The 110,993-nt window shown below is 37.1% G+C and overlaps 4 protein-coding genes across 9 annotated transcripts; 2 read left to right on the top strand and 2 right to left on the bottom strand.

Moving 5' to 3' along the window:
• Positions 1 to 19,748: 19,748 nt before the first annotated feature.
• COG1 (component of oligomeric golgi complex 1) lies at positions 19,749 to 36,321 on the top strand. Its single transcript, XM_051995193.1, is given in 16 exon segments — positions 19,749 to 19,814; positions 19,816 to 19,857; positions 19,860 to 20,225; positions 25,507 to 25,751; positions 25,944 to 26,125; positions 26,277 to 26,447; positions 27,151 to 27,307; positions 27,518 to 27,728; positions 28,169 to 28,948; positions 31,117 to 31,263; positions 32,155 to 32,316; positions 33,734 to 33,861; positions 34,281 to 34,389; positions 34,889 to 34,998; positions 35,079 to 35,157; positions 36,121 to 36,321. Coding segments are annotated over 16 exon segments (3,081 nt in total). The 5' UTR covers positions 19,749 to 19,763; the 3' UTR covers positions 36,262 to 36,321.
• Positions 36,322 to 37,250: 929 nt separating this feature from the next.
• Positions 37,251 to 62,243, bottom strand: FAM104A (family with sequence similarity 104 member A). 3 transcript variants are annotated; one of them, XM_051995198.1, is made up of 4 exons: positions 62,054 to 62,243; positions 58,757 to 58,853; positions 38,998 to 39,060; positions 37,251 to 37,587 (listed from the first exon to the last, which is right to left on the bottom strand). In XM_051995198.1, exons 1-4 carry the CDS (start codon positions 62,074 to 62,076, stop codon positions 37,342 to 37,344), a joined length of 429 nt encoding a protein of 142 aa, XP_051851158.1. In that variant the 5' UTR covers positions 62,077 to 62,243; the 3' UTR covers positions 37,251 to 37,341. The 3 variants fall into 3 exon arrangements, with proteins under 3 accessions (XP_051851158.1, XP_051851159.1, XP_051851160.1); XM_051995199.1 differs by lacking the exon at positions 62,054 to 62,243 and adding an exon at positions 59,172 to 59,296; XM_051995200.1 differs by lacking the exon at positions 38,998 to 39,060.
• On the top strand, positions 60,064 to 75,974 carry C4H17orf80 (chromosome 4 C17orf80 homolog). 4 transcript variants are annotated; one of them, XM_051995194.1, is made up of 5 exons: positions 60,064 to 60,153; positions 66,247 to 67,721; positions 74,204 to 74,311; positions 74,779 to 74,892; positions 75,669 to 75,974. In XM_051995194.1, exons 2-5 carry the CDS (start codon positions 66,254 to 66,256, stop codon positions 75,695 to 75,697), a joined length of 1,719 nt encoding a protein of 572 aa, XP_051851154.1. In that variant the 5' UTR covers positions 60,064 to 60,153; positions 66,247 to 66,253; the 3' UTR covers positions 75,698 to 75,974. The 4 variants fall into 4 exon arrangements, with proteins under 4 accessions (XP_051851154.1, XP_051851157.1, XP_051851156.1 ...); XM_051995196.1 differs by lacking the exon at positions 60,064 to 60,153 and adding an exon at positions 62,363 to 62,543; XM_051995195.1 differs by lacking the exon at positions 60,064 to 60,153 and adding an exon at positions 62,663 to 63,411.
• Positions 75,975 to 82,574: 6,600 nt separating this feature from the next.
• Positions 82,575 to 98,830, bottom strand: CPSF4L (cleavage and polyadenylation specific factor 4 like). The gene is made up of 5 exons (XM_051995191.1): positions 98,228 to 98,830; positions 97,360 to 97,410; positions 89,460 to 89,612; positions 84,703 to 84,798; positions 82,575 to 83,014 (listed from the first exon to the last, which is right to left on the bottom strand). Exons 1-5 carry the CDS (start codon positions 98,328 to 98,330, stop codon positions 82,905 to 82,907), a joined length of 513 nt encoding a protein of 170 aa, XP_051851151.1. The 5' UTR covers positions 98,331 to 98,830; the 3' UTR covers positions 82,575 to 82,904.
• Positions 98,831 to 110,993: the final 12,163 nt, after the last annotated feature.

The raw sequence follows: 110,993 nt of genomic DNA, 5'->3' as shown, positions 1-110,993 counted from the left end.
CTTGAGATTTCTTAGCACTCCTTCCCCTCACTGTCTACAAGACTACAGTTACCCAACCTATGGGCTTGCAACAAAAATGTTCTAGTTCCTCATCCCTCTTGGCTTATGCCACAGAGATCTATGTGGGATGATAATGACCACTGTAACAATCAGGAATTCTAGTATGAGTGCAGGAAAAAGTTTATTTCTTTCTTATGAGAAAGGGTGTGCAGTCTCTGACACACGCCCACAAGCAAGAGGCAGTCCCTTTTTATTCCCCAACTCAAGCTCCCCTGCCCACCCCCTGGTTTCTTTCCCCATTGGCTTGGGTTCAGAGCTCACATTATAAAGTGGGATTTCTAAGAATACATGGAACTAAGGAACAAGGAAGACTTTTTGAAAAATATGAGGTAAAAAACCCTGTGGCTATCAAATGCTTAACAGGGCTGGGTGTTTGATTTATTCTTTGATGTCCTTCTGAGTTTTAATTTTCTAATTTGGTTCATTTTTCCAATTTAATTTTCATAATTGTGAAAATTAAGTAAATGCCCAACCATTTTTAACAGATCCAAGCACCAAACTGCAGAAATTTTCTGAGACCACAATAACCAGACTTCAGCAACATTTTATGTTGCAAAAAAAGTTCCATGGAAGAACTGAGGAATAAAGGGAAAAAAGGGGTTTGAAATAAAGTTCATTCCATACCCAGACCCTGTGGATTTTGAGAACAAGCAGAAGAGAAGATGCAAAAAGCAATAACATTAAAAGAAAACATGTTCTCTGTTCAAGCAAAATATATTGATCCCAAAGACAGGATATAGAGATTACAAGTCTTCCAAAACAACATAAGTCAAAAAACCCAAATTCTATAGTACAAGAAATAATACAAGAAAACTTTCCAGAACTTCTGAGCATAGAAAATGAAGTGCCAATTGAAAGAATACATAGATTAATTGTATATAATCCCTAGAAGAATATATCGAGTCAATACACCTGAACACTATAATGAAATAATATATGTTAAATACTGATACACAATTATTCTCCTTTATGTCATAGGGATAGCCTTTTCTTTCTTTTTTTTTTCTTTTTTTTTTTTTTTGGAGGCAATTAGGGGTAAATGACTTGCCCAGGTTCACACAATCAGTAAGTGTCTAAGGCGGTATTTGAACTCAGGTCCTCCTGACTTCAGGACCCATGTGCTATCCACAGTGCTTCCTAGCTACCTACATCTTTTCTGGTAGGATGATTGTGTGAGAAATGCTGAAAGTTGGGTTTCCATAGTGTTGCAAGTTTTGAGGTAGTGTAGAATAGTGGGTACCTCTGGCCAGTAGGTTTTCAGAATGTGAGAGGTTAAAGAAGGTTAAGATTCCACAGAACAATTAAGTTTTAATCTCTCAGAAACTTTGAGCAAACAAGGAATTGCAGAGCTAGAAAGGCTCAGGTGGATTCAGCCAAAGAGTCTTACAGTTTTCAGAAAACCATAAGCTTAAGATAATAGCTGATCCAGATCAAACTAGTTAGGATCAATGACCAAAACTTGACCAAATCATTATTGAGCCTGCTTAATAATAGGCTAATTGAACATAAAACAACACATTCTATAGGAAGAGTTTTCCACCATTTTTGAACATGGTATGTGTGGCAAAGGAGGGGGGACATGCTTATACATATTACATCAGAAAAACTGTAACCTGGAAGGGAAGAGAACACTCTATTCTCTGAAAGGTAGGGCCTGCGCTGAGCTAACAAGTATAAAGTTTCTGTGCTTAATGCTCCCTCTTCGCAAAGAGAAGCAGGGCCCGCTTCTGGCCAGAAATATTAAGACAGTTCCTTAAGCTTCTTTAATAAATTTTCCTCAATATCTGGATTTCAGTGTCAAGAGTGTATTTCTAACAATTGTAACTCCTAACTTTGGATTCTTTTGATGCATAGTAACTTTTGTTTCAGCCTCTAATTTTGAATCTGTGTACAGTTTTACTAATTAGGTATTTCTTATAAACAACAAATTTGGGATAAAAAAATCCATCTTACCAATATCTTTTGTTTTATTAGATTTAGATCATCTACATTTAAAATTATAAAAGATGTATTTGTGTGTTCCTTCATTTGTGTCTCTAGCATCATTTTTTAAAATTACCTTTCTATTTTAAGTCCATATGTTCCCCTTTAATTAGTTTTACTTAAATTATTTTCAAGGAAAAAATTAAGGAAAAATCCCCACAATTTCCCCCACTCCCATTCCCCACTCCAATTCCTTTATTTGGACCAGTGAGGGAGTGAGTTTGGTGATACTGTTGAGGTTCAAGAGTGACCCCAAAAAGTTTGAGGTTCCATACCAGGGTCAAGAGGTATGTCAAAAGAATTTGCAGGTTCTGACTCATATCCAAGTCAAAAGGCAAAGTTTTATAATTGTAATGTCAATTAAAGCAGGCTAAATTCTTTAAAAAAAAAAAAAGGTTAGCAAAGAACCAGGAGCAAGAAGATACATTTATAGGAAAGAGTTAGAGAAAAGTTAGAAATTTATAGGAAAAAGTCACTGATAACTTAATTTTATGATTTAGAGATGGAACTGAGGAATGGCCTGCTTCTGACTTTGTGGACAGGTATACTACCCATAATCTTTGGGCAGAGATGGAGGTGGCAGGGAAAACCTTCCAGAGATGTGTTATTAGGTCTTATTTTGTCCTGTGCCTGAAGCAACTTTAAGCACCTCATTATTGTTGCTCATTAGTCATCACTGACTAACAGGCTGTTATCTGAGAGCCAGCAATATTTGTAGCCATACCATTCTGATCATTAGAGTAAACTGGGGCAGGATAACCTATGGAAAGAAAAATGTTATTTCCAACTACATCACTCCCAAGGGACTTCTTTATCTGAAATGACAAGAATGATTTCTTCCCCTGGCTTCCCATTCTTGAATTGGGCAGATAGAGAATATCATCTTTAGTTAATATCAGAGTATCAACTTCAAAAAGAATGTATAGAAATTTGCACAGAACTTTCCTCAGATATTACATTTTGCTCTTTATATAAACATATATCCCTTTGAACATGTTAGTTTTCAACCTTGCTTCCAGCTCCCACTCTCTGACTAGATGATGTAAACCTCAGTTTATTACATCTTTCTTTTTGTTTTTGGAGTATATGTTTAAATGGAAATCATTTGGTACAGATTTAATGTTAAATTTTAATAGATCACCAATGCGTTAAGCTTAAAATAGGATTCTCTTGGATATTTGGATTGTTCCTACTTAAAATGATGAGAGATTCATTTGTGTTTCCTTCCATCTGTTTCTTTAGTATTTTTACTTTTTATCACTTTTTTCTTTCAAATCTATACTTTACCCCTATTTGTCTTGCCTATTTTGGCTTTTTTTTTTCATAAAATTGATCATATCTATATCTACATCAGAATTTCTATGTCTCTATCTTTATTTACATTTGCTGCTGCTATAAAGCCAAAGCAGACTGAAGAGCTATTGAGGTCTGATTTATTCATTATGTTTAAGAACATCCTTAAAGTCTATCAATCAACCTGTCTAATCTAATAACAACTAGCATTTATAGAGTAGTTTAAGGCATGCAAGGTGTTCTATACAGGTTATTGTTTTTCTCCTTTGAAACAATAGCAGAGGTGGATGCTTATTATTATTCTCCTTTTACAGATGAGGAAACTGAGGCTGAGAGAGGTCAAGAAAACTGACGCAAGGACACACAGTTAAGTGTCTGAGGAAGATTTAAATTCAGGTCTTTCTGAATCCAAGTCTAATACTCTCCATTGTATCACTTAGGTGGGGAAGGAGAAACTGTTTCTACCATCTAACCCACCTTTCTCTTCGACTTTCACCTCTGCCTCCCCTCCCCCCCTTTTTTTACAAGACAGTAGGGATGTAGTAACGTGCTCAGGGTCACAGAGCTAGTGTCAAGCATCTGAAGTCAAATTTGAACTCATGTCCTCCTGCCTCCAGAGCTGGGGCTCTATCCACTGTGCTACCTATCTACCCCAAACCACTGTCTTTTGTTTCTCAATAGTATTTTACTTTTTCCAAATATGTGTTCTTTTCAACATTCCTTTTTTGTAATATTTTGTACTACATTTTTTCTATTCCCCTTCTTCCCTTACCTCTTCCCTCCCCAAAACAGCAAGCAATCTAAGATAAGCTATACATGTACTATTCTTTGATACATATTTCCATATTTGTCATGTTGTACAAGAAAAATCAGATCAAAAGAGAAAAAACCAAGAGAAAGAAAAAGCAAGAAAGAAAAACAAACAAAAAAAGGGGGAGGAAATATTTTGCTTTGATCCACATTTAGTCTCTGTAATTCTCTCTCTAGATGCAGATGGCATTTTCCAACTCAAGCCTATTGGAATTGTCTTGGATCATTGCATTGCTGAGAAGTACAATTGATCATCACATAATCTTGCTATAACTGTGTTTGATGTTCTCCTGGTTCTGCTCACTTCACTTAGCATCAGTTCATGTAAGTCTTTCCAGGCTTTTCAAAAAATCATCCTGCTCATCATTTCTTATAGAACAATAATATTCCATTACATTCATATACCATAACTTATCCAGCCATTCCCTAGTTGATGAAGATCCACTCAATTTTCCATTCCTTGTCACTACAAAAAAAGTTGCTACTAACATTTTTGCAAATGTCTTTTCCCTTCTTTTATGATTTCTTTGGGGAAACAGACCCCAGTAGACATACTGGATCAAAGGCTATAGCCCTTTGATCACAGTTTCAAATTGCTCTCCAGAATGGTTGGATCATTTCACAACTCCACCAACAATGCATCAGTGTCCCAGTTTTCCCACATCCCTCCCACCATTTATCATTATCTTTTCCTGTCATCTTAGCCAAACTGAGAAATGTGAAGTGGCTCAGTTATCTTAATTTATATTTCTCTAAGCAGCAGTAATTTAGAGCATTTTTTCCATATGACTGGAAATGGCTTTAATTTCATCTTAAAATTGCTCATATTCTTTGACCATTTATCAATTAGGGAATGAATTGTATTCCTTTAAATTTGGCTCAGTTCTTTATGTATGTTAGAGATGAGGCCTTCATGAGAAACACTAGCTGTAAAAATTATTTTCCAGGAAAGCAGCTCTTTTGGACATTCTCCATTTGGTGTCTTATTTGACAACTGAGAATAATTTAAAATGACTTTGCTGGTGCCTGATTTTTCCTCTAATCTGTCCTACTGTCCCATCTGGTAGTTTTCTAGTGGATTTATTTTTAAAATCTCCAATAATCATCAAAACTCTGTAACTACCTGAATTCTAAGTTGAATTGATTGTTAAATCAAAAGTGCTATTTGTAGAAATTTTCAACACAGTGAAAGCCCAATTACTGTCATAACAAAATGTTCTGTTTTCTACAAAAACAAACCAAAAAAAAACCCCAAAACTGTTACTCATCATCTCAAGTTGAGCATCTCCTGTTTATTTAATGCTCAGCTTCCCTGTTGCTGATATCCCTCCTCTCCTACCTTTCTTTTTACTCCATTCCCAACCCCCTTTTTGCTGTAGTATGTGGTAATTTGATAAGAGACAACTCCCCTCCCCCATCCCACATATGATATTCAAAGTTTATTATTGTAATAAAGTATTTCATGCTAGCTTAAAAAAAAAAGACTACTTTGATATAATCCTAGTCCCACAGGTACTCTTCCTTCCCTCCTCATTCCACCCATTCCCATTTATCAATTTTTTCTTAGTTTGGAGATTTATTTAAAATATTTTTTTCTTTATTTTTTTTCCTCCTTCTCCTAAGTGATTGTTTCAAATTCTTTGTTTCTTTCCAATTTCTTATGTTTGTTAGGTCTCTTTATTTCTAAGAACCTTTACTTTGCTTTCTATATTAATTCCCTTCTTAATCAATCTAGTTTGAAATTTTTTTCTGCGATTCCTGTACCACATTTTTATTTCTTCTTTATGTCCCAATGTTCCTCATGAGGAACTGGGTTTGAATATTCTCTTCTAACCATTGTTCCTTTTCCCTATGATGTTTTTATTCTTGGAAGCACTACTCTGTTAGGGGAAGAGCCCTATGTGTGGATAGAAATACCCTATGATAGAAATTGCCCTGTCCTAAACTGTGCAGTTCAGTTCTATCCTTACCATCCCTATGATATTCTCCTTCCCATTGGCTGTTCCATCTCATCTAAACTAGGTATATGAAGTACTGAGTACAGGACCTGAGAGATCTGAGTTCAAGTCCAGACTCAGACACTTAACCTGCTGTGTGACTGGGCAAGTCACTTAACTGATGTCTGTCAGTTTTCTCATCTGTAAAATGAGGATAGCAATACTACTTCCTTACCAAGATTCTTGTGAGGATAAAATGGGATATAAAATATTGGAAAGCACTTTGTAAACCATAAAGCATTATGTATTAGCTATTATTATTTTCTCAAAATTTATGTCTCTCTTCCTTTCCCCTCCTCCCCTTAATCTCTTGGAGTAGCAGCTTCCTCTAGGAGTTTGCATATCCCTTCTCCTGGATTAGAATATTATTCATGAAAGTACAACACTCATTTAAAGGGTTTCCCAATGTATCAACTCCCCCCAGATTAAATTTATCTTGATATACCCATTTCTGAATGCAGATACATACCTTTTTCCTCATGAGAGTGCATTTCAAAAGGATCCTTTCTCTCCTCCTTTAAATAATATTTTTTTCTAATTACATATAAAGGCAATGTTCAACATTCTTTTTTATGATTTAATTTTATGATTTTAAGATTGAGTCCCAATTTTTTCTACTTCCCCTCATTCTCCCCTCCTTCTTCCCAAGGCTTCAAGCAATCTATATAGGTTATACATATGTAATCATATAAAACATGTGCACATGAGTCATGTTGAAATCACTTCCTTCTGTTGCTTCTCTCATTCTTCTGCAATTCCTTGTCTTTTTTTCCCTGAAACTAGCAATCATTATTTATTTGCTCTTTACTCATGTGCTTGATAAGAATACTCACCCTTTTCCTTCTGTCATCCACCTCCCTTATAATCTCCCACTCAGTAAATTAATCTCAAAAAAAAAAAAAAAACCAACACTAATTAGACTTTAAGGAGATAGTAGGGTTTTGTCCATGGGAAGTGTCCTTAAAAGTCCTCTAGTTCATCTTCTTCTTATTTTATAGATGAGAACATCGAGGCCCAGAGAGAGGTAAAATGAAATGCCTAAAGTCACAGAGCTAAATAGCAAAGCTGAGATTCTGTTCAAGTCCCTTGATTTCTAATCCCGTGCTTTTTCTTTTTTACCATGGTGTCTAATTTAATCTTTTTGTTGAGGTTGGGAAAGGGGATCCCAAGAGTTTGGGGTCCCAAACTGGTGTCTCAAAAGAATTTTCAGGCTTGACTCCAACTCCTTAGCCAAGCAAAGCTTTATTGCAATAGTAACGCCATTACAAGGTGGACTGAATTATAAGGGAATTCAGCAGAGAAACAGAAGCAAGGAGAGACTTTTATCCAGCTTCTATCATAGATATGCTAATTCTATGGCTCATAGGTAGGAAGGAATTTGGTTCTCATTGACCAGATTATTACTATTGTCTCAGGAGTTTGATCTATGGGAGTGTCCTGAGGTCAGAAGCTATCTGAGGAAGGAATGGTCAGAATCAGAAAGATTGGGTTTAGGAGTTTCCAGAGCCAGAAGATTTAGGACTACTGATTTGTTGTTAAACAGAAGCCCCCCAAGGGCAGGGGACCCCAAAACCACCACTAAATTTCCCTAGAAGCTGTATCATATCATTTTTACTGATGATGAGACTGAGATACAGTGATGTAAAATAATCTGCCCCAAAGCACTTAAACTCTTAACTAATTCTGATTTCATTGATCTGAAAGTTCCCTCCAAAGAGGCAGATTGCCATCCACCCATGACTTCCCAATCTGTGGAACTCTGCCTATTCTCCTATATATTCACCACAGGAAGGGCCCTCCAAATTGCAGAGGTTAAATACCTGGGTAGGGATTCTTCCATTCTCCAAGCTACAAATTCAATGCTCTTGCATACAGTTCTGATAAGGAAAGGGTGAGGGTGTAATGGAATAGAGACCCTGAAGTCCCTGGACTTAGGAAGCTGAAGGAAAGGAATTGTGGTTTGTCTTTCCTTCTGGAAGGGGACCATGACATCAAGAGGTGATGTGCAAATGAATTGGATTGAAGAGGGCTGTGCAAGGTCCCCTGCCTCACTTGTCCCCTGCCTCACTTTTCCTCCAGAACCATCTGGGTCCAGTGACCAGATATAAATGGTCCTGGATGCAGTGGGAGATCTTGGCATTTTTTTTTTCTGTTTTTTATTATTTTATATTTAAAATTAAAAAAATATTTTTATATTCTTTTTTTTATTTACAAAACATATGCATGGGTAATTTTTTCAACACTGACCCTTGCAAAACCTTTCGTTCCAAAATTTTTCCTTCTTCCCCCCATCCCCTCTCCTAGCTAGCAGGTAGTCCAATACATGTTAAATATATTAAAATACATGTTAAATCCTATATGTGTATATATATTTATACAGTTATCTTGCTGCACAAGAAAGATCAGATCAAGAAAGAAGAAAAAGAAAAACTGAGAAAGAAAACAAAATGCAAGCAAATAACAAACAGAGAGAGTGAGTATGCTATGTTGCGATCCACACTCTGTTCCAACGGTTCTCTCTGGATGTACCTTGGCTTTTTTAAGCTAAGGTCTTCAACAGGTCTCAGTTTGACTGGGGCAATACTTATTCAGTGATAATAGAGGAAGAGAGGCAAAAAAAAAAAAAAAAAGACTCTAGTCCAAAAAATTCTAAATAAATAAAGAAATGAATGCAGGTGGGGAAAAACCCTCAGAGTTTCTGGCCAAAGCAGAAAGAACTTCTATTTAATGAGTCAATCAGGACCCAAGCAATGTCTGAATTGGGTTGGGCCTAGGACCAATTGGTGGCCAATTAGAATCAGATAGGGAAAGAAGGCACACTGATTTCAATGATGATTTTCCCCTAGAAGAGACGCAGGTTGTATTCCTCCAGGGCTATAATCCTCATTCTGTTGGTTTAGCTGAATCAAGGAGCAACAGCGGCATCTTCATGCAGCCTGATGAACTCTGCTGGGGGAGCAGAGATCCTTGAGAAGACTTATTTTTAAAAAATGCACGATTACCCCAGCAGCCAAGGTGTCTGAGCTGTTCCTGCTCAGTAATCAATCAGTACTTAATAGTTATAGCCAGGATCAGTCCTCCTTGGAGATTAAGAAAGTTCACTTGCAATTTAATCTGGAAATCAAACACAATGAGCCTCCTATAAAAGGACCAGGAAATCTTCTGCCTTTCTCCCAGTCTCTTCTGAGGTTTTGTCAAAAGCATCAGGAGGAGAAGTCTGAAAAGAATGAACATGTCTGTGACAAAAAATGACAGATAAAGATTTTCATTCTGACCATAACTGATGGGCTTTATGACTGTGGGTAGAAAAGTCATTTCATTTTTAGTTGCCTCTGTCTATAAAATGATGGGAACATTGTGAAATTAGTTTGAATCCAGGCAAAATTCAAAATGATGCTTCCTCCAAAGGAGAAAAAATACAATCTAATATATTTCCTGCATCGGTGAAGCTTCCTTTACCAAATCAAAACTTGAGGGGGACAAAAAAGAAAAAAAGAGACTCACTGCAGAGATATCAGACTCAAGAATAGGGACCACTAAACTTTACATACGGATATCTGTAAATTAAACAGTGATTTGATTTCAAAATGTAATATGTCTGCATTTTATTGTATTTTTATTCTGTTAAATATTTTCTAATTACATTTTAATTTGATAGAGATCAAACAGCCAGTGATGAGAGGATTCGTTACCGATGACACAGAATAGAAGAAAATGGAGGGGAAAAAAATGGAGGCATATTTTGTTTTATTATGCTTCAGAGAAGTTTTTTTTTTTTTAATTAAAAGTTTGTGGCAACCTGCACTGAGTAAGTCTCTAGGTGCCATTTTTCCAACGTGTGCTCACATTGAATATTATGTGAAACTCTAAAACTTTGGAGTCTGCCTCAGGAAACTCCCAATCTATCTGATTCTGACCACTCCAGACAGCTTCTGGCCTCAGGAAACACCTACACGCATTCTGTCTGATTCTGAATAGACTACTTCATTCATTGCTGACTGATGATCTGGTCAGCGCTAATCAAATTTCGGAGACCACCTTCAATTTATCTGGAGATTACTCCCGGGCATTCCCCTTGGGCCATAGAATTAACATATCTATGACTGAAAGCTGCATAAGTATCTCTCGAGTTCTTTATTGGATTCCCTTGGAATTCAATTTGGGATTGGGACTTTTGGGGTTCAGTGTCACATTTGGATAATTCTCACAATATTTAAAACTTTTTTATTATTATATGTTATAGTGATCTGTGATAATTGATGTTACTATTGTAATTGTTTGGGGACACCACAAACCACACCCCCATAAAACATCAAACTTAATCAACAAATGTGTGTGTTCTGACTGCTCCACCAATCAGCCGTTCCCCATGTCTCTCTCTCTTTCCTTCAGTCTCCCTTTTCCAGGCACAAAGATAGTGAAATTAGGCCAATTTATCATTCTACAAAGATCTCTAAATGTGCAAATGAAAGGAAAAGTTAATCAATGAGGCAAATTTCTTGTTTTGCCTTAGCCACCCCAACCTTCAGCAACCAACACCATGATTAGTCAGAAGTCAACAACATCTAGGCAAAGATTACTTCGTTCAAAGGTTTAGATGATTAGCTTTTTTTTTTTAAGCAATAAAGTATTTTTAAATTATTAAATTACTAAAAATAATTAAGGTATATACTTTTTAGATATAATACTATTGTATACTTAATAGACTACAATACAGTATATACATAACGTTTTCATGCAGTGAGAAACAAATAATTTGTTTGACTCAATTTATTGCAATATTCATAAACAACAAAATTTGTAGCACTTTGAGATTTGCCAAGTAAATTTTGTTTATTTCCTCATTTGAACCTCACAACAATCCTGTGAAATAGATACTGAAGGAAGAGAGTTGAGTTTCAGAGAAGCTAAGTCACACACTTGTCCAAGGTTACACATCTATATGTCTGGGACAAATTAAAATCCAGGTCTTCCTTGCCTCAAAGTTCGGTATTCTATGCTGTTTCTAAATACACACATACACACATACATGTCATATTTGCATATGTGCAACTGGCATATAGTATTTTATTTTTCTCTTGTCTATTTGCATTATTAAGAAGCAGCGTGGCCTATTAGATAAAGGGAGGTGCCCTTGAAGCAAGGAAGACCTGGATTTAAGTCCCTGCCACTTACAGGCTATATGACTTTGGATTTATCACTTAATCCCCAATGTTCTGAGCATCTCTCTAAAATCTTATGTGCTGGGTTGGGGAATTTCCTCCCCAAGAGGCTCCTTATCCCAATGAAATCTCAGATCTAGTCTTTTTTTGTATTATTTTTTAATTATTATAGCTTTTTATTTACAAAACATATGCATGGGTAATTTTTCAATGTTGATCCTTGCAAAACCATCTGTTCCAACTTTTCCCTTCCTTCCCTCAACCCCCTCCTCCAGATGGTAGGCAGTCTAGTACATGTTAAATATGTTAAAGTATATATTAAATCCAATATATGTATACATATTTATACACTTATCTTGCTGTACAAGAAAAATCGGATCTAGAGAGAAAGAAAAAAAACCTGAGAAGGAAAACAAAAATGCAAGCAAACAATAACGGAAAGAGTGGAAATGCTATGTTGTGTTCCACACTCAGTTCCCATAGTCCTCTCTCTGTGTGTAAATGGCTCTCTTCATTACTAAACAATTGGAACTGGTTTGAATCATCTCATTGTTGAAGAGAACCACGTCCCTCAGAATTGATCATTGTATAGTCTTGTTGTTGCAGTGTATAATGATCTCCTGGTTCTGTTCATTTCATTCAGCATCAGTTCATGTAAGTCTCTCCAGGCCTCTCTGAACAGAAATAATCTTATGTAATCTTTATCCCTGTTTTCCCCATGGGCTCAAGAGTTCTAATAATGATTTCTTTTCTTTTCTTTTCTTTCTTTTTTTTTCTTTTTTTTTTTTTTTTTTTTTTTTTTTTTTGGCCAAGGCAGTTACTTGACCAGGGTCACACAACTAGTAAGTGATAAGTATCTGAGGCTGAATTTGAACTCAAATCTTCCTGATCCCAGGGCTGGTGCTTTACCCACTGTGCCATCTAACTTTTCCCCATAATAATGATTTAAAGAGTGAGAAATAATACAGGTTCTCAAGATTGCCTTCCCACCTTCATCTTATTAGAAATCTTGTGAGCCTCTAGAGAAGTGCCAGAACAGAGGCAGGTTCTTAGCTTCTGGAATAAGAACTCACTGTTTGAGACAATTTTCAGATTAATCACTATTAATCAGAGAAATGCAAATTAAGACAACTCTGAGGTACTCCCTCACACCTCTCAGATTGTCTAAAATAACAGGAAAAGATGATAAATGTTGGAGGGGATATGGGAAAATTGGGACATTAATGCATAGACTAGTGAAATGATACAACCATTCTGGAGAGCAATTTGGAATTATGCCCAAAAGGCTAATAAGGCTGTACTTACCCTTTGACCCAGCAGTGCCATTACTGGGTATCCCAAGGAAATCATAAAGGAAGGAAAAGGATCTATATGTGCAAAAATATTTGTGGCAGCTCTTTTTGTGGTGGTAGCAAAGAATTGGAAAATGAATAGATGCCCATCAATTGAGGAATAGCTGAACAAGTTGTGGTATATGAAGCTAATGGAATTATTCTATAAAAAATGAACAAGCTGATTTTAGATTTACATGATTTATATGAACTGATACTGAGCAAAACAAGCAGAACCAGGAATACATTGCACACAATAACAGCAAGAATTTGTGATGATCAACTATGAAAGACTTGGTTCTTCTCAGTAGTTCAGGGATCCAAAGCAATACCAATAGACTTTGGACAGAAAATGCCATCTGCATCCAGGGGAAAAAAACAAACAAACTATGAAGTTTGAATATAAATCAACACATGCTATGTTCACTTTTTTTTTTCTCTCCCATGGTTTTTCTCTTTTGCTGTGATCTTTTTCTCCCAACATAATTCATAAAGTAATGTGTATTAAAAATAAATTTACTTGAGAAAAATACAGTAAATAGCCTATCTTTGGTTCATTATAACCAAATAACCAATCCTTTTATTATGTTAGTCATAATTAATTACCCAGAAATTAGGGAGATCAGAATTCAGGGGGACTAGCACCTTGCTCCTAGAAGTTTTTGCCTCACTTTTGACTCTTTGGATGTAGTCCAAGAACACATTAGCTTTTTTGCTCCTACATCAGACTGTTTATCCTGTTGAGCTTATAGTCCCTTAAGACTCTCTGTCTTTTTCAGAACAATTGCTAACTTTTCCTTCTCTATCTATACATATGAAGTTGATTTTTTGTATCCAACTATAAGATTTTACATTTATTCCTATTTAATTTCTTATTAGATTTGGCTTAATGCTTAGTTGGCTGAGATCTTTTTGAATACTGACTGTATCTCTGCAGTGTGTTATTTCTCCCAGCTTTCTGTTATCTATGGGTTGGAAGAACATGCCATCTGTATTCATGACATTCTTCTCATCCACTATTTTAGTAAAGGTCCAAAAAGGAAATGTGATGAATCTTCTGTGAGCTGTTATTGATGGAGTCATGCTGGCTCTTTGTAATGGCTGCTTCTCTTTATATGTATTCACTAACCATCTGTTTAATGATTTATTCCCAGGAACCAAAATCAAGCTCACTGAAGAGTTTGCAGATTCTGATCTGTTCTCTTTCCTTTTTTTGGAAAGTAAGATTTGCCTTTTTCCAATTTTGTAGCACCTCTTCCATTTCCCCTGATCTTTGAAATAAACTTGACACAGGGGCACAAGGACATTTTCCAATTCTTATATTAGTCAGGATTTAGTACTTTTGAGTCAGCTGACTTTAATTCATTGTGAGCAATTAAAATGTGCTCCTTACTTTAGTTATCAGATCCCTATTAGTCATTTTTATTTCCTATGTATTGTGGCAATGAGTTAGTAAAGTAGCTAAAGCAGTTGGTGGGGTCAAATCCAGCCACTGTAGTTGTGTGAGCTTAGATAAATCATTTAATCTCTTTTTCCTCAATTATAAGTAAGGATGATAACACTTCCTTCCCAGGGTCATTGTGAGAATCTAATTAAATAGTAATTGTAAAGTGCTTAGCAAAATATGAGGCACATTGTAGGTGCTATGTAAATATTAGGTATTAAAGTCTTTAGCACAGTGCCTGACATGTAATAAGCATTACTTATATCCTTATTGCCTTTCTTATTTCCTTTCCCCAGTGCAACACTGTTTACACACTGTTATCAGTTATCATTGATTCATTCATACAAAGACCCCAAATTTTGGCATGGGAGCAAGAACATATGCTTGCTGAGTATGTGCCTGAGAATCTTTATGGTTCTGTTCTACTTTTCTAACTTGTATTTCTTTTCTTGAGCACAGGCCACTGGAATAGGATTCTGAGAAAAGGATATTCCTAGCCTCAGTGGCTATCTCATCATCGATAGTCAATAAATCAGGTTGTTAGTTGCTTTGTGGGAGATAACTGTTTCCAACTACACACTTCTTGGAAAAGCTGACCAAAGCCAAGAGGAGGAGCTTTGTATTCCTGATTGGCCAGAATAATAGTACCTTAAATTACTGCTCAGATTGTAGATTTGAGGGGAAAATCAAATCTATTTAGCAGTCTGATAAGTCTCTCCTGAATTTTTTTTTAAGCTCTTAGAAGAGTATGAAGAATATGGTAGATTATAGTTTGTGTTAAGGCACATATAGAAGTATTTTGTGTGTTTGTGTATGATAGAAAAAGTTTCATCTACAACTTTGTTCATTGAACCATTTTTTCAGAAGGGATTATTAAACTCTTTTGAGAAGATCCTAGACAACCCACCTAAGCTTTATTTATGATATTCTTATTCTCCCCAAAACTTTCTAATAAGAGATATAAGCAAGAGAATTTGAAAAGAAAAAAAAAATCTAAATCCTCTCTATTTGGATTCAGGTTCTCCTCAGGACTAAAACTGACCTACAAGAGCCAAAGATAGAAGACCTTCTCTGGAAAGGTGTCATCAGTTATCACTGTCCCATCCAACCCAAACAAAGGCTCTATCCTTCTTGGATTCTCTTTTTCTCCTCAAAATAGCTTTTAATAAGAAGGGGAGGAACCAAATAAATCAACCACGTTTTTGTTGTCTTTAGTTTCCCTTGACAGTCTCAGTTCATTCTGAGTTTTACCATTCCTGGCACTACTTTTATAGGATGTTACACACACATAAAGTAATGATGAATGTTAGGGGCAGTACACTAGCTATTGGGGGATGGGACTCATTCAGGTAAGGACTCATGGCATTAAATTGAGCTTTTAAGGAACATAGGACTTCTAATAATATAGTTGTGCATGCTTGTAAGCAAGGGAGTAGAATGCCCTCTAGTTATATACAGAGATCCTACAACTAGTTTAATTTGGCTGGAATATTCAGAACTGGAGGAAGAGTAATATGCAAAAGGCTGGACAGATAGGCTGGAGATGATTTTGAAGGGCTTTAGAAGAGTCTGTATTGATTTCCTATTTATTCATTAATGATTTTTGTACAACTGTCTCACTTAAAACCAAGTTCAATCAAGCTCTTGGGGAGCAGGGATTGAACCCCCAAAATATACTAATTGAATTGAACTGTGAACGCTGACAAGATGAGGACAGTATTCTAAAGAGTGAGTAAAGGTCAGCTGTGCCCCAGGACAAAGTTTCTTTCTCCGAAAATCATACGCTTTACAAGGAGTGGCACCTTTTCTTTGCCACTCTGGCATTAAAACTCCAATATTGTAATGCCGGAGAAACTGAGGCAAGATAGAGATTAGAGAGTTATAATAATTTATTTGAAATGGAGAGATTGCTTTGGGGGCATGCTGCCCCCAGGGCTGATGTCCAAAGCATCCAGCAACCAATGTGAGTTCTCAATGACATATATATGCAGGTGGCTCAGCTACTAGACCAAGGCAGGGGCAGAGTCAGAGTGTTGAGATAGTCCCATCAGGGACTATCAATCCGGTTCTGACAGGGTGGGGGGAGGCACAAGACATTCTGATAAATTGGGATTTACAGAATGGAGAGAGGCACCCAACATTCTGATGATGTCTAAGATAGGTCTTTCTCCCTTTCTGGATCATCATGATTAGGAGGGAGGGGCAGTGCAGGATTGAGCAGAACAATTAGGAACTGAGGCAGAACAATTCAGGGAAACTGAGGCAGGAAAATTTAGGGAAACTGAGTCAGGACAATAAAAGAGAACTGTGGCACAACAATATAAAATAATTTAGTAATCCTAAAGATGTGGTTAAGTTGAAAGTTTTTTCCTCATTTATGACTCAGAATGTGAGGTCATTTGTCCTGACTAATTAGGGCAAAGATCTAGCCTATAGGGAGTGTTAGCCTAGGCCCCTATATAATTCTTATCTGTTAACTGGGCCTTGCCTCTCCTTGCCAACTGTTTGTACCCTTTCTTGTGAGATCGTAATAAAATTCCTTTCTATTTTTTTGATTTATTTGAGCTGGTGGTTTTGTCAACATACACCATTAATAGGCAAGGTAAGTTCCAAAAGGGAGTTAGCCATTATAAAGGGAAAAGACTTGGGCTAAATTCTGTAGCAAAACTCATTGCTAACAAGGGAGAACACAGAACAATTGGGAAGATACCATTAAGGTAGACTAAGTTCCTAATGCAACATTTAATAAGTGGACTAAAAGGAGTTAGCAAAGAAGTGGAGTATCAGTAAGTTCTTTTATAGGAGAAAAATAACCTGGGTAGAGATTGATATCATAACTTGGTGTTCTGGTGGGACATAGCAACTGTGGGGGTCATAATTTTTGTCAATGCAAGAAATTCACTAGGAATTCAACAAAAGCCTACTGGAACTAAGATTCACTTAAGGATAACAAAAGGCCAATTTAAGAAAAAGCTCCCTTCAAGGCCAGGTAATCCAGTCAGTGCTTATCTTTGGGAATAGTTTGACTTCCTAGTTCTTTATAATTCAGACCCTCTTCAGTTAATGGCCCTCCTGATGACATACCCAGCTACCAAAGATCCAGGACCCTATCAAAGACACTTTTGTGATGTCATATGTAGTCTTTGAGAACAAAAGACAATATTACAATCTATGAATAATGGAAGCTGCCCTTTGGCAACCTAATTTACCAGTTCAAATTGGGCAATGGCGCTATTTCTTCATCACATATATTCTATCTACCTGAGGAATTGATGCTTGGAGGGAAATGATCGGGGTGAGTCCTGAAACTGTCCTCCTTGACTTTTGGGGTGAGCTCTGAAACTCTCCTCTGAGGTAGTTAAGTGGTTTCATTAAGATTAGCACAGGACCACTCCCTACTTAGCTCGAACTTAAGTGGTTTCATTCAGCTGGAGATCTAGGCCTGGGGGCAATGACAACATTGAAGGAATCTCATTCAATGGAAGCTCTACACCCAGACTTTTTATAAAATGACCATTTTGAACTCCAAATCTTTGCAGAAGTCCAAAGTAGGAATTATGATTTGCCAAGGGACCTCTCCTCTTGGTGCAGCTGCCTACCAAGACTCTTGCCTGCTGTAAAGACATTCTCTTCTCAGTGACAACCTTTTGTTATTTCTCTGCCAGGACCTCTTGCCACTCAGAAGTCTGTCTTCCTAACAAAGCTGGCTTCTCAGCCAACAATAAACCTCCCTTTTGCCAATCAGACTTTTTGGGTTTGTGAATTCTCTCACATTGGATCGGCATCTCTGACCAACTCTCTGCACTGCATAGTAACTGCATCAGAATCATACCTTTATATGGGAGTGATCTGTCCAAAGGAATATAATTTTTGATCACTTATATTTGGTAAGATATCTTAAGGTTAGGAGACTAGATTTCTTTTAAATTTTCTATTTATCTTCCCCCCATCCCAAAAGCTGAGACAATTAACTCTTTTATCTTGCACAGATTTTGATTTCTTGAAATCCAGTTCTGAAAAAAGAAAGTTTTGATAAAGTTCATTGGGGGTTCAAATGGAGCACCCTGATTTATCTTTAAACCTAAATCACTCTGGCTTTCATTGAGTTGCCAAAAAAAAAAAAAAAAAAATCTCAGCCCAACCTCTCTTGCTCATTGCTTGGGTTTTGATGGCTCAGAGTAGTCTTAAATAGCCATTATTTTCTGTTCTGGACAGAAACTCTTGAGAACCTTCCCCTTCCAGACTGATTCATTTGTGATAGCAAACTGGGCCATCTTTTGTTTCAATTCTGACATAGCCCCTATGCATATTGTTTCAGACAGACCAGGGAAGACCTTAAGCTAAAAAGGCTAAGGTCATCCACTGCATCTTGGACCATCACTAGTGTCTTATCTTTCGCTTTGTCATTCAATTTCAATGACTCTGTAGAAAGTAAGATCAAAGCCTTTGTCCTGTTTAGTCTCACTTAAAGTCTAATTCACTTGTAAATCACTTTATCACCCTTGTGGAATCATTGGTCCTCTTGAGAGTGAAGGAAGAACATCAAGACTTTCAGCTAACATTTCATATTCTGCCAAAAGCTTTAATGTTAGTGCTTTCCGTTAAGATTTTCTCTAATTTATCCTACATCTCATGCATATACACTGCTTCAGTCAAATTGAAAACTGTTAAAGTCCTAAGCTTAAAAAGGCCACGGTCTCCTATTCATCCAAAGCCATTTATATCTGGCCACCAGACGTAGAAGGCTCCAGAGGAACAAGGAAAACTGGTAATTTTGTACAGTCTTCCCTCACTTAAATCCAATCCAGTTGTTACTGTGGCATCATATCCCTAAAGTCATAACCTTCTTTGAGAATAAAGAACAACCACTAACATCAGTAGAGGCAGCTAGGTGGCACACTGAAGACAGTATAAATTCACCCTTCCCACACTAGCAAGTAACCAACCTCCCTCAGTTTCCTCACAATGACATCTCTCTCTCATGATTGTTGTGAGGATAAAATATTTGTAAGGTGCTTTGAAAACCTCAAGGCACTCTATAAATGCTACTGTCTTGCACACACATAGGTACATATACATTATTATATATTACATATTTATAAATATATTTAAAAATGACATTATGTCTTGGTAGATAATGTATATTCGTTATGTGCTATTTGTTCACAATTACATGATGAGGTCCTTGAGATAGGAACTGTTTGTGCCTTTTTTGTCAGTTTCAGCATATTTGGCATATGTTGTCTACAAGTTCAGTGGTGTCCAACTCTTCCTGACCTCATTTGGGATTTTGACAAAAATGCGGTTTGACATTTCCTTCTTCAGCTCATTTTGCAGATGAGGAAACAAAGGGTTATCTAGCTCTAAAGTGTCTTGAGTATGAATTTGAACTCAGGTACATGAGTCTTGCAGACCTCAGGCCTCGCATTTTGTTCACTGCGACACCTAGTGCTTCTTTAGTACATAGCAGGTGTTTAATAAATGCTTGTGGATTGACAGGGTCTGAAATACGGTGGAGGCCTTGTGACTAATTCTTTCAGCTTCACTCTTAGGTGAGATGAGTCAGTTAATAACTCTTCAGTGTTATCTGCCTATTTAATTACTCTTCCACAATAATTTTCAAGAAGGCAAGTCGGCCCCCCATAAATATAGCGTCCTAGCTATGTGTCATTCCCTAAAAAACATGGCTCCCCATGGAAAGCGGAAGCGCTCAGCCCCAAACAAAAATGGCGAGGGCGGCCCAAAAGTCTGGCGGAAGTTACCTCCTACCCTCCCGCCCCGCCCCGCCCCGTCCTGCAGCAGAGGTAGCGCCACGATGGCGGCAGCGATGGCCGGTCCGCTGGCTCTCAAGCGGCCGGAGCTGCGGGATGCCGCAGCGCTATTCGAGGCACATGGAGCGGAGGAGATCCGCGGGCTGGAGCGACAAGTACGAGCGGAGATCGAGCATAAGAAAGAGGAGCTGCGGCAGATGGTCGGCGAGCGTTACCGCGACTTGATCGAGGCGGCTGATACCATCGGACAGATGCGGTGCTGCGCTGAGGGACTGCTGGACGCTGTCAGGGCTACGGACCAGTGCTGCGCGCGCCTCCGCCAGCAGAGCCACGCTACGGCTACGGCAACGTCGCGCCCCTCGCGTACCCCTCAGGTTTCGCTCCCTTCCCCAAAGCCCCGCCTTCTTTCCAAGCCCCGCCCCCCAGCATCGCTCTCCCTCCTCCCTTCCTTCCTGCAACTGACCCACCCCTGTCTGCTTAGGAAGCACCCCGTGGGGCTCTGGAGTGGGAATCACTTTCTCTCCTGGAACTTGGTTCCCCCCACACCTGCTCTGCGCCCGGCACAGGAAGAGGCAGGCTGCGGGATGGTGCAGGGGCCCGCGCCTTAATCCCGGGCCCCTAGCAAAGTCCCAGGTTATTAATTACAGCCATGGTGCGGGTCCGCAATGGTGAAAGGAAGGAGCTTCCTTTGAAGGGGACTCTCAGAGTGATTGAAGTCCCAGGTCCGGGCCAAAACCAAAGTGTCACAGGTTAGGTTTAGAGAAGAACTCCCCTGTCTTCAAGAAGTTTACTTTCTGCTGAGGGATTACCCATAGCCCGCAATTTTAGAGTGCTATAATGTTTACAAAGCATTTTATAAATATTATCCTCCCCACACCCTGGTAGGGAGGGGCTGCTACTATTCTCATTTTATGGGTGAGGAGAGTGTGGCTTCCAAGGGCATCCGGCTGATGAGTGTCTTGCTTTTGAACTCCGGTCTTCCATACTCTAGTATGCACATTGCATCCACCTAACTGAAGAATTACGGAGAAGTAAACACAAAGGACTGAGGCTTAACCAGCCCGAAGATCTGGAAAGACCGGGTGGGAGCTGGTATGGGGAAGCTTGGGATTCCCAGAGGTAGAGTGAGGAGGAAGTAAGTGCCTGACAGAAAGCAGAGGGCTTGGGGGATCATTTGACTGAATAGCAGTATCGTTTTAAGAACAACTTGCAACAACCTAGTTATTTTGACTGTTATAAATATACCCAAATTAAGCTCAAAGATCCTATGAATGAAAATGCTGTTTGAATTCAGGAAGGATCATTGCTGAGGTGTAGGAAATGATGAACTGCTTGATTTAGGAAAAATATGAAAAGACTTGGATTTATGAAGGAAAATGTTGTCTACCTTCAGAGAAAGAGATGAGAGGAGGAAATAAGCATACGATATTCTTCCGTCTTTCTGTTTGAGTTAGGGTATGTTTATAAATATCTTTGTATAGGCACACACAAACACACGTAACCATACTTAATTGTAGCCTGATTTAGGATAGGAGGAAGGGAGCAAAATAAAGTAAGAAGTACACAACAGAGAATAAGAGAAAACCAAGAAAGCAAAGAAAGGCAAAACAGTTTTGAAAACTACATGTATTTATTATATAGGTTTTCTTGAAATGGAAATTTATTTTAAATTGAATCCACTCTTATGGTCTGCTGTGCATATGGCAATTTTTTTTTCTCATTTTGTATTAAATGTAAATTGAAAAGTGTATTAAGTGTAAAGTGAAAAAGTTTGCTCAAAAAAAAGTCATATGAAATAAGACAGGAGGGAGGGTGGGGGTTGTTGTGGAGTACTTTTAATGCCAAACAGAGAGATATACTATCCCTAGAAGCAATTGGAAACTACTTGAAGATTTTTGAGTAAGAGAATGACATGGACAGATTTGTGTTTTAGGAATATCAATTTATCAGAAGTGTGGAGAATTCATATGAGGGCTGGAAGCAGGAAGGACAGTTAGATCACTGCAGTAGCTTAGACAGAAGGTTAAATTAGATAGTGAAAAGAAGAGGATGGAAAGGAGAGATGGAGGTAGAAGTGACAAGATTTGGCAACTAGTAGGATATGGGATAAGAGAGTAAAGAATCCAGGCAGATGTCAAGATTGAGCACCTGGGTGACTGGACAAATGATGATGTATGTAATTTGGAAGTTTAGAAGAGGGGTAAATTTGAAAGGAAAATGAATGGAATTCATCTTTAATTTGTGATATTTCCAGACAGTCAGTTTGAAATGTCCATTGTTGATGTTAGGCTCTAATTTAGGAGAATGGGTCTGTATATAATTATCCTGTTATCTTTAATTGAACCTATGGAAATTGATGAAGTCATCAAAAGTGAGAGAATAGAGAGAAAAAAGAGAGAAGAGTTTTAGAATAGAGACACAGTTCATAGGCATGACTTGGATTTTGAACCCTCAGCAAGAGACTGGGATGGAGCAGTCAGGCAGTGGGAAGAATAATCTGAAGAGAATAATGTTACAAAGACTCAAGGGGGACAGAGTATACATGAAGGAAAAGGTGGCTAGCTATGTCAAATGCTGAAAGGGAATCAAGGGCCATGAGGCCTGAGGAAAGGGCCATTTAGATTGAGCAATGAAGGGACAATTGATAAGAGAGCAATTTCAGCAGAGTATTGAGGTCAGAAGCCAGATTGCAAACGGCTGAAAATAGGTGAGAGGAAATGTAGGTAACCAACATAAACTTTTGAGTTCTTTCAAGTGAATAAAGATATATGATAATAGTTAGCAGAAATAGTGGAATTTAATGAGGCTTTTATTTTAAAGGGTGTGAGAAGTAAGGAATGGAAAGTGGGGACAGTTTGCTGGAAAAGATGGGAAGGGCATCAAGGGTATATGAAAAAGTGTTATCCTTGGTGAAAACAGCCATCGAAGAGTAAGAGAAGTAACAGTGGGGGATGATGGGAAAAGTAGCTCCCTGAGATCGACCTTGATTTCTCTTGGTAAGAGTGTAAAGGAGAGAACCTTAGCTGAGAGGGGTATTATGGGAAGCTTGAGGAGAGAGGTTTGGAGTAGCAGTTGTGGAGAATGAGATAGATCATCATTTGGGGAGTAATAAAGATTGTCTTTTGGGGAGTAAGCACCCTTTTGTGATTAGATGACAAATTTGTACTGGACCTAAGTTATTTGACTTCCTCAGTTTCCTCTGCTAAAGATGAGGGAAGTGGAATTGGCAGGTGGTAGTAGTTTAGGGTTGGGATTTGTAAAATCTAAAGGTAAGAGATAGAGGGAGCCAGGGATTGGAGCTGATTGGAGCTCTGTTCTTCTTAAAATTACTTTGCCTTTACTTGTATATTGATGTATTTCTCTATGGGATGTAAATTCTTTGAGAGCAAGGACTTCATTAGGTCTTAGTATTGCCCGTTCCTAACATTGTGACTAAGTACTTTAGGAATGTTTGAATTCACTTGACTTTTGTGAAATATAACTGTGGAGAACCAGGTTTTGATGAAGCCCATTGGGATTCAAAAGGAGTTATTTGATTGTGCCTTTAAACACAAATCACTCTGGCTCTCACTGCTTGGCCAATAATAAATCCCAGTCCAAGCTTCATTTACCCATTGGATTTTGATGGCTCTGAGTAGTCTTAAATAGACTTTATTTTCTGTTGTGGCCCAAAACTCTGAGCGTCTTCCCTTCCCAGATTGATTATTTTGTGAAGGCAAAATAGGTGGGCCATCTTTTGTCTCTGTTCTTACCTAGCCTTTAATTACTGAATGGGTATTGCAACAGACAAACTGAGATATGGGAAAGACCTTAATCCAAAAAGGCCAAGGTCACCCATTGCATCTGGGGTTATTAGCCATCCTCACCTATGTCTAGATTCTGGATTCCAATGACTGGAGGGAAGAGTGAGGCTGCTGGTTTTTCATTAAACTGCCTCACTTAAATTCATTTCCTTTGCAAGTTAAGATATCTCCCTAGTGAGGTCCCTGTTGTTCTTGGGACTGTAGAACAAGAGTTTTTATTTGTCTTTCAGATGAATCTGATTTTAAAAGTTTAGCTCTTATAGAGCCTTCGAAAGTTGGAAGTATTCTCTTTATTTTGAAATGAAGGACCTTAATTGTTAAATGTGGGTTCTGTAGAGAGTATATACTATCATAGCTTATACAATCCCTAGCTTTTAGTTGAGACAGGACACTCTGATATTGATTAAAGGCAGTCATTTGGACAGAGAAAAGAACTTTCCTGAGAAATCATAGGTTTAAGCCAAAGTTCATCAGACCACCAGATCCAAAGAAGGAGAATGGAAAACAAATGGTGGAGCCAGCGGCACTATGTCAAGGCATTATACTTGACATTCTGGAGGGGAAGTGTCCCACTCAGCTTACCCATCAGCAAGATAATAGTCTATAATGTAGGACTTCTTCATCCAAGATGTTATTCATTTATGGCATACTGCTAATTATTTTAAAAAAATTTTTAATACTTTTTTTATCACCAAGATTTCTCCCAGCATCCCTCCATCTCCACTCCCCCAAAGATACATCTTATGTAACAGATAACATTTTGCTGAATATGTTGACATGAGAAAAAACACAACATGTGACATAAGAAACTAATTTTTTGATTTCGATTTGAGAAATGAGTTCAATTTTAGGTATATCAGAGGAAGAAAACATAAGGATAACCAAATGGAAAGAGTTGCTAGAACATAACTGTGAAGATAGATGCCTAGCAGTCCAAGGGGTGATAGTTGAAATTGAATTTGGATGAGACCTGAGGGCAAAGAAAGAGAACCAGGGTCCACTCTTGGGGTCATCCAGATTTAAGGGAAAAGAGGAGGAAAAGAAACTCTTGCAGAAAACAATATCCAAAGAGGTAGAAAAAGAACTAAGAGATTTTCTGAGGAACTCAAGGGAGGAGAAATGTTGGCACAGCAGCCAAGTTGGTATTCCTAATGTACATATTTAATTTCCTACTCAGACCTTTTCAGTGGCCCTCAGCTGCCTCTAGGATAAAAGCCTATCTGACATTTAAAACCTTATGTAACCTGGATGCTATCTACCTCTTCATTCTTATTTCTTTGATTGCCTCTTCTTCAGTCAAATTGGTCTGCTAGCTATATGTATTATCCCTTCTCCCACCTATGCCAACCTCCATAGCTGGATTATTCTTTTCCTTTCTAACTGATAGGATCCCCTGATTCCTTCAAAGCACATCTCAAGGTGCCCCCTTCCCTGAGGCCTAGTCATTTTGTACCTTGCCATGTGCTTAGAAATGTGCATTTTGGTTTTCCATCTGTAAACCCTAAGCTTCCCGAGAGCAAGGGCTGACTTGTTTTTGTCTTCATATTCCCAGCACTTAGCACAACTTGATCAGTATCTGTTGAACTGAATTGGAATGCTGAAGAGAAGTTAAGGAAAATTTGACATAAAGATAGATAAGAAAGGAATTTGACTCTTCCATTATCTGACATCTGTGGAACTGAGTGAGGGGAGGTGCTGCATCCTGAAGTTCCACAGAGCCCATCTTCTGTGCCCCTCAGTGTAGATTAGAATGCAGCCTGCATAATTCGGGTTTGGGGCCTAAAATTGGTCCCCAGGTTTCCCACTGAGTAACAACAGTTAGGCTCCCCCATGTTCTCCATCTCTCCTGCAGCCCCAGCAGGCTTCCCAGGAGAAGTTCTACAGCATGGCTGCCCAGATCAAGCTACTCTTGGAGATTCCTGAGAAAATCTGGAGCTCCATGGAAGCCTCTCAGTACCTCCATGCTACCCAACTCTACCTGCTGTGCTGCCACCTTCATGGCCTGCTCCGGCTGGACTCCACCAGCGGCTCCTACAGCCCCGTGCTCGCCCGGTTCCCAATACTGGTGCGTCAGGTGGCGGCAGCCAGCCACTTCCGGTGAGTCGTTAGTGCAGAAGAATCATTTCATGGGTTAATTCTGGGGCCTCTCAATTTGTGAGTTATTACTTTTCTCTTGTTCTGTCATCCATGGCTCTTAGTTGTTTTGGGGTTTTGCCATTCTCTTGGACTAATTTAAAATCCCATTTCCCTTTGTTGTTCTCCTTGTCCTTTCATTTTATTTCTTCCTAGGTCAACCATTCTGCATGAAACCAAGATGATACTCAGATGCCAAACTGTGTCTGACCAGGCTGTTGCCGAGGCCTTGTCGTCAGTCATGCTGCTGGAAGACAGTTCTCCCCGCCAGGCCCTCACGGATTTCCTGTTAGCCAGAAAGGCAGCCATTCAGCAGCTTCTCAATCAGCCCCACCACGGTAGGCACAGCTTATTTCCCTTTGAGATTTGATCCTCAGAAGCTGAGAGAGAATCATTTTTCTGAGATTATTTGTGACCACAGACTTTCACAGATGTGTACTTAAAATGAAATTTCTGTCAATTTCAGTAAAAGAAGATGCTTTCTTATAGGTGCTGGCATTAAAGCGCAGATTTGTTCACTCGTGGAGCTCCTGGTCACCACTCTGTACCAAGCCCATGCCCTCTTCTACACCTTGCCCGAAGGTGTGCTGCCCGATCCCTCCCTGCCCTGTGGAGTTCTCTTTTCTACTCTGGACTCTGTTACGAGCCAAAGGCCTGCAGGTAAGCCCCTGACCAGTTTCCTTAATGGCATAATGATATCATTCCATTTCAAATCTAATTTACTTCTCTGTCAACAGCTTCCTTATTACATCTGTTTTCCAATGTACCTTTAAAGCTTCTCTTTCAAGGGCATTAGAAATCATAAAGCCAAAAGAGACCTTACAATGTCATTTTGGTCCATCTCCTTACCACTAGCACTACTAGCACAATTTAAATGCAGAAGAAGGAGTTTCACTTACTATCTCCAGAGAGTATTTGAAGGACACAAGAGTTTGTGTTTTTAAAAATCAGGTTAAATTCACATTTTTTAACATTTGAATTTGTATCTATCATTCCAATGCATTATTCACCCCAATATTCTTTTCCTAAATTTTTTTTTTCACATTCTCTGCTTTACTGGGAATCATTTTGTCAAAGTTAGTAGAGTTGTGGATTAGCTGGATTGTGTGTATGCATGAGTATATGTGTATCAGAGAGAAAGGGGGAGGGAGGGAAAGGGAGACAAAGGGGACAGTATGTGGGCGTAGTTGTTGGGGAGATCTGTAACTCATTCTTGTACCTTTGTTTCTCACCTCAAGAATCGATGACAAAGATTTCATTCATCCTCAGTAATTCTTTTCATATCTGCGTGGAGGAAGGAGAAGATTGGACATCTATTTATGAGGCTTAAACTATTGTTGACTAATAGGTTTCATCTGTTTAGGGAAAGGCATCGTCAGTGTCTTGCAAGAGATGAAGTTGTGTAGCTGGTTCAAACATCTCCCAGCCTCCATTGTGGAGTTCCAGCCAACTCTTCGGACTCTTGCACACCCCATCAATGAGGAGTACCTGAAAGACACCCTACAGAAGTGGATCAGCATGTAAGCTGCGAGGGAGTTTAGCTGGTGGCCTGTGGCTCTGTGACGCAGAGTGGGTGATATTGAACTGCAGCATAAGAACACAGGCATGTGACCTGCTCTAAAGCATGTCTCTGTCCTTAATCTGGGGGGGAAAGCAAAAAATCTATGAAGGGTTATGTGAGAAAGAGACTACTCATTAAGGGGACTCAAAAGAAAATGGCTGTATTGCAGGTGTCATGAAGACATCAAAAGTGGGATCACCAATTTGCTCGTTTATGTGAAGAGCCTGAAAGGCTTGGCCAGCATTCGGGATGCTGTGTGGGAGCTGCTCACCAGTGAGTCCATGAGCCGCAGCTGGGAAATGGTGTGCCGGCGCCTCCTGGACAAGCGCCTCTCCTTCTGGGAGGACCTGTTGCAGCAGCTGTTTCTGGACCGATTACAGGTGAAGGGGGCAGGGGAGTTTTAAAAACTTGGACAAATGCTAGCATCAACATAGAAAATATTCGTGGGATTGAATTAAATGTCTGCTATGTGCAAGGCACTGTGGTAAGACCCTGGCAGATACATAGAATGGAAAATGGTCTCTGCTCTCAAAGTACTTTCATTCTCCTGAGTTTTAAAGTCTATGCCATAAAGAAAAGTGTTTGAGGTGGAAGAGAATACTAGTAACTGGAAAATTCAGTAAAGACTTTGTGCAAAAACCAAGACTTCTGAGAGAGGGAAGTGGGGAAGGAATAGTATGTTGTGCTGAAGGTACAGGAATAGGCTAGTTTGACTAGAAACTGGATGAGGTGAAGGAAAGGTACCCAGAGAGCTGGGAGTGGTGATTTCTGAGGCTTTCTCCCAGAAATCTGATAGGGGTTCTTTTTCATTCTCTCTTAGACGCTGACAAGAGAAGGCTTTGACTCTATCTCCAGCAGCTCTAAACAGCTTCTGACCTCAGCTCTGCAGGAGCTTGAAGCTAGTTCCAGCACCTCCCCCAATAAGCAGGTTCAGTTTGAGCACAACATGTCTCTCTTTCTCTGGTCAGAGAGTCCTTCTGATTTGCCTTCAGATGCCGCTTGGGTCAATGTGGCAAACCGGAGCCAATGTGTCAGCAGCGGCCTCTCCATGAAAGCTCAGGCTCTCAGCCCCTACGTACAGAGCTTTTGTCTTGCCCTGGACTCCAAACTGAAAGTCAAACTGGATGACCTCATGGCATATCTTCCTTCAGATGCACCCAAGGAGGCCTCAGGCATGCAGACCAAGAATTCTGCTTTTGATAGATACTCAGATGCTGGCACTGTGGAGGGAATGCTCCGAAACCACTGTGCAGCCTGCACTGAGCAGATTGTGGCGTGTGTGCGTACTGAACTGCAAGGGGCTGAGGCCGTACTGCGAGGGCTGGTCCAGACCCTCAGTCGTTCCAAGCTCTCCTCAGTCCTATTCATGGCCAGACTCTGCCAGTCCCTTGGAGAATTGTGTCCCCATCTTAAACGATGTATTTTGGGCAAATCAGGCAGTTCAGAGAAACCCACGAGGGAGCCTCGGTCTATGAAGAAACAGATGAAAGGAAAAGCTCAAGAAGTGAATCCTATTCTAGCAAAATGGCACGAAGTGAAAGAGCAGCTCCTAGAGCAAAGTCTACTAGGATATCGCCTCTGGAGCACAGCCATCACAAACGTATGCAGATGGGGAGAGGAAGGGAGGAAGGGAAGATAAGAACTTACCCTTACATTATGTTAAAGGAAATAAGACACACACACATACAAATAATAGTGATACAAGGGAGAATGTGATTAAGTTCATCAAAAGTGTGAAAAAAAGTTACTTCCAGCTGGATTAGGGAAGATTGTGTGGAAGAGGTGGCAGTTGAAGTAGGCCTTAGGATTTCAGCAGATGAAAGTACACAAAAAAGAATTCGAGGTATAAAGAATAAGTATAATGGAAAACCTCAGACAAAAGTCTTAAAGGATTGTTAACTGGTGCAATTTGGCTAGAGTTCTTTCATTGGAACCAGGTTTGGCAGTCTTTGAATACAAGGTTAGATACTGGGGAGCTACTGTAGGCTTTTTACCTGGGAATTAATGTTTTCAGATGTGTGCATGAAATTGATTAATCTAGCAGTAGTAGTGAGGAGAGAGCACGCGTAGTCCAGGATGGACATGCTGGGAGCCACAGAGAAGTGGCAGTGGAGATAAAACATTGGGGACCACTGTGAGATTTCAAGTTCGACTCCAGACTTGGTAAGTGTATGTGTGGGTAGACATGAAGAGGAGACATCAGAGGTGACCCTAAGGTTCTAAGCCAGGCTAACTGAAAGGCTAGCTCAGGATGGGATATTTGGGAGTGCCAAGGAGATGTTCAGGGTCAACTCCCAGATCTGTTCAGTTGTGGCACCAACATCTCAGTTATCTTGTCCTTGTCATTCCCTATATTGCTTTGAGTTTCCCTTGCAATTACTTTTCTTCAAATCATTATTCCTCCCCTAGGTCTATAGTAGTAGGCTAATTGGTCTCCTTGTCTCCCTCTTTTTCCATTCAGTCCATCCTATACACTATTACTAGACTAGTCTTCCCACTAAGGATAAGGATGTGAATCTTCATGGGCTTCCCACTGCCTCAAAAGCAGGACTGTCGATAAAAGATTTGGGGTTGTCTGTATGGAAGGTGATAGCATTCTGATCCATTGCCATAATTTAAGCTAAGGGAAATTATAGATGAAAAAGAGTGAGCTAAGGACAGAAGCCTTGGAAAATGGCAGCATGTTGGGAGGGAGGATGAAGTTACAGCATAACTGGCATCTGAGTAGATAGGAGAATCAGGAGAGTCTTGTGGCAGAAGTTAAGAGGGGACAGAGTATCAAAGAAGGAGGAATTATCAATGGTAGAAGTATAACTGCTAGTTGAGGCATGCATGAGTTGATGGAGAGGAGGTATCCAATGCACTTTTGCTAGTAGTTAAAACAGTAGAAAAGAGAAAGTAGTGGTTTGGGATTGGGGTAGGATCTTGTTTTGAAGGATGGGAAAGACTGTGTAGAGAAAGGGAAAAGACAGTGGAGAATATTGAGGATGTCCTTCATCAGGGTGGTTGATTTTATTCTTGGTATAAAGAGGCCTTCCTAGTATAAAGACAATCTTGAGCACTTGAGGAGACTAGAAAAAGTTTACTCTCACTTGTGAGTTTTTTCTTACCAGCCTATTTAAATGCAAGATCTGTTTTGTTTTTTCCCTAATATACCATTTCTATTTAGCATCATGACTTTAAGAACCTTTATACCAAGAATAATGAAATCTTTCAACAGGAGCTACTTCAGTTTTTCTTCTATACCTGAACAACTTTACAACTTCGTTTAGTTTCAGAGCAAGATGGCCTCTTTAAAGCTAATCTTTCCACTTCTGTTTTTGATCCCATCCATTCCCATTTTGAGGACTCAGCTCCAATCAACCACCCTGACAAGACAACCTCAAAATTCTCCTCCACTGGCTGTTACCCTTCTTCAAAACAAGATCCTACCCCAATTTCAAATTGTTCCTTTAATCAGTGGAAAATGTGGGATCCCTTCTGGGGATTAGGAGGTTTCATTTCCCATTTTTCTTTCTAGAACATGTTCTTTTCCAAAATACTTGTATTGTTTTTGACTAGTAGTATCTATTAAAGTGCCAACTTTTAATTGAAAAGCTACCCTATATGTAACAAGAACATCCCATGCTACTTCTGAGAACTAAAGAACAAAGCAAAGTGGTTATTTACTCAAAAGACTCAACTCATGACTAGATGTCTTTTCTTATTCACTCACATATATCCACCCTGGATATATGTTAGATGTTCCATTAAGTTTCTGTTTGCCAGGTCCTGGTTCATGATTTCACTCGGTCATTACTTCTTGATAATGCTGGCTCCATCCTAGCTATGGCCACAAACTGGGATGAACTAGAAATCCAGGAGGAGACAGAAACTGGGAGCAGTGTAACATCTAAGATTCGACTGCCAGTACAGGTGAGGTTGTCATTTTTTCCCCCCCAGGTAATTGGGGTTAAGTGACTTGCCCAGGGTTCCACAGTTAGAAAGTGTTAAGTGTCTTGAAGGCAGATTTGAACTCAGGTTCTCCTGACTTCAGGGCTGGTGCTGTATTCACTGCACCCCCTAGCTGCCCCTAAGGTCAAGTCACTTTTAAATGAAGCATAGGAGAAAAAACTGAACAAATCTGAGATTCAGATCCTAGTGCATTCTTGGGCACATGACCACCTTTCTGAGCTATACTTAAGTTCTCATCAAAATAGAATTTCTTATATTACTACCTTTTAAAGTTGTAGGGATAAGTTATGTGTGAAAGCACATCTTACTGCTAAAATGTAAACAATCATATTGCAAAATCATCCATGACAAAAAGTGATTTATTATAATTAACCAGTGAGGCACAATGTGCCAGAGCACATGGTTAGGTAGTGAGAGAAAGAGAAATTGGGCATTATTTCCTTTAGAAGGAGCCAAAATAACATCTTGTAGGGAAATGTTAGAACCTTACATCAGTTAAGCACTTTGGAAGTTCCAAGTAATTGTTCCCCAGTTTATTTTTCCCACATTCCTGGAAAGCATGGCTTCCCAAAGAAGTAAGATTCTACCTTGTCTAAAAATTGTTTTTTAACAATGACCTCTTCACAAAGGGCTTTTGTAAAGTACCTGTGTGAAAAACTTCATTTTACTGTTCTGGCTGTGCTGTGAAGCAGAGTCCTGGAGTGGTATGTGGAGCAGATAGTTGATTTGAAAAATCAAGTCCCAGTTACATTAAAAGAAGCCTTCTATTTGCTAAACCCATCCTACTTTGCCAATGACCCATTTTGATAGCTTGCCAATTCCTTTCTAAATGGCAGTATTTGATTCTTGTAGCCATCCTGGTATGTCCAATCCTTCCTCTTCAGCCTGTGTCAAGAAATAAATCAGGTTGGAGGCCATGCCCTGCCCAAGGCAACACTGCAGGAGATGCTAAAGGGGTGCCTAGTTCAAGTACTAGCAGGCTATGAAAAACTTTCTGAAGAGAAGCCAACAAAGGTATGTTGTTGGAGCTTATCTCTGTCTCTTAACATGTATTGTGCTTCAGGAGATCTGATGGGGAGTTAAGATGTAGAAGCCATAACTTTCAGACATGCTTGGCAATACCCTTGGGTACATTTGGGTCAGGTATCAATTATTATGGAACATCCAAATACCTTTGCCTAACCATGGGTTTTCCAGTTGGTTTGAATTTTTTAAAATGTTAAATTAATCTCCATGTATTCTTCCTTCCTTAGCCATATTTGATAATGATCAAATTCAGCCCTTGGCTCTATCTTTGCCAGTAATTCTCATTTAGAATTATTTAGGAGCATCCAGCTTCCTTTACCTTTTTTTATTAGGTTTGCTTGTCTTTTATAGCAGAGAAGTTTCTCTTTTCCATATCTTAGTTTTTAAGTTTGTCATGTAGGACTCATTTGATCTGCCAATATAGATAAAAAGTTTTCAATCCACTGCCAATCTGAGTAGCTCTTGGTCTTGGGAATAAATCTTGGTTTAACTCTTAGGCCAAGCTCTAATCTTAAAACTTGTAGCAATTAAGCAGTTTAAGGGGTGGTTTTTTCTTTTTTTAAATCTAGAATTTGGAGTGTTTCATTTATAAAAGCCTTTCCTTGAAATATAAAAATTTAACTTGCCCAAATTTAACTAATTCTGGACTAGTCTCTAAACTTTTTAAATTTTTGAGCAGATGTGTGCAATTTAACTTCTTTGTAAATTATATTACAAAACTTACACAAAAATAGAAATCATGGAAGAGTTAGATGAAATATTTGACCTAGAGGCAAGTGAATTACTGAAAATGATTAAGTTCAGACCTGAGGCTTTTGGAAAATTGCTGGCATTTACACATTAAGTGATTTGAAGTGGGACAATTAGGACTACTGTTGCAGTAGTTCCAGTGAAGTGATGGCTTTCTGAAAAGGGACAGAAAAGATGTGACACTAGAAACAGCAAAATATGTCAATGATTGGATATGTAAGGGGAGGAATCAAATTGTGAAGGTGGTGTGGACAGTAGTTGGAAACATGGAAGAGTTTGTGGGGGGGAGGGGGGGGAAGCAATGAGATCTTTGATCTTTCTGGTGGTTCATTGTCCCTTATAAAATGAAGTGGAATCCCTCTCCAAGATACAGGGTGAAGAAGTCCTGGCATTTTCTCAGCCCACCCTTGTGGGCTGCTGTTATTTCCCTTCAGAAGTGACACCTGGCCTCAGGAGGATAGAGTATATCTATAGGTGAGGCAGGGATGCATCGTTTTCCTGTGCTGCAATTTGTTGACCACATTCCTCCCCCCTCCCCCCCTTTCAGGTTCAGCTGTCACCCTGAGGTGACACCACCAAGTTAATAACTGATCAGTATATCAGTATGCCCATCTAATATCTCATTTCTCTTCATGTTTGGGGAAAACAATTGCAGAAAGAAGGTATGTTCCCAATGACCCAGAACAGGGCGCTGCAGTTGCTTTATGATCTGCGCTACCTCAATATTGTGCTGACAGTCAAAAGTGAAGAGGTGAAAAGTAGTCGAAGTAAACAGGACTCCAGGTATAGTACTTACCCATTCCTAAAAGGCCATTTTGGGAATGGGATACAGGAGAGAGGAAATGCTGGAAGTTAATAAGTCCCCACATTGCAAATGAAAACAGTGGTCATGTGGAAGCTGGAATTTGTGTATGGTTGGTTGATTTATCTGAATCATCTATCACAAGTCTGTAATGTGGCTGTCATCCCCCACAATTGACACCACCACAGAATGTTGCTTGAATTGAACACTATAGTCCAAATGTCTGAGGTGAATTAAAATTGTGGATGGCTACTCTGCATCCACATGTGGGAGCTGCCATTTAAAAAGCAAAAACAAATCTCCAGTCCTGGATTTTTCTAGGACATGTATAGGTTTTTATAATAGCTTTCTTTTCAGAATAGTGAAAAGCAATTCTCATTCCAATTTTTTTCTTTTCCAGAATCGAAAAAGTAACAGACTTCTTAGAAGGTCTCATTGATCCTTTTGACCTAGATGTCTTTACACCACACCTAAACAGCAACCTTAATCGCCTGGTCCAACGAACCTCGGTAAGTCGAGATGCTTCTGAGTTGTGTGTGGGAGCTCAGATTGCAAAATAAGTCAAAGCATTTGGCAGCTGCCTCTCAGCTGGAGAGAATAGGGGGAAAAGCAAAGCAAGTCGTCATTCTAATGAGAGGTGAGCTCCATGTTATAGCAGATAGTAATTAAGGTCAAGGTTTAAGTTTAAATGGTCAAGTTTAAATGTTAATCAGATGATCATTACAAAATCCTCCTCAAGTGGCTGGATATAAAGAAAAAAATGCAAACAAATTTCCTATGAACAAATTCCTAAGAAATTTTGAGTAGATTTAGTATGCTATTCAACTCAAGGTAGAAAAAAGTTGATTAGAGCCACTATTTAACTTAAAAGAATATTTCCATACAACTGTATCTGAAAACTGAGCAGTATTTGCTAAGAAGCTTGAAATCCAGCCTTTGGAGGATTAGCAAGTTAATTAAATTAGTAAGTCATCGTCTTAATTTGACCTGTTTTTTTAAATTTCCCAGGTTCTTTTTGGGTTGCTAACTGGTACAGACAATCAATTTTCTGCTCGGAGCAGTACTTTCAACTCCCAAGAACCCCATAATATACTGCCACTGGCATCGAGTCAGATCAGGTATACTTTCATTAGAAACTTCATCTAAGACCTGGGGTTTCCTGGTGACTCCTCTGAAACCACCTTATTCTACCTTTCAGGTTTGGACTTCTTCCACTTAGTACGACTAGCACAAGAAAGGCTAAGTCCGCTGGCCGAAGCACAGAACCCAAGGACCAGGTTAGCCAGTACAGAATCTGAAGCTTATGTCCAATGGCATAGAATCTTTAGGGGACTCTCCCTTCTTAAATACTAAGAAAGAACTAAATGACAACATGCACTAATGCTGCATTTAATGGTGGTGTGATACAAGAACAAGATCTTATCTTGAGCTGATGTTTAAAAAGACGATCATGTTTAGACATTGAAGCAGCCTCACAGTGGAGATAGTATTTTAGGCTGCTTTAAATACTATAGAAAATTCTGCAAAAGACAGTATGGAGTTTTATTTAGTATACTAGGAAAGGGGTTGGAGTTACATAGCCAGCCCCAGAAAATGGTTGTACTTGTTTGGAAAACAGGGGGGGGGGGGGGGGAGGGGAACATTTTGTCCTAGTCATGGTTTCATCCTCCACAACCTTGTTAGGAGAAATAGGAAACTTATTGCTTTTTCAAGCCATCCAGTAAAGCCTGCAGCTATCTTATTCTTTCCTCATTCTCTGCAGACCTTCTTCCTAAAAACTTTTCGATCTCACATGTTTTTTAAAGGGTGGTGAGAAAAAAGAGAAAATACAATCCCCCTCCCCCAAGACTAATTAGATTTCAATTTGAACAAAATCATGCTCATTCCAAAGATGGTTTACCTCTGGTGAAAATTTCCTCCTTCAAGTGTCTGTGGCAAATCTTATTCATGTTAAAAGAGCCAACAGGGGGGAAGGAAGTATACTTTAAACTTGTTCTTTTCCTTAAAAGTCTGACTTACTAGTTCTGTCTGTCACCACACAAGTTAATACAGTCAGAGTTTCTTCAAATCCAGTCTTTTTCTAACCTTACCCTAGAGGAGAAGGTCCTCTCACTAGCAATCCCAAAAGTTTTTAAGATCTGCTTTTATGCGCTGGATGGCGTTCAGAAGACTGGAGGTGGGTAAGCAGGTAAGAGAATCCTGGTAGAATCTAAGGCACTTTCCTTTCAATCTAATGGCAGGTTGTACTTCCAACACTCTCCAGAGCAGATGATGACATGATGCGTCCTGGTTCCTTGTTCAGACAGCTTGTCACAGAGGAGGAAGACACATCTACACCATCTCTTTTCAAACTTAGTTGGCTCTCTAGTATGACTAAATAAAATGAAGCAATTTATCAGAACATACCTCTCCTTTTCTAAATAAATATTACCATGTATTTATTAGTGCCTCTGCTAATTTGTTTCTAAGTTCCACCAATTGTTGTGGTTTCAATGAGGGAATGTGGCCCTCTAGTGACTATTAGAAGGTACTTCAAATAGTAAATTGAACCTAAGCTAATACAAAGTTCTACAGTACCTGTTACCTTAAACACCAGCTCAGGTTGCTTAGTCTTTACCATTAGTCATCTGTGCCTTACTAGACACGATAGGTGGAATTATCACAAGATCATTCAAGCTGTACGTACATTTGTGTCTGAGACAAAAGTTACAAATACAGTACAACTGTGCAGTGTTTGCTAAGAAGCTGGAAATCTAGCCTTTGGAGGATTAATGATATAGAAGTCAGGGTTCAACAAAGTATCTAAAGACATTCTCCCTGGAACGCAAACACTTTACATAGCGAAGAGAAGAAGACAGATTGCAGGGAGGGTGTTTCCATCTTACAAAGTCTAATCTAATAAGCTTGGTCTAATTTTTCTCCCCCTGTAACAGGGGAAATTAGTTTCAATAGGACATCTGCATACTGAGAGGTAGTATGGTGGCCAGCTTCAGTCAGACAGAAGCGAGCTCTTTTATACTTTGGGAAAGAAAACTAATGTTTTTCATGCAAACTAGTCCTTACTAGTTTACTGAATTTTTAAAAAATCTTTTAAAATTTGAGGACCCCAAGTTTTAATTGGACTCCTTGCACAAAAGAGTAAATTTCCAATTGGTTTCCAAATCCAAAAATGGAGCCATATGGACTCTTAACATGCAGATGCGGTTTTTCTCCTACCGTCACCTTCATTGGGATGACACCACCCTGAAAAGAATCCCATAAAAATGGCTTCAAAGCCCCTCTGAAATTGCAATAGTGCAGCAAAACCACAAGTAAACAAATGCCTGCTAACCTGTTGTTTCAAATATAGACTGAAAAGCCAACAGGCATATTTTGTGCAATTTTTTAACAAACTTTTTAAGTTGAAATATCAAATCTGCACAGTGCTGTCCCTTCACAGAAGGCAAGGAACTGCTAGTTCATCATGTAGGAGGCCGTCCTCGGTGCTGTAGGCTATAAAAATGTGCCTCCTTCAGAATCTGGTTGATGTGGAAGTAAGGGCCTTGGCATAGTGCAGACTGCTCCTGTAAGGACTGAGGGGTATTAGGGCTGGATCCGGTAATTATCTGGTTTAAGCTGCTTTCTTGAACACTTCCCCTGTCTGGGCTATTGATGCTGCTGCTGGTACTACTGCTGCTGCTGCTACCACCACTGTCACTGCTTGAAGACTAGAAAACAAGAGAAAAGAGAGAAGAAGGTTAATGGCAATAATATTATCTCTGCTTGTCCTCTTCCTTTCATACTCAGAACCCATCTTATTCCCCCTCCTAAACTCTTTTGATGTACTACTTTTACCACCCATTCCTTCTATATATAAAGGAAATTCTGGACCTCCAGGGAGAATTTCAGTCACTGGGATCATATTATAGTATCAGTAATATTCCAACCATCATCAAAAGGAAGGAGAAAAGGGAAAGAAAGAAGCAAAAAAAAAGTTGAGCGAAAGTAAAATAAAGCAACTTTTGCCACATTTTTGCAGTTCTTACCTGATCACGAACTATACTACACTAATATGATAATGCAAGAAATATATTTTGCTCGATCATTAGTGTAATTTCAGTAGTCTGTGGAAAAAATTGTCATTTCTGTTTGGCAATAATTTTGCTACTTACTTCCTCCCTTCCCAGTTTTTAAACTGGACTCAGCTGATTCAGTGCTTCCTGCTTGATATCATATGGAACAATATCTGACATCATTATCAGATCTGATTCTCAATATTAAGTCTCTGAAAAGAGGTGTTCCAACAGAACTCATTTCAAAATTAGGTTATTATACTTCTTAAGTAACTAGGTTAGAACATTTATTCCATTCCTAAGATACAAATTTTTAACAATCCAATATCAAAAACCTTAAAGCATGCCAATACTATCAACTTAAATAAGGAAAGAAAACCTAAGAAATTTAAGATTTTAATAAGGGTTCTATACATAATGAAATTTAAAATTTATAACCATCTTTCAATCTATTCCTTTTGAGTTCCTTGAGAGACAGAAATGAGGATATTTAAGGAAACCTTTGTTTTGCTGCTCTTTCATGAAAGTTGGCAAACAGTGGCTACCTACCATTTAATTTTGAAATGTCATCTATGTATGTACAATTAAAAAAATAAAGTTTTAATTATGTCAAGTTCAACATGTACGCATGACCATTTGTAATAGCATGGATGACAATTAGGAATAGTGTCATATTTATATATGACAATAACAGAACAACTCAAGTTCCACCAGTTATCTGTGTCTATCCAACACACATTACACCAATTTTTACTACAAGAAGCCAAGCAAATTAAGAAAGAAGAAAAAGTTTTTTTAAGCTCGAGAAAATAATTAAGCCATCTGAAGATAGGTTGAAGTACTTATCCACCACTAAGAAGTGACAGTATTGTTAGCTGTAAAAAGGAAATTCATACATATGTGGACTTTACACATAATTTTAAAATTAGCAAGTCAAAACAAGACATTTTCACTACAGGAATATATATCCTAGACTATGTCTGCTAGAGACTCCATCTGAACAGATCCCTGGGTTAATGAATAGTAGTCACAAAGTAAGTTTGCTACACTGGATAAGAAACCCACCGCACAGAACACTTTGTTTCCTCTTAGTCTGTTTTCTTTACTGTTTTTCGTTACGGGTGCTGTCTGAAAATTAAGGTGAGAACTATAATCAGTTTCTAATCAAGTTTCATATTAAATTATAATATATCAAAGATTACAATTATAATGACAAATTTGGTAACTCTTGGTGAAAAAGTAATACCTATTTCGAAATTGTAAAAGATTTAAGTAAAAAAATACACTCCCAAATATAGTCAACCTCAACAAATTCAATAAGTCGCACACTCGTGCACCACTGAAAATATTCCGTGACAAAAGGTATCATTAATTTAGATCAACTATTTGTGAATTTAAACTACAAAAAAAAAATTCAGTTTATTACAACAATATAAAGAAAGATTGGGGAGAACAATCATCTTTGAAACTTTTAAATTTCTAAAAGAATTTTGGAGGTACATTGTATACAAATGGATGTACCTAATTAATTTTTTAATTTTAACTAACAAATAGAAAGACCTATGTAGTAGTGTCCTCTACTTGGTAACTATTACTTACTACAAGAATTAAAAGTGATAGTAACTAAACTACATTTAGATGAATTATTTCTAAGGTTTCTAGAATCCTATGAAACCTTTTATTATTCCTTAAAAGAAAACAAAAAACTCCCAACCCACTCTACAAGCATTACTGCTCCCTATAGCTATCCCCAAGAGGAGATGTTTCACTACTAAATCATGTAAAACATTACAGCCAAATTCAATCACCATTTGTAACATTGTTCCTGTGGTACCAATCAGAACTTTTTTCATATATTTTCCTGGAATCAACTGCAGATTTAAGTGAAATGTACAATATAGTTCTGATTTTTACTAATTCAGAATTATCTTTAGCCCAAAATTGGTACAAATCAATATTTATTAAGGATCTATAATATGTAAAGCACCAAGCTATGAAAAATGGGTCAATAGTAGTTTATAAGACAAATCCAACTATAATACATAGTATTAGACAATATATACATTATGGAGGGACAAAAATATCCAAAAGAGAGATGCAAGAAAAGCTTAGTGAACAAAAGACATAACACGCATTTTGAGCTTTTAAAGAATAAATAGGAATTATAAATAAGCAAAAGGTAAGGGAAGCTATACGTTCCAGACATAGAATATCTTGAACAAAAGTAGGGAGGTAAAAAGGAGGCAGAGAGTATTCAGTATAGTTGGAACAACGTACAGGTAAATGAATAAAGCTAGTAAGACAAGGTTAAACACCTCAAAGGCCTAAGATATTACTCTGCAAATAATTTAGAATTAATGAATACTAGGAATGACACAATCTAGGCAGGATAAAGACTTTCTAGCAGTTAATAAGGATGGATAACAGCAGAGAAGGAAAGTTACACTTGCCCAGGTATATGATAATGATAGTGATGGCTATAGGAACAAAAAGTAAGGGAAATATGTGAGAGAGATGTTATAAAGGTAGAATTGTCACATGGTAAATGTTACGATAGCTAAGTAGTGCTATGGGAACATTTCTGGAGTCAGGAAGACGTGATTCCAATTCTGACACTTCCTAATTGTATCACCCAGACAAGTCACTGTAAACCTGTTTTGGCTTCCGTTTCTTTGTCTATAAAAGGCATAATATATCTACACCCCAATGTTGTAATAATCAAATGAGATCAAACTCATATAATTAAATGATCAGTTTCAAGAGGGAATGAAGCCTAAAAAGATTACCTCAATCCTCATCCTCTCAAAGGTGAAGAACTAGGCAGAATACTAGTGTCTGTCAAATAAAATGGTTAAGTATGAGAAAAGATACTGAGTGAAATTAATGAATACAAAAGTTACACTTTGTCTTAGATCAAAGATCATACCCCTTCAGAGATGAAAGGGACTTTAAAGGTCACCTAGTCTGTGCTTTTTAATCAACAAATATTTATTAATGACACTGGGAATACAAACAAAAATATAAAATAGACAAGATAATCATTTGCCCCAAGGAACTTACATTCTACCAGGAAAACATGTACACATATAAGCATATTCAAAATATATAAAAGTAAAATACAAGATGACTGGGGAAGACTAACAGTTGGGAAAAGCCTCATCTTTGAAGAAGGCCAAGAATTCTACAAATCTTCATTTTATGAATGGAGAAGCAGGTTCAGGAGTTCAGTGGATTTGCCCAAGGTCTTCTGACCTCAGATCTAGTTCTCCTTCTACTTCACACTTCAAAAGTATGAGGTGCTAACAAAGGACTCTACCACTGGGAGTGTAGATTTGAAGATCAGAGGGCAGATCTAGAGATGACAGTGATTTACAGAGAGATGGTATTAAAGAAGTTTGGGAGTGATGAAGATTATATAATGAGAATTACAATAACATTTTGTAAAAGCTTATCTGTTGGAGCTTACTCATAATTTGGAGATTGTTTCTAAGGGTATAAAGGACTTGAGAGAATCAAAGACAGATACTCAGGAAAAAAAAAAAAAAAAAAACCAAACCAACAGCTACATATATTAAGGGAAAAGGAGGAACAGAGGCAGACACAGGTAGAATTGGAAGAAGAAAGTAGTGTCTCGGTGGTCAAAAGGATGGTCATTAATGTCACAAAGGATGAAGACTGAAAAAAAGCTGTGGATTTTGTAATTAGGTAACTGTATAAAGCAGCTTCAGTGGGTTAGTGAAGGCAGAAGATAGATGACAATGGAGTAAGGCAGGGAATATGAATAAATACTGAGATGTGAACAACTTCTCCCAAAAAAATTAGCAGTGAAAGGAAAGACATTTGGAACAATAAGTGGCTGGAGCAAATGAGCTAAAGTTTTGTTGTGTTTTCAAGATGGGTGATACTTTATAGTTATTGTAGGTATGTGGAGAAGAGCCAATATGGAGGCAGAATTAAGGAGAAAGAAAAGATTACTGTCAAATAGGAGGTTCTAGATAGGAATTCAAGGACATAGGCAGAGACTAAGATTAAGGATATTTCAGTAAGCAGGGGGAAGGGAAGAGACTAAGAAAAATACTGTGAAGTTCTGAGGACTAAAAGAGAATAAGTCAAAAGTGGTTTTACTTTATTTCCCAGTTCTGCGGCTATACCCATGTTTTATAAAAACTATCAATGTTACATCAATATTCAGATCTATCAAAAGAGTACATTTAATTAGTCGGAAGAGGAGTAGAGAGCACTTGAGACTGACTTCTCTTCATACACTCCTGGTTCTAGGCTAACTGGCCTTTACTGAACTCAATAAGCCATCTCTGGATACTTACCCATAGCTGCCTCCTTCAATAATTTATTACATTCTTCCTGATGACTGCAAGTTGTTAGTTCTTTCCCTCTTCAAATTACCTTGTATTTATTTATGTGTCTAAATGCTAATCACTGCCTCAGCCCCCTGTAGAAAGTAAGTTCCTAGACTTTTCTTTTTATCTTTGTATTCCAAGCATCTAACACAGTATTTGATACAGGCTTCAAATTTGCTGAATAGATTTTTTAAGGCATGAAACTGAATTCTTAAGGTCTAAGGGGAAGGGAAGGATTTAAAATATTTTAATATTAAATTGTTTTTGGTTACATTTTAAATTGAGTTGTGTGTCTTCCTCCTTCCCTCCAAACTCAAGATCACCATTTGACACATATATGTAAAACCACACTACATATACTTCTATTCATCAGTTCTTTCTCTAGAGGGGGAGATAGCATCTTCCTTCATAAGTCCTTTGTAATTGATCTGAGTAGAATACTCAGAATAACTTAGTGGCGTAATTATTCTTGGAAAAATATTGCTGTTAATATATATTCTGTACATTTCATTCTTCATTATTTCATGCAAGTCTTTCCATGTTTTTCAAAAATCAACTAGCTTGTCATTTCTTGCAGCATAGTAATATTCTATCACAATCATATACCACAACTTGTTTAGTCATTATCTTACTTGATGGGCATCCCCCTTCAGTTTCCAGTTCTTTGCCACACAAAGTCAGGTGCTTTAAATATTTTAGAATATATAGTTTATAATCTTTTTTTTCCTGATCATCTTGGGAAACAAATCTAATAGTGGTATTCTGAGGACCAGAAGAGAGGAATTTTCAGAGCTTAACCATCAATAAGTTTCCACTACAAGCTTAAAAACTGTTAGGCCATGTAAGTTTTTCAGTCTACACTTTGTTTTCATAGTAAGTGTGTCCCTTCTTCCAAAGAGTAAGGGTGATTTCTAGGAAACTGTGTATTAATATTGTTTAAGAGACTGAAGGCACAATCATGTTAAGAATCAGGGCACAAGCAGTTTTCTTGGTTTTAGTCTTGTGGTAGCATGCATGACTTCTAAAAGTCAAGAAGTATATAGCACTCACTTCAACAGCAAAGTGATTCTAGACAGACGTTCATAAAATAATATTCAAATTAATACATAATTCCATAATATATCTCAAGAGTTCCTAGTTCCTATCAGAAACAAATGCTTATACAACTGGCTGCTCCAAAGTTCATGTTTACCGTCCTGAAACTGACTAAAGTTTAATATCCATCAACATCTGAAAAATTATTTTCATGATACCTTTATGGTAAAACAAAAAACTCTGAGAGGCTGAACTGTTTAAAAAAAAAAAAAATCCTTCCAAACACATATGAGCAACAGGTAAGAAAAATCCAGAATACTGAAATGTGAACTCATAAATTACAAACTCTCCCTCAAAAGATGAATTATCCTAAATATTTATATACTAGGATTTGTATCATCAGTTAGACACTATTAAAAAATAGGTTAATTATGGAAAAAAATCTTTGTAGCAAGCTTCTCTGATAAGGGTCTCAATCAAGATCATTCAATTCAAGTCATTTCCCAATAAATAGAAAAAGGACATGAAGAAGTAGTAAAATGCTCTAAATCATTAATAATTATAGAAATGCACATTAAAATGACTCTTGAAATTACATTTTATACTTATCAAGATTGGCAAAGATTATAAATGAGGAAAATGACAAATGCTGGAGGGGCTGTATAAAAAATAGCATAGTACTAAACCACTATTGGTGAAATTGTTAAGTTAGCCTTTCTGGAAAACAATTTGGAAAAAATCACTAAATGATGTATACATACTGCTTTAACTCAGACCACTATGATACCCTATATCTCAAAGAAAGGAAGAAAAAAAAAGACCCACACATATAAAAATATTTATGATTGTTCTTTTCATAGTAACCATTAAGCTGGAAATAAGTGGAGAGAATCCACCTATTAGGGAATAGCAGAACAAATTATGGCATGTAAACATAATGAGAATATTATTATTAAAAAAAAATAACAAAATGGAGTTTCAAAGAAAAGTAGCAAAATCTCTATTATCTGAGGTAAAGTAAGCAAAACTAGGACAATTTACATGTTAACAACATTAAAAGAATGTTGAAAGAATTTAGAACTCTGATTAATATAATAAGCCACAAATCCACAAAACTGAAGATGAATCCCAAAGGGCTGATGAACCTTGAGTCCAACACAAGATATATATATATATTTGAATATGGCCCAAGGTGGGAAACTGCTTAAGTGGATTGTGTATATTGTGGAGTGGTAGTAGTTGTAGATTTTGGTGAAGAAAGTGGGGCTAACTGTTCTAAGGAGATGGGGAGTGATACTAAGCCAAATCAACAACCATTTTGTTAGCTTCCCACAGTCCCTACTCTCAAGGACAATGCAGTGTGCTAGGGAAAGACTAAAACAAAACAAAAGACCTTTCCAGCATGAAAGGAAATGCAAATTATGCCTATAATTACAAGGCTAGAGCTTTACTTTTTTTAAAGTGTCAAATTAATTTTTCAAATATGAATTTAAACACCAAAAGAAAAAAATTCCTATAGAATAGGAATAATACTGGACATGAAATTACTAATCTTTATCATGTAGAGCTAACTTAAAAAAAAAAAAATCATCCTATTTGTGCCTGTGATTCCTTTCTGCCTTCTAAAAAGGAAAAAGAAAAAACTAGAACATGTTTAACAGAACAACATAATAAAGTAAAACAAATTCCTATAATGACCAAACCCCTTCAAATGTATAGCTTATTTTGCAACTTGAGTCCATCATGTTTCTGGAGATGGTTTCTTCCATATGCTTTTTCCACATATGATACTGTGAAATAGTGGTAGATCTTTTTGTTGATCAGCATTCTAAAGTCTTTCAAAATTATTTTCATAGTCCTGGTACAATTGTTTTCCTGATTCTCTTCATTTTTGCTCTATCAATTCATAGATGTTTTCAAGTTTCTTCAAAATGGTCTTATTTGTCATTCCTTATGGTGATTTGTTCAGTTATTCATTCCCCAATTGATGGGGAATGACTTCATTTTCTAGTTTTTTTGTTAATATAAAAAGGCTCTTGTACATATATGTTATTTCTTTTGGGGTACAGAACAAGTAATGGTAAACCTAAGTCAATAGATATACACAATTTGTGACTTTGCGGTACAGAACTATCACAGACCAGCAATACAAATAGTGCAGTAAAGACTTAAATGTATGTCATTCTGTAACTGAAACCCATCCTATTCTGTCAGGAGGGGTGTGTGTGTGTGTGTGTGTGTGTGTGTGTGTGTGTGTGTGTGTGTGTGTGTGTGTGTATAGATGCTTCATCACTCCACTGGAACTGTGGTTGGTCTCTTCATTAATACATACCTATTGTCCTTCCTCCACCCAAGTCATTTCAACTACAGTTTTCCTTTTTTGTCATCTTTACCAAACTGAAAAGCATAAGGGAAACTCCCAAAGTTTCATTAATTTCACTTGCCAAATTATTCGTGAAATAGAGATTTTTTTTTTATATGAAAAAGTTTGAGTTTCTTCCTTTGAAAACTGCTGGTTCATCATCTTTGACAATTGGGAAATGGCTCTGAATCATAAACATTTGATTCAGTTTTTATCTTAAATGTGAGATTTATCAGAGAAACTTGCAACAGTTTTTTCCCCCACTTAAAACTGTTTCTTTTCTAATCTTAACTAGATTGGGTTTTGTTTGTGCAAAACCTATCTAAATCAAAATTGCCCATTTTATCTCCTATGATCCTCTATCCCTTGTTTGATCAACTCTTCTTCCTCTAGTCATAGTTCTGGAAAGTATGTTCCTCCTTATTCCTGTAATGTATTTTCTGTAATTTTTCCTATGTGATTCATGCTATTCAGTCACCTATGACTCTCATGACCTCATTTGGGGTTTTCTTGACAAAGATGCTGAAGTGATTTGCCATTTCTTTTTCCAGCTCATTTGACCGATGAGGAAAACGAGGCAAACAAGGTTAAACTGACTTGCCCAGGATGTCGCACCACATAGTTGCTTCAATTCATGTATCTTATCTGGAGCTTATCTTGGTACAGGATGTGAAATGTTGTTATACCAAATTTCCGCCAAAATGCTTTTTTGGTTTTCTCAACAATCTTGGTCAAAACAGGTGAATCCTTCATTTAGTAGTCTTTGGGGCACAAGTTTTAATTCTGGATTGATATTTTAAAGCAATATCAAAATTTTACTTCATTTCTGGCTCTCTCCTTTATCCTTTATTCTCTAGTCTTCCTTTAGCCATAACAAAGAAATGAACACTTATAAATTTTCTTTGTGGTTTTTTTTTGGTTTCTTATTAATTTAGGTGAAATATTTTTATTTAAGTTATTAAGTGAATTTTGTTTTTATATGGTCTTTATTTGGAGGGGAAAGTTTTTCAATCCTAGTATAAGTATTTTAATTCTAATAACATAATACAGTGAATTCAGTTAGTACTAAGATAATTGCAGAAACTGGATTAAGTGAAAAGGGCTTGAAAAAGAAGGTTTAGACCCCACAAATTCTGTTTATTACTAAAGAGAAAATTTGAGAAAGCCCTTCCTGGCAGTTCCCAAATTTTTAGTGGTTTGGTTAAAACTTGAATTACTACAGACAATGTCATTAAGTCAGCTGGAAATAAAGTAAAATGTCATTGATGGGGAATGTCTAAACAAAATATGATTCATGAATTTAATGGAGCATTACTACACTATTAATAAATGACCATGAAGAAAACAGAGAAGTAGAGTTAGCCTTATGTGAACTTTTATCAAAACATATGTTGTTGATGTTCTCTCAAATAACCTAACTTTCCAGTTCCTTAAACCACTCAATTTCCATGGCCTACAATTCCACTTTACCTCAGTCTCCACAAAGGAGTGGTCACACCCTTGATCATGCACTTACTCACAAATGTTTTACATTCATGATTAAAAACTGTTCATTCCATTTCTCCCTCCACCTCTAGTCAATTTTTTTTTTGCTTTTTTGATATTTTGCAGCTACTTTTACCAAACCCAATCTATGGATTACTCTTATCATCTGTCTCTTTCACTCATGTACACTTGGATGGAGCAGGAGAAAGCTGGGCAATCATGTTGACTTGGGTTTAATACCTAATCTTAACTGGACAAAATTTTTCATTCCTCCTTTTACTGACTCTCTCTCTACAACCAGTGTTCCAAGTCTTCCCTTTTCTTTCAAACCTCTCATTCCGATACTATCCCATATGCTCACATCATACTTTACTGAGAAAATCAAGGCCATTTCATCACCTCACCATTCTCTTTTCTTCACATCTACAATCTTTAGACCATCTTCTACTTTGTCCTCCTTTTACTCCATACTTGTGATGACAAGGGTGTTTGAGAATGCTCTCTATATGTAATCTCAACCCTATCTTTTCCTCCAGCAGATTAACCCTACAATCAGCTTTTCGCTCTCATTTTCATTCTCTTTACTTCTCTGCTTCTTACTCCTTCATTCTTAAAAAAAAAAAAAAAAAAAAAAAAAAAAGAAAAGCCTGACCAAATCCTACTGTCCCCATGATCTAATGTTCTACATTAAATGTAATTCTCCATTTCTTTTTCCATGTCACAGCCCAACTTTAAGGAAAGCCTGCCTGTACTCCTTCCTTCCATTTCCTCTCCTTTTTATTTCTCAATTTCTTACAAACTGGCCTCTAACCTTATGATCTCTAACTGAAATTATTCTCTCCAAAGATGATAACCTTTTTAAAATTTTATCCTCTCTATACATATATATATATACCCTTTCTTGTTGGAACAACTTGTAACAAATATGTATAGTTCACATATATACATACATGTCTATATACATATGTACACAGACTTACATACATGCATATAAACACACTGGTATTTAATGATAATGATAAGGCAGAGGGAGTGGGAGAAAGAAAAAAAAGGAAAATTTACATGATAACTTTGTTGTACATAACAGATTTCAGTTTCTTGTATAATAATCTTTTTATAATACTATGTTATGGAAATGCTTGTTTTATTCCATAAATTAAAAAGAAAAAACTAAAAAATGGAAAACAAATATGCAGAGTCAAACAAAAATTTCCACACTGGCTACATCCAAATGAAATACATGTCTCATTTTTATCTTGAGTTCATCATCTCTGTTAGCAGGTGGGTGGCATACTTCATCAGTTCTCTGGAACTACTTTAGGTCAGGGTACTAACCAAAGTCTTTTAAGTCTTTCATAGTTATTTTGTCTTTATAATATTATTTACTAAAGGGGTTATTATTATTTTTTTGGTCCCTATATTATCAAATTTTTAAAGTTGACTATTTTCCTTTTGGTTTTCTTAAAAAAAAAATCCTGCTGTTTTAAATGTATAGACACTTTGGAAAGAAAATAGTTCTTCAACTTTAGGACACATGCTGTACTTCTGATGACATAGTAATATAATTTAAGTATAGAAATTGGATTAAGTGAAGCAACTGACTTCAACCAACTTTGACAAGAGGCTTAAAAGCAAGGGTAGATAATCTCTTCTGTTAATGCAGAAATTATTCTGGTCATGCTCACCTTGAGCTAATTGATACATATCTTTCCATCCCCTTTTCCTACCACCCAGTATTTTCCTTTACACCTACCCTCCAACTTCTCATAATTTTCATTTCTTTGCTACTACAAAAAAAGCCTTTCAAATTTTTTGCAAGTATCATCTTTGTTCTTCCTTTGACTTATTTGGGGATACAGGACTAGTAACAGTATTTCTGGGTTAAAAAGACGACACAGCTTGGTAACTTTTTGAATATGTTATAGATTACTTTCCAGAATGGCCACATCAATTCACAATTCCACTAAACAAAGCATCAACGCCTATTTTCCAGCATTCCCTCCAACACTTGACATTCTCAATAGTTTTACCCAAAGTCTCTTAATCACCAAAGCTAATGGTCTCCCTCAATTCTCATTCTCCTTCGCTTTCTCTCTACAATATTTGACAGTGCTTCTCACCCTCTCTCATCTCTGGGCTTCCCTGACACTATTCTCTTTGTTCTCTTTCTACCCATCTTGTTTGTACATATTTATTTCTTTGTCTTCTCTTGTTCCCTGTGGGGCCTCCTCAAATTTAAGTATGAGCCCCTCAAGAATAGAGACTGACTTTGTATCATCAGTTTTTAACACAGTGCCCAGCAGTTAATAGGAATTTAAATGCTAACCACTTGAGTTGATGGGTGATCATTTATAATTACATCTCCTCAGTCGGTTTTTCTTTCTCTCTCTCTTCTCTCCCCCGCCCCCCTTTCCCTCTCTCCATATATTTTGGCTGAGGCAATTGGGTTAAGTGACTTGCCCAGGTTACACAGCTACAAAGTATTAAGTGTCTGAGGCCAAATTTGAACTCAGATCTCCTTCTGACTTCAGAGCCGATGCTCTATCCACTGTGCCATCTAACTATCCCTCAATATATACTCTTACTTAGTAATTATCAACTTCTATGAGCTTAACTACTATCGTTGTACAACTGATTCCCTAAATTTTATAACCTACCAGAGTTTCTTTCCCAAACGCTATTATCATTTGAATCATCAATTGTACATTGGATATTCTGAAATGAACGTCTCAGGCATTTTAAACTCAACATGTTCAAAATAATGTATTATATTTCTTTCCATATTCCCCATTTCTATCCACACCATCTTTCTAGTCATTCTACTTCAAAAGCTTTTGCATCATCTTCAACTACTCACTTCTTTACTACTTATACATAATCACGTCACATTTTGTTTTCAATATCTCACTTTTCCCTTTCTCTCTGCTTATCACAGCCCCCTACCAATAACAATTAACTTCATCATTACTATTGTGATAGCTCCCTAGGTGATCTCCCTATAATCCAGTCTCTCCTCCCACCCATCTTCCACAAGTGTGCCAAAGTGAATTTTCCTGAAGTGGAGATCTGATAATGTCACATCTTTTATTTATATTCCAGTGATTTCTTATTACTGCTGGGGACAAATAGATACTCCTCTAATATGTAAAGCTCTCCATAAAGTGGCTTCAACTTACTTTTCCAGACTTATTTTTTACTGAGGTTTTAAATTTTTCACTTATTTTATTTGTTACTTATTTTTTACACTTTACTTTCCAAATGTACTATAATCTAGCCAAACTAGCTTTTCTTATGTACTTTATTTCCCATTCCTGACTTTTGTCCTGATTGTCCCCTCATCTCAAATGAACTTCCTTCTTACCTCTACCTTTTATTACATTCCCTTATTTCCTCCAATACTCAATTCAAGTACTCTTTTCCTGATACAAACAAGATGCTAGGACATTCCATCCTCCAAACTGCCTTGTATTTTGCATGTAACTATATATGTGAATGTTATTTCCATCAATACAATGTAAGCAGACTTTTCACTTTTGTCTTTGTATCTACAATGCCCAACAGCAGCAGTCCAACATTTAATAAATTACTGTTGATTGATTTTACTGAAGCAAAGTAAATTATTACAAAACATACACAATGAACACAAGGCAAAAATGGTAAGAATAGTACTCTTCCACACACAAAAACCCCAACTTGAAAGCTGTGTGACTATAAAAACCAAGCTTGACCCCCCAAAAAAGCAGCTCCCTAGTCATTGCAATCATGTTAGTGGTTAGACTTGGCTGATGTGTTGTCCATTCCCTTTTTTATAAGGGATAGTAAACCCTTTGGGCAGTGGAGCAACATATATATTTGAAAATGAAGGTGAGATACAAACAAAAGACAGCAAGACTGCAGATCAAATTATAATACATGTTCATATGAAACCAATCCTTCCTTAATTAAGCTGCTTGATGAAAACTTTTCCCCAAATTATAGTATAAAATTAAAAGCTTTAAACAAATGACTTATGGGTATATTGTTTTCCTCTGGGAAAATAACTGAACATGTTTGGGTCTTAGTGTCCTTATCTTATATTAAATAAGTAGTTTAGAATATTTGATGTCAATGCTGCTTTTCAATTCTCATTTTATTATTTCTACAACAACCTCACCTCCCTAAACTGGCTGAGCAGGGAGGGTTAATTTCAAAACTGGGATTTTCAACTACACAAATGTTAGCAAAGTCTTACACCTTTAAAAAACAACCAAACATGTGACAATTATTTGCAACACTGAAAGTCTTGTATGCAAAAAAAAAAAAAAAAAAATTCAATTCAGGACTTTTTGTTGTAGTAAAAAACTGCACACACAGTTAAGTCCCAACCAGTTGAGGCATGGCTGAACATATTGTGGTACATGAATATAATGGAATTGGTGCACTATGGGAAATAACAAATGAAGAATTCTTTCAAAACAGGAAAATGATACATTAAAACAAAGTAATGAAATTAAATAAAACCCATATAATTATAGTGATCAAGCTTGGTCCCAGAGCACAGCTGAGAAAATGAAACTTCTTTCCCTTCACTGCAGAGGTGAAGGACTATAGATGTGTAATATCACCTAAACTATTAAATGCAGTTGATTTTGATTTTTTTTTATTGTTTTTCCTGAATTGGTTTTCTTTCTTAATTTGTTTACAAGGAAAAATTTAAGTGGGGTTGGGGAGAATATGTTCAGAAATGAGTATGAGGTAAAAACAAAGGCATCAAATGATATCTAATTAGAATTATTAAAAAATAAAAAAAATTGGTATAGTTTAATGAGTGAATATATAATATATATTACCATCATTGCAAGGACCTGAACCATAATTAAAGTTTGAAAATAAGAAATCAATAAAATTAGACCACTTGTGAAAATGTATTGTTTCAATTAAAAATAAATTTCTTAGAATTTGGTTCCTATTTGGTTTTACAGCTATAAAAACTGTAGAAATCTCAGAACAAAAGACAAACCAAATCAACTTAAATCTCCTGCTGGTTTTACTAGTTTTCTAGATGGTTCTTGTTCTCAAATTCATTGTTAGTCATGAGAGATGAGTAACGCCATCAAAAGCTTTAAAACCTCCGATTTTTATTGTTATTAGTGCTAGTAGTGCTAGTCTTTGGCTAAAATGATCTGTTTCAAAAACAAAACCTAACCAATATGTATAGTTCACAGAATTTTGTAATCATTCAGTTGCTAGGTTTCTGTTTATTGATCCTATACCTTTTACAGTGAGAATATCCTTAGAATGCTGAGATTGTGACATCAATGGTTTTTTCCCTACCAAGAAAGGAAGGGAAAAGGCAGAGAAGCTTGAGGTAAGTCTCGTTCTTTCCCTTTCATTTTCACTCCTAGGCTGCTTGTATAATGTGATATTTTAAGTTAAAATTAAAGATCTCAGCAAGTCAAAAAGACAAAGAAAGAGACATTCAGGTTACAATGTGGCATGCCACAGGCATAACTCATAACCTTTTTTTAAGGCAGAAATCTTTTAAGTGTCACTGTGTATCAGAGTAAGATAACAAAAGAAAATAGATATTTCACAGATTGAGTAAAAGCAGAATACAGAAAGTTTAAAACGGTTTAAAATGAAGAAAGGTATATATAAAACAAGACAATAAGCTTTGATATTAGCACCTATACTACAGTCGAGGAAAAAGTCAGAACTATCATGAGGGGAATGGGGCATAGCTCCAGAGGTCACCATCTCAGGAAGCACAGTTCCTACCTGCGCTTCAGCCCCCTCTTAGTCCTAATTAAGCGACTTGCCTTCAATTTCTTTCATCTAGTACTGGGTTGCCATCTGTCCAAGTCCCATGACCATTTTAGGCTTCCTTTAGGTGTAGTTTTTCACAATAGCAGACTACATTACTCCATACCCTAACAAAGGCTGCCTAGACCTAGGCCCCATCACAGCCCTGATGTGCAGAATCATCAAGGACACCCATAAGCTGTAGTATTCTTTGCTTTTCTGTTGTGCCCTTTGAAAACTTCTCTTTTATTGTAGTGAGATTGCTGGATATAAACTCAGAGCACTGAATCCAATCCTCCCCCTAGTTTGGGCACTCATAATCTACTTGACACTTTAGATAAGTCCTTCACCTTTCTATGGCTTAGGTTTCCTTACCTATAAAATGAAGGGATTAAATTAAATTATTTTCAAGGTCCTTTCCAAATAAATCTTTATGGTTTTGTGGTCCCTTGCTCTCATTTATTCCACTTCTGGAGTTGGCTGAAATATAGCTTTTTCCTAAAGCCTTCTTTCCTGACACACAGAGCCAGGAGAAGCTGGGCACACTCTTTGCTCTATGATGCCACATTCAAACAATCTGTTTCCTAGATCCTTGTTGTTATCATTCTCTGAATCTCCCTCTTTCTCCTATTTGATTAAAAGACTTCTCCATCCAGATCCCTGTACCATTTAATTTCCTCAATTCACACGGTCTGTTTACATCTTAAGATGCCAGAATTTCTCATTATAGTTCTCAAAACAATGAGACTCACGGAGCTGATTTCTTTCTTTTTGCCGAGGCAATTGAGGTTAAGTGATCTGCTCAGGGTCACACAAGTAGGAAATGTTAAGTATGTGAGGCCAATTTGAACTCAGGTTCTCCTGACTTCAGGGCTGGCACTCTAACCACTAAGCCACCTAGCTGCCCCACACAGAGCTGATTTCTACACAATAACTTTTTCTTATGTAGTGGAATTGAAGTAAAAAGATCTGGGTCCAAATCTCACCTCCAGTACTTATTAAATAACCATGGGCATTCAACTTTTGTAAACCTTGCTTTCCTCATATGTAAAATATTAGACCTGGACAAGATGGCCTCTGAGGTTCCCTTCTGATTCTAACATCTATCATAACTCACAGTATTTTAAAGTTCAAATGAAATAATGTCAAGTTTTTGGGAAACTTTAAAGCACCACAATAAATATCAGTTATTATCTTGCTATTAAAAAAAAAGGATTATCACCAGTGAGGGAGGTGGAGGATAGGTAAAAAATAAATAAACATATATATATATATAAAAGTTATAATTAGCACATGTACAATCTAGTCCAAAACTGCACAATATTTACATTTTAAAAACCACAAATAAAATATCTGAAGTAACATCAGGTACTAAAATACATAAAAACTAGAAAAGCAGTATTTCTAAAACAATGTTCTTCACAATAAGGAGGAATTTCAATACTAATATAGAATTCCAATACTACAATTTTTTTTCCTTCTAAAGTATGAATAAAAAGTATATGAAATTATTTTTTCTTTGGGGGGAAACAAACAAAAAAACCTTTAAATTCCCTTCCCCCATTTTCAATTTTCCTAATTTTGTTTTGTTTCAAGAGGATATTCCATATTCCTAGATTTCTTGAAGGTTCCATCAATTTTTTTCCTTCTTTTTTGTCAAGACAACTGGGGTTAAATGACTTGTCCAAGGTCACATAGTAAGTCTTCAGTGTCTGAGGCCAAGTCATGTCCTCCTGACTCCAAAGACAGTACTCCATCCACGATGCCATCTAGCTGACTCATTCATTTCTTGTTAAAAATAAGTTTTATTAGTTCTCTTGTTCTTATACCAGTTATTTTTGGACATATATAATATATATAATCCTGTGAAACCAATCCTCAAGAAGCAAATGTTTGCTTATAAGAAAGACAAAGTTATGTAGATAACAAATGTCCATTCAGATACAAAAGTTTTGCATGGTCAAAGCAATTTGGGAAAAATGCTGTTAAGTTAAATTCCTCTTGAGTTCTTCCAATTGCAGCTTTGGGGAAACCATCTGTCCTCAGTTTTTTTTTTTTTTTTTTTTTTTTCCCCCAGTGAGAAAATGAAGCTAGTATATAGCAAGCTAAGAACATACTATACACAAAGCATACTCAAACATACTTTCAAGTCTCCTAAAAGGAAAGGGTAGATAGTAATTATGCAGATAAATTGCTTTGGGGCCCTGATGACAAAGCAAAATGGGCTACTCAAGGATTACAGGTGGTAAAGACACAATTGATCCTATAAATTAAAGCAGCCCTCTTTTAAGCTAAAAGGACTGCTAGGTTCAAACCAGTATGACACTCCTTGAGTACCTCTCATTAGCTCTTTCACTACTTTTTCAAGGTGTATTAAGGGAACTACAGAATATTGCTGAAAAAGGGAAAAGAGTGGGGAAAGAAAAGGGACAGGAGAAAAATACACAGAGAATTCCTGGTGCTAAGGTTTCTCCTGACATTTTTTAATCCAGAGAAGCGGTTCTGAAACTAACTCCTCCAGCCTGAGGAGCAGCACATGACCATTTTTGCAAATGGAGAAAACATACCAGATACTACAATAAAGAGGTTAAACGAATAATAATTTGTAAAAATCCACATCTATTAATTCAATTAAGACACCTTTAAGACAAATAACTGACAAATAATCCTCAAACTTCTGCAAACCCATCACTCAAAAATAAATCTTCAAGTTAAAAGGTAAAAGTGGCTTTAAAAAAAAGGCATTTCAGCTACTTAAAAAAAAAAATGAGGCAGTAAATACCAATACTTCAAGGATGCAAAAGATAAGATCCCATGTGTACAAAACATGTTTCATAGTAGCACTTCTATGGAAGCAAAAACTTATCTAAATGGATGCCTATCATCTGGGGGAGTGCCTGAACAAATCATGGTATATAAATGTAACAGTGAATAAGAATTCATAAACTTCTAAAGATCAATATTAATTGAATAAAATTACGTGAGCAGAAAAATAGAACTCAGATCAGTGCAATGCCAATTTGGACTTCAGAGGCCTAAAAAAATGTTAAAATAGCCGACAAATCCAAGACCAATGTGTTTGTTTTGTTTAACTATATTCAGTACAAGGGGAAAGCACTGATGGGGAACTGATAAATTATTGCAGTAAAAATTAAAAGACAGACATGAAGGAAAATATTGTCTCGAGTTATCATCTAAAGCATAACTGACTTCTGAATCCAATCCTCCCTGTGCAATAAGAGAACTGTTCAGTTCTGCAAACATATATTGTACCTAAGATATACTGCAACATATTTAACATATATAGGACTGCTTGCCATCTAGGGGAGGGGGTGGAGGGAGGGAGGGGAAAAATTGGAACAGAAGTGAGTACAAGGAATAATGTTGTAAAAAAATCACCCTGGCATGGGTTCTGTCAATAAAAAGTTATTATAAAATAAAAAATAAAATAAAATAAAAAAGCATAACTGACTAAAAGTGAAAAATGAGGTAAAAGCAACATAAACAGAAAAAAGGCACAATATTTTTTTCCCTTTAAATGCCAACCTCTCCCACCTCCCAAGGTTGTTAACTTAATCAGTCCTTCTAATAAAAAAACATAAAAATAAACTGCAATAGAAGCAACTCAATTAGTTGGTACTCAATTCTCCCATAATAATGGGAGGATCACCATTCTTCCAGTTTCTCCTTCTTTAGCTCCTTTCTGGTGGCTAATACTTTTTTATCTAAGAAGCAGCTGCATAATTTGGCTCCACTTAGGATCTCTGACAAAAGTTGAAGGAATAATGGAGAATCCAATAAATACATTCTGAATTTTAAATTACCTATTGATTCCATCTATTCTCTTCTTGTCCCATTTTAATGGATTATATTAGGAACATTTTTGTATTAGCCTTGAGCAGGGTGTGAAAAAACCCTGGCCCAGCCTCAAGACAGATGGTGACAAGAACAATTACAAGAGATTCAAGAGTCTGGGAATTAAGTCTGTGAGCCAAAAAGTGGATGGCAAAATTTCTCCTTTGCTTTCTTGATACCAATTGCGCACAAAGAAATGTTTAAATTCAACAGAAATTAAATCAAAGAATTGACTTTTAAGATAGTTCTTGTTCAGGTCTACTTCTCTTGAAGATGGGGAATTCCCAGGTAAAACACAGCATGAAGAAAATATAATAGGTAGCAAATGATAAATAACTTTTTTAAAAAATTAGGTTCCCAAATAAAACCTACAGGCTACATCTTTGATGTAGTATAAATACATCACGTAGAAGAAGTAAAAGTGATACTTATGTTGAAAAATAGAAGAGCCTTGCTGACAACAGGTCAAATCACTTACAAAAAATTTTCCCCTGATTAATTGAAAAGAACTTCAGAGTGAAATTTAAATTGTTACTCCAGTTTTTAACACAGTTACTAGCTGTAGTTGTGACTACAACCGATTAGTCTAGCTTAATTTAATTCCTGATAACTTGTTTTCTCCCATTCATCAAAAAGCACACTGCTCTAATTTCATCTCATTCATTCGGTGAATTCAGTTCAGGTGTATTAAGCATCATTCAATGTGCAGAGAAGTACTCTTAAGCATTAAGACAGCAAGCTTAGCTAAACCCTTAAGGATTGTCGTCTTAATATAGGGGAATATGATACATACACAGGAAATGTAAGTATACTAAAATATAAGAGCATTAGTATTATTCAAAATGACACATGAAGTCTAGGAGCTGAGGGAATGGTATAGGAGAGAAAGATGGTGAACAAAAAGGTCAAGAATTCTAAAAGACTCTAGAAATTCAAGTTCCTAGTGTTTCTAATCTGCATCTTTTAACTTTTGCGCACTGTAACAGCACCAAAGGTAAACTTTGAGCTTTATACTTATTTTCTGACTCTGTATTTATAATTCCATGAAGGAAGTGTGTCTATCTCTGTCTTTTTGGCTGAAGCAATGGAGTTAAGTGATTTACCCATTTAGGATATTATTAAATGACTGAGGCAGAATTTGAATTCAGGTTCTCCTGATCTCAGAATTGTCTCTTATCCACTTCAACATCTACTGGCTCCAAGGAAGTCTTTATATGTACAAATCAATTACAATGAGCTAAACAATAATTGCTGTGTTAAAATTCTGTAGAACAGAATAAATTCTAAATAAATGGGAATAGGAATCAGAAAAACTATATGTGGAGGGTTTTTTTTTTTTGGGGGGGGCATTGTATTTGTCTTCATATGATCTTACATGAAATACTAAAAATTCAAACCTGGCTATTTCATAATAAGGATAAGAAACTTCCAATTTCCAAAATGGACCGGAGTCCTTTCTATAGAAATTTGGTTTAATATCCACAAACAAAGCACCACTTTCAGTAAACTTGGCTTAGATATGTGTCCAGCAGATTATTGCTCCAAAGCTTTTCTAGTATGTGTTGAATCCTCATATTTTGAGGGATTTTTTTTAATACTTTTAAAGCTATTCTGAAAAGAGCTACCTAAGTTAAAAAAATTTTTTTTTAATTAGAAAAATTTCCCAGAAACACCATGTAGATCTGGTTCTACATTAACTTAACAGTTATTAGATATTTATACGTTATTAGTAAAGCCTGTATTTAATGCCTACTGTGTGCCATAGGGAAAGGAAAAAAGCAAATTGGTAAAGATAACTCAATACTTTCAAAAATACTTCAAACATTTTAAAGGGAAACTCTTGTTTATTTTTTGAACAATTGTCATTTTTTGCCTGCCCTTTACAATATAGATATTTAAGTTCAGGTAACTTCTAAACTAGGGGCTTTAAACTTAATCCAGGTATTACCTCTGTATCCCAGGAGTCCTGAAAGACAGGGTTTCTGCTACTCCGTTTGGTCTGAGGGAGATGACTGTCTTCTTCATTCCCATTCCTTCTCCTTTTCCTGAAATTAAATCATTGGAGGGAGAAAAAAATTAGCCAACTACTGTCAATTTGACTTCTCAAGCATAAATAAGAAATCATACATATTTTATATCTTCCCCCTAAAATATCCTCCAAAACCTGAATGATCCAAGTGATACTAAGGTGTCTTAAGAAACACTGTAACACTACTAGGCATTGATAACAAAAAACAGTATCAGCATAAGTCAGCCGTACTAATAAAGTTAAGTTGCTAATAGCTTCAGTTCTAAAATTAAGCTTGAAAAATTTTCAAATAACAGAAATATTGTAAGCTGTTAACTAAATTATTAATATCTACCTAATTAAGTTCATCTTTTTATAATCCCTGAAATTACAATTCCATGTTAACTAATTTTACTCCCTTCCATGTGATGGCAGTTAAGCCAGGTGTGGCTGCCAATCACTATTTACCCTTAAAGCACTTTACAGTGGTACTATGACAAACACTGAAAAGGTTAGACTCTTCTCTTGTTAACTCAATTACTCAGTTTGCTTGTACCAGATAGTATTATGACATAATTGTTACTTCACTGGATTATTTTGAAGGGGAGAAAACCATTTATGTTTTTTAAGGCTCGCTGGTAAATAAGAGTTTTAAATAACAGGTCTGACTCTTCTTAAGAAATCAAGTGTTCTGGAAGGAATTTAAATAATCAAAAGAGACAACAATATGTATGTACTCGGTATGGGCCACGACTATTAGAAAAAGGATGCCTACCAGCATTCTAAATAGCGGCTGAGAAACAATAAATTATAGAGGAAAAACTTGCCGTGTAGTTTAAGCTAAATTAGTGCTAGATGTAACCTATTCTTATTATAATGAAGAATTTTCTAAAGTTCATTGTTTATAGCTAGAAAGCCAAAGACTGAGGTGGGTCTTTTCAAAGACTATTTAATCTTGGGCATAAAGTGTCTTACACACTGTAACATATAAAGCCTATTTAATTTTGGGTATATACTGTGGCCTGATTTTAAAAATGTGTATAAAAATGTTAAAGGAATAAGAGGCTCTTGAGTCCCCAATCTCTCAATTCCTGAACTATGTTCTCCCTCTTAAATGTAAACCCTGTTAATACAGATAATGATCTCAATTTCTGCCTGATCTGATGGAAACAGATGTTTTCAGCTCTGTGGGCCAAGTTTTCTCTCTGAGACTCAATTATCTACTTGAAAAATGGAATAATCGTCTGTTTTTCTTTTTTCCTCTCAGGAGTGCTGTGAAGAATATCATTCTGGTACAGTAATACTTTGAACTCCTTGGAGGTGGATGCTGCATGAAGGTATTATCAATATCATTAAGTGGGTGGGTGAAAAGCTTAGTTGCCAGATAAGTGGGCCTGAGAAACTGCTACCCTTGGTATCCATACTAAACCACTGGAGTAAGGGGAAATCTAAGGAACTGAAGGGTAAGCCTAAATCATTTATTTAATAGTAAAAAGAAGTTTCAAGTATAGATCCAACAACATATATTTCCCATATGGCAGCAGAAGTGGGCTGGAGTAGAGAAATCTTTTCTGTTGGAAATGTTTGAATTTTCAAGAATGAGGGAAGCGCCCCAATAGCAATCTTTAGGAACAGCACTACAGAAACCAAAATAGACTTTCATCATTTATTTTAAAAAGTGGCTTGATTCTAGTACACACACACACACACACACATACATATCAGTGTATAACATCCTAGACTCAAAATGATCCTATCTTTTTAAATAAGTAGTTTCAGAATGTGGCTCGATTCTATTTATAATAGCATCTTTATAACATCCTAGACTCAAAATGATCCTATCTTTTTAAATAAGTAGTTTCAGAATATGGCTTGATTCTATTTCTAATAGCATCACTTTATAACATCCTAGACTCAAAACGATCCTCTTTCTATATAAGGAGTCTCCATATGCTCATCCTTAGCCTCTCTGATCAACCATACACATATTCTTAATCATGTGAACCTCAGGTTTTCATTTAACTGGAGGCTGGACCAAATAGAAATAATATAATTCTAGAAACTGGTTTTGAGGCTAGAGTGGGAAGGGAACTAGTCATTAGGGTGTTAGCATATGCTAATTAACTTTGCAGTTTATTAAAGACAAAAAAAATAAAGTCTTAACAAATTTACCACATTTGATAGGATTGGCTAAGCAATGAAATTTTGACCTTATCATGGATCAGGGTTATCTATTCTGGACTCAGTTTTCTCATCTGTAAAATGAGGGAGTAAAAATATATGATCTCCAAAGTCTCTTCTGGTTCTAAAAACCTACACCAGCAGAGTGATTTTGATTTCAAAGTACTTGGATCTTTTCTCTATTTCATTCTGAAGCACCTTTCATCAGCCCTCACCTCTAAAATAAACATAAGACTGCTGCATTGTAGCGGCCACCGAAAATTCTTGATTCTTTTTAACGACTCTCTCTCTGTAGTAGTTAATTCAACAAGGAAAGTAGGAAAGGGAAATACAAGTAACAGAAGTGGGCAAAGAAGAAAAATCCAATTTGCTCCTTCAACTTGTCTACCCTAATCACAAACGGAAGAATAAAAACCCAGCATATGAGGGAGCCCAATACTGGAGAATACACAGGTACATTGTATTCCAAATGCTCCTTAGCCCAGGACAGCTGATTGTCTCCTTAATGTGGTCTCAGGAAAATACTCTTATCACCTCCCCTAGTTATGTCTGTTTACCACATCCAATCGACTTCATTATCGAAGTCTTTCTTTAAGGTCTCCCTCAAAGTCTTTCCCCACTGCAGTATAAAGCACAACTTCTCGTTCTGACATCAAGGAAACAAGAGGTAACCCCTTCCTTCCCTAGGCAACAGAACTAAGTATCCACCAATATCGGATCACAAGAGTCTGATTTATTACTCTTCCCTAAAGAAAACAGGGGCCTAATCTGCCGGGGTTCACCATTCCTACCAGGGGAAGATGGGAGAGAATGGGGTACCAAAAGAGTCCCAATTTGTCCCCTTTGAGCAAACTACGGAGCTTCGACAGGATCAAATAGCTACGCTTCCTGTGCTACCCCCGACCCCAGCAGCCAAGCGCCAGGACTGACGGATAGATAGACTGACGGAATCCCTGCAGGGTCAATCCCTTCCCGGCTCTCCGCTCCGCAGCTCCCGCCCGCCTCCCGCGACTTCGGCCTCTCCAGGAAGGGGGGTGAGGGGATCCCTTTTCTCACCTGGGGCGGAGGCGTTCGCTCATGGCAGCTGATAGAGAGGAGCGACGGCACGTCGCCTGGCGGGGAGATCGGTGGGGAGGTCTTTGGTTCAGGCGGCGGTAGCGGCGACCGCCGCCCCCACGCCCTCCCCCTCCGGTCTTATCCCTCACTACCGCCTTCCTCTACGCCGTCTGAGTGGAGTACCCCTCCACCGGACCCGTACCACCACGACTTCCGGCGTCTCCCCGACGCTCCCACCCCCCATACCACTGCCTCTGTAGACCCGCCCACTCGCGCTTGCGCAATTGGGCCGACCCGAGAGGCTCCGCAATCCCACCTACCGGAAGAGGGGGTGTGGCGAGCTGAGAAATTCGATCTTTACCTTTTCAGTAAAGGTGGGGGGAGGGGGTAGAGAGATAGAGGAGGGTCCTCATAAGTAGGTGTCTTTAACTTTCGCCTGTTCTCATCCTGACAATTGTGGGGACATATCGCACCCCTGAGTTACAAATAGGTAAGAAATTCATAAGAGCGATATAAAATATTAGAGTTAAATTTGGGTAGGATTTGGAAAAGGGAAGTTCACAATCATCCGGCATTTGAAAAGACAGACGAATAGGGAAGTGGCCTTTTTGTAGTCCTCTTAAGAGCCGCTGGAGGTAGCAAATTGAGTTTCCGCCAGAAGTGCGGACTTTAGGGTTTCCTGAACTCTCTACTGGAGAGGTGTGGAACTCTCAGAGTGAAAGCCTGGTTTCTGAGGAGTCCCCAAAAGGGAACCTGGAGTGGATGCATTGCTCCGAGATGGGGGACTGACTGGGTTCGGGTAGTCGACTGGGAGCGAACTTGACCTCCAGTCTCCCCAGGGATCTTAGCTCTTGCCTGCCTTGGTGTTGAAAGCCGGTGGTGGTAGGATCCACAGAAGGAATGAACCTACAGCCTAGGGACTCCCAAGAAAGCCACTTAGGGTTTTAGGCTTTAGAACTGCACGGAACTCTCCGGTCACTGTATATTTGGAAAAATCAAAACCCCGAGAGGTAACGTGCCTTGCTGAAAGTACTAGTTAACAGTAGAATTAGAACTCGAATCCAGATTTTCGGCTTCCAAATCTTAGGTTCTTTCCGTCACACCTGTTGCTTGTACTGATGGAGTGGAGCCCGAGAGAGGGAAAAGAAAAGGGGGACGGTAGATTTATGAAGAAACAAGAAGTTCAAGAGCCATATGGTGAAGAGGAAAAAAAAAAAAAAAAGGAATAAGGGAATTTATATGCCGGGAAGGGAAGGAAAACAGGAAAATATCAAGTATTTCTCCCTGATAATGGGGATGCTGGCAGCATGGTATTCATGATGTAGTTACTCGTCACCGATAGAATGAAATCCTGGAAAGTACGTACAGCCGTAGATTTTGGTCTTCGAATCCCCTGGCACAATATCTAGCACCTTGTAATAGGTGCTTAATAAACATTTGTTAGTTGGTGATAGTGAAAGCTGATAAACCCAAATTATTTCTATTTAGCTGGAATAAGTACACTTGTGTATTGCAGGATTTATCTTCCTACTTATGAGTTCTCCGGCCATAATGAAATTAATTTTAATTTCCCAAGAACAGATCAACATAATTTAGGGAAGGGTGAACAGGAAGAATATTGGGAAGAAGAAAAGAAACCTAACATGTTGGCACATGGATGAAAAAATTAGTTTCTTAAGTCCTTATTATGGAATGTATACTGTGTTAGGCTCTAGGGATGCTGATACAAAATCAGCTTTTAAGAAGCTTACATTCCAAAGGTGGGATGACAACACACATAGAACAGTCATGCCCAGAGAGGAGCACTTTGCTATTCCAATTTACTGAATAGTAAGGGGATCCAAAGTGGTGAGCTACAGAGTAAACTACTCTATTTAGAAACATTGGGAGAGTTAATTTGATCATGGTATATAGTAACTGAATTGGAGAGGGTAGTGAAGTGAAACATGTCTGGGATTTTCCAATAATAACTGACCCAGGGAATCAGTCTCTGATCAGAAAGGGCAGAAAATTGCTTCAGGGACGGAGTCTCTGGTATGGGTGGTGAGACATTTAGTAAGAAGGTAGTGGAGCAATATTTTAGGGAGCATAGATTAAGGAAATAATGGATACTGTGCAATACATAGAGTGAGGAGGAGCTAAGTTCAAATTCTCCTTCATACCTTTGTAAGTGGTGTGGCTCTGGGTAAGTCTTAAATTCTGTGTACCTCAGTTTCCTCATCTGTAAAAAGGGGATAACACTAGCCCCTACCTCTCAGGTACAGTCTCATTTACAAGGATAAAACAGGATATTTGATATTTTCAAAGTATTTTGCAAAATTTAAACTGCAATATGAAATGCTAGCTATCATTATTGCTATTATTATTCAACCTAGTAACTACCAAGCATTTAAAAAAATTTTTTAATATATATTTTTAAATTTTTTTATTTTTTAACCCATGCCAGGGTAATTTTTTACAGCATTATCCCTTGCACTCACTTCTGTTCCGATTTTTTCCCTCCCCCCCTCCCTCCCTCAGATGGCAAGCAGTCCTTTATATGTTAAATAGGTTACAGTATATCTTAGATACAATATCTGTGTGCAGAACCGAACAGTTCTCTTGTTGCACAGGGAGAATTGGATTCAGAAGGTATAAATAACCTGGGAAGAAAAACAAAAATGCAAATAGTTTATATTCATTTCCCAGTGTTCTTTCTTTGGGTGTAGCTGCTTCTGTCCATCCTTGATCAATTGAAACTGAGTTAGAGCTCTTTATCGAAGAGATCCACTTCCATCAGAATACATCCTCATACAGTATCGTTGTTGAGATATATAATGATCTCCTGGTTCTGCTCATTTCACTTAGCACCAAGCATTCTTTATGGGGGAGAATTTAAATAGAGAAATACTGAGATTTTACATATATGTGAGAAAAGCTACACTTGGGGAAACAAACTTTTTTCTTCCCCCAAAGGAAGAACCTTTAACCAAAGTCCCTTTTCCCATTTCATTTGTCTTGGCAATAAAGATATTTTTGTTTTACCTGACTTCCCCCAGGATAGTGTTATAGGATTACTCTGATAAATGGGTTGATAAGTCTATCTGGTTTCATTCTGTTTCTTATGTAAGTTGCTTGCCTGCACTATTTTCTAACTTGGGCACATTCATCTTTGCCTTTGAGTCACAAATAGTTATAGCCATGATACCTTACATAGAGTAGATATGTTTTTATCTAGAGAAAAAGAATGACTGGAATAATAGAAAAAAGATATTTGCACCTGAAATTTTGAGTATCTCATGTGTAACTGGGGAGGTGAGAGAGACAATGCCATTGATGTGAAAAGATAAGTGTCTGCAAATCCTTGGATCCCCTGAATCAATATTATAGTTAATAGAGGCCTTAGAAATCATCCCATTCAATCTGTTCATATTATATGTAGATAAAGTAATTGACTCATGGTTGTTAAGCAACTTGTCCAGCATCAAAAAACTAGCTATTTGTCATATAGTTGAATCCAGGTCTCCTGATTGTCATTCTTGTACTTTCCTGATTGTCATTCTTGTACTTTATACCATGCTGTCTTATAATCCTAGGACACACTTCTCTTTTCCATCTTGAATGATGAAATGATGGTTTTTATTAAAAGCTTTCATATTCATTAATATAAACATGAATAATACTCAGAAAGTTTATTATGATTATGTTAGCATTCAGTGTTTTAAATTAAACATTTAATAATTCTTAAAGCCTTAATGTTCACCTGGTTTCTGCTAGTGTGCTTTAGTGCATAATAATAAATCCCATATTTAGTTTGTCTTTTAATTGTTACTTCTTTATCCTTCTACTTATTTATTAGTTTAAGATTGTTATCCTTTTATTTTTCCCTCTAAAGCACTTAGTATTTTACTGAAGGTAGAACTCAAGGGGTGACAAGGAGATTCTTTTAATTCTCTCCTGTAGATCCCCATAAGACCTTAGGAGAAAAAAGAAAATTCCTTACTGAGGCAAGTTAGAGACAGAGATTTGAATTTATTTTTAAAACAAAAACTATCCCATTAACTTTTCTACCTTCACAAAAAGGTGAAATGAAGTCATTCAATTCCAACTCATTTCCTTTACATTTAAAGTTAGTATGAATAAGTATCTAATTAAACAGATGAAAAAGAAGTTTGTTTTCTTTATAATAATAATGTCACATTTGTATTTCTTAGCAGAAAGATGGCAGACATCTTACCTCAAATGGAGCTGTGTCCTCATTGTAAGAAACAATTTAAACGGTTAAAGTCTCATTTACCTTTCTGTAAGAAGGTAGGAACCATCCTTCCTTTTAATTCAGACATTACTAATTCCAAGGCAGTTTTCTTTCAAGCTCCCAAATCAAAGAAGTTACCAAAAAAGCTCACAAAAACTGATTGTGAAGAGACACTTAAAAAAGATCAAAGTAAGAGAAGAAACCTTAACCTTATGAAAGTTAGACTACATAATGCTGACTTAGAAATGAGAATTGCTATGCAGACAAGTGAAGAAATGAAGAAGCAAATTAAAAATAACTCCCAAATGACACAGAATTCTACTAGACCAAAGAAGGTTGTGTTTTTGGCTGAGAATGGGCATTTGTTTTCTGCAGAAAAAAAAAATTCCAAAGCAAGATTTACAAAATATTTACCTAAATCGGGGGAAGACAAGAACAAAAATCCTTCAGAAATTTTTGGGAGCAGCCCTTCCAAATGTTCTTTTACCAATGAAGATAAGACACATTGGTCAGGCTTGCTGAATGATAACAGAATCGAGTACCCAGGACAGAAATTCCTGGCAGAATCATTAGACTTGCCTTTCAGTATTTGTGAGAGTTTTCCAAGTCTTGATAGAAGTCAGAATCCTTATGCAAATTTACAAAGCAATGAGAGAGGCCTCAAAGCTTGGGACCCTATTTCAGAAGCCTCATACAGTGTCAATAATTCTGAGATCCCGAGAAAAAGCATAGGATCCTTTTTCTCAACCAATTATGTAAATTCCTCATTGTCTAAGTCACTCCAAACCGGAGGAAGAGAGAACCATCATATCAAACATAGAGCAAAGAAAAAAGGATTTCATTTTGGATTGGCAGCTAGAAAGTGTAATTGGGATAAAGGATCTAAAGACAATATATCACCTGAAGTAAAAGTACCCAAATTGGATTACATGAGAGATGGCATGAGGAAGCATGTTAATAACAATAATTTAGCCATAGAGAAGATACCTCACCATGACAATCCTGATTCAGATTGTGAAGAATCACTTTCTTTGGCAGATTTAGGTAACCAAAGTTTGTCTACTTTGGTTTTAAAATATCTACAAGAAGAGGAAGATGGGTACAAGGATCTAGTCCCTCCAGTTAATCCAGTGGAGAGTAAGAAACCAGTATCTTCAGATTCTTATCCTAATCCCAATACATGGGCAACACACACTAAATATAATCAGCAACCTTTAAACCTGGCCTGTCATTTTGCTCCTAAAAACCTGACTGGTGGTCATATTGAAACTACTGGCAGCAAGAACCTACCTACATCCTTGGGACTAGAGTGGTTTCCAGAACTCTACCCTGGGTATCAACATCTGGGAGTGTTACCAGGGAGACCTCAGAAGGGGAATATTGAGGTCCAGAAACCACACCACAGCCTCCCAGAAGAGGAAAGAGTCTTACAAGGTAAATAAGTAGTCCATTTTCAAATATTTAATCTTCCTGAAGGTTTTTATAGAGATGCGGATACAATTTTGGATTCCTGTTAGTATTTTTAATAACTTCATCCCTTTCTCCAATGATAGTCTACGTGCTTAACAGAATTATCATTCCCTCTTAAATGGTAGCCCATCTGTATTCATTTTCCATTCCCATCAAAAGTGAATGAGGAGAAGAAAGAATTAAGTCCTGGGTATGTGGAATACACTAATTTGGAGTAGGGATCTGGTTCCAGGAATTTGGGTACCTAACCATAGAGAACCTGGGTTTAAAAAACAAATACGGAAGGACAGCTATCTAATCAGACTTTGGAATGGAGTCAGCCTTTTCTGAGGCAGGGACTAATTATTTCCTCCTCCTTCAGGATACAGCCAACAGGAGGAGCTGGTTATAGGACTAAGGAACTAGCTATTGTTAACAACTCGCTAAGTACAGTTGGTCCTTATCCTGTCATTGATCTGTGCCTTTAGAAATGTGAGCTGGGGCAGTGGATAGAGCACCTGGCCCTGGAGTCAGGAGTACTTAAGTTCAAATATGGCCTCAAACACTTAATACTTACTAGCACTGTGACACCCTGGGCAAGTCATTTAACTTTAATTGCCTCTCAACAAACAGATAAATGGATAGAGAGATAAATAAATCAATAAGCAAATAACAAAACAAAAAGAAATGTGACCCAACTCTACAGTTGTAATGGATAGAATTTCCTGGTTTTCCTTAAAAGGAAAGGAAAGGCCCTTCTACCGGGCCTGATCAGATCAAGAGAAACTAGAGAAACTTGATCTTTTCATTAGTGATCAAGCTATATGAGTATCCCCACACTGAAAGTAGGTAGGAATGGAGATACACATTGATGAAAAGTTTCTATTAAAGGCAGAAACATTAGAGTACCATTCATTGTCTAAATAGATTCTTCATTGATGTTTTCAGATGTCTGTTTCATTTTATCAGGAAATTTTTTTGGGGAACCCTTATTTTTGAAATACAAGTTAGCCCTTGTAACTTAGTGTAAGTGGGAGAATGTAAGCGGGAAAGAGTTGAACTTGGAGACAGGAGACCTAGGTTGAATCTTAGCTCCAATACTTATTTCCTAAAAGACCTTGGCCAGTAACTTCTTATAATTTCAGTTTCTTCATAAAACAAGGGTAATATTTACCTTGCTGTCCTCATAAGGTTGTTGTAAGGAAAGAAAAACAACTTTATTCACCTTAAATACTATATAAATGTGAGCTGTTATGATTGTTTTTGCTTCTTATGAATATCAAGGGTTTTTTTTTCCCTCATAAGTTGTTTACAAGCTCCTAATTGTGCCTTCCTCCAAACACTCTACTCTTTACAACAGTTATCATGTTTTAATATGCAAGACAAATGTCTACGTAATAGCAGTTTATTGTTAAGGAAGACTAATAGCTGATTCCATGTTTGTTTTTCACTTTCCTGAGGAGGTCTTCTCTTGGGACCTACTGATATCAAGGATTTTTTTTTCCCTTGAGGCAATTGGGGTTAAGTGACTTGCCCAGGGTCACATAGCTAGGAAGTGTTAAGTGTTTGAGGTCAGATTTAAACTCAGGTCCTCCTGACTTCAGGGCTGGTACTTTTTTTTTATCCACTATGTCACCTAGCTGCTCAGATATCAAAGATTTTTATATAACCCATCTTTTGAAGTCTTATTCTCAAGCTTTTTCCTTCCCTAAAACACTATGTGGTGGATAATTCCATTCTCTTACATTTGATTAGCATTTGACAGTTTTCACATAAATTATTTCATTTTGAACATGAAATTATTCCCATGAGACAGGCAGGACCAGATGTGTTCCTATTTTATAGCTAAGGAAACAAGTGTAGAAAAATGAAATTATTTGCCCCAGGTCATGTAGCACATAATATTGGAGTCATGACTAGAATGCAGGTCTTTTTATTACCAATGCTTTTCTAGTTTATAACATTACATAGTAAATACAATATAATAGTTTCCTTGTAACAGGAAAGGGACCATTTTTATGTGTTCTAGTACCCTTTGCATGACTAGTGGTAGTTACTAACTAAGGATGTTGTGAGGATTGAATGAAATAATTATAAAGTGCTTAGCACAATGCATGGCACAAAGTAAGTGCTATATAAATGTTAGCTTTTGTTTTTAATTATTATTGTCTAGTTTCTTTTATTAGAGTAAAGTCTTTCTACCCAATCTTGGCAACTAGATTAGAATAGAGATGACCTGTTTAAACATTTCAGTAGGTAGAACATTATCTATACTTCAGGCTTATGAATACTTATATACTTTAACCATTTTTTTTTTAAGCAGCTTTATTCACCAGTGCAGCTCAGGTGGCCAATACTAAGAGATTAAATGTGTTATGAGCAGTTAAGATTATTCTTCTAAGCTCCAGTGCAGATCTTTATTAAGAACTCAAACTAGGGAACTAAAACTATATATCTTTAACTTCACTAATTAGAGACCTATTCATATCTAAAACTGTTGAGCTGAAAACTGTCTTTAATGTCATACATGTTTTTAGGAAACTTTTCATCAATGTATATCTCCATTCTTACCTATTTTTAGTGTGGAGATATTGTGTATAGCTTGATCACTAATGAAAAGATCAAGTTTCTCCATTGAGAAGGAATAATTTCTTTTATGTCGGATTTTTAGGTCATCTCAGTGGTTTCTGGTATCTGTTTCAGGATGGCTATGGTTGGCTGTGGTGCCATTACAATAGGCTTTCATAGTTTGGGATCAAAGTTGAGAGATATGGGCATTCTGGGATCTTGGGCTCTAGTGAAAGGTTAGGAACTATGGCAGCAAGCCTTGGGGCTACTCCCTAAACCAATATCTTCAAAAATTCTGGGACTTTAATTTGATTTATAGTTGGTTTAGAGTACAACACTGACTCATGGGACTTATTGATAGTGATCACTGATTCCTCTGTAAAAGAAGTTGTTTTGTTGAAAATATCTGCAAGGTTTAGAGATATCTCTCAAGGAATAATAGAGCTGGCTTCTCTGGAGGCCTGATCACTTCAAAAGGCTAATGTTGATTCTTAGGGTATTACAACTGTTCAGAAATCATAAAAACCAGGGAGAGTGCATTAGAAGAGAACTTTGAGAGATGCCCATGATTACTTAGGGAGCAAAAGATGAATAATAAATTAACAAAAAAGATAATGAAAGTGCAGTCAGGGAGAAGAGAGCAATTTTGGGGAGTGATGGGGTTGGGATTGTAAGAGGTTGAGTTCAGGATGGAATTAGAGCTGCAGAAAGTAGAAAATTTCATCTAGGAGCAGTCAGGCCTATTGGGTCATAAGCTACATTTTGTGATTCTGCCAAGTCAGTGTCTCACTAGGATTAGGGAATTACTGAAACCTGTTCCTGTTAGTTCCTGCAGTTTTGGTGAATGACAAAACATTATTTTTGGTGAATGAAAGAAGATTCTTCTGGTTCCTGAAAAATAGTAGTTTTGCAAAGGTTTGTATTGTAGAGAAATGGACTTAGTTGTTCTGGGTCACAGATCAGGTTTCAGGGAGAAGAGACGGAGTCCAAGGACCATTCTCTGAAGTTCAGGAAGAAAAAAGGCATTTTCACATGTTAAAACATTTAATAGAAAGGCACATCTTAAACAAACAAACAAACAAACAAACAGGTGTCTGAGGCTCAAGAAAAAGGGAAGATTCAGAGGGAATGTGTGGTTCTGAGATTTTCCTACAGAAATAGGTTTCTAAAGATCAAGGAAGTGCTTCTAAGATTTTGGTGATATTTAGGGCTCTTGGATCTAAAGGTATTCTGTGTATCTGTTTTAGAGTCCAGAGGGTACAGACTTCTGGAACTTAAGATATATAGTGACTTCTTGAAAAGCAGGTGATAACAGTGTAGGGAACCAGAGTCCAGGTGGTATGTACAAAACAGGTAATCAAGCTTCAAAGTTTAATTGGGGGAAGACATTCCTAATTCAATGCGTTGCTAAGATTAAAAAAAAAAATCACGGGAGAAGAGGAAGGCCAGTGATAGGGAAGTAGGAATCATGCCAGGTCTTTATTTTTAGGCTGTTTATTTTTATTTATATTTATTTTTAACTGCTGATCAGCCAGGCCAGCTAGCAGAGTGGTGTGTGTATGCTGGGTTTGCAGACTCTGTGTGTGTGTGTGTGTGTGTGTGTGTGTGTGTGTGTGTGTGTGTTGCTTTGATTGAAATCTAGAGGAAAGACCACATATCAAGACCAAGATTTGAGTGGCCATGGGATAGCCATGGGATGGCCAAGTCCATTGGTGATAAGCAAGTGTGACAGTTCTATATTATCCAAAAGGGATGGAAAGGTTTCTGAGTTTTAAGTAAGACAATTAGGGTTTGGGCTGGAATGAGAAGCATGGAGAAAAGATAGGTTCTTGGAAAAAACAGGTAGGATATGGCATCTAGGAATTTGGAGTAGAATCAGGTGAGGAAACAGTCTGTGTTATACTATACAGCACTATCTTGTTTAAATGAGAACAATTAGCAGTAGTAGTTATAAAAGTGGAAATAGGTCCATTGTTGGATTTGAGTAGGTACTTCTGATTGGAAGAAGTCTGGGAACTAGCATGTTCATGGAATTTTGCAATGTCCTTGTTTCTATTCCCAAGTTATTTTTCTTCTTTACAAAAAAACATGTTCTCCCAAAGTTGGAGAGTACTTTTCTTTCCATTAAAGATCCTTTTCTTAATCTGGCTAGTTTTCATTTTTAGCACTATGATGCTTTCAAGTAATACATTTGAAGCCTGTGATAGCTCTTTTCACTGTGACTTTTGATGATAGCTTGTCTTTTTTTTTCTTTTCTTTTTTTTTTTTAAAGCAGTTTTCATCTGTCCTGTAAAGATCTTTAGAGACATTACACTGTACCCTATTGAGTTAGTTTAGTTTTTCACTAAAATGATGAGACTGGACCATAGAGTAATGGGGAAGAACACTTTTTACTCATTTCATGTGGTTAGAAAGGATGTGGGACAAAATTGAACATAGGTCCAGGAAAAGCATAAACTTCCCCTTTGTAAAGTCGACACACCTGCATTTAGTCATGTATGAAATGTGGGCAGGAAATAATTGCTTTGTTTGAGTTCCAGATGGAAATAAGAAAAAAAAAGTAATGGTTGCTAGTTAAGAACTAGTGAGAGTATAATAGCTCAGATGTGTGGAAAATATAATGACCACTAGTATTTCTTAATGCTGTCATGCAGTAGAGCAATATTGTTTTAGGTAAAAAGTTAATGACAATATTGTCTCTTGTCTCTTGACACTCGTGAGCTCTATGATCCTGGCAAGTCGCTTCATCTCTCTATAGCTTAGGCAACTCCATAGGTCTTGATAGATCAGAGGACCTGGATTGGAATCCTGACTCTGGCTGGGTGTTATTTAATCTCTAGATTTCAGTCCTTTGTCTTTAAAATAAAAAAGATTGATCTGAGATGATTGTTCATGTCCCTTCCAACTCTTAAATGTTTGATCTGCTAAGAAAGGGAGAGGTTGTGCAGTGCTCAGTTATTTGAAGCTCTTAGGGAAAGAGTTCAGTGTAGTATAAGGACAAGAATCTTTGGAATGGGACAGATGAGGAGAATAGTCTTGGGGATCATAGGTGTTGAGAACATGCACAAGAGACCATGGGGAGCAGATGAATTATAAGATAAAATAACCATGGTTTGGACAATATTGGTAAGAATAAACTTCAAGTAGGTATTTGTTGATGAAAAGAGTCCCCTGTGTGGACAAAAATCACGATTTTTATATAAACAGTGTATTTGTGTGTATATGTGTTTGTGTCCAACAAACTATTATACATGCATATGTTCATATACATGTGTATATGTATATATAATCTATAAGTATACAGATACATATTTATACATTCATATGTTCACATATATACACATGTGTGTATATATGTATATACATATGTGTGTTGGTATGATAAAAAGGATATCCATACAAATGCTTATTGAATTAGCTGTGTATCAATTAATTTAAAGATTATGCACTTCTAGGAGTGGTTAGGTGGTGCAAGGGATTGAGCACTAGTCCTGGAAGTCTGAAGGACTTGAGTTCAAATTTAACCTTGGTAGCTCTGTGCCCCTGGGCAAGTCCCTTAACCCCAGTTCCCTCAAAATAATGACCAAAAAAGAATTATGAATTTCTGGTCAAATGTTATAATTCTCGAGGGCTTAAGATTGTTGAAAATTCTTCTGGTTGAAAAGAGCTGTGTATTAGGATTTACATGATAGATGTACAGTGTGTTGCTCAAGTCACTCTTCTCTTTATTGCCTAGAATAATGATTTTTCTCTAGCCCATTTGGGGAATTTTTGCCACCAAATGTACTAAATTATCCCTCTCCTAGGAAGACTTGGGAGGAGAGGATGAAATTAGATTGTTAGAACAAAATGAATGAAATTGGATGATGTATTACTGGAAATTTTGTTTGTATTCATAGCTCCTCCTTTGGAAAGAAATCTGATGGATTTAAAGATTGGAAAGCTTCCATCTTGGCTTAGAGTCTCCAATTTCTCTATAATGGGACTGCTGGGAAAAGTACAAAAAGGTGAGACTGGATTGATATTGATTCAGTTGCTGGGTTTGGATATTTTCACAAACTTTCTTTAGAAATCTCTATATATCTATGGTATCTATGCTACTGGATCTGTCATTTTGTGTGTGAGAACCTGGCCTATATATTTTTATCTCTTCTTAGTTATGAATTAGTATGAAAACTTGTATAAATGATATCTATTGTGAATCCCAAACTGCACACTAATGATGTTTCCCATGAAATGGCTGACCCCAGCTCCCAACGAAGAATAAATCTGTTTTGGAGAAGGTAAATTTTTACACCTTTCTGGGCATCTGAAGGGACTAGATTAATTGTTCTTTAAAGTCCCTCTGAGATAAATTTATGGAGTTTCACCTTCATCTCCCTGATCAATAAATAGCCTGAGACAAAAGACGTTGACAAATAAGTCCCAGAATCAGAGTTCACTAACAACTAGATTCATACTTCTTTTTAAACAGCCTGGATTAAATACCCCAAATTTGTCAGCTTGAAGAAGGGTGGCGCCGGTTGCATCACCATGTTCTGTGCTGGATACTGGGTCCTTTGCTACAGTTGGAGTTTCAAGCACCTGAGTAAGATTTCCTGGCTTTGGGGCTTGAATTACAGACCCTTAAATGATGGTAAACTATATTAGGGATTGACTCCTTTTCTGCTTTATCCAACATGCCTGTGCTTCTGGCCTTTCCTTTCCCACAAAAATTTACATAAAGGTGGTTTTTCCTCTCAGCAGTCCTCAGTATTCTAATAATGCCTATGTGCCTTCTTGCTGAATATCTTGATCACAATTACACCTGCCCACTCTTTTTTTAAGTCCTTTAATACATAAACTCTGAGTCCTTTAGGAAAAAAAATCTTCTTCCCCAAAGGGAAGAAGGAGTCACTTCAAGCTTCATGTTTGGACATGGATAAATGAATCATTTGTAGATCTAGATTGAGTTCAGACTAGGGGCTAAAAGCAGAGCCCTCATGTCTGAGGTTTGAGTACGGCTTTAGACCTGCAAGTCAGAGATTCCAGATACTGTGGTCATTTGAAGATCTTGTTAAATCGGTCTGATATTCAACTCAACACACACTTTGCAAGCCTGGTATTTCCTACTATTCAGTCTTCCTAACTTTGACAACATCTTTCCCCTCCCTTCATCCTACTTTGTTTTTGTTCTTGTTTTTTGCTGTTGGAGGTTGCCGGGAACAAAGTATCATTTGAGCTTTTGATTTCATGAGCTTTTCTGGGTCTAGACTGGAAGAAAAACTTATCTGAGACTTTGAATTTCAACTTATACAAAAGGATTTTATTCTCTTTATGGTCAATAATCATTGCCTTACTTCTTTTTCTCTTTTCTACCCAAAGAATTGCAGCGTTGGCGCAAGCACCACTGACTGATCTGGACACTATGTATTGTGTCAAGAGTTCTTCTGATAGACTGAGACGCAGTGAGAAGCATGGAAATTTATATAAAAGCTTAAGTTTTCAATTGGGAAGAGGGAGGAGGAACAGTAAAATTTTTGAAGTATATTGAAGTATTAGTGGTACATGTATAATTTTTATCAAATTGCTTGCCTTTAGTGGGTGGGGAGGGAGAGAACTTGGAACTCAGAATTAAAAAAAATGTTCTTATGTAATTGGAAAAAATAAATAAAATAATAATTTTAAAAATTAGTGCTATAGGAATATTATTCTCATGGAAAATTACTGAAAAGAAAAAATAGTCAAACTAGATCTGTGCCTCATCTTACAGATTGACTTCCTTGGCCAATCTGAATGAAGGATGTGGAGTAGAGATGTAATAAATATTTATTTTATCACTTACTGTATGTTGAAGTCCTAGTTTTAAAAGGAAGAACAGAAAAGTTGTGCTAACTCTTAACTCCTACTAGGGCTTAGACAGGAAAATCTATGATTTCCCCTAGAATTTAATTCAAATCTAGACCTTTGGCCTCTTCCATATTTCTATATGGAGTTTCCATATTAGGAAGACTATGCACATCCTCTCTAGACAGGAATTTCTAAAATAATACTTAAAAGAAATATTTTGGAGCCCCCAGCTTCCCATCTATATAATCTATTTACTTTCTCACATTAGAGTAATGCTACTCTACCACCACTCTTCAGCACTTTCCATTGACCCTATATAATAACAATTATATTAAAGACTTATAATATATAATATATATGATATACAACATAAATCATATATATGATATATCAATATATCAGTAATATATAATTACATATTTAAGAATTAACTTGTCCTAGATCTAACATTTGTGTTTTTTAAAAGGGTCTTTTCAAGACCTAATCTCTCATCTAACTCAGTTTCAATTGATCAAAGATGGACAGAAGCAGCTACATCCAAAGAAAGAACACTGGGAAATGAATATAAACTGCTTGCATTTTTGTTTTTCTTCCCGGGTTATTTATACCTTCTGAATCCAATTCTTCCTGTGCAACAAGAGAACTGTATTCAGTTCTGCACACATATATTGTATCTAGGGTATACTGTAACCTATTTAACATGTAAAGGACTGCTTGCCATCTGGGGGAGGGGGTGGAGGGAGGGAGGGGAAAAATCGGAACAGAAGAGAGTGCAAGGGACAATGTTGTAAAAAATTATCTTGGCATGGGTTCTGTCAATAAAAAGTTATTTTTAAAAAAAAGACCTAAACTCTCTTTTTTTAAAATAGCTTTTTATTTTTCCAAATACATGCAAAGATTCACCCTTGTAAAACCTTGTGCTCCAAACTTTTCTCCCTCTTTCTCCCCTACCTCCTCCTATAGGCAACTAGCAATCCAATATAGGTTAAACACCTATTGACCATTATGTATCACTGTATTTTCTGAACCTAGGTAATTCTCCTGCATCTCTCAGCAATTTGGAACTATTCCCAAAGGACTATAAAACCATGCTTACTCTTTTATCCAGCAGTGTCTCTACTGGGTTTGTATCCCAAAGAGATCATAAAAAAGGGAAAAGGATTCACATGTTTGTGGCAACCCTTTTTGTAGCAGCAAGGAACTGGAAATTGAGATACCCATGAGTTGGAGAATGATTGAATAAGTTATGATATATGAAAGTTAATGGAATATTATTGTTCTATAAGAAATGATCAGCAGGTTAATTTCAGAAAAATTTGGACTTATATGAACTGACGCTGAGTAAAGTAGGCAGGACCAGGAGAACATTGTATACAATAACAGCAAGATTAGGTGATGATCAACCATGATGGATTTGGTTATTTTCAACAATGAAATGATTCAAGGCAATTTCAATAGACTTGTGATGGAGAGAGCCATTTGCATCCAGAGAGAGGACTATGAAGACTAAATAGCAGATCAAAGCATAGCATTTTCATTTTTAAAAATTGTTTGTTTGCTTGTTTTTTCTGTCTTATGGTTTTTCCCCCTTTTGAGCTGATTATTTTTTTTGCTCAGCATCACGACTGTGGAAATGTTTAGAAGAATTGCACATATTTAACCTATAACAAATTGCTTGCTGTCTTGGAGAGGGAGACAAATTTGGAACACAAGATTTTGAATGAATGTTGAAATGTTGAATGTTGAAAACTATCTTTGCATGTATTTGGAAAAATAAAATAGCATTAAATTAAAAAAAATATTTACAAAGCATCTCCCACTTGGATCTAGCACAATGGAAGCACAGAGTATATATCATCATACTTAGAATGAGTATTAAGTGCCTTCGTTGTGCTGAAGGCCACTATTGTATTAGAACAGATTATGAAACTTTGCCAGAAAGTTTCTTCCAGTCACATGTGGCAGACTCAGCTTAGGAAGAACCACATAAGATGTAAAGTAGTCTTGTGAATTTTCTTAGATTATATGTATTTCTTCCCTTAGATAAAATTCAACATATTGAATATATGTAAATGAATATGTATTCAATAATTTGCTATATAAGTCAATGGCTATCAGATTCAGACATTCTGCTTTCAATTCTGTTTTTCTGTTTTTGAGGTTCACTTATTTATTGGATAAGAAAACAAGATGAAGCATTTACACTCATGCTATTCAGGCTTCAATGAGTTTTCTTCATTAAATTAATTAATTTCCACATTAAAGTTTCTCTATACTGAGTATCATATGTGTTGTGACCACTGGTGATATTTGCCAAAAAGGTTGTCCAATCATGTAGATAATTCTGTTATTTTCTGAAGAATACTGTTGTTTGATTCTTGTTGAACTTGCTAGCATAAAGACTGTTTCCTTTGTACTGAAAGGAAACAGTTGATGGGCTTAACTTCCTTCTCAAAAATGCTCCAAGAGTGCCTCACATTGCATAGTGAAACCCCAGCAGAGCCCATGATACACATTTGACTTCCTATATATATGATCTGTATTTCCTGCCAAAACAAAATCGTGCAATTAGCTAGAAAAAGAAACTTGAGAAGAGTTCATGTTGTCATCATCCTGATAGAACCCATTCATTCACTCAACAACGATTTTAAAGGACCTCAGAATTGTCAGTGATACCAGGTAGAAAAGAAAAGCACAAAAGTTACTGTCTAGGAGTACAAAGGCAAAGAAAACTAAGGATTCTACTTTTCCTCCTTCCCATAAGCTCAGAAAACCCTGAGCAACATAGTATCTCACATCATAAGACCTTGAGATTCCTTCCCTCCTCCCTTTTTCTTCATTGCCCCGTCTTTCTTCCCTTCTTTCTTCTGTTACTTCTCTCTTTTCCTTCATTCCCTTCTTCCTTTCCTCCTATCCTCCTTCCTTCCCTCCTTTTTTCCTTCCTTCCCTGTGCTTCCCTTCTTCCTTTCCTCTTTTTCTTCCTTCTTTCTCTTCTCAAAATAGATGTTAACATCAAGAAGGAAGAATAAGATGACAAATCCAGGAATTAGATGAATATAATTACAAAATATTTCTCACACTAAGTCAGATCTAAACAATTGGAAAAATATCAATTGCTCATGGGTAGGCTGAGCTGATATAACAAAAAATGACAGTTCTACTTAGTCTACTTGTTCAGTGCTATACCAATCAAACTGCCAAAAAATTATTTTATAGAGATAGAAAAAATATCAAAATTCATCTGGAAGAACAAAAAGTGAAGAATATCAAGGGAATGAATGAAAAAAATACAAAGAATAGTGGCCTGGGCAGTATGCTACCATAATAAAGTGGCAACTTTATTATAAGGTAGCAGTCATCAATATCATTTGGAGCTGGTTAAGAAATAGAGTGTTGGAACTATGGAATAGGTTAGATACACATGACACAATAATCAATGACTATAGTAATCTAGTATTTGATAAACCCCTAAACTCTAATTATGGGATAAGAACTCACTATTACACAAAAATTACTGGGAAAACTGGAAAAGAATATGTCAGAAACTTGTCATAGATCTACATCTCACATCCCACAGCAAAATAAGGTCAAAATGGGTACATGATTTGGGTGTAAAGGTGATACCATAAGCAAATCAGAAGAGTAAGAGATAATTTACCTGTTATATCTTAAGATCTTTGAAGACCGAAGAACCACTAGCAAACATTATGAAATGCAAAATGGACAACTTTGATTACATTAAATTAATAAGGTTTTGCACAAAACCAAACCAACACAAGTTTAAAAGGCAAGTACAAAGCTGGGAAAAATTTTTTATTAGTGTTCCTAAAAAAGATCTCATTTTTAATATATTAAAAAAAACCTATCAAATTTATAAGAATACAAGTCATTCCCCAATTGATAAATGGTCAAAGGCCATGAACAATTTTCACATGATAAAATTAAAGTCATCTCTAGTTGTGAAAAAAATGCTCTAAATCACTATTGATTAGAGAAATACAAATTAAAACAACTCTGAGATGTACCACCTTACACCTCTCAGACTGGCTAAGATGATAAATGTTGGAGGGAATGTGGAAAAACTGGGACACTAAAGCATTGTTGGTGGAGTTGTGAAATGATCCAACCATTCTATAGAGCAATTTGGAACTATATCCAAAAGGTTATAAAACTGCATATCCTTTGACCCAACAGTACCAATATTGGAACCATATCCCGAGGAAATCATAAAGAAAGGAAAAGGATCCACATGTGCAAAATATTTAACAGCTCTTTTTGTGATAACAAAGAATTGGAAAATGCATGGATGCCCATCATTTGGGGAAGGCCAAATAAGTTGTGATATATGAAGATAATGGGAATTATTATTGTTCTATAAAAAATTATGAGCAACCTGATTTTAGAAAGGCCTGGAAAGATTTACATGAACTGATGCTGAGTGAAACAAGCAGGATCAGGAATGCATTGTACACAGTAACAGCAAAATTATATAATGATCAACTATGAAAGACTTGGTTCTTCTCAGTAGTTCAGCGATCCAAAGCAGTTCCAATAAACTTTGGATAGAAAATGCCATTTGCATCCAGAGAGAGAACTATGGAGATTAATGTAAATCAACACATGCTATGTTCACTTCTTTTTTCTGTTTTTTTTCCCCTCTCATGGCTTTTCCCTTTTGTTCTGATTTTTCTCTCACAACATGATCCATAAATATGTATTAAAAAAGTTAATATACAGGTATGACTAGAAAAAACAATGAAAAGGAAGAATAAGGAGCTTAATCACCCCAAATACTCAAAGTCTCTCTAGAGATAAAGATCAATGAAATGATAATGCAAAATCTTTATTAACTTTTAAACTTTTTCCTGCCTTTTTAAGAAAGCAAGCAACACCATTTGTCAGGAAATATAAAAATAAAATTACATTGCTGAGAATTGTCTAGCAACTTTCAGCATCTTGAGCATTTATTTGATTTGCCAGTATCTACGACCTCTCCTATAGTCATGCCTTCTTAAGTACAGTTTTTTCCTGACTTGTTACACTTAGAGGATTATTCACACCCAGATTACTGATTGCAATATATTATTAGTTCATAACATGAAAGATGGAAAAATTCTCTTAGCCTCAATACCCATCCTAAAGCAAATGAACTTCTACAAAGGACACATTGGACTTGCTTGACACTTCAGTTAGTGGACTCTCTTGCCAACTGTGTTCAGAAGATATTTTTACAAAGGAAGCAAGTTTTGTTGGCCTTTGTAGTTGACTTACATTCTGAAAGAAGAAAAGGAAAAATAGGAGTTGAGACTAATTTAAGAATTCTCCAGTGCCAGAGTAATGATCCTATGCTCAGAGGATGATGAAATATCTAGATTTAAAGTCAAACTTGTAAAGACTAGTTATTTGCTATTTATCCAAAGGAAAAGGGGTGGGAGTGGGAAGAGGAGAGTGATTACATTTATCCCTTCTACATCTTGACTTTCCTAATCACTATTTCAATATATTATGGTTCAGCATAAGAAATTAATTGGGAATTTGGGGGTTTTCTGGAAGCTGCAGATGACATTGGAAGGCCAAAAGATAATACAGAAATGTAGGATTGTTATTCTAATAGATTCTAATTATTCTAATAGGATTGGCATTCTAATAGATTATGTCATTATACAAAAAGGCTAAATCCTTATATAATTTCCTAAAGGAAAATTAAGATGAAGGATCTACCTCTATGGGTTTTTAATGGATTCTCCAGATTGTGGGGGCCCAGAAGGGATAACTACATTTATTTTACTTCTTCAGAAGTTGAGTGGCTGGTGAGTCAAGAGAGTTTTCCACTTTATGCCAGCAATCTCCAATCACAGATATTGCTATCAGCTATTTAGGACTTCCTTTTAAGGCAGCAAATGCCAGAGGTGTGCCTCATTTTATGATGCCAGTGTCCCACTTTTATGAGTTGTATCTGCTGCCCAGCCAAAAACCTGTCTCTCTCTCCTCTTAGAAATTTATCCTAGAAATATTCTAAATGGACTTACACGCTAATATATAGTGCCCTATAGAGTAAGGAGATTTAGTAGGGTGGGAGGGTCTGGTCCATCCTCTTTATTATTGCAAGGAAACAAGCCCAAATAGCTGACCCAGATGCTTTTTTAGTTCTTACCTTTGAGTGACTTGCTTTATGTAGTAACAGTCATCTTGAGGCTGAGGAAAGTATATGAGAGGTAATTTTAAAAGCCAATCTAACATCTCCAGCTCCAGTCTATTAATATGCTCAACATCATAGGTTGCTATAAACTTCAGGTTTCAAACCTTGAAAGGAAAATATTCCTCCCCAGGTCAAGCATATGTTGAGCTTTTTCTCCTGCTGACGAAGAATTTTGTTAAAGCAAGGAGTACGTAATAACAAGAAAACCCTATTATAGTGTATCAGTAGAACAGGCTATTTTGGAAGAGTGAGAAATTTGGAAGAAGATTTCAAACCTTGGAGGGAAAAGATTTCTCCCCAGGTCAAGCATATGTTGAACTTTTTCTCCTGCTGATGAAGACTTTTGTTAAAGCAAGGGATACGTTATAACAAGAAAACTCCTTATAATAGGAGTGTATAGTGTATCAGTAGTATGGCTATTTTGGAAGAGTGAAAAATTTGGAGGGACCTAGACACTGGGCATAAGACCTTCTATTATGAGCTATTAGGGACACATATGCCTCTGCCCTTTAGGGATTAGGAATGACGAATCAATGAAGGGTCTAATCTAGCTCTCTGGGGTGAGCAATGGTTCAAGGAAGTACATACTGTGTAAATCTGCAACCAGGTCCCTCTGGACAGAAGCCAACTAAGTAGTTGACACACAGCACTCTTCTTACATGATGGAATTTACACAAAGGACCTGCCAGTCCAAGAAGAAACACATCTTAGTGGAGAAAGCCATCTATACCCAGAGAGAAGACTGTGGGGACTGAGGGTGGATCACAACATAGCATTCTCACTCTTTTTGTTGTTGTTTGCTTGCATTTTCTTTCTTTTCTTTTTTTACTTTTTGATCTGATTTTTTTTTGTGCAGCAAGATAATTGTATAAATATGTTTATATATATTGGATTTAACATATATATTTTTACCATGCTCAACATATATTGAATTACTTGCCATCTAGCGGAGGGAGTGGGGGAAAGGAAGAATAAAATTGAAACATAAGATTTTGCAAACATCAATGTTGAAAAATTGTCCTTGCATATGCTTTAAAAATAAAAAACTTCAATAAAAAAGAAACATATCTTATGTCACTCAGCCCCAGTGCAAATAGGGATGATTGGCTTTGGAGTGGATAGGAAACTGACAGGAAATAGAGAAGCTGCAATGGGAGGATAACCATTGAACCAATTTTTCTGCCCACTCAGAAGTAATTGTTGGGGCTCAGTGCTTTCACTCTTGCTACTCAGGTAGGACATATTATGCCAGTAGGCACTGTTAGATGAATCTATTACTTGATAATAGCCCCAGTAGATAGAGCTTGAACTTTGATGGTGAGAAATATTTAACTTATTGCCTTTGGGGCCATGTGAACTTTAGGCATTATCCCATCGACCTTGTTTACAAGTCTAGTAGCCTGGGAGGTTTCTTATACCAACCACACAGTTAGCAATTCTAACCCTGAAGGGAGAGATTTCCTAAAGCTAGCACAGATGGACAAGCTGTGCTCAGAAGCTAATAATGCCCAAGAGAAACAACCCAGCTATTTAAGATTAAAAGAAGGGAGTAACAGAAATGGTGTAATATCCAGATTAGAATATTCATGATTATTTTTTAAAGACTTTTTGATAAAATAGTGGCATTTACCATTACAAAAATTAGGGGCTGGAGAGAATTTGAGCTAGGCAAATAAGAAATATAAATTACCCCCAAGGACTGTTTTGTACATCCTCCAAATTTTGGGGTTTCACTCTTGACACTGTCTTTAATGATACAACTTATCGCTTTTATATTTTGTCTTTTTTGTTGTCTTATTTGTCTGACAAAGACCCCTTTTGGGGTTTTCTTGGCAAAGATACTGGAGTGTTTTACCATTTCCTTCTTTACCATTTTACGGATGAGGAAACTGAGGCAAAGTTAAGTGACTTGCCCAAGGTCACACAACTAGTGTCAAAATGAGTCTTCCTAACTCCAAGTTCAGTACTCTATCCACTACGCCACTTAGCTGCCTCTTGTCCTTTGATCTACCAGTTCTTTAGAATTAAAATATTTAATTTCCAGTTGATTTTTTCTTCAGTAATCCTTTGCTGAATTTAATTTTTTATTGCATTTGGTCATGTATTTAATGTTTTTTTTTCATTTGTTTGTGAGGTTTAAATGCCCTAATACATGGTCGGTTTTTGTGAAGGTGTCATGTACAACTGAAAATTATGTATATTCTTTTCTATTGGTAGAGATAAAAGAGGCTGGAAATATTTCTATTTTTATTTGAACATCAATGTCAAAGACTAGGGAAGCTCAGTAACAAATCACCCCCTTCTCCCTCCTGACCCATTTTTCCATAATAGGGAAGAAAAACTGAAGTCTTCTGTCAATCACAATCTTACCATACTTGCAGAAACCTTGATCATACCAGGGACAATCACGGATCTTAGAGGCGGAGTCAGTATGAAGGAAAAGGCATTCTTTATTGCTGCATTCCCCTGAAATAGTACCAATCACAGCTATATTGTGTTCATCTCTTAGAACTCCTTCCTCCATCACATTCCCACACCTATTTATATTAATCTGGGTTCTTACATGGGAAGCATGTACCTTTCTTCTGAAGTTTTTTACCCTATAAACACTACTAAAGCATTTCCATATATCTCCTATAGATACGTCTAACTTCATACACTTTCCAGAAAAATAAAGAACTCTACTATTCTATCCTGCTGACACAGTATTAGGGAAATAACTAGTCTCCTTGCCCAATTGGTCTATATGAAGGTTCATGAAGTCCCTTTGATGATATGATATGATAATAATAATAGATATTCACTCCTCATTGACTACCACTTATATTGTATTTTAAGGTTTTCAATGAACTTTATATATAATGTCATTTGATCTTCACAATCCTGTGAGATAGGTGCTATTACTGTCCCCATTTTATAGATGAGGAAACTGAAGCTAAAAGGTTAAAGTCATATAGCTAATTGAAAAATCAGGGCCTCCTAACAATTCCAATACCCTACTTCACGTACTACTTAACTATTCTCTCCCATAGGGAAGTTATAGATCTAGGTGTCCAGTGATTCAAAAATCTAGTTCTCATCTCATATGAATTGGATTTATTTGGGGGTAAAAACATGTTTCCACAGACATTACCTTCATATTAAAATTCTAAGATTCATTTCTTTTCATATTTGTATGGGATCATTGAGTATAATTTTCTCAATTTACAGAGGAAATTAAGTGACTTCTAAGGTTAGCCAGTCATAACCCAAGATCCAACTCCAGAAAGGCATCTGTTGAACAGATTTCTGTTTTATATCATGATACTACAGGGAAACAGTCAAGTAGGCAAAGAAGGCAAAGTTATCTTCTGAGCACTGGCTCAATATTTTTAACCAGCAGAATCTGTGTATGGAGAATTTACTTTTTTAATCCTCTGGCTCTTCAGATGCTTGACTATGCAATTCTCTTTATTATCAGAAGATGGTGCTAACACACCATTCTCTGATGAAATAATGGCCATTAATGTTATCTCCAAAAATCTTTTGTGAGTAGATCAGATCAAAAAGGTCAGAGACCACCTCTACTTTCTCCATCCCACACCATCTATTCTCATCGGCTGTTGCCCCCTTTTCCCTTTCCCTCCCAAAGAAGACTAATAAAAGTTCATACAAGTGGGACTGGATCTATAATTCCTTTGGTATAAGGAATTCTTAGATGAGTTCCTTCTATATATTTGGTATAGGACACAATGTTAGAGATTTCCTTAGAGCACTGAGCCTATAGGTATCAAAAATGGGAGTTGACTTGGGTCTTCCTGATTTCAACGATAGTTCCATATTCACAGTACAAAACTGCCTCTTTGGTCATCTAAAAGAAAGGGGGAAATAGGATGCTTTGGATAGGATATCAAGAAAGGATAATGTGTTTCCATTTGTTCCAGAAACAAAAGAGCAGACCTCTATGAATAATAAAGTCCTGAATGGTTTCGAAGAAAATCAAAGATATATCTAGCTTTTAAGGTTGATGTCTTATCACCAAGATCTGCCAAAGGACATCCAATGGGATTGGGTCAAATCCCATCTTTATAGCTTATAGCCAATGTGGCCTCAGACAGGTCACTTATCTTCCTCCTTAAGCCTTGGTTTCTTCATTTGCAAAATTAGGGTATTAGACTTGATGTCCTCTTAAATCTTTGATTTACAGATCTATAAAGCCATAACTACTATTGTCAAGAAGATACTGTTGTCAAAGATAATTCTTAAATCTGATCTCTTGTAACAATTCTTATCATAGTGAGGATGATTTTCCTCTCCATCAGCTGAATTGGAGAACCTCTCATAGAGCTGGGCATTAACTCTGGCTCTGTAAAAATGACCATGTCTATTGGCTTCTTGATGATTGATATACTCTGTTTTGCTGAGATGACTGCAATTCTTTAGATTAGTTCCCATGGTCCATATCTCAAAGAGATTAAAAAAAGGGAAAAGGACCCACATGCAAATATGTTTGTAGCAGCTCTTTTTGCAATGGCAAGGAACTAGAAATTGATTGGATACCCATCAGTTGGGGAATGGTTGAATAAGTTATGGTATATGAAGGTAATGGAATTTTATTGTTCTATAAGAAATGATCAGCAGAATGATTTCAGAAAAACCTAGAAAAACCTACATGAACTGATGCCGAATGAAATAGCACTACCAAGAGAACATTGTACAGAGTAACCACAAGATTACGTGATGATCAACTATCACAGATTTGGCTCTTCTCAACAATGAAATGATTCAAGGCAATTCCAATAGGCTAATGATGGAAAAGTGCCATATGCATCCAGAGAGAGAACTTTGGAGACTGAATGTAGATAGAAAAAACAAAAAACAAAAAATAAAAATACTTTCTTGTGATTTTTTTCCTTTTGGTTTTTCTTGTACAACATGACAAATATGAAAATATGTTTAAAAAGATTGCATATATTTCACTTATGTCAGATAGCTTGATGTTTTGGGGAGGGGAGGTGGAGTAAGGAAGAGAAGGAAAAAATTTAGAACACAAAGTTTTACAAAAATCAACACTGAAAAGTATCTTTACATGTATTTGGAAGAATAACATTCTATTAAAAAAGAGATTAGCTCCCATGACTTGGGGGTTGTATTAAGGTATTGGTCATTGGTTTCAGGGAAGACATGCACTTATGAAGGAATGATTTTTAAGATGGATCTAATATATTCTCTAGGACTTCCAGTTGGGGAGTGTATTTTTATTTCCACAGGAGCTTCCCAGTCCCAGCACATGAAAATGATGATCTAAGTGAACTTATCCGGGTAAGTCTGAGATGACACTTCAAAAACCTTACTGACTCATTATCTTTTGTTCCTTCCCTGATCACAGGCATTTGACCAGCAATCACTGATCCCAAAAGATGCATATGTGCAACCTTGGAGGCTATCTTGGTAGTTAAAAAAAAACTCCTGGGTTTCTGGTGGATGTCAGCTGGCTACCAAATCATGCTTTCTGCAATGATGCAACTTCTCTGAGAAGATGATCTCTTCTGGGAGAGTGCTATATTTGAAAGGACTAAGAAAACCCATGCTGTCCCTCCCAACTAGCTGAGAGAGCTTGATTTTGTGAATTTATTCAGATAGACAGGTCTAAGGGAAGAGTAAAACTATTCCACATTCTCACAAAGTGGTTTTTAACTTCTCAGACAAGTATATATTGGAATGATGGGCTTTTGCTTCATGTTTTAAGTACTTGTTATTATGTACTTATGAACTTCTGGTGTTTGAAGCATTTAAAAAAATTTTAGCAAAGGAAAAAATAGCTACTTTGTACTTAATATCAACTTTATATATTAAGTAGCTTTTTCCAGAAGGGATACTGTTGGTCTCTTCTAGGGGGGACCCTAGTCATGAGCCATACCTAAGATTTATTTAAGAGATTTTCTCCCAGGAACAAGCCAGATGATTTGAGAAAAAGGCTAATTCTTCTGTTTTTAGAGGTTAGGTCCTTCCCGAGGATGGAGAGAAGGGAACAAGAATTTATGAAGTGCCTATTATGAGCTAGGCACTGTGCTAAGTGCTTTACTTATCTCACTTGATCTTTCCAGCAACCCTTCAAGATAAGTGCCATTATTATTCCCATTTTACAATTGAGGTAACTGAGGCAGACAGAGGTTAAATGACTTGTATTGATGCTAGGCTGAAGCACCGTGCCCTCTTTTCCCTAGAAGAGGACTGGCCTTCCTGAAGTCCACAAGGATTGGATTGGAGTTAGCACTCTTCTATTTAATAAAAATCCTCAGTGATATGAAGGAGAAAACTCAAATCATATGAAGCCAGAAAGTACTTCATGGATCAAGGATGATATTTTTAAAAATGCATAAAAATGGTTTACAAGTTAAACAGAATACACACTTTAAAAAAATACAGTAGACATTTGTCACCGTTTTTTCCAGATGAGGAAACTCCAGGCCCTGAGAAGGGTTGTGTTCACTAAAATAGTAAGTGACAGAGTTGGGATTTTAACCCAGCCTGTCTAACTAGATTCTTCCAGCTTTCTATTTCAGTATGCTAATAAGAAGGGATATCTTTGTAAAGACCTGCACAGAAAATTTCTGCACTGTATTTTGAAGACTGGAGGTGGTTTTCCAGTACACACACACACACACATATACACACACCCTTCCAACTTTCCCTTGGGAGACAGGACATATTGGTTATTGTTTTCATTCTCAAGGAAAACCAAAATGACATCACTATGTTGGGTTCAAAGTACAGTGTGTCTGATTGTGGCTGATCAAACCAATAGAAGCTCAAAATATTCTAGCACAGGTGGGGCACAAATATTCCATAGATAGGACATGTACTAGGTACTCTTTGCAGCAACTTGTAGTTTACATTTCTCTGGGAGGTGAGGAGAGGAATTACCAGTGATAGGAGTCCTTTAGGAAACTACCTAGCAGCTCTGCATCCTGGGGTGCCTATACCCTTGAAAAGTTTGTCTTATCTTCCCTCCCTGACTTTCCTTTCTTTTCTTAGGACCAAATTTCACAGAGTCCCTTAAACTCACCATTCAGCCCTTCCTTAGTAGGGTACCAAAGGAATGGGCACTAACCAGGTGAATATGAGCACCAAAAAAGATGCATTACCAAATTTGGAGTAGAAATAACACTCGGGCATCTTGGTGACGTCATATTGGTGCAGAAATTTGCAGCAGTCGCTCTTCTTACAAAGTCCCCGCAGCCAGTGTTTACATACTACTGTCTTTTCCCCATCATCATGCCGGAAGGGACAGAGCTTGCCTAGAAAATACAGATGAACCCCAAGAAAATCATGCTTATCCCTAGCATTGGTTTACCTTTACTCACTCCCCCAAATGACACCAATATTTTGGGAGGAAGAAGCTAAGGGATGTTTTAACTACTGATTTCCCCTTCTTCCTGCAACTGTACTTGTATCTTCTCCCGTTGAGATGTTTAGATTCTTTTTTTTTTTTTGAGATTAAAGGAAGAAAATACTTAAAAAGAAGGAAGAAATGAAAATGAAAAGCTAGGGTACAAAAAAGGGGGGAAAGATAATCCTACTTACTACCTAGCAAAGTATAGCATTATTATAATAGATCTATTCTGTAAAACTTCAGATTAGCTCCTACCTGGTAATATTACATTTAATGATCTATTATTTAAATAGAATTTTTTCTTATTGCTGACAATAAAAGGAACATTTAAATTCTTAAGTTTTCAAGTCAGAATGTTGTCAGAAGGAAAGGGGTCCACCTAAACTGACTATCATTTGATATCAGACCTAACCAAATATAGTTCTCTCATTAGTCTTTAATTCCATAATTAAAATTTCATTCTTAAGAGTAATAATGCCAGTATTATATGCAAGAATTTTATATTTTAATAAGGCCTCCCAAGTAGTTATGGCACACATTAAAATGTGGTCAATGTGGGAACAGCAATGTGACTTCCAGCTGCAGTCCAGATGTTCCCCAAATGGGGCAATACCACTAAATGCCAGAATATGATTATAGTCCTCCTTAGTCCCCTAGACTATTGTAAAATAATTTTGAAAATGGCTGTACTAAGAACAAAAAAGGATGTGGGGTGAGATAATAGGGACCTGGAAAGGGAAGTAAGAATAGATTAGGTAACCTCACCTACTCCCATGGCTTCGTTTGTAAGTTCTAGACTTCCTAAGCTGTATCTCCAGCCCTCACTACTTTTCTGATTACTGACTCTGATTTCTAATTGGTGTAAGACTTCTCAACCTGGCTGAGTCTGAACTACCAGGGGGACATCATTATGAAAACTGAATTTTTTATCTTTTCTCCCAAACCTGCTTCTGCTTATGGACTTCTTAGTGAAACTGCTATCATTCTCTAAGTTATTCAGATTCATATTTATTCTGCTACTAGCTTGTTCTAGTCTTCTTGATTCCTTGTCTGAATTATAGCAATAGTCAAACTGCTATTTCAACTTCCAGTCTATTCAATAAGCTGTTGCCAGATTAATTGTCATCATAAAAAGCTCTCATGAAATCTTTGTAGTCACTACTTTAAAACAAACCAAAAGCTAAAAATTTTCTTGTCAAAAGAAGAAAATAGTATTATAGATATATAATATATATATATCTCAAATCAAAAAAAGTCAGTGATTGTTGGAATGCTGTCCATACTTCTTAAGTGATTCTAGGCAAAATAAAGAATAAAGCACTTTACTTTAAAGTGCTATATAAATGCTTATTATTATTATTATGGGATCCTTATAATCTGGGATCTTTCTTTACAGCCTTATCTCATGCTTCTCCCAATCTATTCCAGGCTCCCTTGGTTCTGTGATTATGTTCAGGTTCTTGGCTCTAACATTTCCTCCCTTTCCCCCTCAGCAGCCCACTCCCTGTCCCCAATCTCTGTCTGTTGAAATCTTAGCCATCCTTTAAGGCTCACCTAAAATGTTGCTTTCTCTATGAAGCTTTCATCACCCAGGCTAGCTGAATGTGATCCCTTCTTCTAATTCACACAACACCTAATTTATATCTCTCTTAGGCATTTAGGTTCTTTTTTACATGATAATGTTCTCTTATCTTCCACAGTAGATGGTAAAGTTTCTTTATGGAAATGACACCTCATTCACCATGGAGCTACATACTTTGAACAGAATAGTATTTGTTGGTTACAGAAGATACAGTTTCACTTTACTTGTCATGCTTAGGGCAGTCTTCTTTTAGCTGCTTTTAAATATGCATTTATTCAATTCTTAATATATGCCAGACACTATGGTTCAGAAGAGGAGGAGAGAGGGAGAGAGAAGAGGAGAGAGGAGACAGATGACAGGGAAGAAAGGCAGAAAGAGAGAGACAGAGAGACACACAGAGAAAGACAGAGGAGAGAAAGAGACAAAGGAGACAGAGAGACAGAGACAAAGAGACAGAGAGAGAAGGAAGAAAGAAAGGATGGAAGGTGTGATGATCGTGTATTTTAAAATCAGCTGGAATCAGGAATTCAGGTTAAGGGAAATTTCTCCATCTTTATTCTTTGTGGAGGTGAAGGGGGATGGCGATAGGAAGTGTGAGCAGTCGCAACACGAACCTGGCCAGCAGTCTCTTTGCCTCTTTCTCCCCACCCACCAAAATCATCTCTAGGTCATTTCCTATACAACACATCAAAACTTGCACAAAGAGTGGGTGGGGTCATTCTTTCTCCAAGCATATATTAATAGAATATTGTCCAATTGCTATTTAGCCTCATGTGCTTGGGACCTCAGTGCATCAACTTGAGCTTCAGCCCATTATAGGAAGGAAGGAAGAAAAAGGAAGGAAAGAGGGAAGAAAGGAGGGAAGGAGGAAGAGAAGGAGGGAGGAAGGTGGGAAGGAAAGAAGGAAGGAAAGAAGGCAAGAAAGAAGGAAGGAAAGAAGGAAGGAAAGGAGGAAGCAGGAGGGAGGGAGGAAATGGGGGAGGTAGAGAAAGAAGGAAGGAAGGAAGAGAAAGATGGGAGAAAGGAAGGAAGGGGAAAAAAGAGAAAGAATAATTTCCACTTTAAATAAATTTACTGTCTATCCAGAACTCTGCCCCTATTTTTTCTATAGCTAAATTATTTTTATCATTCCCTTTCTTATCTTCTCAGCTCACTATCCAGGAATGGCCTTAGGAACTACTATGACTTAGTTTGTTTTGAGTATTTTATTTTCTTCTCTTCTTCCACAAACTCAGTAATATTCTTTGAGAAGTCTATCCAGAAACAAGTCTGATAAGGTGTTACCAGCTTGCTTTTAAACCTGCACCATGGGGTGGTCAAGTCATCTCCCAGAGCAGCCATACCCAAAGTGAGGCCCAAGGCTCCTAGGAGGTTGATTTCAAAAAGCATAGGTTGATTTCAAAAAGCATAGATCAGGGAGCAGGGAAGAGATATGATAATAATTACAATTTACATTATACTTTAAGGTTTGCAAAGTGCTTTACAAATATTATCTTATTTGAAACTCATAACAATCCTGATATGAATACCATTTTATAAATAGGGAAACTGAGGCAGACAGGTGAAGTGACTTGCCCAGAGAAGGGCAAGTCATCTGGGAAGGGTCTGAAGTGGGATTTGAATCCCAGGTTCATTGTTCTATTCATTCTGTCACCCTCCCTTCCATAAGCCAATTGTAGACCTTGTTTCCAATAGAACCATACCTATCCTCATTTCCCCCACCCCAAATCCTACTTTACTTCTTTTCCTTTCCTTTGTGAGACTACTGACCTATAACCTTTAAAATTAGACTTTGGCCCTTCAGGATGACTACAACTTAAATGTCACCTGGTCACCTACAGTACTAGGTGTCACTAGGAAAATTTCATACCCCCTCTCCTTCCCTGTATGTTAACGTTCAAAATGGAAATTCATTGTTTTATATTAAATTCCTTCTTATGTTCTGCTATGTATATGGAAATGTTCTTTTTTAATTCTTTTCTCATCTGGTATTTAAATTTAAAAATGAATTAAAATATTAAGATTAATTTTAAAAAGTTCTCAGTTTACAAATTAGGGAAAAAAGATGAAAGAGCTGAAGTCAGACTATCTTCCCTCCCTCTGGGGTGATGTATGTGGATTCTCCTAATAGCCAGCCTGGCCTCCATTTTCCCCCTAGATCATCTCGTGGCTGCAGCAGATGTCCCTTGAAGGGTAGGTTCTTCAAGCCAGAATAGTAAAAGTTGAATAAGAGTCTTTTCTTCCTTTTCATTTTGGGTGGGACAGAGCAAGTAAGTTGGGAAGGTTCCCAAACTGATTGTAATCAGCTTTCTAGTTACCCAGATTTATCATCTCAGTGTCAATCTTTGAATCTTCACTTATCAGCTCACCGAAAGTTAATAAACCAAAATCAAGTATTTGCTAAATAAAGATAGAAGAAAGAGTTTCTCCTTCAAGGAGCTTACAATTGAATGATCTCATGTAAAATCTTGCTGCTTCTACCTACACATTGCTCATGTCTATCCCTTACTTTCTACTCAAGTGTGAGTAGAAGGGTGAAGGGCTTTCACCAAAGGCCCTTATCATCTTTTGCCTTGACTATTGTAATAGCATCTTAATTGTTTCTCTGCTTCAACTCTCCCCACTTTAATACACTCTCCACTCAGTTGATGAAATGATTTTCCTAAAATTCTGGTTTGATCATGTCACTTTCTTACTTAACAAATCCCAGCAGCTCTATATTGGCTTTATATAAAATATGATTTCATCGTCTCATCCTTTGAAAGTACCTGGTTAAAAATTTTTATAATTTTTATCATTATTAGTAGAGAATAATAATACATGGGAGCAGCTGTGTTGCAGAGTGGAGTGAAAGAGGCTCATTTCTTGAGTTCAAATCTGGCCTCAGACATTTTCTAGTTATGTGATGCTAGGCAAGTCATTTAATTCTGTTTGCCTCGGTTTCCTCATCTATAAAATGAGCTGGAGAAGGAAATGGTAAACTTTAGCATCTTTGCCAGGAAAACCCCAAATGTGATCATAAAGAGTCAGACATGACTAAAAAATTGTTGGAATCTTTACAAACTGCTAACTAATTAGAGTTGATCTAATCTTACAAGAAGATGTTTTGGGCCAGAACCTGAAACAAGGTACTAAGTAGAACTAATTAATACAAGGCTTGTGTTCACACCTTTACTCATTGGAGTTCACAAGTATGGGAGTTTCACAAAGTAAACTTTGTAACTTTATGAGTTCACACCTCCCTTGAAGCTCTTTGGGCCAGAGAGCACTATGGGAGAAAACCCACAATCCCTCTCTTGAAGGAGCATAAATAGAGCTTCAATGGGCCAGTCAAAGAAGTTTTTCAGAGTGAAGAAGCTACAAGTCGAGATTTCAGCGGAATTACGCCAGAAGCTCTCTCTCCGAGGCAAGGCAAGAGAGATCTATTCCAGAATATTTTCCATTTGGCTGGCTGGTGGCAGAAGAAGAGTTTTCAGAGGATAAAGCTACGAGTGGAGAGTTCAGTGGACAACCAGATTCATCTTCATCTCACACCACTGTGGTTGGTGGCTGCGCTCCTGCACTTCCCCCACTGAGACCAAGCTGGTCTGAAAGACTCACCAGAAAGCTAGCCGAGCCCCAAGTGAAGGAAACAAGAGATTCATTCCATCTCTGTGCTGGTTGGAGGCTGAAGAAAGCAGAGGCAGAGGCTGAAGGACAAAACCTTTGGATTTGGTGACCACGGAGGGAGCTCTTGGAACCAAGCAGAGAGATGGACCTCTAAGCTAACCGGGCTATATTAGAGATAGTAAAAGATCTGAACTTTTATTACCTGGCTGTGCTTTGAGAAGAAAAAGCTCACCATGTTTTGGCACCCAACGTGGGGCCGACAAAATCCTGATTCCAGGGAAGTTACCCAGAAAGAACTTTTATAATATTTTAAAGAAGAACAAGAACCCAACATTTGAACCCCCACATTTTGGCGCCCTGAACGTGGGGCTAACAGACCCCTCAGTGGATTTCAGTGGAAAAGCCTCTGATCCTGATCCAGTGGAAAAGACTCTTCAACCCAGAAATTAGGGTGAGTACAACAAAGAAAGTTGATTGGAATGAATCTCTTGTCTCCTTCACTTGGGGCTCTGCTAGCTTTCTGGTGAGTCTTTCAGACCAGCTTGGTCTCAGTGGGGGAAGTGCAGGAGCCCAGCCACCAACTCCTCTCCAATGCAGCTGAACTCTCTTCTGCGACCAGCCAGCCAAGTGGAAAATATTCTGCCTTGCCTCGGAGAGAGGGCTTCTGGCGTAATTCCACTGAAATCTGACTTGTAGCTTCTTCACTCTGAAAAACTTCTTTGACTGGCCCATTGAAGCTCTATTTATGCTCCTTCAAGAGAGGGATTGTGGGTTTTCTCCCATAGTGCTCTCTGGCCCAAAGAGTTTCAAGGGAGGTGTGAACTCATAAGGTTACAAAGTTTACTTTGTGAAACTCCCATACTTATGAACTCCAATGAGTAAAGATGTGAACACAAACCTTGTATTAATTAGTTCTACTTACTACCTTGTTTCAGGTTCTGGCCCCAAACATCTTCTTGTAAGATTAGATCAACTCTAATTAGTTAGCAGTTTGTAAAGATTCCAACAAAAAATGACTAAAACAAAATAAATAGTAGCACATGTATGTAACTTAAAAATAATTAAATATACATATATTGGGTGTTAATGCTCAAAAAATTATTTACTAATGGTATACACGATCAAAAAAATTGGGAAACCACTGCCCTAGCAAATGAAATATTCACCTACTTGTGGTAGTTGGGCAATGACTTAGGATAATAGCTGGTAGAGGAGGATATAGAGATATGTTGAATATTTACATGGGGGAGGTGGGGAAGTAGAGAAATGCAAGAGGCTGAAATATTATTAACTATTAAACTCTTCTGCGGTTGCCAAGATAAAAGGGTCTTTCTCTTTTAACACAAACTCTTCGGTTTTCTTTTCTGTGACTTCTTTCCCCCTCTCCAAGACTGCCTTGATTACAGGTCTCTTCTGGGGCAGCAGGGATGACCATAAGCCTTAAGAGTTCCTGAGAGAAGAACCCATGTGAAATTTGATTGAAAGTCAATTGAAGGTTGGACTAGATCCAGAAGGAACCTTTTCTTTGACCATAGAAAACTACTATGTCAACAGGGAAGACCAAAACATGAACTCAGAAGAGGACAAAATGTTCACAGAAGAAATCTTAAAGAGTGATATGAATTGGTCTCAAGCCCAAAGAGGCTTCTTGGAAGTGCTCTTAAAAGACTTTAAAGGCAAATAAAAAAGGTAGAGGAAGAAATGAGAGGCATTCAAGAGAGTGTCAACAGCTTGGAAAAGGAAGGAAAAAAAATCGACTGAAGAAAATAATTCTTAAAAAAAATTACAACTGGCCAAATGCAAGAAAAAAAAATCCACCGAACAACACCTTCAAAAGTAGAATTAACCAAATGTTAAAAGAGATACAAAAGCTAAGTGAAGAAAATCAGAAGGTACCTTCTCCCTTTGAGACCATCTAGTCCAACCCCCTCATTTTGCAGTTAAGGGAACTAACTGTCTTGTTTCCAGTCATGCAGGTAGTAAATTGTCAAGAGGATTTGAATTCAATCACTTTGGCTCCAGAGCTAGTGTTCTTTCTGCTGCATTATGGAGAGAGAGTTGTCAAGTGGGGAAAGAAAACTTTTTATAATCTTTTAGATCACACTATGACACGCCTGCAGCCAAAATCTAGCTAGTTAAGGTTGCTAATTGTTCAGACGTTTCATAGATGAGGAAATTGAGTTAAACAGGATGAACTGTTTAATCTGAAGCCAGATTTGAATTGAGGAAATGAGTCTTTCTGACTGCATTTTAGCTATTGTGTCATCCAGCTGTCCTGGATAAAGGTCTAGTTTATCCTTCTCAAATTCCAAGTCACTGTACCTTGTTCTGGTCCTACTACCTCCTGTCGGTCCTGCCTCTTTCCCCCAATCGACTCAAATAGATTTGAAATGGATCAGACAGATTATATTTCTTAGGCATTTACTTCCCATCCAGATCATGCTATTTCTTTTCAACTCACCTTTCTCACAGAGGCCTTTGAGAAAGAAGGTACATACAGCCACCCCCGATTCTAGAAGTGAAGAAGAAAATAACCTAAATTATGGAATTGGCTTCTGTCCTTAACTCTCACTTTTAAAAGAGGAAGAAAGAAAAATAAAAATCTTATTATCCCAGAGCATCCCTAAACTGGAGCCCATTTGTGTCAGGCATTAAATAACCATAATACACACCCCTTCCTAAAACATTCACCACCATCCTCAACTGCTGCTCCCTCTTCTCTCTATAAAATCTTTCCTCTTTTTGCTCAGCTCTCCCTCCCTTAACTTGTGTGAGAACATTGACTTGGGAATCATGGAGTCCAAGTCACATCTGTTCTTTATTGTAATCACCTTATCTTTCAGGATTCTCAGAATATCTCATATGAAAAATGACTGTGTAGTTGCTGACTCCTTCCAGAGCTCTGGAGAAGACAAGAGGTCAGGTCTGAGCTCCTGAGTAAAAAGATTATTCTTGAAATCCTAGATCAGATCAGGTGGCCCTTGATTTAATCTTTCCTTTCTGACTAGGGAAGTATGTGCTGGGATATAAGAGAAGGGCTAAGCAGTCATATAGTTTAGCTTAGGAGTTCTTAGCCTTTCATACCCTAGATCCCTTTGGTAGTCTGGTGAAGCTTATGCATCTCCTTCTCAGAATAAATGCATAAAATAGATACATGAAATTACTAAGAAAACCAATAACATTGAAATACAGTTACAAATTTAGTTAAAATTTTAAGTTAAGAATACATGAATCCTAGCTTAAGATCCCTTGATATTAGTTAAAGAAATATCAGGAGGAGAAGGGAAAGGCCCCCATTTAGAATTTCATTTCTTCCATTTCCAACTTACTGTCCATTCCTGGGAAGGGCAGGAACCCAGTACCTCTTTGGTTCTCCACATCATCCTCAAGATCAAAGGAGATTTTCTCCAACCCAGCAATGAGTTCCTGCATTTTTAGCCTTTTTCCTGTGGTTAGCTTAGGTTTAACCTAGAGGTCCTACAGGTGAATCCTATATAAAGTTTATTATAGAGTCAGCTAAAGGGAGGCCAAACACTAATTTCCTTTCCTAGTTTCTCATTGGTTTTTCTTTACTTCTGAATCCTTGGTCATTCTGTAAGGTACTAAGATCTTTTTGTACATCCAATCTTAGGGTTCCAAACACACACAACCTGTATATATTGTCCAGGTTATCAAGTCAGAAAGTAGTAAGAAACAAATGTGAGTGATTTTCTAGTGTCTAAAAACTCTAAAAGCTAGAATTTTTTCTTTCAGTCAGTTAACTCCTTTTTCATCTAACTGATGATCCTTACCACCTTTAGCTCTTTAATATTCTGTAAAACCCAGGACTTCTTTTATTTTTTTTATCTGTTAATTTATTTTTTTCCTCTCTTCTTCCCTTCGCCTCCCCATTGAAAGGCAAAAAGTACAACCTCCCATTATACATATGCAAAAATTTCCACATTAATTATATTGTGAGGAAAAAAATCAAGAAAAAAATGAAAAAAAAAAAAGCTTTGGTTCAAATTCAGCGTTCTTCAGTTCTTTCTCTGGGGGTGGATAGCAGCTTTCATCATGAGTCAGTTGGAATTGTGGTGGATCATTGTATTGATCAGAGTACCTAAGTCTTTAGCAGTTGATTATCATCACAATACTGCTGTTAATGTGTACAATGTAAAACATGGATTCTTAATCTTTTTTTGTGTCAGGACTCTTTTAGTAATCTGTTTAAGACTATGTACCCATTCTCAGATTAATATGTGTTGCTTACATTTGTAATTGAAAGTAATGATAAATTTTAGTTCTAAGTTAATAAAAATAAAAATGGAATTCTTTTGCATCCAAATTCATGGACACTCTAAAATCTGTCGGAGAATCTGAACTGCTCTAAAGTTATTAAAGAAATTAATTACATAAAGATAGTTTGCAAGAAAAGTGACTTCTTTACTCTTAAATCCAATAATTCTGCTACTGAGTATGTAGCCTAAAATCCAAGGCAGAAGCAAAAATCTAACATATATCAAAATATTCATAGCATTATGTGTGTGTATGTGTGTATGTGTGTGTGTGCCTGTGATAGCCATGAACTGGGAACAAAGTAAGTGGATGGCTGAACAAATTATGTGAACGAATATAATAGTATATTATTCTGGAGTAAGAAAAAACCCAACATGAGAGATCTTCAGAGTAACATGGGAAAGTGTATAAATTGATGAGGAATCAAATAGGTCAAATCAAAAGAACACAGTGATTTTGGCAACATAAATAGAAAAATCACTAAAAGCAACAGGGACTCTTTGAGTAATTGATAAAAAAAAACTGGTTGCATAAAACAGATAATAAAACATACATTCCTCCATCAATAGAAAAATGGAGACTCTCAAGGCATAATGCTAGATTCAGACTTGTTTCAGTATTAGTTGTTTATAGTTAACTGTCCTTCAGCTAGGAACAGATCATCTCCCAGGTGTGAGGAGGCAGTGGGAATGTGGAAGAGGGGGACCTGTATGAAAACAAAAGGCATCAATAAAATTTAATAATTTAGAAATCATGTTTAAAGGATGGGATATAGCTAAATAAATGTCACCTTGTTTCTTTCATTCACTTAATAAATTAGAATTTTTTAAAAATTTAATTTATCATTCCCAATTCTCTTTCTTCCCTATTCCCACCTACCCCTTGAAAAGACAAGTAAAACAAAACCTATCACAAATATGTATAATCATGCAATACAACTTCTACCTCCCCCAAAAAATTAAATGAAAGAAAGAAAAAGAAAAAAATATATAGTTCAATCCATACTCTGATATCCTCAATTCCCTGTCTGGAAGTGGATGGCATGCTTCATCATGAGCCTTTTGGGATTTTAGTTGGTCATTGTGTTGATCAGGACAATAAGTTTTTCGAAGTCATTTGCCTTTACAATATTGTTGTATAAATTGTTCTTCTGGTTCTGCTCACTTCACTTAGCATCATTCTATACAAATCTTCCGAGGCTTTTCTGAAACCCATCTCCATCATTTCTTACAGCTCAATAGTATTCTATCACAGTCATATATACTTTGTTTAATTATTTCTAACTGATGGGCATCTGCTCAATTTCCAATTCTTTGTTACCACATAAAGAACTAATAATTAGGATTTATATAGCATTTTAAGGCTTGCAAAACATTTTATATGTTGTTATCTCATATGATTCTCACAGCAACAATTTGAGGTAGTTGCTATTATTAGTCTTCATTTATAGATAGAAAAACAAAGGAAGAGAGTTAAGGTGACTTATTCAAAGTCACACAGCTGGTACATGACTGAGGCAAGATTTGAACACAGATTTTCCAAAATCCAGATCTAGCATTTTAACCAATCTGCCTCCCAGTTTCCTTCTCAGGCACTTACTCAAATTTAGCTAGAAGTTTGAATCATACAACTAAAGGAAGAACTCAGCTTCCATCATCTAAATTAGACTAAGTAAGAGACATGTCTATATGATGAAAAATCACAATATTTTTTTTTCCAGTCCAGGCAACTCTATAGCCTCCTTCACCTGAAATAGTATGCAATTAAATATCTGAAGGTCCATAATAAATAAGGCCATCCCCTAAATTACCTTTCCTCTCTAGTCATTTGCCTATGTGGTCAATACCTTTGTTATACCCCTGGAGAGTTAACCTACTATAGCTATAAGGACTATGAGACTTGGCTTCATGGGCCTGATTGGGTGTCTTGATCCTCCTTAAGAGCCTGTGACCAAATCTCTCTGAGCCTCAGTTTCTTTCTTTTTTTATTAAAGCCTTTTATTTTCAAACATAAGCATGGATAATTTTCTAACATTAATCCTTGCAAAATCTTGTGTTCCAATTTTCTCCCCTTTCTCCCACCCCCTCCCCTAGATGGCAAGTAATCCAATATATATTAAACATGGTAAAAATATGTTAAATCTATTATGTGCATACATATTTATACAATTATCTTACTGCACAAGAAAAATTAAATCAAAAAGTAAAAAATGAGTAAAAAAATGTAAGCAAACAACAACAAAGAGTGAAAATGTTGTGATTCCTACTCAGTTCTCACAGTCCTCTCTTTAAGTATTGATATGAGCCTCAGTTTCTACAGCTGTGCTACCTTTCTCAAAATAATATTTTGGAGAAAATACTTTGTGAGCTTTAGATAGCAGATAGAGTACTGGACTGGAAGTCAGGAAGACCCACATTTGAATCCTGTCTCAAAATACTATCTCAGTAATCCCTTGACAAGGGGTGTGTGCCTCAGTTTTTTCATCTGTAAAATGGGAATGATAATAGCACCAGACTCCCCAGAGTTGTTTATGAAGATCAAATGAAATAATTTTGAAATGATGCATAAATCTTGAAGTGATATATAAATGATATGTCATTAGTAATAATTTATATATTATTAATAATAATAGGTAGCATTTATATAGCACTGACTATGTGCAAGTGAGCAGCTAAGTGGAATTAGGAAGATTAATCTTTCTGAGTTCAAATCTGGCTTCAGACACATACTAGTTGGGTGAACTTGGGCAATTTACTTAATCCTATTTGCCTAAGTTTCTCATCTGTACAATGAACTGGAGAAGAAAATGGCAAACCACTCCAGTTATCTTTCCCCCAAAATCCTCAATTAGGGTCACTTGGAGTCAGGCATGACTGAAAAATAATTGAACAACAATAACACATATCAGGCATTGTGCTAAGTGCACTATAATCATCTCCTCCTCTTCCCCCCCCCCCCTTTCCTCTTTCTCCTCCTTCTCCTCTTCCTCTTCTTCTTTTTCTTCCTCTTCCCTTCTCCTTCTCCCTCCTCCTCTTCCTCTTTTTGGCATCGATATGGTGTGGCCAGTCTAGAATCAGGAAGACTCTTGTTCAAGTTCAAACTCTAGGGATGGGACTAGGTTCTAGATATTGGCAAGTTCTAATGCCCTTTGAGCAGTGCTACGAAATTCAAATAGAATAGGGGCCATTAATGTGTATCTAAAGATCTCTGCAGGCTACCCATGTTCTTAGTTTTTAAAAATGTAATATTTTATTGTTTTTATTTGTTGTTATATATTTTACTCTTTTTTATTTGTCATCATACGTTTTATTACATTTTTATTTTACTAAATATTCCCCAGCTCACATTTTAATCTGGTTGGGGCTACATTTCCAGGGCCACAGAAATGCATATTTGACACCCCAGCCCTCGAAATCTCTCTAAGACTAGAAGTTTCAATGGCCAACTTGCATCTGTGGTTTGTTTCTTAATAGATGAAATCACTAGAGTTCTCCCCCCATATATTTTATCATTATCAGGATTTCCTTGGCAGAATAAATTAGGAATGAAACATTTTCCAAAAGTCACTGTACCAAGCTTTCAGACTTTGAGTTCCAGAAGGCCTCCTCTCTGTCTTGAGAGTCTGTTTATTTAGGCATAGTAACCATTTTAGCTCCTGTTTCCTTGTTACCTGGGCTATGGGCCTAAGCATGTTTGTTTGCTTTTCTGGGGCTATGCGCCAGGATTTCTTGTTCCTTTGAACTCCAAGTGAGAAAATACATTCAAAAGAAGTTTTATATGTTTGCCTGTCATCCCCTATCTAGAACTGTGAAGCCCAGGAGAGCTGGGAACTAAGCTCTATCTAATCTTTGTATCCACCCCCTTCTTGCTCCCACCACTCTCAGGAGTCAGTCACAGAGTCTAATAAATAGTGGCCCTTTAATCAATATTTGTTGAAGTTGACTTTCACAGGAAGGTGAATGGAGGGAAAATATTTTTCAGAAGCCTGAACTTGATTTTTAACAAGAACATTAAGAAAAGGGTAGGAGGAGTAAAACTAAGGTTGGGTAGAAAAGTGGACAAGAGAGGCCATTAGTTAGGGATCTTTGCCAGCATGATTGTTCACCATGTTCTTCTGTCTGAGAATTCTGGGAGTTTGTTGTAAATTGCACCAGAATTAGAGTTCAGACTCTTCCACCTAAAAGTTGCGGCAAATCATTTAATCTTTCAGGGACTCTGCAAATTGAAGGTACAAATGGTTCAGATTTATGTGATTCATTTTCTCAAAACGATATGAACAAGCATTTTTCTAAGGAAGAAATTCAAGCTGAAAATAGAGATATTAAAAAAAAGTTCCAAATCATTAGTGATTAGAGAAATGCAAATTAAAATAACTGAGATTTTTATCTCACATGCATCAGATTGGCAAAATTAATGAAAAAGGAAAATGACAAATTTTGGAGAGTCTTCAAGGGTCACATTAATGTGTGATACCTTGTAAAAATGATTAGATCATTTTCAATCTAGGGGGAAATATAATGGTCTCTAAGGGATACTTTTTTTCCTTCTCTTTAGTTTTAGGTAGTTTGTTTTAGGGGAAAAGTTGTGAGTTCAGTCATAGTTGCTCTAAGTCTCTAATAAGAAAAACTTCCCAATACCTAAAAATCTGCTTAATCTAATATTTATATTTATCTTTAGCTAGTCCCTGGCCACCTGTGATGAATACAAAAGTCAATTTACTGGGTAATGAAACAGCAATTTATTTAGTGTCAATGGATAGACAGGTATCAAGAGGGGAAGTTGAGAAAAGAACTAACTGATATTTTTCTTAGGACTTCCCTTTAGTCTAGACCCTCTTCTTTAAAGTGCCAGAAGAATCAAGGACTTCTCTTGATATCTTCCCCTTTCTGCCACAACTCAATCCTCCCATTGGTCCAATCTTTAGAACTCATGCTCAAAATCTCTTCTCGATCTCTCTTTTATACAAAGTACTTGACAATGACTCAGTGTTTCACACAATGATTTTGATTCAAGGAGGTATACAGACTCTATTAATATTTGGTTTTGGTTATTTTATTAATTTTTTTAAAATTGCTTTCACCTTTTTGAGGCACCAGAGCTAAATGTTTAGTTTTGACACTATCCTTCTAAAAAAAGGTTGGTGGAGCTTTGAAATGGTATAAAAAAAAAAGCTTTTTTTTTTTTTTTTTTTGGAAAGCAATTTGCAACATACCAAACATTATTAAACTGTCCCATTGACCTAAAGGAAAAAAGTCTTAAATATACAAAAATATAAATCAATAAATAAATGAAGTATAAATTTCAGAAAGCTCTTTTTTGTTATGTCTATCCCTTCAACTGGGCAGTAGAAGGATAAATTGTGGTATATGAATATGATTGCATTATAAAAAATATAAAGGGGATGGCTTCAGAGAAACAGGAGGATATATATGAACTAATGCAGCAAAATAAGCAGAACCAGTGGAATAATTTATACAATATAAAAACAAACAATTTTGAAAGTTATAAGAACAGGGATTTCTTATTTTTCAGTTCATTTGAGTTTTCTTGATTTAAATAACTCATTAATTCTAAAAGAGATAAATGTTTTCATAGTTGACCATTAAAAAAAAGAAAGCTATAAGAAAAGGGGCAGCTAAGTGGTACAGTGGATAAAATGTTGGGTCTTTACTAGCTATGTGACGCTGAACAAGTCATTTAACCCCAATTACCTTAAAAAAAAAAGAAAGAAAGAAAACTATAGGAACATTGATCTATGACTAAAGCATGATTCAGAGGACTGATAATGAAGCATACTTCCTAACTCCTCACAGAGAGTAACAAACTCAGGGTGCAGAACAAGACTTTTTTTGGACATAGTCAAAGTGGAAACTTGTTTTGTTTGACTAAACATAATTATTACAAAATTTTTTTCCCTTTCCCCTTACTTATAAAGAGGGGAGGGAAAGAGAGGAAGAAAAGGAGGAGGAAGAGAAAATAGATTTATATTAAGAAATAATTTGAAAATAAACTGAAAGAAAAAAAGAGCATAGTAGCATTGGTAGCATTGGTAGCATTGTTTTTTAATCAGAATGACTCAGGTTAAAATCTTAACTCTGATAAAGTGACTCCAGGCAAACCCCTAATATATCAGTGCCTCTTGACAACTCCCTAGGTCTTAAAATTTCCAAGAAAGTTGCTGATCTGCATTTCATAGTCACCCGGGACTTCCCCAAATTGATGAAATCACAGGTCTGGACAACCTCCCCTCCCCCCCCCCCCCCCCAATCTGAAGATTATAATATCTGCTCTATCTAGCTCACAAGGTTATGGTAAGGATCAAAAGATAATATATGTGCTTTACTATTATACAAATGTGAGCTTACCTTTATTATACTCCTTTTCTTATAGCCAGATAATGCTTATAGCTCACATTTCTGTAGTATGACACAGCTTATAAAACAATTTTCCTACAACTTTCACAAAGGATAAGCGACTTAGCTCAGGTCTTTCACTGACTGACTAAACCAGTTTCACTTTAAGTAATAACAATTCCCAAGCAAGTGTAAGACAGAAAGAAACTGTGGTAGAGGATAAGGAGAACTAAATAGATCTGAGTTTCAATCCTAGCTTTGCTATTTATCATCAGTAGGATATGGGAACTCACTTCTCTGGGCCTCAGTTGCTTGAAAGAGTAAGATTAAATAAATCTCTCTACTTGTAACATCCTATGGTTCTACAGCATCTATGGCAGCCATCTGTTTTGTCTGATGTGTCTACCCCATGTCAAAATGGTCTGTGGGTCTTATCTCATGAGCCCCTACCAATGTTTCTGGTTTTTTAGTCAGCTGGAAAACACAATTAGTTAAAAGAAAATATATTTAATAAAATAGTATTTAAGGTAATTTTTGGTAGAACATCTCCCTATTAATATAAAGCATACTCTCCCACAAATTTACATCAGAAGAGATGGTGAGATAATATGGGGATTATGTCTGAGGGTAATAAAGAGGAATACATGTGAAAGAGTAAATTATAATTCGAATATTTCAGGATGGTCATACTGCTCTTACTAGGCCTGGGTAAGTTACTTAATCTCTGTCTGCCTCAGTTTCCTTAATTGTAAAATAGGGATAATAATAGTACCTATTTCCTAAGGTTGTTGTGAGGATCAGGTGAGGTAGTATTTATAGAACTGATTATCTCAGTGTTTGATACATAGTAGATGTTTAATAAATGCTTGCTTCCTCTTTTCCTTTATGTCTATGTCTGGGCAGAACTCAAAGCAGATCATCACCTAATTTAGAGTTAGCCATTCTTATGTGCCTCCAAGATCTTCCTTAGTTAGTAGTGTGAGAATTCTTTGAGAGACAATGATATTCTCTTTGCATGGGACAGCTAGGTAGTGCTATAGTAGAGTCAAGAAGACTCAAGTTTCTGAGTTCAAATCTAGCTTCTGACATTTGCTAGCTGTGTGACTCTGGGCAAGTCACTTAACCCTATTTGCCTCAGTTTCTTACCTGTAAAGTGAGCTGAAGAAGAAAATGGCAAACCTCCCCAGTATCCCTGTCAAGAAAACCTCAAATGGCATCACAAAGAGTTATCTATAACTGAACAACAGCTTTACCTCATTCAGAGAGTAGATGATAGTGATAATCCCCTGCCTTTATATATTTTACTTTATCCAAGTGCCATCTTCCATTGACCTCATTTTGATGTGTCTGTGTGCAAGTAATAATTTCTTATCCCCATTTTACAGATGAAGAAACAGGCTGATAGAAGTGAAGGGACTTCTAAAGTTGTACAAGTAATTAAGGACTAAATCCTACTTGCTCAATTCCCAGACCCATCCTGTTCACCGTTGGCCACTTTGCCAAGATCATAGGATAACAACTTTGGATCTAGAAGAGACCCTAGGGGTCATCTAGTTAAACCTTCTAATTTTATATATGGAGAAACAGAAATCCCTAAAGATTATTTTCAAGTCACATGGATAGATTTGCCCCTCCTTTTTAACTTTACTGCAAAATGGTATTCTCATTTTATGAAAAAAGATAATAATACAATGGAAAGATATGAATTCCAACTTCACACAAAAAAATTTAGGATGGTACAAGGATTTGAAACCAGGGATCTTCCCCTCCATGAGCTTGCAGATTTTTCTCCTGGGATGAATCACCAGGGTTGTTTATCCACAAATAGTAGCATTTTGATTAATTAATTTATGTCTGAAAAACGGATATGAAAAGCACTGTTAACATTAATATAAATTTTTAATAATCACATCGTTATTACTCTATTCTTGTTTACCTTCTGCTAGAGATTTTCTGGATCCTCAATCCCAATAGTACCTTGACCTTGGTCCTCAGTGCTGGAAGATATAGGAAGACAGAATTCTCAGACTTTCAGGGCCCCACCAGAATTATCTCACAGATCCCTCCATCTCCAGACCCCTCTTCACTGCATCCAATTTATTCTTCAAAATTTCTAGTAAAAGAGATTTCCATATTCTTCCTTTTATCTCATTCATCTTCTTTACTGCACTTTGTGAGATCTCTGGAATATGTTGTGGAAATTGAGGCATAAGCAAGATATAATGTATCCACTGTGAATAATTACCAATTACCAATATTACCAATATTGTACCCACTGTGAATAATTACCAAATTACCAATAAAAATTGGTAAATCTCAATCAATTCATGGGTCCACACTTCAAGGTCCAAAATGTCCCCATTTTCTTACTCTCCTGCCCACTCTTTTCCTTTCCTAATGTCTTGCTCCTAAAGGAATATCAAAAGAAGTTAGTTTGTGCCCAGTTCCATATTTATTGGGTTTTAGGAGCTGGGATCTAGGTTATAAATAATGCCACGGGGTGTGGTTCCTTCAAGGGCATGACAGCTGGCTAACCTGAGGGGAGGGAAGCCTTTGCTCTCAACAGCTGCTGTTTATTGTTTTGCCCAGAGAACAATAAACCAATGTACCCAGCCCTCCACACAACCCTTTGTGGCCCACATATCATATGTGGTTCAGATGAGAACCTGGTCTTATAAGAAACACTTTGAAGTATAGTCAAAGGTATCCATAGCCACTGTTCTGTCCTAGACAATTTAACTTTGTTCATTATAAGAAAAAGGATGTAACAGGAAGGTGGCAACTATGTATCTGCAGGATATGGGGGATGGGCAGGAGAGGATCTAAAATATTACATATATTATTAGATTTTGGGGGATGTTTTAATTAATTTGTTGGAGGTTTTTTCTCTCTCTCTTTTTAAAGTCTTTGTTATATTAAATGATGGAAGGAAGGAGCAGGGAAGATACAGGAGAGAATTTAAGCGATATAGACAAAAAAAGTATTAATTTTAAAAAATTAAGTGAATCAATCTTAAACTCTTTTGGGGATATTATACATGGGCATCCTGGTACAGTGGAAAGAACACAGCATTTGTAGTCAGAAGGCTCGAATTCAAATTTGGCTATGATTTTTGTTTCCAATTCAGGAAAGTCACCACCTCTCTGTGCCTCATTTTTCTAATCTTTAAAATGAGTCAGTTGGATTTCAGTTTTGTGGTCTTAGAGTGTGGTCTAGGAATCTGTGGGGGTTCAAGATTATTTCTGGGATCCATGAAGTCAAAATTATTGTCATAAAGATATTAAAATATCTTAATTTCTAATATAGTAAATAGTGATAGCTAAAACTCACATAAGCAAAAGCTCTTTGGGGAATCTTGATAATTTTTTAAAATATAAAGGGATCCTGACACCAGAAAATTTGAGAACTATTAGATTAGATGGGGCAGCTGGGTGGTATAGTGGATAGACTATCAGGCCTGGAATTAGGAGTTCAAATGTGACCTCAGACACTTATTATCTGTGTGACCTTAGGCAAGTCACTTAACCCCATCTACCTTAGTTTTTTCATTTGTAAAATTAGGGAGAAGAAAATGGCAAACCACTGAAGTATTTCTACCAAGAAAATACGAAATGGGGTCACAAAGAGTCAGACACAACTGAACAAGGACTGAACAAAGAAATTATATTGAATTATGTATGCATTAATCAGGGACTTTGGAGAAGGGGACCAGGATATTAAGATTACAATAACCAACATAAGGATTAATTAAAACAACCAGAGTCAAATGTACAGATAAAGCCAAATATAACTTCCCTTAGAGGGAAGGATATAGGGGGAACACAAGAGCTATATTCAGTATAATTGTGTTTTAAGGGTAGTCATGTAGTAGAGGAATTAGACCAAATTAGAACTTATGGGAGAGAGTTACAGAGCAGATTTGCTTTGATAAAAGTAAGAATTTCTTAACAATTAAAGTCTATCACTAATAGAAAGGATGTCCTCAGCAGGTAGTGAGTTCCCTATCACTGGAGGTATTTAAGCAGAGGATGACTTAGGATTCTTGTTTCAAATAAAGAACTAGACTAGTTGATTTTGAAGTTATCTTTTAACTCTATGATTCTAATTTAACCTAGAAATAGAGAAAGAGATGCTTACTAGGGTATTATTGATGGATAAAAATACATATCCTCTGAACTTTAGAAACAAATCTGGAACTTAGGAATGTGAGATTGATGAGTTTTTGAGTTTTGCTGAGATTTTCAATAGATGAACAAAAGTTAGCTGGGCCACAGTTTCTCTGGGCCTCTAGGATTCAGGTGTTCTTAGGTACTAGTGTGTGGGAGTTCTGGCAGCTTCTCTGTTCCTATGCTTGTCTCATAAATCACAGGTTAGGTCTCATTTCCCTGAACAAAGGCCTCCTCCCTTTACCCTAAGCAAACTGTTCTCCTTTCTGGCCTTCTACCTCGGGCTTTCTAGGCTAGGTTAGGACTTGATTTCACTCTCACTCTCTCTCCCTCTTTCTCTCTCTTTCTTCCTCACTTCCCCTCTCTCTCCTTCTCTCTCTATTCTTCCTTTTCTCTTCTTCTCTCTCCCTCGCTCCCTCTTTCTCTCCCCCTTTTTCCTCTCCCTCTTTCTTGGTCCTCCCTTCTCCCTCTCTCTCTTTTGGTCCTCCGTCCCCTTCCCCCCCTCTCCCCCTCTCTCATCCTCCTTTTTTCTTCCTTTCTCTCCCTCTTCTCTTTTGATCATTCTCTCCCTTTCCCTCTTATTTCTCTCTCCTTTCTGTCCTCCCTCTCTCTTTCCTTCTTACTCCCCCCTCTCTTCCTCTCCCTCCTTCTTGTCTCTCCCTCTCAGTCTCTCTTTCCCACACATATACACACCTGCCTCCAGAAAAATATAGAAAACTTGCACAGGATTCCTAACTCTGTGGGCCACCCCCTTGGCAGCTCTGCATGCTCATAGTGGGTCGGGGCCATCCCCTGGAGCAGAGAAGAAAGGGGGTAGAATCACTGGAGCATAATTACTTCAACAGGAATGAGTCAGCAGAAATGGCATGGGAGGCCGGCTCTGTGCCAGCTTTCCCACTCAGGTTACATGCCCGGGGACCAGGGTGGGGGTGGGGGAGAAGAGAACATGTCTTTTTCTCTGGCAGTTCACAGATGGCATGAGGAAATCAGAGTCAAGTGGACAGACAGATAAAGCCAAATGCTTTACTTCCGCTGCCCCTACCCACTTGGGCCTCTGCCCACACCCCCCAGTCTCTCCATGAAATATCTTCTCCAGTGCCTTTCTCTAACGGAAAAGAAAGTCCAGGAAAACATAAGGGTGCAAGAAGAAAAGTTTCTGGAGGCAACAGGATCAACATTGCCCTAGTATCAGCTTCTAACTGGCATTTGAGGAAAAAAGGCATGAAATTGGAAAAGTGGGGAATTCACGGCTTCTGAAGAGGGGAGAAAGGGGAGAAAGGACCCTCTAGTGTTGAAGTAGA

This window comes from Antechinus flavipes, chromosome 4 (assembly GCF_016432865.1).
Source record: "Antechinus flavipes isolate AdamAnt ecotype Samford, QLD, Australia chromosome 4, AdamAnt_v2, whole genome shotgun sequence".
Classification (NCBI taxonomy): Eukaryota; Metazoa; Chordata; class Mammalia; order Dasyuromorphia; family Dasyuridae; genus Antechinus; species Antechinus flavipes.
This window is presented reverse-complemented; position numbering and strand designations above follow the sequence as displayed.

Excerpts from the sequence above, each read along its gene's own strand:
- FAM104A (XM_051995198.1), bottom strand. The coding sequence starts at position 62,076 with ATGAGCGAACGCCTCCGCCCCAG. Across the intron at positions 58,854-62,053 it reads AGCGAACGCCTCCGCCCCAG|GAAAAGGAGAAGGAATGGGA; the intron begins GTGAGAAAAGGG and ends ATTTAATTTCAG. Across the intron at positions 37,588-38,997 it reads GAAACAAAGTGTTCTGTGCG|TCTTCAAGCAGTGACAGTGG; the intron begins GTGGGTTTCTTA and ends CTTGTTTTCTAG.
- C4H17orf80 (XM_051995194.1), top strand. The coding sequence starts at position 66,254 with ATGGCAGACATCTTACCTCAAATGGAGCTGTGTCCTCATTGTAAGAAA. Across the intron at positions 67,722-74,203 it reads AGAGGAAAGAGTCTTACAAG|CTCCTCCTTTGGAAAGAAAT; the intron begins GTAAATAAGTAG and ends TTGTATTCATAG. Across the intron at positions 74,893-75,668 it reads TTGGAGTTTCAAGCACCTGA|AATTGCAGCGTTGGCGCAAG; the intron begins GTAAGATTTCCT and ends TTCTACCCAAAG.
- CPSF4L (XM_051995191.1), bottom strand. The coding sequence starts at position 98,330 with ATGCAGGAACTCATTGCTGGGTTGGAGAAAATCTCCTTTGATCTTGAG. Across the intron at positions 89,613-97,359 it reads CAAAGGCCTCTGTGAGAAAG|GCAAGCTCTGTCCCTTCCGG; the intron begins GTGAGTTGAAAA and ends TGTATTTTCTAG. Across the intron at positions 84,799-89,459 it reads TTATTTCTACTCCAAATTTG|GGGAATGCAGCAATAAAGAA; the intron begins GTAATGCATCTT and ends GTACTATTTCAG.